The sequence below is a fragment of the Bos mutus genome, chromosome 22 (assembly GCF_027580195.1).
Source record: "Bos mutus isolate GX-2022 chromosome 22, NWIPB_WYAK_1.1, whole genome shotgun sequence".
NCBI classification, from domain to species: Eukaryota; Metazoa; Chordata; class Mammalia; order Artiodactyla; family Bovidae; genus Bos; species Bos mutus.
This window is the reverse complement of record NC_091638.1, coordinates 58,417,808-58,556,821: the sequence shown is the minus strand read 5'-3', so window position 1 is coordinate 58,556,821 and position 139,014 is coordinate 58,417,808. Positions and strand designations below refer to the sequence as shown.

The 139,014-nt window shown below is 58.3% G+C and overlaps 1 protein-coding gene and 1 non-coding gene across 4 annotated transcripts; both read left to right on the top strand.

Moving 5' to 3' along the window:
- Nucleotides 1-20,886: 20,886 nt before the first annotated feature.
- On the top strand, nt 20,887-89,450 carry FBLN2 (fibulin 2). Of its 3 annotated transcripts, XM_070360587.1 has the most exons (18): nt 20,887-21,042; nt 40,964-42,252; nt 66,134-66,245; nt 67,661-67,790; nt 69,052-69,232; nt 69,974-70,183; nt 70,762-70,875; nt 71,560-71,661; nt 73,682-73,822; nt 77,988-78,122; nt 80,298-80,435; nt 80,893-81,036; nt 81,151-81,279; nt 81,616-81,741; nt 83,486-83,602; nt 84,263-84,391; nt 86,273-86,396; nt 88,596-89,450. In XM_070360587.1, exons 2-18 carry the CDS (start codon nt 41,019-41,021, stop codon nt 88,951-88,953), a joined length of 3,624 nt encoding a protein of 1,207 aa, XP_070216688.1. In that variant the 5' UTR covers nt 20,887-21,042; nt 40,964-41,018; the 3' UTR covers nt 88,954-89,450. The 3 variants fall into 3 exon arrangements, with proteins under 3 accessions (XP_070216688.1, XP_070216687.1, XP_070216689.1); XM_070360586.1 differs by lacking the exon at nt 20,887-21,042 and having other exon boundaries at nt 70,765-70,875; XM_070360588.1 differs by lacking the exons at nt 20,887-21,042; nt 73,682-73,822.
- On the top strand, nt 87,262-87,334 carry TRNAC-GCA (transfer RNA cysteine (anticodon GCA)). Its single transcript has one exon. It is a non-coding gene; the product is annotated as a tRNA-Cys (tRNA).
- Nucleotides 89,451-139,014: the final 49,564 nt, after the last annotated feature.

Here is a 139,014-nt window from a genome sequence, read left to right as displayed (position 1 = left end):
GGGCCCTTCTCCCCTCTGATTCCCCACTCCTCGTCCACAAAGCCGAGGAGGAATGCCCCCAACATGTGCAACTTGGCCCTGGCATACTCCAGTGGCCGGCAGGCAGGCAGGCAGGCAGGGCTCTGAGCCTCTGGCCACCTTGGGCCTCCTGCTCTGTCCGGGGGCTGGAGGATGCAGTCGTGGGCACTGATTGTGCTGGCTCCAGCTCCCAAGACCCTGGAAGCTGCCAGGTCAGTCCTGGGACGGGTGCTCTGCCCATGGGAACTTGGGTCTGTCCCAGGAACAGGAGGGCAGAGCTCTGCCAAGCTCTCTCTGACCCAGGACGGACAGTGGGCACTGCCTGCCCGTCCAGTGCCAGCGGCTGCCGGCCAGGGTCTACAGCAGACAGTGGTCCTCCCCCTCTGGGGGCTGGAAAGGGGAGCCAGGGCAGCCTGCAGGCTGTGAGCAAATGTCTCCCCAAAAGACGCCTGGAACTGAGCTGAATCGGGAGCTCCCTGTGGCGGCTGGACGTGTGGACCGGGAGGGAGGGAGGCACCAGCTGGGAGTGAGGAGAGGGCGTCCAGCTGGGCTTGGCAGTCAGGTGCAGAGCCAGGGGGCCAGGGTGAGGTGTCCGGGGCTGGGGCCATGGCTCTAAGGGCCAGCCTGCAGCCCCTCAGAGCCCTCCGAGACGCCCGCTGGGAAAGGGGGGACCCTGCGCAGACACAGCAGGCAGGCTCAGGATTGGTGGGGGGCATGCCCCCCGTGCCCATGTAGACGCAGCAGCCCTGGCCGTCCTCAGAGCTGATGCCTCCTCGGGGTCCAGACGGGCAGCCCCCTTGGGGGGAGGCTGGCTCCCAGCATGGCCCTCGAACTTGACCTTGAGCCCCTCCGCCCTCACCGATGACTCCAACCTTTCTCCAACACCCAGAGTGCTGGCTCTGCAGCCCCAGGGCTGGATGGTTTAGGATCTTGTGTGTAGATGAAGGCGCCACCCGAGGGGAGTGTCCCCTGGAGTGAGATAGGGCAGGGTCCCCATGGACGACCAAAGGGACCTCTGGCTGCCCCCACAGACACCCGTGGGCTCAGGCCAGGGCGGCCTGCCTCCTGCAGCCTCCTTCCACTCCCCGGGGTGCTGGGGAAGCCTGGCCCCCTGATGCCCCAGCTCCCCTTCTCCACCCGGCAGCGCCAGGCTGAGACGGGGTGCCCCTTCCTCCATGGCACCCCGGGGTCTCTGAAGAGCCCCCCACTTTGCAGCCCGAGCATCACAGATGTGGGGAGAGCCCTCCACTCTTCTGCGCCTGTTTCCCCAACTCGCGCTCCGGCCAGGCCATTCCCAGCTGGATGGAGGGGGGTCCAAGGTAGGGGGCGGGGAAAGCTGAGGCCGGAGGAAACGTGGTCAGCTGCCCAGGTAGGGACAGGGCTGTGCCCACCTCAGGGAGGCACTCCCCGCCAGCTGAGGACAGCTTCCTGCCCAGCAGGCTCCATAGGGAGGGCATCATCCCGGAGATAACACCATGGAACCCAGGTCAGCCAGGGATACCTGGGCAGCCGTCCAACAGGGCGATCCCCCTGCGGTCCTGGTGCCAGCGCCTCTTCCTGATGTGGGGTCCTGGGCTCGGGGGTCTCAGGCGAGGACAGACTCTTCCTGGGGTCGGGAACACAGGGAACCTCGTGGTGGGCACGTGTGCGCAGTCACCGTGCTCTGCTTTCCAGCTATACTAAACCTGGCGACCCTCGTCAAGGGTCCTGAAAGCAAAGTGAGGCCCGCCGGGTGATGTGCCTGTCAGCGTCCCTCCAGGTAAGGATGCAGAGAGCCGGGGAGAGCACTGCTAGCTCGCGTGCCCAGGGACACGGTGACACGGGGCTCAGACAGAGAATCCGCGAGCACCAGGGCCCAGGGTCCAGACAGGCTGGGGATGGGAGACATAGCAGAGGCACGTGGGGATAAGGGGCCCCTCCGCGCCAGACCTGTCCTGGGGACAGAACATCTCTTTGTCCATAAGACAGACAGAGAGAGTTAGAGAGAGTTAACGTTCAGAGAGTGTTAGTCGCTCAGTTGTGTCTGACTCTACGACCCCATGGACTGTATGCCCCCAGGCTCCTCTCTCCGTGCGATTTCCCAGGCAAGAACACTGGAATGGGTTGCCATTTCCTCCTCCAGGGGATCTTCCCGACCCAGGGATGGAACCCGGGTCTCCCGCATCGCAAGTACATTCTTTACCATCTGAGCCACGGCGGGGGGTGGGGGGGTGCGGCTCAGAGTGGTCAGGAGCAAACCCAGGCTTGTGCAGCTGGTGTGTGGTCGTGAGGAGCAGCCCCCCATGGGTGTGACACCAAAGCCCACGTTCGTGACCTCTCCAGCATTTTCCGCAGCTTAGCACAAGGGCCGGACGGCACAGGGCCTGGCAGGGGTCGACAGACGCTGGGCAGGCAGCCTGCTTCCTCCCTGGCCATGGGGAAGGCCGAGACAGGGGGCCGTGGTGAAGGCAGCTAAACAAAGGCCTTTTATGTGCGGGAGGGTTTCTGGCCGGCCTGTCTGCATGCAGGATTGGAGTCATTGGTCTGGCAGAGCAGGCCCGGGTTGGTCCAGGCTGCCTGCTGGGCACAGCATCCCGGCTGGCGCGGGGGCTTGTCTGCCGGGTCACGTCTCTTCAGCGGTGTGCTCGAGGCCATCGGGGCTGGGGAAGTCAGAGAGAGACAGAGAGAGCCTGACAAGCATCTTTCTGGGGTGCAAGGCAGAGCCAGAAAAGGCTCCCCCTCCAAGGGTCCACCTCGATCCAGCCGTACAATGCCACCACTCGGAGTGGGGGCCCGGCAGTTGCCCCAGGTGGGACAGAAGCTGAAGACCCTGCTGACTGGTGGCCCACCAGGGGGGCCCAGCAAACCCAGAGAAAGCCTATAGCCGCAGGGCCTGAGCGGTGGTCCTGGGGCGAGGCCTGGCGAGCAGGACTCTTTCCAGAGCTAGTGACTTGACAGGGCCATGCAGAACCCGGCAGGCTGGTAGGAACAGCAGCCCCCACCCCCGCCCTGGCACAGCCAACATGGGGGCCTTGCCTGTGCATGAGTTGAATCAGTCATAAGGGCAGTCTGCTTTTTATGATCACCATGCTCCAGAAATTCTAAAATGAGTTCTGGATAAAGTGCTTGCCTGTGTTAAGCCATCGCCGTGGACACGGTCGCTTTCGTGACACAGACGGGTGCTTCAGATGTGCGTGTTTTAGAGACTCACCTTTTCATAAGCACCACGTCATCCATGGAATTGAATTCAACTCCCTGCGATCCGGCTGCCCTGGCACCTGAGGACTCAGCTCCAAGCACATGTTTGGAGGGTTAAGTTGGTGACGGCTCAGCGGCCTCAGGCCACATAAGGTGCATTTGGGGTCTCTGCTGTCCGCCGTGCCACCTACTCCTGTGCTTGATCGGTAGATTGGAAATAATCAGTTCCTGCACTGTGATTATAGAGCTGGGAGAGATAGAAGCTGACTCACTTCTATTCTACGTGACCGCGTGCAGCTTTTATCTGGATTTAAGATCTCAAATCTTTTGATGAAAGATGCAAATTCTGAGAGAAATGCATGCACTTGGTGGGTGCACATTTTTGTTCAGACATAAAATATTTTCATTTCGTGATTAAAAGTGAGGTGTGCAACAGATATCTGCACACCCGTGTCCACAGCGATATTCTTCAGAGCGTGTTTTCAGGCCCTCAGGCGTGTCCGGCTCTTTGTGAACCCAGAGAATGCAGCACACCAGGCCTCCCCGTCCATCACGGAATTTGCTCCAACTCACGTCCATTGAGTTGGTGATGCCATCCAACCGTCTCATCCTCTGTTGTCCCCCACTCTTATGATTCCACATATATGAGGTCCCTGGAACAGTTGAATCCTTAGACACAGGAAGTAGGATTATGCGGGGGAGGGTGTTGCCAAGGGCTGGGGAAAGGGGCCGGGGAGTTAGAGTTTAAAGGGCGCAGGGCTTCACTTCGCTCCGGAGATGATGGTGGGGGCGTTTGCACAACAACATGAGCGGACTTGACGCCGCCGAGCTGTGCGCCTGGCAACAGTCCAGACGGTAACGCTGGGCCCTGTGTCAGCTCAGGGCAGTGCAGTCGCTCAGTCGGGTCCAACTCTCTGCGACCCCATGAACCGCAGCACGCCAGGCCTCCCTGTCCATCACCAGCTCCCGGAGTTCACCCAAACCCATGTCCACCGAGTCGGTGATGCCATCCAACCATCTCATCCTCTGTCGTCCCCTTCTCCTCCTGCCCTCAATCTTTCCCAGCATCAGGATCTTTTCAAAAGAGTCAGCTCTTCGCATCCAGTGGCCAAAGTATTGGAATTTCAGCTTCAACATCAGTCCTGTCAATGACTATTCAGGACTGATCTCCTTTAGGATGGACTGGCTGGATCTCCTTGCAGTCCAAGGGACTCTCAAGAGTATTCTCCAACACCACAGTTCAAAAGCATCAATTCTTCAGCGCTCAGCTTTCTTTATAGTCCAACAATCACATCCACACATGACTCCTGGAAAAACCATAGCTTTGACTACACGGACTTTTGTTATGTGTATTTTACTACAATTATGTGTTACGTGTAAAATGACTACAATTTATGGGCAGTGGCCATGAAGTTCCCGTGGGGAGGGGAGAGGCGGGCTGGGGAGGCCGGCGTGGAGGCGCCGGAGCCGGTGCTGCCTGCTCCCAAAGCCCCGGGGCACACCCAGCGCTGCAGCGGGACACGCTGCACACCTGGCCCGCCGGCCGGGGACCCAGCGCTGCTCTGGGAGGTCAGTATGGTGATGGACCCGGCCGGGAGGTGCCCAGTGAGCTGCTGTCTGGGAGGGTGATCGGGGTTGGGGTGACACTGGATGCTGGCGTGGGCTTGTCCACCAGCCCTGCCTTTAACCTGCCGCAGTGGAATCGATACATCCCCGCCCTTTGTAGGGTTACTGTCCAGGCCAGTCTGCGCAAAGCCATTGACTGCATCGAGCACTGTTCTCTGTGCCCACTGAGGCGACGGCGTGGCCTCCCGCATCTCTTTTGCCGCAGTGACCGGTCCTCCTGCCCTCCAGGCTCGCCGTCCTGGGTGGGCCACGCTCACACACGACGCTTCTCTCTGCGGAGGCAGCCGGATTTGCTTTGTTCGCCTTCGTTGGGGTCCTTTGCGCCCATGTCTCTGGATGAGACTGGCCTGTGCCTGTCCTTCCTCCTAGCTGGGGGGCCTTCCATTTCTCAGCCCTCTCCCCTGCCCCGGCCCCGGCCATGCTCTCACAGCTCAGCCGTCTAAGCTCATGGGGGCTCCAGGACCGAGGGGCAGGCCATCGCTGGGGTGCTGCTCCCGGGGTCTGGGGAGCCTGAGCCCCTCTATGTAGCCTGGGGGTCCTGGGGCGGCGGTCCTGTTTTCTGAGGATGGTGCCCGCTGGCAGTGTCACCAAGCGGGCAGAGGCCTCCTCAGTCTGCCTGGCATATGGGGGTTTAATGGGGGGGCTCCTGCAGCTGGGCCGCAGCCTGGCGCCCCACGAAGCCCCGGTCTCTTCCTTCACGAGGCCCAGCTTCCTGTTTCACCGCCACTGGCTCAATGAGCAGCCTGCACTCCTGGGCAGACAAGGCAGAAAGCTCTTTTCCTTCCATCCTAGCTCTGCGGGCCGGCTGTTCCCTGATCCCCACCTCCGGCAGAACCCAGAGGGGTCAGCCAGGGAAGGCGGGTTCAGGATACTGCGAACCTCCTCCGCTGTGCCCCTCCCAGGTGGGACGTGGCCTGTGGCCTGGGGCAGGGTGGGGCGGGTGCAGCGGGTGTGGCTGCGCACCCCACCCCCCGCCCCCACCCTCCTCTGCGTCCAGCCGCAGAGGCCGGAGGTTGCAGGGAGGAGGCGGCGCCCGCCTCTGCTGCCCCCCGCCTCCGCTGCCCCCCGCCTCCGCTGCCCCCCGCCTCGGCTGCCCCCCGCCTCCGCTGCCCCCCGCCTCCGCTGCCCCCCGCCTCGGCTGCCCCCCGCCTCCGCTGCCCCCCGCCTCCGCTGACCCCCGCCTCCGCTGCCCCCCGCCTCCGCTGACCCCCACCTCCGCTGCCCTCTCACTGCCGTCTCCCAGCCCCCTGGGCTGCCCTTTGTGGCTATCAGGGTCCCTGGGGTGGCCTCCATCCCCACCATCGCATTCGTGGGCATGTGAGAATCTTCCAGAAGCACTGTTAGGGAGCGCGCTGACCCCGGAGCACCTTCCCTATCCGCTCTAATGCTGCCCCAGCAGGGTGCTCCAGGCCAGGCGTCCCTCTAGCGTGAAGAGCTGACCTGACAGCCCGAGCCTGGCCCCCTCCAGCGCTGACCATCGGTGGGCACCAGCGACTGCCCTCTGCCCTCCTCTCCCCTGCACACCTGGGCCCTGGACTCAGGGCCGCCGGGATCCAACCGGGAGCGACAGGCCTGCCTCCTTGCAGATCCACACGGTCTGGAGATCCGGCTTTGGGGGGTGCGGGTTTGGGGGTTACCTTGGCTTCTGGGGGAGGGGAAATGCGGCTCATGTCCTAACAGTGTAGAGCCCTCCCTGGTTGTTGAGCCCCCAGCCACCACATCCTCCCGCTCCACTGCGGATTCAGGTGTGTGGTGGGTGCTCCTGTGGGGGTGATGGAGCTGCGGCTCTCTGGCTGTCTTTAGAAGGTGGGGTTTGGGACTTCCCTGGGGGTCTGGTGGCTAGGATTCTGCGCTCGCTCAGCCGAGGGCTTGAGTTCAATCCCCGGTCGGGGAACAAAGACCCCACACGCCAAGTAGCGCAGCCAGTATAAAAAGAAAGAAAAATATGCAAGAAATTCACAATCTGAGTCTATCACAGAACGTGGGCTTCGGTGGGCTTCTTTGTCCTTTGCTCTGGGTCCTGGTTACTAGTTTTTGCAAAAGCAAAAGCCGCCGTCAAGATGCTGAGTGGCTCAGATAAGTCGGTGACTCAGCGCCGGGCACCCGCAGTCTCCTGATTAGATCTGAGGCGGCCGCCTGCCTCCAGATTCCCAGATAGGGGTAATCCCTCCGGCTGCCCTTTTGTTCCACATCTAAGGACACAAAAGGTGACTTGGAGCAAGGATTCAGGCACAAGGGGTAACCCGGAAAGCTCAGTGAGGGAGGGAGGGAGGCGAGGGGGAAAGTCACCAGCAGGGGTTGCGTCAGCCCTGGGGTAACTGGGGCGCAGCCAGCCAGGGTCCCCGCAGGGACTGTGCAGGGCACGCTTGAGAACTGCTCCCATGGGGGCCGAGGAAGCTGGGTGTTTGCCCAGCAACCCTGCCCCTTGCTGGCTGAGGTTAACTCCACAGCACTGGGGTGGCTCTGCACACACACACGGGCCAGCTGTGCCCCTGAAGCCAGAAGCCACACGTGTGTGCAAGGCTGACCACGGGGGCTGCAGTGACCTCCTGCATGGGCTGAGGGCGGCAGGCAGGGTGTTGCCTGCCTTTGGGCCACTCTGCTACCCTCCTGAGACCTCATCAAAACTCACATAAACAGAGCTGGGGGGATATCCCAGTTCCCACGTGATCCTGTCTTGGGGTAACTTCTCACGCCCCCAGCATCGGGTGTGCATACTGGATCTTCATGAATCACACAGACTCATGAAACTGGCCCCCAGGTTAAGATTCAGAACCCAGGGACTTCACTGGCGGTCCAGGGGCTGTGACTCTGCACCTCCAACAGGGACACGGGTTCGATTCCTGGTCGGGGAGCTAAGATCCCACATGCCATGCACGCGACCAAAAAAAAATAACCGCAACCCAAGAACCCTTCAAAAGTCCCCTCCGTGCCACCTCCCAGTTCTAACTACCCTGAGGGTCCCTGCTCCCAACTTCTGGCCGCACAGATCAGTTTTGCGTGTTCCCGAACTTCCTCTGCTTGCTGTTTGCGCCTGACTTCTTGGGCTGCGCTGCTGAGCGATGTGCAGGATGTCCCATGTGGCTGGGAACCGTTTGTTTTCACCGTGATGCCAGTTGCAGCTGTGTGGACGCACCCTGACCCCCGTATCCATCCCTCTGCGTTGGGCATGCGAGTGACTTCCAGTCTGGGGGACTAAGGGCAGAGCTGGTGAGGACCGACTTGCCCGGCCGCTGGCGGACACACGCTCGCCTCCTCTGCAGGGGAGTTTCGGGTCATCCAAGTTCAAGTGCTCAGCTGTAGCCAATTCTACCAAATGGTTTCTGAGATGAGCGTAAGGCGTGAAGCTCCCACCCGCGGCAGACAGGGATTCCAGCTGCGGCTCCTCCCACCCACACTGCAGACTTGCGTCCTCTTCCTTCTACAAACCTAGCGGCCATGGGGCTTGTCCACAGGCACCACGCCCTTCTGACCCCTGCCAGCCTCCTCCACGCTTCAGAGACGAGACAGAACAGAGGCCCAGAGAGGGAGTCCCTGGCCCCACGTCACACAGCGTGCGGGCGGCTGGCCGGGGCTTGAGCCAGGCTCTCTGCGGGAGGCCTTCTGCCAGCTGGCAGGAGGCAAGTGGAGGGGACGTGGGTGGAGGGGACGTGGGTGGATACTCGGCAGATTTCCGGATGCGAGGTGGCGATCGGGACTGAGGCCCGCTCCTCCCCTGGAAGCCATGCAGCTGGCCGGGTGATGACAGCTACCCCTGCCCGTCCTCTGATCAGCCAACAGGAGGGTACCATGCCCCATCTTCCCAGGGCAGGACCAGGGGAGGTTGAGTGGACGACACGCCCGCCCTGGCTGCTGAGACCCCAGCAAGGAGCCTCCGGGCAGTGCAGCGGAGTGCAGTCCAGTCTCTGCCCCTCCTAGCAGCATCCCAGGACCTCTGACCACGACCTCCAAGCCTCTCTAGTTCCCCATCTGCCCAACAGGCCATGGGCATGAGCCCTGCAAGAGCCAGGGTGGAGAGCACACTTCCTCCAGCGCCCTTGGGTCCATGGGAGACTCAGCAGCGGGGCCTGGAGGCCGAGACGGGGCTGGGGTGCTGCCCGCCCCCAGCCCCTCCCGCCACGTGTTGGCACGTGGCTTTGTTCAGCTGCAGCCAAGCTGCTGCAAGAGCCCAGAACACGGCCTCTTTGTTCGATCCCAGGTCTGTCTGCTCCCCGAGACTGAAGTTGTGGGCCCGACCTCGGGCTGGCCACCCACAGCATGACCTGTGATGAGAGGAGAGCCAGGACACCCCTCTGCGAGACGGGGAGACTCAGAAGACACGAGAGGTGCCTGGAGAACTCGGTCTGGCAGGACTGGAACCCGCCTCCGGGGCTCCCAGTCCAGTGCCTGCCCCTCCTCCACCCTGTGGCCCCTGGGGCTCTCCCAGAGTCTCCATCAGTGCAGCCGCTTTTCTCAAACACCCCCTAGCTGCCTCTGTCCATCTGTGTCTTCCACGGAGTTTTGCCGATCTGCTTCTGTGCAGCTATGTTCCCACTTACGAGGCATATACTTGAGAGCAAAATGGTCATGCTCTGGACCCTCAGGGAGTCTGCTGTTCAGTGGCAAAGGCTCATGAGCCGGTTGACAGTTATGGCACACAGAACAGAGCCTGGAGACAGGCCCTGTGGCCCCACCGTCTGGATAGGGGTGGACAGAAGCCAGGAGGGCTCCCTGGAGGAAGTGATGTTTCAGCTGAGACGCAAAGGCTGAGAACGGAGCGAGCAGGCAAGGACGTGGGGCTGGTGGGGAGAGGGAGGCTGTTTCTGGCAGGTGTCACAGCACAAGCAGGAGCTGGGAGGTTGCAGAGAGCAGGGTGTGGACAAGTAAGTGGATACAGCCCCACAGGCGCAGAGAGGAGGGGAGACTGTGAGAGGAGAGAGAGAAACGCTCGGCTCCTACTGAGGGTAGATGCCGATCAGAGCCCAACCACTCGAGGGCCTTGCCGGCCTGGCCTCAGGCGTGGGCTTTGCTCCAGGGCCCCCAGGGAGCCATGGAAGGGCTTAAAGGCAGGGAGTCACATGGGCAGACTGTGCTTTACAAATCAGTGATTGCCGAGAAGAAAACAATATTTTCAGGCGCGAAAGGCCTGAGCGGAAACTTCACTGAAGAGCAGCTGCAGACCCCTGGCAAACATGTCAGAATCCTCATCCCCATTAGTGACCAGGGACATGTAAATTAGAACCACGCCGAGACACCATTTCACACCTACTGCACAGGCCAACGTTAACAAGGGTTGGCGAGGAGGCGCGGTCCCACGCCGCCAGCAGCAGTTGGCAGGAGCCCGTGTGGGTGCAAACACTTGGAAAGAGCAGTTTGGCTTGAGCCGGTGGACTTGAAAACGTGCACAGCCGTGACCCGGCCGGACGCTGGCCCTGGAGGACTAGTACCCATGTCACTGGAGCAGCCAGAGCGGTGTCACGCGTAACAGGGAAACCAGACCACAGCCTGGAACATCCAGACAGCAGATTCACCCGCTGTGCTCACCACGGTGGAATATTACGCAGCACTGAAAGGAAACCCAGACCGACGTGCGCATGCTCACTGATGCAAAGAGGAACGTTTACAGGGGGTCTGCTAAGGTTCACTTCAAAACCAACCCAAACAACATAACGATTTACGGATGTACCCAGAGCTGGCCACTGCTTTTAAGGGGAGATGCTGCAACCGGGGAGGGGCCTAGGAGAGGCTTTCTGGATCTGGTAGACCCCGTCGTCCACAATCCCCTGCTTCTGGTATTTTCACAAAGTGGGAATCAGCCACTGGGCTCGTGTCACATTCCCTCCTGCTGGCTTCACATTTTTGCAATGGGTGTAGCCTGCTTGTTTTGTTATTAGTCACCAGCCGCAGGCGACGGCATTCCTATCAGGCCCACGTTGCTTCCCCGGTGCTGCCGGGGTTCCTGGTACCCAGTCCAGCCGCAGTCAGCGACCATGTGAGATGCAGGAATCTCTGGGCTCTCATTGGCTGGTGGCTCAGGGCTTCGTTGGCTGACAGCCAATCACTGATGAGCTTGATGAAGTCCCCAAAGTGTCTGTTGGGGATTTTACAGAGAACACACTTCAGAAATGTGTGTTTTGGGGGATTTTACAGAGAACATGCTTCAGAAATGTTTGCTATTATCTGACAGCATCTGAATCGAATGCAGAAGAAATCAAGTTCAAACCCAAGAACGCAAATGCAGTCACCCTGTGAGGGTCATTCACGGATTCCTCTCCAGGATCTGGCAACGGCCCCCAGTTTCCATTGAGAGGCTCACTCCCACACCCAGGCTTTTGGGAGAGCGTACGATCGGGGCTAAGCCAATCAACACAGCCTGTTCCTCTGGCTGCAGTGATTGGTCCAGGGCTGAGCATCTGACTTAAGCCCCTCCATCGGGAGAGAACCTTAAGGCCAGTGGAGTATTGCTTCATTTCGTCTAGACATGAAGGGTTGTGGGCTGGAACTTCTGGGAATTTTGGTCACCAGGAGAGATGCTATGGGTGGAAAGCGGAGAGAGGAGAGAAGAGCTGAAAGCTGAGGGGGAGAAACTTGTTCCTGGAGACATTTGGGCACCTGGATCCAGCTATGCCTGAAGTCCTCCTCTCTATATTGTTCCATTATGGAATTGACTACCTCCCCCACCCCTCTTTTTTTTTGGCTCTGGGCCCCTGTGAGTCAAGTGTTCTGTGACTTGCAGCAGAAAGTGCACTCCAGCACCCCTCCCAGCTCATCAGTGACACCTCTGGAGCCAGAAGCCTGGGAGTCGCCCCACCCCTCCCTCTCCCCAGCTCCCAGTGTCACACTAGCCCGGATGGTCTTGCTCCTCAGTGTCTCTCCAGTCCTGCCACATCCTCACGCCACGACCCTCATCTGAACTGTGTCATCTCCCACCTGAACTCTAGCACCCAGCTTCTCAGTGTGTGCGTGCCGCTCAGTCGCTCAGTCGTGTCTGACTCTGCGGACCCCATGGACTGCAGCCTCCCAGACTCCTCTGTCCATGGGATTCTCCAGGCAAGAATACTGGAGTGGGCTGCCATGCCCTCCTCCAGGGGATCTTCCCGACCCAGGGATCAAGCCCACGCCTCCTGCATCCCCTGAATTGCAAGAGGATTCTTGTAACTGCTGAGCCACCAGGGAAGCCCCAGCGTTCTCAGTCTCTCTCTTTAAAATCCTCTAACAGTTCCTCATAGCTCTCCGAATAAACACCAAACTCTTCTGACAGCCCACCGGGCCTGGCCAAGTCCTCTCCTCACCACCGTCCCTTCGAAGGACTCCTCAGCTTCGTGTGGGCAGCCGGGCAGCTAAGGGCACTGCGGTCAGTGTGCAGGTGCTTCAATATGGCCACCCTAAATAACCACCTCCAGCATGGGTCACATCACATGAGGTCTAAAGGTTGGAATGTGGAAGGTGAAAATTCTCTTTGGACGGTGTAGACAGCCTCGGGCCCAGCCCTGGGAGAGGGATGGCTTAGTTCGTCATAGGGTACTGGAGGAGTTGGGGGTCTGTCAGCTTGGAAAACAGGCACCCTGGAGCTCTGACTGAGGAGTAGCAGAGAGGTCTGCAGGTACCAGAGGGCAGGGCCAGAGCCCAAAAAGGAGTCGCCTTCCTGTGTGAGGAAGACTTTTCTCTTCATACCTAACAGCCCAGTTTCTGGCTCCTTCTTTCGGATTCAGCTGGGACAGGAGGATCTGGGCTCCTCTACTCAGGGAAGGGCATTCTGGGCCCTTTCCCCCGGCATCACTGTAACCAGCTGGGGTCCAGGGGTCTCAGAGCTGGAAGAGGAAACCTGGAGCCTGGTGGGTGTGTCTCTGGACTGGGACACCTGGACGTAAGGACGTGGGACTCCGGGGTGTGGGTAGGGTGGGCACAGGGCTCACGTGAGCTTCCTGGGGGGAAGGAGACAGGCTGGGTTTGCATCCAAGCTCAGGTCTGAGTCTCAGCTGTGTGGTGGAGAAGGACACGAGAGAGGTGGTTGTATCAGAGGTTCATAAGCTAAATGAAGCTGTGGACTATGTTTTTTGTTGTTTAGTCACTAAACAAAGAGTCAAACAACATGTTTGACTCTTTGCAACCCTGTAGACTGTAGCCCACCAGGCTCCTCTGTCTGTGAGATTTCCCAGGCAGGAATACTGGCGTGGGTTGCCATTTCCTTCTCCAGGGAATCGTCCTGACCCAGGGATCGAATCCACGTCTCCTGCTTTGTAGGTGGAATCTTTATTGCTGAGCCACCAGGGAAGCCCGTGACTATCTTAATTACTATCTTTACCATTATTCCCGAAAGCTTCAGCCAGGACGAGGGAGCCCTCAGCCACTTTCTTCTGGGGGAACCCTGGGTCCTGCTGGAGTGATCCTGCATCAGCAGCCACTGCGCTCAGTTGCTGGCTGGGGGGCAGCTCACACGGTGGGAGTGGGGGTCGACCAGGCTCCTTGGAGCGGGAGGTCTGAGTGAGGCATTCCCAGGGCCACTGAGAGCATCAGCACCCGAAACTCCTCGGTACCCACGGACTGGTCGGGTGGAGCCCTGTCAGGTACCTGGAGGTTATTTGGAGCCTCAGAGGCCAAACTTCATGATTTAAATAGAGATGTGTTTTCCGTCCCACGTTCCCAGAAGGGGAGGCTTCAAGGAATTACTGGAAATTCCTGTCCCTCAACAAGTCATGGTGCTGAGGGCCCAGCCACCGGGGTGTGGGCTAGGGTGGCCAGAGACCTAGGGCTTAAATATGAGAGTAACAGTGGATGAAGGCTGGATGAATGAAAAAGAGCTGGAAGAAAACACAGGTCGCTTACTAGTCCGTCTTAGAATGGAGAAATCCTACGCACAGAGGAAACTGCTAGACAGTTTTTCTACATCAAACTTTACAAGTTAAAAAAAAAACTTTACAAGCTCTACATGTTAAAAAAAAAAAAAGAAACAAACAAATAATCTTAAAACAAAGGTGTCTGCAGCAGGTACTTGGCAGACAAAGGGTCGGTGCTCCCACTATACAAAGAACTCTCAAAAATTTTTCAGATGAACTCCTCAATGGTGACAGCAAATGAAGAACAGGTGCATGGAGTTCTCAGAAGACACATAATCATTTACAAAGGCAATCAACTTCAGGCGGTGGGAGAACGCCTTCGCCTGGCAGATGGACTAAGACCTCAGAAGACGGGTAGTCCCCAGACATGGTGACTGGGTGAGGAGCAAGCGCCCTCACACGGCTGTGGGGAGGAAATCTGTGTGACTTTCCGGGGTCCTTTGGCAGGATATATCGCAAGCATTTACACACCTGCACACCCTTGCAACTTCTGGATGGTGGACAAGTGCCCAAAAATATAGGTTGGAGGTTAGTCTTCAAATTATTTTTCATGATAAAAACATTGGAAATGATGAAAGGAGGATCAGATCGAGCGCGGTTACAGCAGACAGCGGAACATGGGGCAGCTCTCGACTGTAGTTATGTAGACACGCGTGTTGATGTAGGAAATGGCCACAGTGTATCACATAAAAATGGAGCAGAAAGTGTGTTAGAATTTGATTGTGAGCATGCACACGGACGGGCTTCCCAGGGCGCTAGTGGTAAAGAACCTGCCTGCCAATGCAGGAGACACAGGAAACTTGAGTTCGATCCCTGGGTAGGGAAGATCCCCTGGAGGAGGAAATGGCACCCCACTCCGGTATTCTTGCCTGGAGAATCCCCGGGACAGAGGAGCCTGGGGGGCTACAGTCCACAGGGTCACAGAGTCGGACACGACTGAAGCGACTTAGCAGGCACGTATGTGTACGCACATACATTCATTCACGCAACTACTCGTTTTTATAAAACAAAAGGGGCTGGGAGAGTTTCTCTTGTGAAGGTAGATTTGCTAGTGTTGAGTGTTTTATTATGCATTTCCTAACTTATTTAGTAAAATCAGAACCAGCCTCTCCCGTTTCACAGATGGGAAAACTGAGGCTCAGAGCAGACAAGAGACTTGCTGGGATCAGGCCTCCTGTCTCTGGGCTGCCCCAGTAGGGAAGGGGTGCTGAGACCTAGTTTTCCAGCCCTCCAGGGAGGTCCTGGCCCCCTGAGCAGAGTGCCCCTAGCCCCCTCCCCACCTGTCCCCCTCCCAGGAAAGCTGGCCTGTTGGTGAGACTGGGCCAAGTCTTGTCTAGGGTGACCAGAACTTTTCAGAAGTGCCAGAAATTTCATCACACCAGGCAGAGGGATGGGCGGTGGTGAGTCACAAATGAGCTAGGCCACAGGAGGTAGGGTCTGGCCATTCCCAGCTGGGAGGCGTCAGGCTTTCCTGGAATCAGCAGATGGCTTGGGAAAGTGGAGAGAAATCCTAGAGTGAGAGACTGTGAAGGCTTCCTCCAGCTCCTCCAGCTCCTCTCTCCACATAGCCCGCTCCAACCACTCTGCCAAGGGGTCCCCCGCCCCTGCTCACGCCCCGTGGATGGGGAACCTCCTGCCTGGCTGCAGGGTGCTCCCCTCCTGCCTCTGGGAGGGCAGGGAGAGTGAGCGGACTCTGCGCTCAGACTGCTCTGGGCTGGGGCCTTAGCTTTGCCAACAAGCTGTGGTTTCTTTGTCTGTGAGATGGGGGTGATAATACCTAGTTTCTCAAAGACTACTTTTAAGATCAAATGAATTAATCAGTGTAGGGTTCCCCTTCAAGTACTGTCGCTGTTGTTCAGTCACTAAGTTGCGTCCGGCTCGTTGTGACCCCATGGACTGGAGCACACCAGGCTTCCCTGTCCTTCCCTGTCTCCCAGAGTTTGCTCAGACTCATGTCCATTGAGTCAGTGATGCCATCCAACCATCGCATCCTCTGCCGTCCCCTTCTCCTCCCGCCTTCAGTCTTTCCCAGCATCAGGGTCTTTTCCAATGAGTCAGCTCTTCACATCAGGTGGCCAAAGTATTGGAACTTCAGCATCAGTCCTTCCAGTGAATATTCAGGGTTGATTTCCTTTAGGATGGACTGGTTGGATCTCCTTGCAGTCCAAGAGACTCTCAAGAGTCTTCGCCAGCACCACAGTTTGAACTATTAAAGTATATGATTAACAGATATGAGTTTATTTTTCATTCCAATCAGTGTCACCTTTATTTAAGGCAGAGCATCCTTGGAGATCATGAAAAACAGATTCCTGATGGCTAACTAACCCGGTGTCCTAAGTGGGCCTGGGAACTGCCGGGAGGTAACGTCGCCACAGTGAAACTCAGGCTATCAGCTGAAGCTCTTGGGTGCAAGTGATAAAACCCCAGTTCAGATTGGCTGAAGCCCCAAAGGGAATTTAGTACGCCCTGGAACAGGGGGGTGGGCTGGCTTCAGGCCTACAGACCCAGGGCTCAGCACACCTGAGGGCTCATTTCTCTTGCAGGTGAATGGCCAGGCCAGGTTCAGTGACTCCACGAGCCTCAGGGATGGTTCCACCCCAGCCTGACTTCCCCCTGGTAGACAGGGGGCCGCTCCAGCTCCGTGCCCACCCCAGGCCCTCACTTTAGCCAGCAGGAAGGGGAAAGGGTTCTTGACCTCCTGCAGCCAGAGAGTGGGGCCACACAGAGACTGGGTACAATCAGCTTTCATCAGGTTGACAAGTAGGATGCTGGGGATGCAGAAAGGAGCACAGACGGGCAAAGGGGCTGCAGGGACGGGTGGAATCCAGAGCAGAGGGGCTTGCGCGGGGCTCCAGGCCTGACTCTGTGCCCGGATCTGAGCTCCCTCCATGCTACCTGCCAGCAGCTGCCCTCGGCCACCCCTTGGGACTGGCGTGTGTCCACTGCGGCCACTCCTGGGGCAGATCATGGGACTCGGGGGCCGTTTGAGCAGGGGATTCCAGGGTCTGGCGTGAGGCATGGTGGGCTCCAGGCAGCAGGGACACAGCTCTGCCAGAAGGCTACAGGGAGCCTGAGTTTTCCCCACTTGGCAGCACCTCCAGGCAACTGGGGCTTAAAAAACAAAAATCCCAACACCTGGCTGCACCCTCCAGAGACTCAGATTTAATCATTCTGGAGTAGGGTGATTCTAGACAGCAGCTTTGTCCTAGAGCTGAGTTCCCAGGGGCGGGGCAACCCCGGGTCTGTCGGACAGAAGCCTAGGCAGCGCCGCTCTGGGGAGGAGGGCCTGTCTGAAAGTCACTGTCCATCCTCTCTGAATGTCTTTCCCGTATGTGGGAGACATTCTGGCTGGGCCCAGACGCTTCACTTTCTGTGCCCCCCAGTTTCTGTGAATGTGAGGCCAGAGCGATGGGAAAGCCAGCCCAGCGCAGAGCTCAGTCTTGGGAAAAGGAGGGGGTTCTCCGTGACCCCTAGAGGCAGCAGCAGGCGGATCCTGGGGGAGTGAGCAGCCCCCACACTGCCGGCACACAGGGCTGCAGGGAGAAGGCGGCCGGCTCAAGCTGGTGCCGGCTGCGCGGAGCTAGCGACAGCGGACATTTAATTGAAGGCTCATCACGTGCCAGACTCGCCGTAAGCATCTTCAAAACAATCCCACGGGGCAGGAACTATTTTCCAGACAAGTCCACTGAGGGCAGAGGGCTAAAGCCCCCCCCACGAACGTCACGCAGGCAGATGTGGCTTTAAACCAACCCTTTGGCTGCAGAGCCCGTGCGTCCAAACCTACGTGATTGTTGTCTGGGGTTATCACTGTCTGGGGTCACTCTCGTCTCTCACGCACCAGGAGAGGCACGGGACCTCCTCCTGCCTACGCAGCAAGGATATAGTCCCAGCCAGCTCAGTAGGCCTTCTCTGCCCCACCGGTGCTGGCAGAGGGATTCAGGTGAGCCCCCACACCCGCCAGCCCTGGCGCCTCGATGCCTGGGAGATCATCACCGATGTAACCCCTCTCTCTGCCCACTCTGAGCGTTCTGTCTCAGCCTTATCGGCCCGGAACTTCCTCCAATCGTGTCTTGGCTGGGCCCCGGGCCCCAAATTCCTGGTGGGTGATGTGCACGCTGCTTGCGATAACGGCCCTGGCAGGACTCTGAGGGGCCGGCTGCCTTGGCTCATCTCCAGCTCAGATAACAGGGAGGTATCTCCGCTTTATCTTCTGGAAAGCTGGCCAGGCCTTGGGGGCGGGTTGGAAGGTGAGGCCCAACCTCACTGCCGCCCCTCCCGGCCTGGACACCTGGGGCGGAAAGGGAGTGCATCTGAGAGCGGAGAGCTGCCCAGAGCCTTCCACAGCTGCCCACAGCATCACCAGATATTTACTGAGCTCGCTCCCGGGGCCAAGCCCTGTTCAAAGTGCTCTGGGACTTCAACTCATTTAATCTTCCCCACAAATCCCACGGGATTGGCCCTGATGTTATTCGGCTCATTTGACAGTTGAGACAATCAAGGCCCAGGGAGGTCAAGCAACTCGCCCAAGGTCACACAGCTGGTGGGTGGTGGAGTCCTTACCAGGTTAGCTTACTTCAGTTCAGTTCAGTCGCTCAGTCGTGTCCGGCTCTTTGTGACCCCATGAATTGCAGCACGCCAGGCCTCTCTGTCCATCACCAACTCCCGGAGTTCACTCAGACTCACGTCCATCGAGTCAGTGATGCCATCCAGCCATCTCATGCTCTGTCGTCCCCTTCTCCTCCTGCCCCCAATCCCTCCCAGCATCAGAGTCTTTTCCAATGAGTCAACTCTTCGCATGAGGTGGCCAAAGTACTGGAGTTTCAGCTTTAGCATCATTCCTTCCAAAGAAATCCCAGGACTGATCTCCTTCAGAATGGACTGGTTGGATCTCCTTGCAGTCCAAGGCACTCTCAAGAGTCTTCTCTAACACCACAGTTCAAAAGCATCAATTCTTCAGCGCTCAGCCTTCTTCACAGTCCAACTCTCACATCCATACATGACCACTGGAAAAACCATAGCCTTGACTAGACAGACCTTTGTTGACAAAGTAATGTCTCTGCTTTTGAATATGCTGTCTAGGTTGGTCATAACTTTCCTTCCAAGGAGTAAGCGTCTTTTAATTTCATGGCTGCAGTCACCATCTGCAGTGATTTTGGAGCCCAAAAAAATAAAGTCTGACACTGTTTCCATTGTTTCCCCATCTATTTCCCATGAAGGGATGGGACCGGATGCCATGATCTTCGTTTTCTGAATGTTGAGCTTTAAGCCAACTTTTTCACTCTCCACTTTCACTTTCATCAAGAGGCTTTTTAGTTCCTCTTCACTTTCTGCCATAAGGGTGGTGTCATCTGCATATCTGATAAACTCTATATATCTGATAAACATAGCTGTCATCCGTAAACTCTAGCTTACTTAGAGTTACTTATAAATGGACTTTAAAAAGGCATCTAGGGACAAGAACTCTCAGGAACAAAGCGGGTAGAGAGGGATGGAGGGAGGGGCAGTTGCTATCTCTGCTGGGGTCTCAGGGAGGGCTCCCTGGGGGTGGGGTGGGGAGTGACATCCCACTGTATGGGGATCTGGGGGAAGGGCATTCCAGGCGGAGGGAACGGCTAGTGCAGAGGCCCCAGGCGAGAACAAGCTCCAGGGGAAAAGGGCCCGCAGAGAAAGGGCCTGGCGGGGTTATGGGGAAGCCGCTGGCCTGGCCCCAGGCTTTCAGCACAGAGCTGGCCCCTCCATCCGGTTCTGGCTCGTCTGCAGCCAGTCTGAGCCCCTCGGCACTCTCTGGCTTCACCTCCTCCCAGATGGGTGACCCTGGGCAGGCGGCTTCCCTTCTCTCTGCCTTTGCCCTTGGCTGCCTCATCCCAGTCTGGGCTCTGGAGGCCCCTAGGGTGGGGGCAGGGCCCATGACTGCTGCTCAGATGTGAGGCAGTGACCGCTACCACATGTCTCCTGGCAGGGATGGAAGGTGCTCCCAGAGGTCGCTGGGCTGAGACACACACAGAGACGGAGGACAGAGTCAGAGGGAGATGCGGGGACCGAGAAGAATAGAGGAAGACAGAGAGACACAGGCGGAGACGCAGAGACGGAGAGACAGGGTCGGTGGGGAGGGGGAGACGCCCCCAGAGAGCCTGGGAGACACGGGCCATCTGAAGGAGACACCCAGAGACACAGGGAGACGTTGACCCGCAGCAGCAGAGAGATGGGGACGGAGACGCTAGCAGAGAAAGCTGACTGTCCGGACGCCACTGAATGGTACTTGCCGTGATGAATTTCACGCTGTGTAAATTTTACAGCGAAAAGAGACAGCGATGGAAGGACAGACTTCTGGGATCCTGACTCTCTGGGGCCCTAAGCGGTGGTGGGGAAGGGACCGGGGCTGGGTCCCTGTGCAGAGTCCAGGCCTCCAGGGCCCAGGGGTCTGGGGGCCAGTCCCCCTTTCACCGGGCTGCCCCGGTCTGGCAGTGGCCGGTTTTGCTTATGTGGGCTTTGGGACGGGTTCTGAGCCCTTGGCCAGGAGACAGGGCCTGGGAGGTCTGGGGAAGGCAGCCTGTCCCTGTAGGTCCTGTCGCCAGCTCCAAGGCTGCCAAACCCAGTGAGTGGGGGCCGGACGAGGCCCCCCGCCCCGGCTGTGGGGGTCGGCATCAGGGCACTCAACCTTCTGAGCTGACAGCTTGGGGTGTTCACTGCCTGTCGCACCTAGCCAGGAGGGCATAATACGGGGTTCTCCATGGCTCCCCACCAACAGCCCAGGATATGGCTGCTCAAGAGATGAGGAGCCTGGGCTCAGAGAGGTCAAGGGCCTTGGCTGAGGTCACACAGTGGCCACAGGCAGCTGTGTGGGCTGGGGAAAAGGACAAGCCTAGGCTGGGGGCTGGGACCTGGTGCCAGCAGGCCAGGGGTGGTGTGGGAGACCCCCAGACGGGGAGCGAGCGGGTGAGAGGCGGCCAGGCCCCTCGGGCCCTCTCAACATGCTCGGGGAGGCCCGCCCATCTTCCCGGCGGGGACACTGAGGCCCAGCTGGCCGAGGCGGCCGGGCCAAAGCCCCTGTGGGCGGCAGGGCCAGGGCGAGGACTCTGCGCCAAAACGGGTCGGCGAAGGGGCGCGCCCAGGGCGCTCGGGGCTCGAGGCGCACGCGCGGCGCGGCCACGTCCGGCCCCGGGGGCGCGGCGGGGCGGGGAGCGGCGGCGCGCGCTCGGCCCCCTCCCCGGCCGCGGCCGAGACCCCGCCCCGGAGGCGGAGGGGGCAGGGCGGCCCGGGGGCCCGGCGCCCGCTCGGCCCGCCCCAGGCCCGCCCCCCGGCCCGCCCCGCGCCGCCGCCGGGCTCCCCGAGCTCTCGACGCGCCGACGGCTGGACGGACGGACGGGTGGACGCGCCGGCGGCCGGGCGAACGGAGCGCAGCGCGGTGAGTGCACGCGGACCCCGGCCCGCGCCCCAGGGCCCCCCGGCTCCCCCTCTGCGGCGCTCCCCCGCCTAGTCCGGCCCCCGGCCCCCGTCCCCGGAGGGAACCGGGCCCTGGTCGGTTGGTACCGCTCTCCTCCCCCGCGCGTCCCCCTACCGCGGGCGGCCCAAGTTCTCCTGCTCCCGCGCACGCCCACCCCGGACCCCCTGCGCACGCCCGGCCCCTCACACTCCGCTCTCTCACGTCTCTTGTGCGCGCACAGGTTTCACCCACACGTGCCTTGCACACGGGCGGCCCCAGACACGCACGCCTGCCTCCACCCCGCTGCCTGTGAAGCGCGTGTGCCTCGCCGCCGTGCACGCGGGTGTGCCACACACGTGTCTGTCCCACACGCCTCTCCCGTGTGTCACACGCATACCTGCGGTGGTGAGCAGACCCCCCTCCCACACACACACCATGAATGCCTGCAGAGGCCAATAGCTTCCTCGTTGGGGGACCCCGGCCCCCCCACCCCCGTGGGCACCCCGCTTCATGCCCTCCTGACCCCGGTGGGGGCCCAGGCAAGCCCCCAGAGGCTTTGTCCCTTGTTGGGGAGCCTGGGTGGCTCCTGGGAGCACAGGCCGGGGTGACTGGCCCTGCCAACCCCCCCCCTTCACTCCCACCCCCACACACCCCCTCCCTGTATCCTCTCCTGCCCACTCTCCAGGCAGGGGTGCCCTCTTGCCCTTTGCGGTCACAGGGTCTCATTCCCACCTCAGTGTGTGCCCACCACTTGGGCTGGTCCAAAGCTGGCCTGAGCCAGCAGGTGTCACCGTGACCGGCCAGAAATGGAAAAATGGAAAGAACGTTTGGGTGCTGGCCATCACCCCGAGCCCCTCGGATCACGGTGCGGCTGCAGGGCCCTTCTGGGGTCACCTGGTGCCTGGGCCTGGCCTGAGTCTGTGGCTGAGTGGTTGGGACTCTGAGTATCCCCATCCCCACGTGCAAACAGGGCTGAAGATCCCCCTCCCCGCCGCCCCCCCCAGGAGGAAGGGAGGACCTGGGAACTACTGCTGGATCGACTGCCCACCGCCCCGACCCCCGACCAGATCCAGAGCCTTGGGAAGGGCAGTGGGCAGGGCGTGGATGGAGTCAGAGGCTCTTACTTGGGAGGCGCGGACTTGCCAGCCCCCACCGAGCCTGGCCCTGCCTGTTTGGTTTGGCTCTCAGCACGTTAGTATTCTTTTTAAAAATTTAATTAGCTGTCAGCATTTACAGATCGGTGAGCTTCACAGAAAAGTCCAGATTTCTGTCTTGTGAGAAATCGCAGGGTTCCGGCGGCTTGGGACCCATGTCGCCGGGGGTTGGTGCCCTTGAGTAGTTTGGCTTGCCTGCCGCCCCTGGGGTCGGGGCCGGGGCCCACTTGGCTGTAGTCCCCAGCTGGCCGCTTTCACATTTGCGGCTCCCTCCAGACCTGCTGTATAAACTGGGATGTTCTTGCAGCAGCAGCGGCCACCCCAAGTGGGCCTGGGCTGGTGGACACTCTTCCTGCCATGGCCTTGCAGTCACTCTGACTCCAGGACCACCAGGCTGCAGACTCCGAGTTCCCCAAGGCTGCAGGGCCTCCGGAGGACCTTGGTTGTCCTGTTGGGCATCAGAATTCTGTGTCTGCCGTGGCGGGGAGCAGGGAGCACTTCCCTTCCCCACCCCTGGCCGGCCTTGGAGGAGGAGGTGCTCTCTGCAGGGCGGGGCTCAGGCCGGGGGACAGGCTCCCAGCTCCCACTTCTTGGCGGCCTCTAGCTGGGTGGCGTGGGGCGGGGCGGTGGCTGCCTTAAGGCCTGGTTGCTGTGACTCTCTGCTCTCTTTCTGCCGCATGGATGTGGCCGAACTCATGCCAGCTGACTGTGCCTGTGGTGGATGGCTCCCTGGAAGTTTGCTGACTGACTGACTGAGGACCGGCCCTGTGGGCGGCACGCGGGACTTGGGGGGTGGACTCAGCCCCTGGCCTCGTCCCTGTACCTCCTGAGGCTTTCGTTCCTGCTATGGAAGAGGGTGCCAAGGGCCTGTTCCGCCCTTCCGTGACCCTGTGTCTTCTCTTCTGTAAAGTGGGTTCTGTCTGATGGCTTTCCAGGGCTCACGGTCCTGAAATGGGGTGTTGAGGAGGGGAGCCTGGGGCCCGCTGCCCAGGAAGTGTCTGGCTATCTCTCCCCTCTGGCTTCTTGAACCCTGATGTCCCACCTCTCACCACCTGCCCCCCTAAACTGAAGGCCTGGTCCTGGGATGTAGTTCCAGCCTGCCAGGTAGGGTGACTGAAGCAACAGAGAATTGAATTAGGTTGACTTCAGGCAGGTGTAGTTGCTGTAAAGGCACTGAAGCCAACAGGGCAGCCCAACCCAGCTGGGAGGACAGGGTCCTCGGAGGAGGGGATCTCTGAGCTGCTATGGGAGCGTGCTGGCTGAGGGCGCAGCTGGTGCAAATGGCTTTTGGTGGGACCCTGGCGTGCTGTGTGTGAGCCTTGGCGTGTTCGAGGGACGAGGGACTGAAAGGGAGGAGGCTGGAGCTGGTAGGGGAGGGGAGGAGGGGCAGGGCAGGGAGTTGGAAAGCTGCGGAGAAGTATTTATCCAGGGAGCCACGAGCTCTAATTGCCATTTTAAGACAGCCTCCCTGGCGGTGCAACCTGAGGGCTGTGTGCCCCCACCAAGAGGGTGCTGGCAGGAGTAGGGAGGCCCTCTCTGGGCCTGGGCCCGAGGGCAGGTATCCCCCTTGAGAACCTACAGGGGAGGTGAGGAGACAGGGCCATCAACAGACCTTTGAGATCCAGGGTGATGCATGCTAGAGAAATAGGCGTTGGTGCAACCTCCAACGGAGTACTATGCAGCTGTAGAAAGGAGGCGCTGATCCTCGAGGTCCGTCGAGAGAAGAGAAGAAGGTGCTGAACGGTGTGTAAAATACAGTGTGTCTCGTGCCAAGTGAGAGCTGTGAACCTGCATTTGCTTATATGCTCGTAGGCAAGCGCTGGGAGGAAGCCCTGGGGTGAGTTGCAGTGGTTACCTGCGCTTTGCCTGGAGGGCGGGTGCAGGTGGGGGCCAGGGTGTGAGATCAGGTGGCACTGCCACTGCCAGCCTTATATTTTTGGATTTTGAGCCACACCACTGTGTTCGCTGTTTAAGCATTACATTAGAGTCAGACGCAGCTGAGCGGTTGGTGGGTGAGTATTCATTTGTGAGTTTTAAGTGCAGTGTTTAAGGACGGTTTCTAAGTTCCTTGCTCTACCGAACAGACTGACTTCTTCCTGGCACGGTATACAAAGGTTTCCACTGTGATGAAAATTAGATGCGAGCAAAGTCACGTTTTGCAAAGTTTGGCAACTGGACAAAAGAAAAAATGCCGCCCTTTTCTCTGCCCCTTTTCCTGTGGGAGTTTCCTTCTCCAGGTTTGACTGCTGGCTCTTCCTGGGGTGGGCACCATGGCACTGGCGCCCATCCTCAGCCTGCCTCCGCAGTCCGCCTGCCAGTGGGCTGGAGCTTAGCGACAGGTCCAGACCACGGGGGCCTGCTGGGCGCAAGGAAGTCCCCGCCTTGGCGACCCTCAAGGCTCAGATCCCACCTCTGCTGGTCACAGGCCATGCTTTCTTTGGGACAGGACCCCCTCTGTCAAATGGCGTCACAACCCATCTCTTAGGGTTGTTGGAAGGAGGAAGGGAGTGATGCCCAGTGGGTGCTGGTCGCTGTCCTTGGGGAAAGCAGTGCCAGGACCAGCTCCTCTGCCCCCCAGAGAGCTCGCTGTCTCAGGGAGACAGACGGATGCTCACTGTGAAGTCCCGAGGCGGCCGGGTGCACCTGGGCTGCAGAGCAGGTGAAGCTGGCCGGGAACCGGGGTGGGGGTGGGGCTGCTGTAGGGGGGACGTCAGCGGAGGCCAGTGGAGTTCGGGGAAGGGGGCACAGCAGGGACTATAACCCAGAACAGCTGGAGGAAGGACCCCCGTGAGCAAGGGGGTGGTCAGATCTGGGGATACAGGGGGACTTGCAGTTTTACCCTGGGTGTGATGAGAAATCAGATGAGCGCAGGCCGATCTGATTGGGATTTTCAGGGACCCCTGGCTTCTGGGAGTGGGGTTACAGCCTGCCTCCGGGAAGGTTGGGAATCCAGGGTGGGGATTGTGTGGGAGCAGCTGGGAGAGGCTGGCTGGCCTTGGGGTTCCTTCCGTGTGAGGGACCTTGAGTCCCCCCCTCACACCCAGCACTCAGGACAGCCTCTGGTGTGGGCCAACCCAGGGTCCCTCCAGTAGCCATCCTGAGGGCCCCAGGGACCCATTTAGGCAGTTCTGAAATGCTTCTGTCAGAGTGGTTCTACGGGAGAGCACGGAGCCTCTGGGAGTTTGGGCGTGGTCAGGGAGGGCTTCCTGGAGGGGGCGATACTTTCTCTGTAATGTGAACGTTGAGGGGTGAGCAGAACACTGGTTCCTCTCGGGTGAGTGGGAGGCGAGGCGGGCTGTGAGGCTGGCCTCACGTCCTGGACCAGACAGGGAGGACCTTAAGTCCTGCTCAGAGGGTAGCGGGTGGGCAGCCTCGGGCGTTTCTGAGCGGAGGGGCGAGGGTCCGCCGGCCAGCGGGAGGCCTGGGCAGGTGACAGGGCAGGGAACCAGGCTCAGCGTAGGTGGGAGGCTGGCTGCAGTCACACAGCATGTGAGGACCAGGGCTGCGCGGGGGCCAGGTCTGTCCACCTTGGGTCCTGCCCTGGGTTCGGGGTACCGTGGCACGCAGGAGCCACTAATCCCTTTCCTTCGGGCTGGTCCCTTCCCGGGGCCCCTGTGGGTCAAGTCGTTCGTCATTTCGCACCATTGTCCTCAGCATTGTTGGAATCTGGAAGCATTGCAAAAATGCCAGTCTTCTCATATATGGAGATTATAGCAAAGAAAGTGCTGGTTTGGAGAAAGGTCATTTCCTTCCTCCAGGGTGGGGAGCCTGGCTTTTCGGTGGGGGGTACGTGTGCTGTAATATGGGCGGCCAGGGCAGCCCTGCCTGGGTCAGCGGCGGTGAGGAAGTGCTGTGCCTGTCTGCCAGGGGGGCGTAGTTGGCGGGGAGCATCAAGAGCCTCTGTGTGGCCAAGAGGGTAGGGCCACCAGCCCCCGTGTGCCCAGGAGTGGGCGACCTCCTGCGGCCCTGGAGGCTTTTGCCTTCGAGCAGACTCTGCTGGCCTCAGGCCATCTCACCTCCTAGGGCCTCAGTTTCTTCCTCATCTGCAAACTGGGGCCAGCCCTCCTGGCTCTGCTGTCACTTGGAGCCCAGGAATGGTCTGAAGTGTGAGAAGAGGGGTCCAAGGTGCTGGGTGACGGTGGGATGAGGACTCCGCCAGGCCAGGGTGCCCGTGCACCTGCCTGGGCCTGGAAAATGGGGAGTTGGAGATTCAGAGTGAGGCTGTGGAGTCCTGACCTCCAGCCCGGCCTTCCTTACTCCAAATGGTTGGGACTCCACACACAGGGCACAGGGAGGGCAAAAAAGGCAGCTGTGAACGCCCAGGAAAGATTGACTGGCAGGGGGCATACTGAGCTGGGTCTTTAGGGATGAATAGGAGTTTGCTCAGGCCATGGGTGTGCCTGGCAGAGGGCCCAGGGCACTGGGCAGACCTGAGGGGCCATGAGATTGAGAGGAGCTGAGGCAGGTCCTTTATTGAATGCCTGGTTTGCCTGGTGCCGAGCTGCGGTCTTTACATCTCCTCTGGAGTCAGCCCGTGTCGCCCGGAGGCTGTTGTGATTGGGCTCACGAGCAGACAGGAGCGGGTCTGCTCTGGGGTCACATCCTCTGAGCCGCCCACAGCCTGGGGGGAGCTGGGCTCACATTTGAACCCTGACCTCCAGGGTCCAGGGCTTGATCCCACTTGTTGCCCATCTCTGCTCCAGCAGAGTTGACTGACGGCCTTGGGGGCCCTTTGGGGACAGCCGTAAGAAGTTTCTAAATTTCAGGGCCATGCAAATAAATGGGGGTGCTGGCCTGGCAGAGGCCCCAGATGGTCACAGAGCCTCCCTGGCTGCACCGCCTTCCGGACGCTGATGCTTCGGAGGGTGGTCCAGGAGCCCGGGTCTGCGGGACCGGCCCCCTGCCCATCCGCTTCATCACACCTCCTGCCCATCCTTATCTGTCTGTCTGTTTGTCTGTCTGCCTGCTGCTGCTTCCCTCTGTGTCTCCATGTCTCTGTCTGTCTCCCTGCCCCCATCCCCGATCCCAGAGTCCCTCCCTGGCCTCCGTGAGGCTCAAAGGAGGACCCAGGAGACGGGGCTTCTGTATGAAGGGTGGACACACGCCGGCGGTGGTTACGGTGGGACCACCACCTCCAGCTTGGCCAGTGACTTGCCGGGTGACGTCACGTGAGTTTTTCCCCGTTGCTGAAGGCCCTTCTGGGATGAGCGCAGCCGACAGTCACGTTGAGGATGCATCTCGTATCCTGTGCCGGTCTTGTGCTGGGGCCAGGCGAGTGAATCCAGCCACCCATCCCCACTCTCCCACCCACCAGAAGCATCAGGGCTGAGCAGGAGAGCTGGGTCCCCGCCTCCGGCCCATGTGCGCCAGATGTCAGCTCCCAGCACGGGGAGGCGACCTGCCGGCCTTGGCCCCGTGGGCATCTGGCCTGTCTGGCAGAGGGGAGGTGGCAGCAGAACCAGCCTGCCCAGGGCACCACGGGAGCCCGGAGCGCAGGGATGTGGGCAGAGCTGCCCGCGCTGAGCTCGGACAGGACGCGGGGTGTGATGGGCGCTGACACCTGGTCACATCAGCGCAGCTGGGAACCCAGTGGGGCAGGCGTGCACAGGCTCACACTCACGCACACGTACTCCTACATGCTTAAACGTGCCTCGGGGCACACACCTGCCCATACGCGTACTCACTTAGACTTCACGTGCACCCAGATGCACTTACCTCACCCCCCTCTGCCCCAGCACTCCTGCTCACACGGACCGGCAGGTAATGGACATGCGTCTCTTGTGGAGGGACCCTTGGTCTTTCAGCTTCCCTTGAAAACGCATGTTGCTTCCGATGGAGAAGGAAAACAGGAAGCCAGAGGCGGTCTGCGTGGTAGGTAGAGAGGTAGGGAAAGAACCAGGTCCCGGCCCCGCTCGGGGACTCCCCTCTCCTCCTCCAGCAGTTTCTCGGTGTGCATGGACCCCTGGAGTTCAGGGGCTGGAGAAGGGCAGGTGCCTGGTTTGGGAGGCTCTGAAGGAACGGTGGACCCCAGAGTTGATCTCCTACCTTTGTGTCCCTTTCAGGAGAGAGACGTTGGGCTTCCCAGGTGGCTCAGTGGCTAAAGAGTCCACCTGCAATGCAGGAGACACAGGAGACGTGGGTTCAGTCCCTGGGTTGGGAAGATCCCCTGGAGGAGGGCATGGTAACCCGCTCCAGTATTCTTGTCTGGAGAATCCCATGGATGGAGGAGCCTGGAGGGCTACAGTCCATGCGGTCACATAGAGTCACATATAACAGCATACACACATGCAGGAGAGGAATTAAATCCCTGTAAAGGCCAGTTTATTCTGCGTATGTGTGGTGGTGGGGGTGGGTGATGGGTGAACCCATTCTCTATGTCTGTCAGGGAGGGAGCCCCTCCAATAAGGACCGAGTGGATGGTCCACTGTACCAGGAGCAACTGACGTCTCAGGGCTTTTAATCACAAAATGTTGAAGCTTACTGAGTAGCATCTATTGAAAGGCTCACATCGAATTTGTCTTTTAGGGAATTGCCTTGATTTTTCAGTGTTGTACGGCGCTTGCATTCCTGAGGTAAGCCCTGTTTGGACACGATGTATTATTACCCCTGTAATGTGCTGCTCGATTCAACTTTCTGATATTTTACTTAGGGCTTGGCAGCTCGATTCATAAGTGAGGCTGGCTGGTACCTCACTCTTGTCGTGTCCACGTCTGCTTTTGGTATCAGGACTTTCCCTAGTCTCATAAAACGGGAGGAGGAGGCCCCGTTCTTATTCTAGGCGCTGGAACAATTTTTAATAGAGTGGGAACTATCGTCAGCTCGATTGGACCAGGTCTTGGGCTGGCCGCTGCAGCTACGTTTCGATTTCATCCCACGGCGCCCTGCAAGGGCAGCGTGTTCTCCTCACTGGATGGAGACGGGGAAAAGGAAGCTCAGAGGTGGAGCCTCTCAGACGGCAGGAGGGGGCTCCGCTGGGCTGTGAATGTGAGCCAGTCTGACACCCGCCCCGCGCTTTGCACGCTGTTCACCGCAATGCAGGACTCCCCTGAGACGCTGGCCTGTGGGGGAGCTGCGGGCCTTGTTCTGGGTTTTCCAGGGAGGCTGGGAGGAGCACTGGTGGAGCGAGAGCTCCCCTCACTTGCTCACGGTCTGCTGGCCCACCCGCCATCCGAGCATCCGCTTGTCTGCTGACCCACTTCCTGCCCAGCCAGCCCGTTGTCCTTCAGCCCTTCGGCCCCGTGCTGCTGCCCCCGCTGCTAACCCACCCTCCCGTCCACGCTGCCTGCATCTCCTCACCCATCTTTCCACCCACCCGCCTGCCCATCCACCAGACATTTATCCACGGGCTGGTTACTCCTCCATCCACCAATCCATCTTCACATCCATCTGTCTTCCATCTGCCATTCATTCACCCATCATCCCTGATCGGACCGCCATCCGTCAGACACCCGTCCATCTCTTCATCATTGTCCATCCACGTGCCAATTCATGTACCCATCTGCTAGTCCACCTTCTCATCCACCTTCCCTCTGGTGCCCACCCACTCACCCGTCCAGTGATTCATGCTTTCATCTGTGCCTTCATCCACCCATCCATTCATCCGTCCACCGGCCCTTGGGTCTTGGCCTTAGATTTGGGTGTGCAGAGAATCAGGAGGGAGGGCACTCTTGTTTGGGATAACGATATTAGCCAAAATGAGCGGCTGTAAACCAGAGCCTTAGAATTTAGCAGGAATTACGTATGTGGAGGGCAACTCAGAGAAATGGAGTAGGAAAGATAGGTGGGAGTTGGATGGTGAAGGACTTTGAAAGCTAACCCTAGGAGTTTTCACTTTATCCTTGGGCCAGGGGTATTCAACCCTGGTTCCATGAATCCCAGAGAGTCTCTGAGACCCCTAAAATGATAGGCATCAGTTTTTTTTTTATATAAGCCCATATATCTGTTAAGACTTTGGGTTGCAAGTGATGGAAAGCATAAGCAAGATGGGTTCATGACTGGCAGAGCTCAGCTTATCTGTTAGCTTCAGGTCTGGCTGGATCCAGGTACTCGACAGCTGTCGCTGTGACTCCATCGCTCTTTTCCTATATCTTGGCTTTGCCTTTGTTTTTTTGTTTGTTTTTGAGTTGACTCCAGCCTCAGACAGTCTCCACCTGACAACACGATGGCTTCAGGGACCCTCATTGTTAAATCAGCTCACATCTAATACAGTGGGAACAAGAGAGGCTGTTTGCCCAGGGCAAACAGGGCAACAGGCCCTGAATTGGGCCTCACGGGCTCAGGTCGGCCTGGTGTCCATCGCTGGGCTAGGCACTGTTGCGAGAGGAATGAGAAGCACGGATGGCATGGCGATTGAGTGGTGTGGACCCCAGAATGAAATGCAGGGGCCCTTCTTGGAAGGAGGGTGAGTGTGCGATGGGCGAATGAGAAGCCGTGCCATGTCCAGGGAATGCTCACATTTTCCTTTTGTGGTGGAGATGGGTGCATTAACCAAGAGATTGGGGGTGGTAGAGAACCATCAGAAGTTCTAGCAACTGGGAGGCAGTCGGGCGAGAGGTCCTCGGCGGGTAGGACCGCGGGCAAGCTGGATGCCTGTCTGTCTGCCTGGGACCGGGTGGAGGGTGTGGGGACGCAGGTGGGGAGGGTGATGAGCTCAGCCTTGGCCCGGGCAGGGCCATTGCTCACCGCTCCGCCCAGTGTGTTTCCTCTCTCCAGAGTCTTGACTCCTGGGGAAGGAAAATATCAGCTCCGTCCTGTGCCAGAAGCAGCATTTTCTTTTCTCGAGGGTTGACTGTGAGTCTTGGGTGTTCATCTTTGTAATTTTTCACCTGCTTATGTTGGTAATGAGATTAGTGATTATATATGAAGGCTCAACTCTCACTCTGGATTTAAGGAGATTTTAATCATTTTACTTACTTTTTTTTGTTTGTTTGTTTCTCTTTATGAGCAAAGAGAGGGAAGGGAGGGGAAGAAGTCTGGCTGTTAAACTGGAAGGATGGTCTTCCCGGTTTTCACAAGCTCGCCCGTGGAGGGTCTCCAGGGCCATGAGTGTGAGCACATGGGCCCCAACACCCTCTGTGCCTTCCACCTGGGCCCCACTGCGGTCAGTACTTTGCACCTCAGGTTGGCCCGAGACCCGGGGTCCCCTGCACTCTCCCTCCAGTCCCCGTCTGCCTTGGGGGTCCCAGGCTAGTCCCCTGTGCCCTCAGCCATGCCCGCTGTCCCCTGGCCAGCCCTGTCTTTTTGCAGATGACGGCATTGATTACTGAGATGTCTTTCCATGAGAAAGGGAAGGAATATCGGCCTTTAAAGGTGGAAGCCAGGCCTAATCACTTTTCTTTGGGTGATTTGTGACGATTTTTCATATCTGTCCACTCCTGTCCATTTTTTCTGCCAACAGCTCTCTTGTTTCCTTTTTCTGGACTATTATAATAGGCTCTTTTCTTTTAAAACTCTCTTCCCTTGTGAAAAAACACGCATACCAAAACATACCCGAAAGTCCATGAAAGTCAGCATACCAATGAAGAGGCGCTCCTGTGACCACCACGGCCTCTGACCCCGGAGGACGCACCTTCCTTCCATGGTCCTTCGCCCATCCCCGCCCCCACCGCACCCAGGTACCCACCAGCTCAGTGGCGTAGCTGTCTAGCCCTGCCCCCTGTGCCTGCTCTCCCTCTTTGACGATGACAGAGTTTGAGCCGGCTCCCTGCTTCCTGTGGCTGGAATCTTCCTCCGGCTTCCTGATGACTTCCTAACGTGCTGGGACCCGGTGATGCCTCCCGCCACCCTGTTGGAATAGTGTCCACCAAGACACTTTGCCACTTTCCCGGGGGCCCTGGGCATGGGTGACTGACTGGTCTCCTTCTGACCTTCTCTTCTTCCTTAATTTTCACACCCCCGCCTCTTTTCCATCTTGCTGTTCCCGTCAGCTCTTCTCCTGTTGTTCTTTGTCTCCCTGCGTGCCGGCCACAGGGAGTGTAGCCGGTTCATGCCACAGGGCCTTTGCACGTGCTGTTACCGCCTCCTGGCTGGCTTCTCCCACATCTTAGCGCGGCCACTGCACTTGTGCCAGGAGACTCTCAGCCCAAGTGTCACCTTCTTGGGGAGGCCTGTGCGGCCCCATCTTGCCAGGGTAATCCCTCAGAAGCTCCTTGTTCCCTTCTTATGTGGTATTTGTCTCTTCCATCCACCAGGATGTTGGCCACACGAGGTCTTGGCCACCAGGGGTCTTGTTCGTGGCCGCATCCCAATACCTGTCGTGGAGACTGGCAAGTAGCACGTGGGCAATGAATGTCTGCAACGTGGAGGACCCAGGCTGTGCTTCCTGGCCTGGCGGATCTGCCTTCCGATATCTGAACCACCTTTTACCGTTGGTGTCACTGTGGGCCCGTGTGGGCCTGCGTTTCCTTATCTGTCGAGCGTGGTTAAATAAAATCAACACGCTGGAAGTTCTCAGGCCGGTGCTGGGCGTTCTGTCGGTGCTGAGGAAGCAAAGGTTAATACGAACCTGATCAACAGCTAAAATCCCTCCTGACTCTTTGTGCCAAGAGCACGTTTATTTTTCCCAGAGAATTAGATGACTTCCTCTGATCAGACAAGGAGCACTGGGTCATCCTCCGATTTCCCTTTTAGCCTTGGCTGCCAGGAAGCTTCCTACAACGGGGAGGTCTCGGGGGCGGCCCTGGCTTCCTGTTAGGTCTTCAGCACAGCAGTTCTGCCCTCTGCTCCTTGACTGTTCACTTTAGGCTCACAGCACACATTTTATTACTTTTGGCTGTAGAAGATACATATAAAACTGACCCGCTGAGCCATTTTTGAATGGACACCTCAGTACCGCTAAGTCCATTCCCACTGTTGTGTAAAGGTCCCCACCATCCTCTCCAAAACCTTCATCTTCCCAAGCCGACCCTCTTCCCCATTAGACCCGCGCCCCTCCCACCCACCGCACGCACCATCGTGCTCTCCGTCTCTGTGGAGCTGACTTCTCCAAGGACCGCGCGTAAGTGGGTCGTTCAGTCCTAGCTCGTGTATCTGACCTCTTTCACCGGGCAGTGTTCTCCAGGTTCATCCATGTGGTCACGAGTGTCAGCACTTCCCTTTTACGGCTGGATAATATTCCGTTGTGTGTAGGGAACTGTATAATGTTGATCCATCTGTGTCGATGGACGCCTGGGTTACTTTTCCCTTTTGGCTAGTGTGAATAATGCTGTTGTGAACATCTGTGTGCAAAGACTATTTTCAGGACACGTGTTGTGGTGGTTCAGTCGCTCAGTCGTGCCCGACTCTTTCTGATGCCATGGATTGCAGCACACCAGGCTTCCCTGTCCTTCACCATCTTGCGGGGTTTGCTCAAACTCATGTCCGTTGAGTCGACATTTTAGGACATTACTTTCTTACCTCTCTGAGCCTGGGGTGATCCCAGCCCAAATTATATAGAAAGTAAAGCTGGGTTTGGGGGAGTTTCTTGGATTAGGCTCCCTGACCTGCTCCTGTGCACACGCACACGTGTGTGCGTCTGTGTGTGGCAGAGCCTGTGGTCCCCGCTGGTGCCCAGGCTGCTGCTCCTGGCTCACGCCGGCACCCTCTCCAGACACTCACCCTTGGCCAACCGGTGTTGCTCCCCACCCCGCCCCCGCCTCAGGCCCAGGAGGTGATCTCCCGCTGGCGTCCCTCCGCCATCGTCAGCAGGTGGCCCTCCGACGTGCCTGATGGGGGTGAGCCCTGGGCGCTCCCCGTGGGGTCAGGCAGGTGTCAGACTTCGGCCGAGACGGCACCGTTGCCGTCGTGTCCCCTTTTCTCTTCTCCCAAGGGTTCTTCCAGGGAGAACCACCCTTCTTCCCGTGCTCAGAACCCATCTCAGGCTCTGCTTCTGGGAGGCACCAGCGTGTCACTCCCGCTTTCCCTCCCGTGCTTGTGTGTCTCGTGTGGCTGCGCGGATGTCGGATTCTCACACCGTTGACCTTCCAGGCCGCCCGGGTAGGAGCGGGCTCCTTGGTTGTTGTTCAGTCTCTCAGTGGTGTCCGACTCTTTGCAACCGCATGGACTGCAGCACGCCAGGCTTCCCTGTCCTTCACTGTCTCCTGGAGCTTGCTCAAACTCATGTCCCTCGAGTCGGTGATGCCATCCAGCCATCTCATCCTCTGTTGCCCCTTCTCCTCATGCCCTCGATCTTTCCCAGCATCAGGGTCTCTTTCAGTGAGTCGCTCTTTGCATCAGGTGGCCAAAGTATTAGAGCTTCAGCTTCAGCATCAGTCCTGGAATTCCAATGTATATTCATGGTTAATTTCCTTTGGGAATGACTGGTTGGATCTCCTTGCAGTCCAAGGGACTCTCAAGAGTCTCCTCCAACACCACAGTTTGAAAGCATCATTTCTTCAGCACTCAGCCTTCTTTGTGGTCCACCTCTCACATCTGTACCTGACTGCTGGAAAAACCACAACTTTGACTATACAGACCTTTGTTGGCAAAGTGACATCTCTGGTTTTTAATATGTTCTCTAGGTTTCGAGGCTCCTTGGAGTGGACTTCTTGGAGTGGGCACGATTCCCCAGCTTCCACTTAGAGAAGAGACAGTTCCTAGCCCAGAACACTAGGCGGTTCAGAACTCTAGGCGGGAAGTAGCAGGGACCGCCCCCCCTCCCCGCCCCCCGCCCGCCCCCCGGGACTCTCTTGCCTGTGTATAGACAGGAGAGGCCTGGGAGGGTTCCAGGAGACAGAAACGGGGTGCCGGGGGGAGCCCCGTGATGCCGATGGACAGCGAGCGTGGCCCCGCCGTGGACCACTGAGGCCCTGCCGTCAGGCCCAGCTTCAGATTTTCCTAGAGAAATTGGAAATCCAGGTTGACTGTAAAATGTTCTGATTTTCTGTGTCATAAAATTAAATCGATTCTATAAATTAGTAACAGTGCAACGTTAATAACAGCAACTAATTTCAGAAGCACCGTGTGGGTTCCAAACACACCCGTGGACAGACGGTGGGGTGGCTGGTCGGCACTCACCCTCTGCTTGGACTTGGGGGCAGCGGGCAGCGGTCTGGACAGGCTTCTGGGAGATGCTGGGGCCAGCGCTGCTCTGTGAGGTGGCGGCCAGCAGGCCAGGTGGTCCCGATTGCTCGCGTGCTTGTAACTGGTGTGTCTACAAGGGTCCTGGTGTTTATTTCCCTTCTGTCATCCCCAGCTGCTTGAGAGCCTCAGCGTTTGGCTGTGTCTGCCTTGGGTTTAAAAGAAAGATGCCTCACAGATATTTTTAAAGTTTTGAAGCCACACCAGCGTCAACCTGAGACTTTGTTCTCGTCTGGGGTTGCCCAGTAAAGATGTAGGATGCCCAGTTATGTTGGAATTTCAGAGAAACGATGGAATAAGTATCTCCCAAATATCGCACAGGACTGACTTAGTACCAAACAATCATGCCTTGTTTATCTGAAATTCCTCTGTAACTGCCTGTCTTGTATTTTTATTGGCCAGCTCTGGCAAGCCTGTTCTTGTCAGAATCAGAAGGCTCAGCGAGCTGGAGAAAGGAAGAATTCCCTTATCTTGTGAGTTTCTGTCTGTCACATGAGGCCAGACCCCACGCTCAGGAGTGGAGGCTTGGTAGTGGCGATGAGTCAGTGCCCCGCGTGGGGGGCACCAGGGTGGCCTTGCCAGCTCAGAGAGTATGAACCCGGGGCTTCTGTGGACGGGTGTGCTGTAGTCCGTTTATGGGGGTGGGGGTCATCTGAATGGAGGAACGTGTGTCTGTGTTTGGGGGGGAGCTCGCAGCCGGGCAGGGAGGGCAGTGGAGGTGTGGTCAGCGTCATCAGCGCCCCGTTCCCTGGGCGCCCTGTGGATGTGGGGCTGTGGGACAGTAGGCATGTCTCCCTGGGCACCCTCGGAAGACAGCCTTGCTGAGCGAGCCCCGGCCCTGCCCTGCCCACACCCCACTTGTGAGACCCTGGCCCCGGGGCTGCATCAGAACCCCTCCCTGGCAGAGCTGTGGTCAGCCCAGGCCAACCCACCTCTCCACCGCTGCCCCGAGCCTGCCCTGGGTCCACAGGGCGGGACGCCCCCAGCCGAAGGCATCTCCCATCTTCCTTCCTGTCTAAAGGCCTCTTGTTTTTGCCTCTTGGTGATGGAGCATGAGGCCCCGAGAGGATGCCCATCACTGGCCATCGCCGCGGGCTGCAGATCCCTTGGGAGGACCCCGTGGATCAGGAGAGCCTGGCGCCCGCCCTGCACGCACGAATGCCCCTTTCTCAGTGTCCGCTCCAGGGCTCACGTAGGCCGCTGGCACTGTGACAGTCGTAGTCTTATTATCATCAGCGTGCATGCCTTCCTTACCCAGCTTGGCTCATCTGTGGGTGTCGGGAGAGCCTGGGGGAGCCTCTGCGTCTCCGTGGTCCCCAATGAGCCCCTACCTCGGGCCCGGCACCCCCCAACCTCGGCCCAGCCACAGGCCCTGGGCAGTCCGCCACAGGGTCTCCGTGTGTCCCCCCACTCTCTGGCTGCAGGAGGTCAAGAACCCTTTCTCAGCCCCTCCCCTCGTGATTCCTCTTTTTAGATCGGAAGGGGGGGCCCTCTGTAGAAGCCTATAGAAGAAACATTTGGGGGGCTCTGTCCGGCAGGGGCCCTGGGAGAACAGCAGTGGGCACCCCCTGGAACAGGGTGTTTGGATCCGAGAACCAGCCGTGTAGAGATCATGCCCTCCCAGTCCTGTCTCGCGTGCGGGTTCCCAGTCGGCTTGCTTGTCTCCGGGGGCGGGGAGCTCCCTCTGCTCCCTGCAGCCTGGTCTGTCTCTGACCCAGAGGGGCTGCCTTTGTTTCCCCATCTCTGTGGTTTGTCATGTGGATCTTGGGCCTCCTTGCTGGGGGGTCTTCTACCCGCCTGAGGTGGGCCGTGGGGGTCAGCCCTCGCCCAGGGACGCCCTGGCTTCTGGCCCCACTGCGCACTTGCTCCTGTCCTCACCTGCATCCTTACCGTCCTCACCTGGACCGTCCCCGGGCTTCTCAAACTCAGCCTGGCCCAGTCTCCCCAGCACGTCGTGACCCTCCTCCATGGAAGCCCCAGCTCCATCCATCCTTCCGACTTTCGGGCCCAGACCTCCGCTTCTCCTGGACTCCTTACCCCCCACCCAGGCTGTCAGCCGGCCCTGCCACGTCCTCTCCCACCACCCATCATTTGCCCAGCTTCCTGCTCTCAACACGGCAGCAGAGAAGCCCTTTAAGTCGAGGATCCTGTCGGATCGTTCCAGGCTCTGGGGCTCATTGGCCATTAGCACCCTGGCCCTTGCTCGCTGGGCTCCACCATGGTGGGTAGACCCTGCGGGTGGTGGGGAGCCCCTCTCCCCTTCCCCGGTCCTGCCTCCGGCCCCTTGCACTCGCCGTCTCTGCGTCTGCTGTGCTTTGCCTCCTGAGAGGGCCGGGGCTCAGGCCTCCGCTCACATGTCGCTTCCTCAGAGAAGCCTTGCCCGACTCCCCTGGCTGACACAGCCTCTCCCCTGCCCCGGCCTCTTCCTGTCCCATTTCCTGGCTTTCATTCATTTACGTCTCCATTGTCCTCACGGCCGCCTGGCGTTCAGTAATCTCCGGAGTCCCTGTGGGCTGGCACCCGCCTCCCCACGCTGGGGCCACAGCGCTGGTGGAACAAGCCGCGTTCTGCAGGGCGCCGGCTTGGGGGGCTGTGCCCTCAGCCCCGGCTGACGGGCTGCGGGTGCGGGCTGCTCCTGCTGCTCTGTGGCCGCCGCGCCGTCACCGCCCTGCCGGCCAGGCCCTTGTGCCACCGTCGTGTCCTCCCGCGTTGTCCCACGCTTCTCCCGTGTTCTCTCATTGTGTTCTCTCATCGTGTCTCCCGTGTTCTCTCATGGTGTTCTCCTGTGTTCTCTTATGTTCTCATGATGTTCTCCCGTGTTCTCTCATCGTGTTCTCTCACGTTTCTCCTGTGTTCTCTCCTGGTGTTCTCCTGTGTTTTTTCGTGTTCTCTCACAGTGTTCTCCCGTGTTCGCTCATTGTTTCTCCCATGTTCACTCATCGTGTTCTCTCATGGTGTCCTCCCGTGTTCTCTCAGCGTTTTTCCCGTGTTCACTCATCGTTTCTCCCGTGTTCTCTCGTGATGTTCTCTCATGTTCTCTCACGGTGTTCTCCCATGTTCTCTCATCATGTCTCCCGTGTTCTCACATCGTTTCTCCCATGTTCTCTCGTGCTCTCTTATGGTGTTCTCCTGTGTTCTCTTATGTTCCCATGATGTTCTCCTGTGTTCTCTCACGGTGTTCTCCCGTGTTCTCTCATCGTTTCTCCAGTGTTTGCTCATCGTGTCTCTCGTGTTCTCTCATGGTGTTCTCCTGTGTTCTCTCCTGTTCTCTCATGGCGTTCTCCTGTGTCCTTTCGTGTTCTCTCACGGTGTTCTTCATCGTGTTCTCTCGTGTTCTCTCATCGTTTCTCTCATAGTGTTCTCTCATCGTGTCTCCCGTGTTCTCTCATGGTGTTCTCCTGTGTCCTTTCGTGTTCTCTCATGGTGTTCTCCCGTGTTCTCTTATGTTCTCATGATGTTCTCTCCTGTTCTCTCATGGTGTTCTCCTGTGTTCTCCCGTGTTCTCTCATGGCGTTCTCCTGTGTCCTTTCGTGTTCTCTCATGGTGTTCTCCCGTGTTCTCTTATGTTCTCATGATGTTCTCTCCTGTTCTCTCATGGTGTTCTCCTGTGTTCTCCCGTGTTCTCTCATGGCGTTCTCCTGTGTCCTTTCGTGTTCTCTCATGGTGTTCTCCCGTGTTCTCCCATCGTTTCTCCCTTCTTCTCCCATCGTTTCTCCCATGTTCGCTCATCGTGTTCTCTCATGTTGTTCTCCCGTGTTCTCCTGTGTCCTTTCGTGTTCTCTCATGGTGTTCTCCCGTGTTCTCCCATCGTTTCTCCCTTCTTCTCCCATCGTTTCTCCCATGTTCGCTCATCGTGTTCTCTCATGTTGTTCTCCCGTGTTCTCCTGTGTCCTTTCGTGTTCTCTCATGGTGTTCTCCCATGTTCTCTCATCGTTTCTCCTGTGTTCTTTCATGGTGTTCTCCCATGTTCTCTCGTTTCTCCCGTGTTCTCTCATCGTTTCTCCCGTGTTCTCATCGTGTTCTCCTGTGTTCTTTCATGTTCTCCCACATTCTTTCATTGTGTTCTCCCCAGCTCAGCCAGGAGGTGGGCAGCTTAAAGGCTGTTACCTCTTTATCTCTGTTATAAACGTAGTAAAGTGAAGTCCCTATCCTTATATTTCTTGGGTGTGAAATTTACAAACTTAAAGTACTAGCGATGTGGCTTCAATGTGTTCGTTTCTAGGTCAGAGAACTTTAGCAGTGACTGACAGCACAGCTCTGGGGCGGGGAGCGGGTGGAGGGGGACCCCTTGTCTCTGACCAGGAGCATGCGGCCCCGGGCGGGGCAGGCCTGTCCCCGAGTCACGGCAGGTCCCAGGGCCGTGGGACCAGTGACCTTTGTGAGGATGGAGGTGAGGGGACGAGTGAGGCCCTGTGAGAAGGTGACATTCGAGGAGCATGTAGAGGAGGCTGAGGAGGGGCTGCGGGGGTCACGTGAGGGCCCTGGAGGGCAGGTCGGGGCAGCTCCCACAGGGAATCCAGGCTGCTCCTTGCTGGCCGGGAAGCTGTGGGGTCAGCTGCTCTCAGAGCACACTGGCTTTGCAGAGAAAGGGATCGGGGGAGGGAGGCGGCAGGCGGCTTCCAGGGTACTGGTAGGGGGAGGGGAGTGTGCGGCTAGATGGAGGGGTTGGGCAGGGGTGGGTGGAGGGGGGCGGGCAGGGTGGATGGAGGCGGGTGGGCAGAGGCGAGTGGATGGAGGGGGGCTGGCAGGGTGGATGGAGGGGGCTGGCAGGGTGGATGCAGGGGGTGGGCAGAGGTGGGTGGAGGGGGCGGGCAGAGGCGGGGAGCTCTTCACAGGGCCCCATGAATGCATGGCGTTGGCGTGTGTACATGTGTGCGCACGTGTGTGTGCGTGTGTGCAGGACAGTGAACGTGCAAGGCTGATTCTGCGAACGACAGTAACGTTTGCTGAGGAGATTGGCAGAAGGCTGCCCTGCAGCTAAGCTTGCAGTCGTGGGGGGTCTGTTGGGGGTTGTTCCTGAGCCCTGGGACCTGAGGGCCGCAGTGGTGGGGGGCTTGTTTGCTGCGTGAGACCTGGGAGGGCCTGGTTCCTGCCCCGCGTCCACCTGGCTGTGTCCTTCGGCTGGCCACGCCGGGCCTGTGGGCGCATGACTGGGGCTCAACCTGGATTTCGAGGGGGGAGATAAACTGGGTGCTGCCGTGTGCACGTGCCTGGGACCGTGTGTGCAAGACCACCCGTCGTGTCCCGGCACACGGGTGAGGCTTGGTGACACGGTGCTTATAACTGCCTGGAGGACTGTGGTGGGGCCTCTGCCTGGCCGTCACCCGTGTGCCTGTGGCCGTGTGCCCAGTGAACGCGTGTGACGTGTGTGTGTGTGTGTGCCTGCGGGACTGGGGGCAGAGGGTCCCACTCGGGGACGTGTCAGGAGGCGGGTGAGGGCGGGGGCCGTGGCCCTGAGCTGGGTGCTGGCGACCCTGTACATCACCCAGGTGAGAGTCGAGGTGACCTGTCTGTGCAGCGTCCGAGCAGGTGGGAGTGTGTGTGCGGGGATGTGGGGCGAGTTCCGTGTGTGAACGGAGACGGTGAGGCTGTCCAGCCGTGCCCCCATGTGCTGGCATGTGTGCCGGGCGTGCACGCGAGTCCCCCCACCCCCACCATGCAGTGCTGACCCCTGTCCTTTCCGATTCCCCCAGGGCTTTGCGGGCGAGGACGGTCCGTCTGGAGGCTGCACGTGACCGGCTGCGGGGCATGGCACGGCTCGGGGAGCCCATGGGAGCCTGGCTGGCCCTGGCCCTGGCCCTGGCCCTGAGTCCCGGCGGTGCGGCAGCCCCGGGGCAGGACTGCACGGGCGTTGAGTGCCCGCCGCTGGAGAACTGCATCGAGGACGCGCTGGAGCCGGGGGCCTGCTGCGCCACGTGTGTGCAGCGGGGCTGTGCCTGCGAGGGCTACCAGTACTACGACTGCCTGCAGGGCGGCTTCGTGCGCGGCCGCGTGCCCGCCGGCCAGTCCTACTTCGTGGACTTCGGCAGCACCGAGTGCTCCTGCCCACCGGGCGGCGGCAAGATCAGCTGCCAGTTCATGCCCTGCCCAGAGCTGCCACCCAACTGCATCGAGGCTGTGGTGGCGGCCGACAGCTGCCCGCAGTGCGGCCAGGTGGGCTGCGTCCACTCCGGCCGCAAGTACGCCGCCGGCCACACCGTCCGCCTGGCGCCCTGCCGGGCCTGCCATTGCCCGGACGCAGGCGGTGAGCTCATCTGCTACCCGCTGCCCGACTGCCACGGAGACGCCGCCCCCGGGAACACCTCGGACACCGAGGATGGGGACCCCGAGCGGCACTATGAGGACCCCTACAGCTACGACCAGGAGGTGGCCGAAGCGGAGGCCCTGGCGGGCGAGCTCCAGGCGGGCGCTGGGGGCCCGGCCGCTCTGGGAGGCGGGCGTCAGCCACCTTCGGCCCTCCAGGCCACTCTCTGGCCGGCAGCCCTCCCCAGGCCCACGGCAGCCGCCGCCCTGGGTCCCCCGGCCCCTGTGCAGGCCAAAGCCAGGAGAGTGACGGACGATGGTCAGGAAGACAGGGAGGCGCCAGCCGTCCAGGAGCAGCTGGCCGCAGGCGGCCCCCGGGGGCTGGACAGACGGCCCACGGCAGGCCCGATGCCGGCCCACCCTGTCCGGGAGGAGGGGGCCGAGGCCAGGGCTGGGGTGGAAGAGAACCTCATCCCCGACGTGCAGGCCACGCACCGCAGCGCCGGGCCCCCTCCCACGTTCAGCATGCCCAACATCCTCCTGACTGAGACCACGCACGGCCCCCCCGAGGCCCCCACCGAGCCCAATGCCCATGCCGCCCTGACCACACTTCAGCAGGAGACGGCCCGTGCTCCGCCTACCCAGGAGGTGCCCCAGCAGCCGGCTGGGCCCCGGTCCCGGCTGGAGGAGGAGGAGGACCCCAACTCCGTGCACTCTGTCCCGAGAGCTGGCCTCGAAGGTAAGACTCTTCTCTGGTTCCTCCCGGGATGCTCGACCAGTGGAGGGCGTCCTTGGGTCTTGGTGCTGGCCCAGGTCTGTGCTCAGCTGGAGGGGGGTTGGGGGGTCTGTGGCCGAGCTCCACCCCTCTGAGGGAGCCCTGGGAACCTGTTGTCTGGAGACCTCTCTCCACGGCAGGGAGTCCACGTCCTGTCCAGTCCTGGGTCGTTCGCTCTGAAAACCTTCAATGGGCATCAGCTGTGGGCAGGCCCTGCAGGACCCTAGGGAGGCAGCGTGGGCCCGGCTGGCCCTGGTCCATGGGCTATGAGCGGGCCACCCCTGGGCGGGGTCCAGGAGGGTTTCCTGGGGACGGGGGGCCCGTCTGTCCAGAGCTGTGGCCCTTGGCGGGTGTCCACAGTGTGCTGAGACTGAGACTGCAGGCCCCTGGCCCGGCGGCTCCTTCCCTGCATCCTGCTCCCAGTGGGCGGCACAGAACTCGCCCTCACCGAGTGCCCGCCCCACCTGTGGCTCGACCCCCACAAGCTGGGCTCCTGATTTTCAGCTCACCAGGTCGAGAGTGGAAAGGCGTGGTTCGTGGAAGCGGGTCGCATGGCGGGAGGTGGCGGGCTGCCACCAGGGCAGCGGGCTTCCGGGGGCTCCTCCTCACCCAGGCCCCCGGGCCTGCAGGAGGCAGGGAGCGTAATGAAGGCCACGTGTGCCCGAGCGGGCGGGCTCGCAGGCCTGCCTCCCGAGTCTGTGCCTGCAGCCTCCGGGGTTTCCAAAACAGACACGGCCCCCCGCCCCCTCTGCTTGCTGCCAGAGGCCTCTGTGGCTGTGGGCCTTGGAATCCTGGAGGCTTGCTTTGTTCTCGGGCGCCCCAGGTTTTTTCCTCTGCCTGGGCTTTCTCAGATGGTCTTTGGGGTGTGGCTGCCGCTGCAGTTGGCCGGGGAGTAGGGGCCCCTGACTCAGTGCCCCTCATCCCATCCGAGGGTTGTCCTGGCAGGGGCCCAGCAGAGGGCGCAGACAGGATGGGCTGGGTTTCTCGGTGCTCCTCTGGGGAGGGAGGTGTGGATGGTGGGGGGCGGGTGGGGTGAGGGTCAGTGGGACCCAGGAGTTTGGCCCTGGCCGCCTGAACAAGGACTGATGGCCGCCCATCACCCCATCATCTCGCCGCCGCCTCCTCCTCACCCTGACCCCTCTCCCTGACCCCTGACCCCTACCAGCTCTCCACCTGTAACTCAGGCGGGCACCACTTTGTGCCTCACTCTCTCCATCTATAAGCGCAGGGAAGGCCCTGCGTCGGGGGCGGGGAGGGTTCTGAGCATTAAATGAACTAACTCATTCAAGCTCGGGGAGGGGCTCAGCACTGCTGAGTAACTAAAAACGCTCGCTTTGATTATTCACCCTCTGTTACTTGGTCTGCCCACTCAGTTTCTACAACAGACAAGTACGGAACAGCCTCTCTGCACCGGGGGTCGTGCTGGTGAAACTGAGTGGGCACAGCCTCTGCCCTTCGTGGTCTGGTGGGGGCAGAGGGCATGCGTGGATGGGCACACGGAATTATTTGTGGTCGCCACCATGCACACAGCGTGGGGGGCGGTGGGGGAGGCCTGGTGGGTGGGGGTCAGGGGTCTGATGGCGCATCGCTGGGGCAGCCAGGGCCTCGGTGCCCTCTGGCTGCTTTTGCAGGGGGTGGCTGGGGGATCCCGAGGGAAGGAGGGCCCTTGGGTGAAACTGGGGAGCTGGTAGCTTGGTCCTGCTTGCCCATGGGACCTGCTGAGAGGTGGGTCACAGGGCAGAAATGCCCCTTGGCCACGCTGCTGTGGCAGCCCGGGCCTGGAGAAGGTGGTTGCCAGCCATTGCCCCAGGCCCCACTCGGGCAGGGTTCCGAGCCTTGCCAGGGTTCCCGGCTGCCTCTGGGCGTGTCCAGATGGAACCTGACGGAAGCCACATGCCTGACTCCCCCGCGGGGAGAGGGGCTCTGACGTCTCCTGTCACTCGGGGGCTTCTACCACTGGGCTGGCAGGATGGAGGGACCCGGGGACCACCCCACCCCGCCCCCCTGAGCACAAGGGCGGGAACCTGGGGTCAGGGTGGCCCAGCTAGAGGCAGCCCCCTCCCCAGAAAAGGACCCCAGTGAAACCTGCAGGCCCCGGGACCCTGTGGGAGGAGGAGCACCCCCGCCCCCGTCGGGACTTTACATCCCTGGATTCTGCTGGGCAGGGGTGTTTGAGTGGCTCGACGTCCAGTTAATAGAGAAGCTTTGACGTTGAGATAGCTGGATGCAAACTGCAGACCCCGTATCACGCTCGAGGCCTATTTTTGCACCGTCGTAAGCTCTCTGAGATCAGAGGCCCTTTCAATCGTCACAGCCGCCCCCTCGGTACACGGTGGAGGAATTGGGGCTGCTTCCCCACCGACACACGTGCAGGAAGTGGTGAGCCCACCTCACCCTCCATTTCTCCACGTCTTCACCCCAACAATCACTTCCGGTGCCCAGCCTGCCTGAGGGCTGTGATGCATGCCAGATGTTCCCCACACCCAGTGTGGCCTTGTCGCCGGGACCGTATAGTTCAGCAGAAGAGAAAACCCCTGCGTCGTGGGAGTGCAGCGGATGTGCTCTGCGGGCCTGTCCAGGGGAGCTGACGTCCCTGGAGATCAGGGAGGGCTCCCTGGAGGGAGGGCTCCCTGGAGGAAGGGCTGTTTGAGCAGGAGGAGCTTTTGACCGGGTGGCAGTGGGGATCAGAGAGTGCGTCTGGCAGAGGCCACAGCAGGTACAGAGGCCCTGCAGGTGGAGAGGAGGTTGGGTTGGAATGAGGCTGTGTGGCTGGGGTGAGAAGAGGCCTGGGAGGTGCCGGGGACCAGCCCCGGCTGATCCAGGGTATTCGAAGGAGAGATGGCGTAGGCGAAGATCAGGAAACAATTGCTTAATGAAATGTTAATTAAGGATATAAAGAGTAATAGAATGAGGATAGCTCAGTAAAATTCAGTGAAGAAAAGAGGCTGAAATAAGGATAGCTCAGTGAGGAAATTCAGTGGAGAAAAGAGGCTGAGTAGCTTGGTTTACGCGGGAGACCAATAAAACTTCAAGACAAGAAGTTTGCACCACTTACGTAGGCCGCAGGCGTCCTTCCGTTCTCCCGAAGGAGAGGAGACACTGAGGCCTCCCCGGTCGGATCTTAGAAGCCCAGGCATAATTAGTAAGCATGGCGGGTTCCGCGCTCCAGATGGAGACTCAGCCAGAGTTTGAGAGAGACAGCGACATGGGGAGACCAGTATTTCGAGAAACTGATCCCCATTCTTTATTTTCCAGAGTCTGTTTTTATACACTGAGATGTTATACAAAAGTCACGTGGGGACAGCAGTCCTGACTTTTATCAAAGTCAGGTGCTTCATACAAATGTATACAGAGGTCTTAGGGGTGTTACATCATCTTCTGGCCAGGGGGGCCTGCTGACAATTTATGACCCTCTCCTTGTGACAGCAGTCAGTCAACCAGGACACTTATTTCTCCAGGGGTGATTATTCTTAAAACAGACGCCACCCAAATAAAGTTACATTCCTATAGGGTGAGGGTGTAGTGGGTTTTAGTTAAGGAAAGAATTTACTTAGCCTAAGGTCTAACGTGATTAATATCAAAGGTTAATACTTATTTCTTCTATATATTCATTAATGTGTGTAAGGGCAGGGGATGTGGAGACTTAGCAACAAACATTGGCTCAACAAGTGAAAAACCCTTCACCAATACAATTTCTGATCAGCCCATTATACTTATACTAATAGTTTTCTAACTTCTCTAAAGAACCTGTTTTTAGAGGGTTTAAAGCATCTCGTGCCTCTCATGGTTGGGAGGCTGTGAGCAATCACATGTGGCCGGACAAGCCTGTCAGGCAGGCTAGAGAACCTTCAGAGGAGTTTGTAGGTTAAAACACTCTTGTCACGCCCAGGAGTTTTTATTGACTGGAGCTCTAGGTTAACTCCTTCTCCGAAAGAGGTGGTGGGGGACAGCCCCCCGTAAAGTCAGAAGTGTAGGTGAGAGCACAAAGTAGTAAAGTAGGCAGGCTCTGGTTATGGGGGTAGATGCTCGAGGATTTCCAGGGGGACTCCTGAGGCTCGATCCCGCCTTTGCGTATGTCGAGCCTCCTTCCTCATGACCTTTGCAGAGTACCTCACTCTGGCCCCCAACAGGGAGGGGCAGGAACTGGGCCCAGGGCAGCAGTGTTACCCTCAGCACGAAGACTGGGGCCTTTCCCCAGGGGCAGGGGGCGCCCCTGCCAGTGTGAGGCAGGAGCTGGTACAGTCTTACTTGGGTCATGGAATGCTTCCTCCGGGTGCAGGGGGCAGAACGTGGGGCCTTCAGCGTCTGGGTTCTCCAGGGTCCCCCAGAGTCCCCGGGTTGTGGGTCCAGGCAGCAGAGAGACCCGCCCAACCTCTGCCTGGTCCCTGGACGATTGCCGCAGACCGTCCTCTCTGCTGTCCTCTCCAGTCCGGGCATGTGGGAGATTTAAACTCGCGCCGGGTCTGAGAGGTCCCCGAGCACGGCCAGGGGACCCGAGGGAGCCGGGCTGGAAACCCGGACAGCTGAGCCCACGTCCTGTGCGAGAGCGCCTGGCTCCTGGAGTGGCCTGGAGAGGGGGTGTCCCCCCGCCCCCCACGCCGAGCTCACAGGCAGGCCAGGTAGCCCTGCCCCAGCCCACGGCCGCTGGGAGCAGACCAGGGACCCAGGCCTCCCCCGGCCCCTGCCCGTCCATGCTGAGTCCCCAGGCAAAGCTCGGCCTCGCTCCTTGTGTGACCTGAGGCCTGGGATGCCACCTTTCTGAGCCCCAGGCTCCTCACTGACCCCGCACAGCTGGGCCGGCCCTGCTCTGTCTTGTTTTGTTCAGTCACTCGGTCGTGTCCGACCCTTTGTGATCCCTTGGACTGCAGCACGCCAGGCTTCCCTGTCCTTCACCACCTCCCGGAGTTTGCTCAAACTCCTGTCTGTCGAGTCGACGACACCGCCAGCTGTCTCACGCTCTGTCTGCTGTTGGGCTGAGGGTGCACGCCCGTGTCACGGGTTAGTGTCTTTCTGGAAAGCACCTTCGTAAACCCTCGAGTTTTGCTGCAACGTTTAGAAGACGTAACGTGAACACGAGCTTCCTGGCTTTTGTGAAATCGGCAGCTGTGGGCCTGCCAGGCGCATGTGTCCTGGGGCAGCTGCCGGGGGACCTGAGAAGGGGCTGCCTGCCCGTCGGGGTGCAGGGGGGCAGCTGGACTGTCCTGGGCTGGTTCCCCTTGCTTTCGTCACTGGCTCGGCCCCAGTTGGCAGCTGGGTGGTGGATGGGTCCTCTGCAGGGGGTGCCTGTCAGGGCACTGAGATGTCCTGTGTGGTGACCTTGGGAGGGTCTGTGTGGTCCTTCTATTCCATGGAAGAGGAACTGGGATTCTGAGAGTGGAGGGGATGGCAGTGCTTTTCTAGAGGTCGTAGTAGAGCTGAGCAGGGGGCCCTCGTCTTCCAGGCGCGGGGTGGGCTCACAGCTCCCATGGGGCACCAGGGCAAGAAGGGGTCCCCGGCTTTGGCTGCCCGCAGAGCCTATGGCACTTGGAGGAAAAGGGCGCATTTCACAGCCGCTCCCCATAGTGAAGGTCTGGCCTGAGGGGGGTTTCTTGGCTTTAGAAAAACAGTTTCCTTCCTTCCTGCCTCCCTCCCTCCCTTCCTTCCTAGACAGCTTTATGAGACATTGTTCGTGCACCAGTAAATCCTCCCATTTAAAGCGTACAATTCAGTAGGTTTTGTCAGGGTCATGAAAACATCATCAGAATCGAATTCTAGAACACTCTGATCACCCCAGAAAGAAACCCCATGCCAGTAGCAGCCACCTCCGGCTTCCTCTTCCCAGCCCCCAGCAGGCTCGGGTTTAGTCGCCATCCGCATGGATTGCATGTGCTGTACGTTCCTGGACATGGAATCACAGAGTACGTGGCCTTTGGGGACTATCCCCGGTTAGTTACTCAGCGTGACTCTGTGGAGTTTCCTTGTGTTGCAGCATGAATCAGGGCTGCATTCCTTCTCGTGGCGGGCATTCCAGCGCGTGGATGGGCCACGTCCCTGGTTAGTTACTCAGCGTGACTCTGTGGAGTTTCCTTGTGTTGCAGCATGAATCGGGGCTGCATTCCTTCTCGTGGCGGGCATTCCCGCGTGTGGATGGGCCACGTCTTTGTTTGTTCATGTGCCAGGTGATGAAGTTGGCACCTTTCAGCTACTGTGAGTGCCACTGCTCTTGCGTTCACTACCTATCTTTGAGTGGACGTGTATTCCTGTCTTTGGGGAACGTACCCAGGAACATAGTATTGCTGGGTCGTCTGGTAACTCTGTGTAACTGTCAGATGAAACACTGAACTGTTAACCCACAGCGGCTGCCCCACTATCTTCACCAGCACTTGTTATTGTCTGTATTTTTTAAAAAATATGTATTTAGTTTTTCAGTTTTTGGCTCTGCTGGGTTTTAGTTGTAGCCTGTGGGACCTGGTTCCCCAACCGGGAATTGAACCCCAGCCCCCTGCGTTGGGAGCCCAGAGTCTTAACCACTGGACCACCAGGCAGGCAGTCCCTGTCTGCCTTTTTGAATGTGATGTGTTGAAGTGTTAGGTGATACCTCACTGCGGGTTTCACTGGCGGTTCCCTCAAGGCTAGTGACGCTGAGCTCCTTTTCTCGAGTTTAGACAGCCCTGAATACGCACGTCCGCGTTCCGTTAGCCATCAGAGCGGTGCCATCATCACCGACACGTGGTTTCTGGAAGGTTCCACTGCCTACTTGCAGGAGAAGGGGCAGGCACGAAGGGGGCCGCCAGTGTTGTTTGGAAAGTACCTTGACCCCGTGGGTCCCTGGCTCAGTCTCAGGGACTGCAGGACGTGGGAGCACGCCCGGGAACCACAGGTTCCCACGTGTGTTGGGGGTGTGCACTCGCTTTCACAGGTCCAGCGTCGTGCGTGCACCTTTCTGTCCTCTGCATTCCTCTGTGCACAGCCCACCCTGGGGCTCTCCCTGTCGGCACGTGGGGAGGAGCTCTGCTCCCTGCACGCCCCCGCAGTCGCTCACTGTCCCTGCTGGCGGACGCTCGGTTGTCTCCATTGCCTCAGTGAGCGTCTTCCCGTCATGGCAGGAAGTTGCCGGGTCCGTGTCCACCTGGGTTTCTCTCTTTTCTCTTGGTGAGACTTTTAGCCGATATGATCAGGAGGCCCTCTCAGAAGCGTGCGCGTGTGCATGCTCCCAGTCACCAGCTGTGCCCCACTCTCCCACCGCTGCTCCAGGGCATCCTCCTGACCCAGGGATTGAAACTCTGTCCCCTGTGTCCCTGTGTCCCTGTGTCCCCTGCCTTGGCAGGCGTGTTCTTCCCACCGCGCCCCCTGGGCAGCCTCAGAAGCTTGCAGCTCAGTGAGACGTCTCAGAGGTGAACGCCCGCGTGCCCAGCACCCAGATCATGAGGCAGCATCCCGAGATGAGCAGGCTCCCCTCATCTGTGCCCGTCCCCAGATGCTGCCCTGACCACAAACAGCTCTGGGAGTTTTGTGAACGGGGCCGTGTAGTCCTTAGGAACAGCAGCAGCAGCAGCAGCCTGCTCTCTGGGGTGGCGACTTGCGCTCAGCACAGCACTTCATGTCCACATGTTGTGGGTGCCGCGGTGGGTCCTTTTTGTGGTTGAGAGCTGCTCCATGGTGAGGACAGACCCTGGTTGGTGGTTCCTTCTGAAGGGCTGTGGGCTTTTTTCCAGTCTGGACCCTTTGGAGGAGGGCTGCTGTGCTCACGCCACTCCATGTTTTGATGACTGCCTACACGCTTTTCTCCAGGGAGGCGCCAGCCGGCTGCCATGGGCTCTGCTGGCGACCACGGGGTGTGTCCTTCTAACTGGTGCCTGCCAGCTCCCCTCCACTGATGGTACCAGACAGTACTCACACCTGCTGTGTACAGGAATGCCTGTTTCCCTAGGTTACTGAGTCAGCAAATATTTATGAGACCCTCCTGCACGATTCTAGGTGCCAGAGAGACAGCTGAGATCAAAACTGAATGAAGTTGGCACCCCTCACGGGCCTTCCACCCTGTGGGAGGGGGTGCCCACAGCCAGCCGTGAGAACACGTCAGATCTGTGTCAGATGCTGAAGAGACCAAGGAGAGCGCTGAGCATGGCTGCGAGATGCTCGCACCTCGGCCGGAGGGACGTGTCCCCCAGGACTGTTGGTGTTGGCATGCACTCCTCTCTCCCCTGCTTTGGCCGAGGGCCCCCCGGGAGGTCTGCCAGCCCTGTGTGGGGTGCGGGGTGATCTCTCTGCCGTCTCGCCAAACCAGTGACAGTCCTTCCTGCGGGGCACACGCCCCAGTCACGGCATGAATGAACGTGAGGTCTGCTGCGGCCGCGGAACCTCTGTGGTGCACTGTATGCATTTCTTCCCGATTCCAAGACCACGGGGCGGCCAGGCTCACTGCCCCAGGCTGGGAGTGGCCACTGGGAGGGGCTGCTTTGGGAGTGGTTGTTTCAGGATGGCCCCCACCAGGGCAGCTGCCTCCGCCCCACACGCTCGTTTCCATCGTGGAAACAGGGCTCCCAGGGAAAGGTGAGATGCACATGGGGACTCTCGGACCGGGCTCGGAACCGCCTCAGCCACTGCTTTCTCCACGTCTGCTGCCCGCCGGGCAGGACGCCGGCCTGGGGTCGAGGGTCCCTCTTGATGGACGCTACAGAGGGTTTGGGAAAGAAAGGAAGCACACTGGGTGGTCATTGCAGTGAATCTACCCCAGGCCGGTGCTCTGGGAACCTCATCTCAGCCCCCAAACAGCCTTCCAGCGAGTCCCCTCCCACCAGGGGACACAGCCCGTGGCCCAGCAGCGAGCAGTGGTAGGCCAGCTGCGGATCCAGGTCCTTCTGACCCTTGGGGGTCCCTGGCCTGGTCCCCAAGGCTGAAGCTGCCCTTCCCCACGCTGGCTGTGTGACCTCAGGCACATCGCTTCACTGCCCCGGGCCTCGGTTTTCTCGTCTGTACAGTGGGCTTCCTGAGGGCTCCCTGCTAGGGTGCGTTCTCAGCTGGCAGGAAGCTGGCGCCACGTGCTGGGGTCTGCCGCGTAGCAAGGTTGCCCTCACGCTGGTGTCCCGGGCGCTCCACTGGAGGGCAGCCCCTCTGAGCTCCAGGCTGCTTCCCATTCATCCCCCAACTGGCTCTCCTGAGGCCCAGCCAAGCCCCCTGGACCTCCTGCGCTGTGAACCTTCCAGAGCCTGGGTGCCTCGTGACCTGCGGCTCAGAGGTGGGGGCAGTGGGCTCCCCCGGGGGAGTGTCAGCCCCATCGTCGTCCAGCGCCTCCTGCAGGCGGGGCCGGGGTTGTACAGCCTCGGGCCCCTGGTCGTCCAGCGTCTGGGGCCTCCAGGAGGAGCTTCTGTCCGGCCGAGGTCAGCTGTGCATGGACCGGGTGTCTACTGGGCCCTCCCTGCCTGCTCCGGGATCTCCATGCAGGGAAGTTGGGCGTGGGACTGAGTTGTACTGGTCATGAGCCAGCTTGGTCCTCCGAGGGTGAGTCCCTGGGCGAGAGCCCTGCCTCTGAGTCTCTGGCTGTGTGACGTCAGGCGATGAACGCACCCTCTCTGAGCCTCAGTGTCAGCATTGGTGAGATGGAAGGGTAAGCTCTCCCCGCCAAGGATTACTGACCAGCGGAGAGGGGACGACCGCCTGCTCAGAGCAGCTGCTGTGGCCTGAGCTCCATTCTATCCCTGCCCCGGGGCCCAGGACTCTGGGTGGTGGGCTGCGGGTTTGTTTCTGCTTAAGTAAACAGATGTGGCCTTTTCTGGGGCCAAGAGTTGTCCCTCTGGTGAAGAGGCAAAGGGGCCGGGCCTCGTAGGGTTGGCTGGGGGCGTTCAGCGGCTTACTGCCTGCCCCCACCCCTGCCTGCTCCTCCAGCACCCCCAGATGTGTAGAGATTTCCCCCCACTCCCCGCCAGGCTGGCCCCTGCCCTGCACCTTCATTCTGGCACCTGCCCACGGACTCAGCCCCCATCCTGGGGGGTCCCGCGTTGGGCGGCACAGCCTGGCCATGGGCTGACATCCCAGAAACGGGGAGTGTCTCCTCCTTCAGCCTCGGTCGGGCTGCGTACGCATCCCGTGGCAGGCGCTGTGGTCCTCCCTGGACACGTATCGGTTGGGGTGTTACCGCCCGGGACACCCATAGCGTGGGGGGCCGTCATCCCCACCTCACGGCCGAGGTGCCTGAGGGACAGAGAGGTGATGTCCACGTGCAGGGTCACTGAGGGCGGTGAAGTGGATGTTTGCCGACCGACCGCCAGTGGCACCTCCTGGGGTTCGTCCAGCTGCCTGGCCCGGGGAGGGGCTGGTTTTCCCTGTGGTCAGAAAATCGAGGCTCCAGGTGCCCAGCTCCAGCATCACTGCAGAATGAGAGGGGACGAGGCGGCATGACCTGTCACTTTAGATTTTCCAAAAGATGCCTCGGATCTGGAATTTTGAATCAAGTCTGCAGATCTGTAAATGTATATCAAGGCCCCAGCAAAGTGTGCAGTGGGCACCAGCTTGCTGCCATGGTTTAGACTCACAGAGCGCCAACTGCCCCTAATTATACGTCTGGGACACAGAGGCCGACGGGGGGGCTGGCAGACTTCACAGCGAGCTCAGAGGGTGGGGTCTCCAAAGCTCCAACTCCTGGCCCAGCGGAATCCAAGTCCAGAAAATAGGCTCTAGGCTCCTGGAGAGGGTGACCGAGGGGGCTGCAGAATGAGCGCACTGCAATGGGGGTGGTCACCCCCGGCCTGGAGGGGGGCTGTGACCTTAGGCCTAGGCGGCTGTGCCCAAGCGGGGACCCAGCTCCGTCCACGGTGAGCAGGCCAGGCGGTGGATCAGGGTCAGCTGGACGCCACCTTGCAGCCGGGGAGCGGCGTGTGCTTCCTGAGACAGGCGGCCCCAGCTCAGTGCGCCAGGGTGGCTCACGGGCCCACGCTGGAGGGAGGCATGAGGGGCAGACGCCGACTGCCGGGTGGAGGAGCTGTGGGAGTCAGAGTGGAGGCTGGGCCATGGAGACCTGCTCAGAGAGGGGAGAGGCCGGCCTGTTTCTTTCCTGCCAAGTTGGCCCCACCTGGTCAGGTGGGTGGCCTCGGGGGTGGGGGCTGGTCGCTCAGGGAAGGTCTCGTGATTCCTCGCCCATCACCACCTGGCCCCCAAATCCTGGATCCCGGAACAGAGAGGCTGAGGGTGTTGTCTGTGGTGGCCCAGCCCGGGGGAGGCAGAACAGGGCTCCGGCTTCCCAGCTCTGCTCCCAGTGACATCCAGTTTAGGGTCCTCAGTGGGGGTGAGGGTGTTACCCATCTCTTCACGGTCCCTTCACTTTGAATATTCGCCAGACACTGCAGACTGCGGGGGATGGGGACAAAGGATGGAGATATTTGCGGGTGGGGTGGGGAAGAGATCTGGCCAAGATCTAGGTTGGGTAGGCCACGTGTGTGGGTTATGAGAAACGGAAAGTCGCTGGGCGGGGTCGCTGGGAATTTGGTTCCAGAAGGACCCCAGCCTGGCCCAGTGGCCTCCCACTTGGGAACACTGGAAACCTTGCAACCCCTGACCCTTGCCCAGTATGCACCCCCCCACCACCCCACCCCACTGCCTCATCTGATGACGGACTCCAGGGTGCCCGCTGCCCCTTCCCCAGCCAGGATTTTTCATGTCCCCTCTGCTGATGCTCTGCTTCCTGTTTGCGTCTCATCTCAGAACAGAAAAAAAACTTGTCCAGGTTTTTTATGTGATTTTTTTTTCTTTTTTTTTTTCTAATTTTATTTTATTTTTAAACTTTACATAATTGTATTAGTTTTGCCAAATATCAAAATGAATCCGCCACAGGTATACATGTGTTCCCCATCCCGAACCCTCCTCCCTCCTCCCCCCATACCATCCCTCTGGGCCGTCCCAGTGCACCAGCCCCAAGCATCCAGCATCGTGCATCGAACAATGTTTTTGATGAGTCAGTTTTTTTAAGATGGAAATTGAAGTTATATTTACATTTCTCTTAGAGTAAATACTGGCTCTGGAAAACCCAAATTGCCTTACAGATAAACATCTCTTATTAAACTGTGTGCATGTACAATGAACTGGTAATTAAACTATCTGGAGAGAACAGGAAAATAGAATGATGTCGTTTACAAGATTCGTCTATAAAACGAAAAATTATCCCAAGAACTGGAATGCCGTCAGACTCTAGTTTGAGCCAAAGCATCGTCTGGGGTAGCGGCCGTTTCTGAAGCTCATAATGAACAAGAGCGAGTTCATAGTTCTTTCTAAGGAGAACAGAATCCATGTCAGATGTCTTGGTTTTTCTGCAGTGTGAGTAACACTGCAAGCCTGTGCTGGGGTACGGGGGTCTGCAGAAGCCTCTAGAAGCACAGCAAGGGAGTGCCCCCACATCTGGGGCCACCAGGAGCCTCGGCAGGGGCTGGGCTGGCCGGTGGCCGAGGTGAGCCTGGGTGGAGGGAGGGACAGGTCTCCTTCCAGACGAAGGCCACTCTCATGGGCGTCCAGCCTCGGTCACGTGCCCTGCGTCAGAAAGATGCTTGCAGTGGTCTGCTTCTAGACTCCTCTCCCAGTGACTCGTTCATTCTTAGGGCGTGAGCTGTCCACTGCAACGTCCAAGTGCTTGGGTCTCGTTGTTCCTTCCTTGTTTCTGGGAAAGTTATCTTCTCAGAGAACAAGGCTGGTCCCGTTCAGTTTGTCAGCGTTTGCCTGCAGGTTCCATGTGCCCAGTGGCTCTTTCTGGGGTGGCATCCGCTAACCACGGTGCCCGGGCCCCACACACCTCTTGAACAGAGCAGAGCCTGTCAGGAGTCTCTGCATGGCCCTGATCAGGGCAGCCTGCTTTCCTACAAGCGGCTTTTCTCTTTTCCCGTGGTGTTGGCTTCTCATTGATAGTGAGGGTACCAACAGCCCTAGCTCTTTCAAATGCCCACGACAGACCCACACCCCTACTCCCTGGGAGGCCGGGAGGGTAGGACTTGTGCTGGTCATGCGACCACCCCCTACCGCCTTCCAGAGCTTCCCAGGACTGGCTGGAAGCCTGGCACAGCCCGTCCACATCAACAAAGCCCACCGTAGAGCCTGCAAGTAACTGCGGCTCTGCCAGCCACGGCAACCAGCATCTCAAGTACCACCTGCTACGCCAGCCCCCACCAGGTTGGGACAGACCCTCTAAGCGGCTTGGGCTCGGGAAAGAAATCTCAGACCCGTAACTGTCCATGGCTTGTTCTTTCTCTCTGGTTTCAGTTACCGCGTGCACATGCGTGTGTGATGGACCCGGTTGAGTCTGGCACAGTATTTGCAACAGAAATAAAGACATCTCTGGGTACATTGCTACATGCTGTGGTCCTCTACCTAACAGTCGCAGCGCCCTCCTGCTGCGTGCATACTTCTCCGCCAGTCCCCAGAGAGCTGCCTCCAGTCCCTTTTGTAAAGGAGTATCTAATCAGGGACGATGAGATCTTTTCCGGTTCGTGTTGTTTTATTTCTTGAATTTCCTTCTTTCTGAAAGCTTTTATTAAAGAATACCATGGAGGCTCTGGAGCATCTTTTCATCTAGATTAATTTAATAGTACTCCCTTAAAACTTTCTTATGTCTTACTATATAGTTCTATAAAGTATCATGTCTGTAAAGCACAGGGATCTTCATAAAAAAAGCTTAGTAGGTTCCAGGCATCTCCACCCGGATCAAGACACAGAACATCTCGAGTGGGCCAGACTCTTCCTGGTGTCCCTTCTCGGCCGGTTCTGCTCTCCCTCCCCCCGCCCCACCCCCACCATGGAGCCACAAGGCTGACTTATCGCTATCAATGACTCCTGCCTATTCTTGAATTTATTCTGTGTAATGGGAACCATATGATACAGTTTCGCTTGCGTTTAACTTCTTGAGTTCAGGACCATGTGTTTGAGAGTCATCCAGACTGCTGCGTGTAGCAGTAATTCATTTTAAAATGCTGCTCTTTATTGCTCTGTCGTAGGGATAAATCATAGTTCATTGATCTGTCGTGGTGTGGATGGAGGTTCGGGCTGTTTCTGGTGAGTGAATGCCGTGGCTGTGGACATTCTGTGTGTTTCGAAGGGCGTCCACCCAGCAGAGGAATTGCTGCATTGGAGCTGTGGCCAGCCCTGCCAGTCTTCCAGAGTGTCACCAGTTTCTGTCCCCACCAGCCGTGAGCAAGACTCCAGCTGTCCCCGTCTTTGCCAACACTGGATGTGGTCTGTCTGTTTCATCATCGCCAACCTGGTGGCCGTGTAGCCGGATCTCACGGTGGCTTTAATTTGCATTCCCTCGCATCTGATGACGTTGAGCACATTTTCATATTACTGTTGAACAGTTTGTTGTTCTTTGCCCATTTCTAAATTAGGTTTCTTTGTCTTGCCAGGCCTAGGAATTCTTGAGATGTTCTGGGGATACATCTTTAGCTGGCTCACAAATGCCTCATCTCATTCTCTGACTTTTCTTTCCACTCTCATGATGACTTTTTCTGATCGGCACATTGCAGACGCTGTCTTCTGAGGAATGAAGACTTCTCAGTTTCGTGAAATGCACTTTATTGACCTTTATTTTTATGGTAATGTATTTTTTGCCCTTTTCAAGAAATCTTTGTCTACCCTGGAGTCATGAAAATATTTTCCTTTGTGACATTCTAGATCTTTTAACTTATTTCACCTTCCACATCAGATCTCGTTTGTTTCTCTGGGTGAAGTGAGTAGGAGTCAAAATTCCTTCCTTTTTCTGTACAAAAGCTTTTAGGTTTAATCAGGTCCCACTTGTTTATTTTTGTTTTTATTTCCATTACTCTAGGAGGTGGGTCACACAGGATCCTGCTGTGATTTACGTCAGAGTGTTCTGCCTATGTTTTCCGCTAAGAGTTTTATAGTTTCTGGTCTTACATTTAGGTCTTTAATCCATTTTGAGTTTATCTTTGTGTGTGGTGTTGGAGCGTTCTCATTTCATTCTCTTACACGTAGCTGCCCAGTTTCCCGGCACCAACTGACTGAAGAGGCTATTCCCCCGTTGTCTCTTCTTGGTTCCTTTGTCAAAGATAAGGTGCCCGCAGGTGTGTGGGCTTATCTCTGGGCTTTCTATCTTGTGTGTATCTCTGGTTTTGTGCCAGTACCATACTGTCTTGATTCAAATGGATATTCAGTTGCCTCCAGTCTGGGTGTTGAGAAGCCCGTCTCCCCGCCAGCCCCCAACCCTACCCACTGCAGTCTCCTTAGTCAGGATCTGGTGCGTGTGAGTAGGTTTTTTCTGATCTCTCTTTTCTGTTCCATGGTCAAGCTGTCTTTGCACACTGCCCTGAGTTACTGGAGTCCCTTGGGAACTTTTGCCGTCTGGCTGCCTGACTACCCCTGGCTGGGCGTGTGGTCGGGGCTGCTGTCTGCTCACCTCTAAAACGGGGCTGGGGATGGGACCTTGTCCTGTACCTGGAGGGACGGTGCTGTGGCTGCAAGCTGGCGCCCACCAGGCCAGAGATCTACCAGTGAGCCAGGGTGGCCGGGCACCTCCCAGGTCAGGCTGGGGTAGTCAGCGATCTAGCCAGTGAGCCAGGGTGGCCGGGCACCTCCCAGGTCAGGCTGGGGTAGGCGGTGATCTGGCCAGTGAGCCAAGGTGGCCAGGCACCTCCCAGGTCATGCTGGGGTAGTCGGCAGGTGGGTGGGGTGCTGACTCAGGTCGGGGGAAGGAGTCAGTGGGCACCCCCCACAGGGAAGCTAGGCGGTGAGAGGGGCTGTGAGGGGCGGTGGTGCTGGGGGCCTCCTGCCCTGGGGGAGGGATGGAGGCCTCTCTGAGGGGCTGGATGGCCTGGGCCTGGCAGCTGGGCTCAGCCCAGCCACTCCTGCTGGTTCTCAGCCATCATGTCCGGGATCCTGGGGCGGGAAGACAGCGCTCAGAGTCTCGCTTGTCTGTCCATCTTCCAGTCATTGTGAAAGGCGTCCAGGCACAGCCAGGGCCTGCAGGTGACCCCTCCCCCCAAGAGCACGGAGCACCGGCGCCTCAGCGTTCCCCGGGCTGTTTGCTCAGGCCCCGCAAACATCCTGTCCAAACAGGGCGCTGGTGGCGGTGGCCGCCCATCACCCTGCAGGTGGACATTTTTCTGCAGCATTTCCAAAGCCGCCATTCTCTAGGGCTCTGATGTCTGGGAGAGGGCACCCTCTGGAGGGGTCACGGCCTCCGGGCTGGATTGTTCTGGGCCCCCCCGTTTCCTGTGATCAAAGGAGGTTAGAGTCCCCAGAAGCTCAGGGTCTTTTTTGTAACAGTACTTTTCTTCAATAGGCAATACCTGCCTGCGATAAGGAAAAGACATAAAAAGTACAAAGGAGGCCAACAGTGAATGACGGGGTGCTGCCTCCCCGCCAGGGCCGGGCCCTCGCTGGGCACGCACTGCTACCCCCTCCTGAAACCCTCCGTGTATGTGCCTGTGTCCCTTTGGAAAGGTCCTGCTGAGTCGTGCCTGACTCTCGGCGACCCCACGGACTGTAGCCCACCAGGCTCCTCTGTCCATGGGATTTTGACAGGCAGGAATGTTGGAGTAGGGTGCTATTTCCTCCTCCAGGTTTGAAGAGGTCGGCAGTGGCTTACTAGACGCTGCTCAGCGTGAAGCCTGTCTTCTTTGCTCTTTGTCGTCTGTTGGGAAATTGTTGCACGGAGTTGCATGAAGATCTCACACTGAGCGCGTCCTTTTTGACACTCGTGTGCGATGCGGCGGTCATGACACCAGCTGTTTCATCGCTGCCCTGTCGGCGGGGCTGGCTGGGCCTGCATCTTCGCTGTCTCACGTTCCGGGGCAGCTGGTATCCAGGACTTGCCTGTGAGTGCCCGCTGTGACCTGTGAGCTGTTAGATTTCTCAGAGGGGAGGCGCTACATCACCCCTCTGTTTCTGCGCTGTGTGCGTTATTTTCTCCCTGTTGTGGTTAACAGCACGTAGCGTAGCACTCGGAGTTGTAACTGGTTTTAAATGTACACATCCGTGGCACTAGGTACGCCCACCCTGTTATGTAACCATCACCACCCTCCCCACCGTCCAGCTCCCGAGCGTATTCTCTTCTTCCCAAACGGAACCTCTGTCCCCGTTAAACACTAACCCCCCCGTCCCTGCCCGCTGCCCTCAGTAACCTCTCCTCTGCTTTCTCTCTCTGTCACTAGAATCCTATGTAAGTAGAATCCTCTGTGTAAGTAGAATCCTCTGTAAGTAGAATCCTATCACACTTGGCCTTTGGTGTCTTGCTTGTGGCACTTTTAGGGACAAAGTTGTTCAGGACTCTTTGCATCTTCAGTCTGAGAATTTTCTAGCCAGATGATCTTTTCCAGTAATGCCTTTGTTATGGGGTATTTGTGAGTAGAGGAGCATGGGGCACTTGCTGGACGGTGGCGGAAGGGCTTGAGGTGGGTACCACCTACCACAGCACCAGCCGTGGGGGCAGAGGCTGCGGCCGCCTGCCCGGTCACCACCATCCTCACTTCTGCAGGCATGAGCGCCTCGTGTTCGTGACAGCATCATCGCCTCAGAAGGCGCTCTGCCCTTCTGTGGGTTGGAGCTTCCCCTGAGAGGAAGCTCAGTGTCTGGCCATGACGGCTGCTCCCTCTAGGCCGTGTCTCTGCGGTTTGCCGTGTCTTCGTGGGGCATGGTGTGCCGTGTGCCCCTTTGCACCACATGGACCTGCCCGCGTGTCCACCTTCTCTTGGCCACAAATTCAGAGACAGGAAGCAGAACAGAGGTCACTGAGGGTAGGGGGCAGGGGCTGGGGAGTCCAGGAGGGTCCTGAGGTTAGCGCAGGGACGACCCGGGGAGACGTGGTCTGGGGAAAGTCAGTTACTGGACAGACCTTGGCCTTGGGAGCGCCAGAGGGTGCCCCGGGCTGGTCACTCAAACACATGTGCAGGAGCAAGCCCAGATGAGCTCAGCCAACCAGGGTGTGGACGCACGGAAGAGCCCTGGGCCAGAACTCTGTGGGCTTGGTGCCCAGGAGCTTAAAAAGAGCCCGAGAGGCGAAGCTTGCGACCTCAGAGGGGGTGATGGGTGGGGCAGGGGTCCTGGGGGTGCTGGGTCTGGACGAGGAGCCGGGGTCCACACCTGCTGGTCTTGGCTGGCCCTGCCTCCCGCTCCCGCGCTGCGGACGGTACCGGGCAGTGCTAGGCTTGGTCCCGAGCTGATCCCCCACCCGCTCCAAGTGGGTGGCCCTCCCAGCCTCAGGGGTCATGCCCCTGAGTTCCTTTGTCTGAGAAAGAGGGGAAGCCAGCGTGGGGAAGACTAGGACAGAATGGTGGGAAGGCTGCCAAGTGCAGGCTGGGACCTGGCGTCTGCTGGGGGGGCGGGGGCAGGAAGGGAGCCTGCTCCGTCCACAGGGCAGAGAGCCTCCTCCCGGGCTGGCGCTGAGATTCTCAGACAGGGCCTCCAGGATCGGCTGCATCAAGCCGCCCCGGCGCCCAAGTGGAGAAGCTGAGGCTGGAGATGGGAAGTTGAGGTGTGGGACGTCCAGCTCCCCGCCTGATCTCGAGTGGGCCTGACAGCGGTTCCCACCCCTCATAAATGCCTGTGGAGATCAAAGCACCTGGCTCCCACCTGGCTCCTGGCCGGCACTCAGCGCATTCCAGCCGATGGTGTTACCCTGATACGGCACCCATCTCCTGCCATCTGGCTGAGCCCCAGGGGTCTGTTGCAATCTGCTAATCTTTAAGGCCGTCTTGGAGAAGGCTTAGGAAGAAAGAATTCAGTCCAGTGAAAGAAAGGACGTTGTGTGCTGAGCTGAGCGGAAAGGGACAAGCTGCCTGGATAGAGTGAGCTCCCCACCACCAGAGGTGTTCAAGCAAGGCGAGACTCCCACGTGCCTGGAGTGGGATGGGAGAGGATTAAGTGTGGGTGGTGGCGTCACTCTCAGGGGCCACAGAGACTCAGGCCCCTACCCTGAGGGGACGAAACAGACAAGTGAAAAAGTAAGCTCATAAATAACAGGAGGGTCTCACATAGTGATACGCGCTGTGCGGAGACTGGAAAGTGAGTGACGTGATAAGATTGGGGCCGTGTTTTACCATCGGGTGTTTTCAGCTTTTATCCAGTTGCTTGGATTAAGGTTTTCCTTTTTGCTTGTGAATTGTATTTTCTTTTTTCCCCTAGCTCTATTGAGATGTTTAACTGTTGTTCAGTCTGTGAGTCGTGTCTAACTCTTTGTGACCACACGAACCGCAGCATGCCAGGCTTCCCTGTCCTTCACTATCTCCCTGAGTTCACCCAAACCCATGTCCATTGAGTCGGTGATGCCATCCAGCCATCTCATCCTCTGTCATCCCCTTCTCCCCCTGCCTTCAATCTTTCCCAGCATCAGGGTCTTTTCAAGTGAGTCGGCCCTTTGCATCAGATGGCCAAAGTATTGGAGCTTCCAGTGAATATTCAGGATTGACTTCCTTTAGGATTGACGGGTTTGATTATTGAGATATAACTGCTGTATAATATTGTGTAGATTTAAGGTGTACGATATGATGCTTTGATATACACATAAACAGTGAAGTGATGATTACAGCTAGGTTGGTTCACACACCCGTCGGCTCGTACAGGTCTCGTTTTTGTTCTTGTTTGTGCTGAGAACGTTTCAGATCTCTCATGGGGTGTTCAAGGGTGTAACACAGCGCAGGTAACTGTAGGCACCGTGCTGCGCATTAGGTCCTGGGACCTACTCGTCGTGTAACCGGAAGCTTGCGTCCTTTGACCAACATCTCTCCGTTCCTCTAACTGCTCACCTCGCCTCGCCACCCACCCCAGTTCTTGGCGACCATTCTACTCTTTCTGTGAGCTTGGCTCTTTTAGATTCCATATGTAAGTAATATTACAGTATTTCTCTTTCTCCATCGGACGTATTTCACTTAGCGTAATGCTCTGAAGGTGCACCCTGTTGTTACAGATGGTAGGATTCCCTTCTTGTTTATGGCTGAGTAATACTCGTGTGTGTGTGTGTGTGTGTGTGTGTGGCGTGTGTGTGGTGCTTTATTCACTGTCGATGGACACTCAGGTTGCTGCTGCATCTTGGCTTCTATAAACAGTGCTGCTGTGCACATAGGGACGCACGCATGTTTTTGAGTTTGTGCTTTTGTTTCCTTCAGATAAATGCCCAAAAGTGGGGTAGATGCGAGTTCTGCCCTTAATGTTCTGAGGAGCCCCCACACTGCCCACAGTGGCTGCCCCAGCTTGCATCCGCACCAGCAGCGTAGGAGGGTTCTCCCTTTTCTCCGCAGCTTCAGCAACACCTGCTGTCTCTTGTTGTCTGGGTGACGTGACAGCCGTCCTGCCCGGCGTGAGGCGGTAGCGCGTCGTGGTTTGACTCCGTTTCTCTGATGACAAGTGATGTTAGCGCCTTGTCACACCTCTGGCCACTCACATGTCTCTAGAAAAACGTCTCTTTTAGTCCTTTGCCTACCGTGAAAATAATTTTCGGTTTGCTGTTGACTTGTATGGGTTCCTTATATATTCTTGTTAACCCTCTTATCACATACCTGGTTTTCAGCTGTGTTCTCCCACTTCATAGATTGTCTTCATTTTCTTGACTGCTTCTTTGGCTGCAGAGTCTTTTCAGTTTGACATAGTACCATCTGTTGACGTTTGCTGCTGTTGCCTGCACTTCTGGCATCATTACCAAAAATTTGTTGCGAAGACCACTGTTAAGGATCTTTTCCCTCTGTGGTTTCTTCTAGGAGTTGTATGGTTTGAGTAAATCGTTTTGAGTTGATTTTGGTATATGGTGTGAGGTAAGAGTCCAGTTTAATTCAGTGGATTTTATTTCTGAAGAAGCCTCTCTTTATCCAAAAGTTATTTCCTTAGGTTTTCTTCTAATACTGCCCTTATAGATGTGGAATTTATTTTTGTGTGTGATGTGGGGTAGATACCAACACCAGATATTCAGTCCTTTCCCCACTGGGTATGAATGCCACCTTTATCGTATACTAAATACCCACGTACACATAGTTCTGTTTCTGAATTTTATTTTGTTGCATTCATCTCTTTGTCTTTTTAATTATTAAAACTTTAAGGTGTGCTCCTCTTTATTTCTTTTCATGGATTTTCTTGGGTATTCTTAAGACATATCCTCTTTGCGGTGAATTTTAGAATCAACTTGATAAATTTCATGACGAGCTGTTTTGGATCTCGGGGATTCCACTGAAGCTGTAGATTAAGTAAAGGAAAATGGACATCTTTAAGGTATTTAATCTTCTCATCTAAATACATATTATACATTTCTAACAAAGTATATGGTTATATCTATGGTGGTTGTTCAGTCACTAAGTCGTGTCCGACTCTTTGCGACCCCCTGGACTACAGCACGCCAGGCTCCTCTGTCCCCCACTGTCTCCTGGAATTTTCTGAAATTCATGTCCGTTGAGTTGGTGATGCTATCCAGCCGTCTCATCCTCTGCTGCCCCCCTTCTCCTTTGGCCTTCAATCAAGGTCTTTTCCAATGAGCTGGCTCTTACCTATTAGGCGATTTTTTTCTTCACATAGATTTAGTGTATTTACCATAGATTTATTTCCAGGTTTCTTTTTAGTATGGAACTTCTTTTCTCTTACCTTTTCTATTTAATTGTTGCTGGTGTATGGTAAAGCCACTAATTTGTATGTGTTGATTTTTTCTACCAAATAATAATAATTAGTATTCATTTTAGTACTGTGTCAACATTGATTCCTTTGAACTTTGTAGAGAAATGAAACCATAACATCTGCAGGGAACGACAGTCATGTCTTCTTTTCTAATGTTTCTGCCGCCTCTTTTCTTTTTCTTGCTTTATTGTGTCTGCTGGCATCTCTCAGACAGCGTTAAACAGGAGGATTAGTGGATACTTTTCTGCCTGCAGTGGGGCACTGTCTGCTGTTTCACCACTGGGCGTGATGTTTGTTACTCGTTTTGGTAGACACTGATTTTCAGGAATGTTTTGCACGCCTCCTGGTGCCTCAGAACAGCCTTCAGGTTGATATCAAAGCCTACTGCCCCTGCTTTCAGAAGGGAAATTGAAACTCAGGAAAGCTTGGTGACTTGAAATGCACACTACGCCAATGACGCAGATGGTTCTTAGTGAGCTCTCCGTTGCCAGAACCTTGCAGGCTGCTGGTGTGTCCTGATGCCTTTCTTCCTCAGCGCTGCTGGGTTCTGTGAACTGCTCAAGGACATTTAGAGGTCCTCATAGGCTTTGGCAGCTGTGCAGCTGTGGGTCTGCATAACAGAGCAGGGCTCTGAGTCTTCAGGGAAGAGAGATGACTGTGCACGGCAGCCCCGAGTTGTGGACCCAGGTACGACGTAAATCTGTGAAGCTGTGCTGCCCCTCAGCACGTACATAGGCGTCCAAGTTAGGCTTCGTCTTTGAATGTCATTTGTTTTCAGACTGCGGAGGCAAATGGTTGCATCAATTACCTCCCTCATTTCCTGGTTCCTTATCATCTTAGCAGGACTCTCTCGTTTTATTTATTTATTCCTGTTTATTACCGACTCGATGAAGATGAGTTTGAGCAAGCTCTGGGAGTTGGGGATGGACAGGGAGGCCTGGCGTGCTGCAGTCCACGGGGTCGCAAAGCGCTGGACACGACTGAGCGCCTGAACTGAACTGATCCTCTTTCCCCAGGGCCACCTCTCCCTCAGTCTCAGCCTAGGCAGTGATTTTCCTCAGTCTGTCTGGATTGCTTTTTTGCTTTTCTGTGTTCCTGCACAGCGTACACTTGTGATTTGCACGCAGCCTTCTCAGTGCCGTTCCCGCCCAGTGCTCTGATCCCTGCTGCTGCTGGTTGCCGTGCGTGTTTGTGTCCAGGTTCAGTGTTGTGCAGACATCTCGCCTGCTGCTTCTGACTGCCGTGGGGCCCTCCGTGGAGGACGTCCCCACGTTCCGTCCACGACTCCCGCAGTGATGAGCACTCCGGCTGCCTCCTCACCACTGGCATAAGCCTCACTGAAGTGAGCATCCTCGAGCTGCTGGAATGTGGGTCCGTGCGATGATGACTGTCCTGCCGTAGACACCGGGAGCAGGACCGCTGGGCCCGGGACGCCGATGCGCCTAACTGTGTCCGAGGGGCCAGGTCTCCACCCGGACTGGCTGCTGCGGTCACCTCTCCCGCGCCCAGGGCACCAGGGCTCCCGCCTGTGCCTGGCATTCATCACTGTTTCCCATTTTTCTGGTTTCACAGATACTCTATTTTGGGGGTTGATTTTTTTCATGTTTATTTCTAGGAGGTTACTGTATTTCTCAGTAACAACTCTTTGTCAGTATAGACGTTCCAAAAACACCTCCTAACCTGTCAACAGTCTGCTGTATTTGTCCACGGAGTTCTTGGTTATTCAGAGAATGTTAATTCTGAGGTAGGAAAAGGCATCCATGTTTTAACCTGTGGTCCGTGCCTTTAAGACCTTCTCCCAAGCCCCAGCTCCTCCCGCCCTCCACAGTCATCACACCCGTTCTCCCCAAGAACTTTCCCCGATGATGATGCCACTGCTCATGTGTTGGTGTCTTATCTGGTCCCTCAGAGGCAGAGTCTGGGTCGGAGGTTCTTGGGCACTTTGTGGTTCGTTCGGTGAAACTGCCCAGGGAGGGGACCGGGGAAGGAGCTGATGATACTCCGGTCCCACTGGGCTGTCCCCTTGGAGATGGAGTGGGTCCGTGAACCCCGCCTGGCCGGCTCCCCCCGGCTGGACTTGCCCGCCCAGGCAGCTCTGCAGAGACGGTCGTGCCTGCGAGCTGCGGGCTAGCAGCCCACGTGGTCGGCAGCAGGTGGGCGAGGCCGCTGCCCAGCGATGGACGGGGATCTGGCCAGGCGCCGGCAGCCTCCGTACCTGCCGGGCCTGCACGCCTGGGCACCGCGGACCCCCTCCAGGCACTGACTCTGCCCGCGTTGCTGCCCACAGTGTCCACGAAGGACCTGATCGAGACGTGCTGCGCGGCCGGGCAGCAGTGGGCCATCGACAGCGACGAGTGTCTGGACATCCCCGAGAGCGGCGCCGAGGGCGACGCGTGCAGGTAGGCGGAGCCGGCTCCGCGTCCCGTGTCCCCAGCCCCGGACCCCACGCTGCCCCGGGAGCCCGCTGCACACGTCAGGTGCCCGCCCCGTGTCCCCAGCCCCGGACCCTGCGCTGCCCCGGGAGCCCGCTGCACCCGTCAGGTGCCCGCGGGCGCTCTCCAGGTGTGGGAGCTCCCGACTGGCCCTGACAGCCAGCCCACCGTGCAGACTAAGCGGCTGACCGGTCAGAAGTGGGCAGCTGGGAGCGGGTGACGGACACGCCGTCAGCCGGGAACAGCTGGCTGCTTCTCTGACCAGGTGCTGCTCTGGGCCCTGCTCGGCTCTGAGCCTTGATCGCTCCTTCTGACGCTGTTCTCAGCAAAGGAAGCTTTTTACCCACGCCCTCCCTGTGCCAGGCCCAGGGGACGTCCTCTCAGACACACACCCCCTCTATTCCTGGGACGCACCATCTCATCCACCCTGCTCCTCTTTCTACATAAGGTTCAGAGAGGGCGTATGGCTCACCCCAAGCCACACAGCTCGTTGGACATTGGGCTGTGTTAGATCCCGTGCTTCCTACTGTCCCAGTGGCTCAGATGGTAAAGAATCTGCCTGCTCTTCTAACACACGCACTTCCCTGCTGTCCACCCACCATGCCTCTGCTGCGTGCTGAGCCACTCAGTTGTGTCCCACTGTGTGTGACCCCACGGACTGTAGTAGCCCATCTCGCTTCTCTGTCCATGGGATTCTCCAGGCAAGAATACTGGAGTGGGTTGCCATGCCCTCCTCCAGGGGATCTCCCCGACCCAGGGGTCGAACCCGGGTCTCTTACCTCTCTTGCATTGGCAGGCGGGTACTTTAACCACTGAGCCACCTGGAAAGCCCTCTGTTAGAAATATGCAAATTCTAGCCTCATCCCTTGGCTTTCGGGCTGCCTAGGAGTTAGGGCGTGCAGTATTCATGAGTCGTGAACCTAGCAGTCTAGTGCTTGCTTGTATCCCTCCTGTGATGGGAACCTCACTACTTCATAGGTAGCCATTTCTGTCACCGGGTGGCCCTTGCTGGGACGTGGCCTTCCTCTAGTGAGGCTGAAGCCTGATTTTTCATCCCCCCGTCTTGGGTTCTGGTCTGTCGGCTCTCTCAGGCCTATGGTTACTGGAGGCAGGACCAGGGACCCTGACCCCCACTGGTCAGGGACGCCGAGCCCGGAGCCCTGTGGGGCCCAGGCCTGAGTCATCCTGGTTAGGCTGAGAACAGAGCTCATCTCGCTCGGTGGGGACGTGCCGTCTGGCTGCTGCCCCGGTGCCAGCAGGGACCCCGCCCACGGTGGACCTCGGCGGGGCTTTCCTTCCCTGAGCCGAGCGTCCTCCGCTGGGAAAGCGGGGTCCCTGGAGGACGGGGTGCTCGGTGGGGCTGAGGCGCGGCTCTGTTGCAGGACGGCCCAGAAGCACTGCTGCGTGTCCTACTTGAAGGAGAAGAGCTGCATGGCCGGCGTGTTGGGCGCCAAGGAGGGCGAGGCCTGCGGGGACGAGGACAGCGACACCTGCGGCGTCTCCCTGTACAAGGCAAGCTGCCCCGGGGCGCGCGGCCCGAGCCTGCAAGTCCTTGAGGGCAGAGGGAGTGGGCAGGCTGTGGGGCTCACTCCTGGGGGCGGCCCTGCACCTACATAGGAGACACCGCCAGTTACCCTTGGACCCATTCATTCGGGAATATGGACGGAACACCAGTGTGTGTCGGGCCCTGTGTTGTGTGTTAACAACACGGAAATGGCTCACACGAGACCCCCTGCCCTCACAGGGCTTTCTTTTTCTTTTCTGGTCCGTGTGTGGCTGCTCTAAGCCAGTGGCTTTGCTGGCTAGATCTAGGATGGCCGTCACTTGGGACAATGTTTCTCTGCTCCGTGTGGTCCCACTGTCCAGCGGGCTAGCTTGGGCTTGTTCAGGTAGTGGCTGGGCAGGTCTCCAACACAGGAAGTAGAGGTGTGCGAGGCCTTTTGTGGCCAGAAGAGCACCCCATCAATTCTGTCTCCTCCTGTTGGCTGAAGTGAGTCATGAGGCACAATCAAGAGACTGGGAAACGAACCCTCTCTTTCAATGGAGAATCAGCACTATCACACTGCGAAGACAGGAGACAGTGAAGAGTGAACAACCGGGGCTTTTATTGCAATCCGTCTGCCACAGTAGTTTAAACAAATTAAAGGCTTTGATTTTGGAGGCAGGCAGGCTGGCACAGTGAATCTAAAAATATCTTTGAGCACCTAAGCTTCTGTATTTCTGCTTGATCTTTTTTAGCTTGTAGTTTCCAACTTTAAGGTCACCTCATGACACAGGATAGCTGCTAGAGCTCCAGCCATCACATCTGTTCCAGAAAGGAGGAAGTAGGAATGTAAAGAGATGTGTTTTCAAGTTGAGTTAACCCCAGTTAGGAGCTCTCCTGAAAGCTTTACCCAGCGACTCCTATCTCTAATTTCAAGGGGCCATGGGAAGTGCTGTCTTTTAGGCAGCCAGAATAGAATTGGAGTCTGCTGGCAAATATGGGGGCAGTTAATGGGCGTGGACAGGGGTTAACTTGTAGTTCTTTTCATAAGAAGTCATTTATGAATTATTCAAAAACACTTGCACTAGCTGAGCCAGACACAGGATGTGGGGACAGGTGGCACGTCTGTCTCTGGATAGCACGTCCTGGGCAGAAGAAACAAGAGGAGGGTGAAATCAGCCCCTCCTCTGAGCCTGGGGGCCTGGAGTGAGCCCCGTGGGCCCTCAGGCCGTGTGGAAGGCAGGTGGGGAAGGCCTGTGGGCTGGGCAGCGACCATCCATTTCTCTCCAGCAATGCTGTGACTGCTGTGGCCTGGGGCTCCGCGTGCGGGCTGAGGGCCAGTCGTGCGAGTCCAACCCCAACCTTGGCTACCCCTGCAACCACGTCATGCTCTCCTGCTGTGAGGGCGAAGACCCCCTCATTGTGCCTGAGGTCCGCCGGCCTCCAGAGCCTGAGGCCGTACCACGGAGAGGTGGGTGCTGCTCCCCGAGCCAGGCGTGGGGGCTAGTGGGTGACAGGGGACAGCTGCTGGGGCTTCTAGACAGGGCTGGTGCCCTCTGGCCTTCTGTGGGGACCTTGGTCACCTTCCCAAGGTCCGGTCTGGACAGAGTTCTGCGGCTTCCGATGATAGACTCCTATTATTTTCAAGATGGTGGTCTCATTTGCTTTTCTATGTAACCATCCATTCTGCACAACTGCGAACCACTCATCTCCCTCTGCTCTCTGCCCACCCACCCTCCAATTTGCTTTTTTACCTATATATCCATACTTCTTCCTCCCCATCCACTCATCCGTTTCAACCAGCCCCCGCCAATCCTGGTCCATCTTTCTACCACTCATTCCCTCATCCTCTCATCCACCCACCCCTCCATCCATCCACTGAGCCAAACACTGACCTCTCTATCAGCCTGTTCATCTACCTGCTCATCCACCTACCCATCCATCTGCCCACCCACCCACCCCTCCATCCATCACATCCACCCACCCACCCCTCCATCCATTCATCCATCCATCCATCCATCCGTCCACCCACCCCTCCATCCATCCACCCCTCCGTCCACCCGCCCCTCCATCCTACATCATGCTGTCTCAGCTGAGCACATGGAATGTTCTGGGGAGGACCTGATCAGATTTCCTGAGGGCCTGTGGTGTGGTCTCAGCCACTCGTTGGGGCCAGCCTGGCTCTCATCACGAGCATGGACCCCCGCCCCAGTTTCAGAGGCAGAGTTAGCGAGCCGGGAGGCCCTGTCGCTGGGCACGGAGACTGAGCTGCCCAACAGCCTGCCGGGCGACGACCAGGACGAGTGCCTGCTCCTGCCGGGGGAGCTGTGCCAGCACCTGTGCATCAACACCGTGGGCTCCTACCGCTGCGCCTGCTTCCCTGGCTTCTCGCTGCAGGATGACGGCCGCACCTGCCGCCCAGGTGAGGCCGGTGGTGGGGGCGGGGCTGGCCCTGCCAGCAGGGCGTGGTGGTCCTGGGATGGGGGTTAGTCCTGCCCCTTCCGCCATGCACAGGTAGGAACCCACAGTTGCCAGGGGTCCCGAGCGATCGGTTTGTGAGCCCAGGCAGATGGCTCCCTCCTGGAGCTCCATCTACAGGGGAGCCCCAGCACCCCGAGCTGGATTCAAGCTCAGGGCCAGGACCTGGTCCATAGAGGAGGCCCCCATGTCCCCAAACTATGTCCCCAGCACTGGGCCCGTGGAGGTCAGGCCCCAGCACCCTGTCCAGGAGGACTTTCTCCCTGCCAGCTTCCAGGGTAGAGTCATCTGAGTCTAGAGACCCTTTCCCCTCCCTGCCCCCAACTCTGATCAGCTGCGAGATGGATCTTGCCTGAAATGTGTTCCTCCCTGAGCCTCCGTTTCCTCTGCCTTGGGGTTGGGGGTGCGGGGTGTGTGTGTGAAATGACCCTTCCCCACTTGAGTGCCCCGAGTGACACCTGTAAGGGCCTGAGGTTGACTGCAGACTGAGACCCCCTCGCTTGTCTGCCCTGTCTGTGACAGAAGGCGGCCCCCCCAAGCCAGAGGCCGCCGAAGAGTCTGCACAGAGGCCCGAGTCTGCCCAGGTGGCCCCCAACACCATCGCGCTGCCCGTGCCGCAGCCCAACACCTGCCAAGGTAAACCCGGGCGCGGGCAGGCGGGGAGCCCTCCGGGGCTGGGCATGAGCAAGGTGGCCCTGCCAAGGGGTGCTTCTGCTCGGGGAGGTTGGCTGAACTCTCTGTCTGCGCTGTGAGAGGTGAGCTGGGGGACACGGCCTGGGACGAGCGTGTGTGGCCCCTGGACGGCCCGTCAGCTGCCTTTAGGCTCAGTTTCTGTAAAACCGAGGGCGTAGAATCCCCACCTGCCCAGGCACCGTACAGCCTGGATTCAGCGACACAGGGGAAGTTCTCTGCATCCTCCCCTCCTCCCTCCCCATCTCCTCCCCCGCATCCCTGGTACTTGAGGGAGGGGTGGGTGATGGTGGCAGAGCCCAGACCCCAGCAGGGATTGAGCAGGGAGGGAGACCTTGTGGAAAGGGTCGGGACTGGGGTTCCCCGGCTCCCGGCCCCTCCGCATGTAGGCTGGAGCCGGGGGTGCTGGGCCGGCTGGTCTCCTGGCAGACAGTAAGGAGTCTCTGCAGCACAGGAGAGCCGGGCTCAATCCCTGGGTCGGGAAGATCCCCTGGAGGAGGGCACGGCAACGCACTCCGGTAGCCTTGCCTGGAGAATCCCAGGGACAGAGGAGCCTGGTGGGGCCGCAGTCCGTGGGGTCGCGAAGAGTCAGACCCGACTGAGCGGCTAACGCGCCCACTCTCCTGGCAGACAACGGGCCCTGCAAGCAAGTCTGTAGGGTCGTCGGGGACACGGCCATGTGCTCCTGCTTCCCCGGCTACGCCATCATGGCGGACGGCGTCTCATGTGAAGGTGAGTCCCCGCCACCTACCTGAGCCGGCCGGCACGGGGGAGGCGGTCCAGGGCTGGACCCCGCTGTGCAGAGAGCGGGGAGCAGGCGCGGCTGCCGCGACCGCTGGTGGCACGGGGAGCGGCTGAGACCGCTGCCTCACCACATGCCAGGGGTGCGTGCAGCCCCGGCACCCCCTGGAGCGGGCCTTCCCAAACCTGAGTGTGCAGCTGGTGCCCTGGGGGCCTGGGACCACGCCGATCCTATGATTGCCACCTGGCCCCAGAGATCCGACCCAGTAGGTGTGGGGAGGGGCCCGAGGCCCCCCTGGGCCCCGCTCTGACCGGCTCTGTCCCTGAGGGTCACCCCGCGTGAGTGGCCTGTCTTGGCTTGTGACCGCCTTGCCCTGTAATGGTGAGCACTCCAGACTCTGAATCCAGCAATCCGAGTTCGTATCTCGGTGGGACCTTTCTGTTAGCCCTGCTGGTGGCTCAGACGGTAAAGAAACTGCCTGCAACGCAAGAGACTTGGGTTTGATCGCTGGGTCGGAAAGATCCCCTGTAGGAAAGCACGGCAACCCACTCCAGTATTCTTGCCTGGAGAATCCCCATGGGCAGAGGCGCCTGGCCGGCTACAGTCCCTGGGGTCGCAAAGAGTTGGACACGAATGAGCGCCTAACACACCTCCTCTCGCTCACAGCCCCTGTTCCAGCCATGGGTGAAGCCAGGACAGCAGGCAGTGCCCTCCGCTGGCTGCCGTGGGGAGCCAGGCCGGGGCGGGGGTGGCCCAGGTTGGGGGCCTGCTCTCAGAAACCACGGAGGGGTGTGGGTGTCGGTGACGCTGCCTTCACAAAGGGTCTGGAAAGGGTCTGGAAGCGCGTCCCTTTCTCACCTGTGAGCCCGCTCAGTCTGGGTCTCGTCCCAGGGGAGGGGTCTGCCCTGCGGGCCGGGCCCGCCCTCTGTGAGGCGGGGTCATCAGGGCATGGTGCCCACAGCGAGCATCACCTGGAGCCCCTCCGTGTCTGGAGGCGGTGTGGGCGCAGAGCGAGCCAATGGTGTCGGAGATGCTTTAGTTCACGTTCAGGAGCCATGACGCTGGTGGGGGTCCTGGGGGGTTACGTCTGTCTGGGAAAGACCCCCATCCCTGTCAGCAGCCAAAACCTGCCTCCGGCCGCTTGCCCGAGACCGTTCTGGTGTAGGCGGAAACCATCCTTATGCTCAGCAAGGGCAGGAGACTTGCCCAGGGTGCACAGCACGGCGGTGTCTGGAAAGCCTTTCTCTCAGATGGTGGGGACCAAGCTGGCTCTGCTCCCCGTCTTCCGGGACCTGTGTCTTTCCTGGGCCCATGTCCCTGCTCCTCCAGGCCCCCGCTTCTCTCTGCAGGGCCCCCAGCGGTGAAGGCTGTGGTGTCCAGGTCAGGGGGTGCATGCGAGGGTGTTCCGTGGGTGCAGTCTGCCCTGCAGGGGAGTCCTGCTGGGCTCCATCCTGTTTAAAATCATCCACCAGGTGACCAACAGTGACGGTTCAAGAATCATTTTCAAGTGTCCAGATTTCAGGTTTTTCTCGGATCGTTATAATATCCGAGCCTGCAGCCCCGCTTCCCCTTTGGACAGAGCACAGGCTCAGCAGTGCCCACGGAGCCCCCTTGGCCCCTGCTCCTGTGGGTGTCCCCAGCCTGGCCCCCTACGCGCTCAGATTTGCAGCCCCCAGCATCTGTGCCTCCCCTGGCCGCCCGTGGAGCTGGAGTGTCTCCGGAGCATGGGTGGGGGACAGCCTCTCGTCCCGCCCGCTGTGTTACCCCAGGCAGGCTGTCTGCCCTCTCTGAGCTTCACCTGGCCACCTGTCCTTACCAGAGCTCCTGCTCCCTCATCTTTTGACCGCACAAACTCAGACTTGGGCCCAAAGCCCAGAGGGACCGCTGATGGATGGGCCGAGAGGCCCCGGGCAGCCCCTTGCCCCTCTGGGCCTCAGTTTCCCCATCTGTCACTGGAGGCCACGCCTCTCTAACGGCCCTTCTGTTTCTCCTCCTGCGACTTATCACTAGACCAAGACGAGTGCCTGCTTGGCACTCACGATTGTAACCGGCGACAGTTCTGTGTGAACACCTTGGGATCCTTCTACTGTGTCAACCACACAGTGCTCTGTGCTGAGGGCTTTATCCTCAACATGCACAGGAAATGCGTGGGTAAGCCTGAGCCCCGCCCACCGCCACGCCCCCCGCTCTGCTCCACGCTGCCGCAGCCACGTACCAAAGGGCCCGACCTTTGCATGTGAGCCCTCAGCACGGCCACCACGCTCCATGTCCTGCCCTGCTTCTCCACTGACCCCCGGGGAAGCCGCTCTCCCCAGGGATGGGCCTGAGTCAGAGCTGGAACCGAGGCGTGACCTGGCTGCTCACTGAAGAGGGGGCGTTGAGACGCGTGGGCAGCAGGACAGGATGTGTGGGGCTTGGGGGCAGGGAGGCCGGGCTTCAGAGCAGGACCGCCAGGTCTTGAGCTTCCTCTTGGGCCTCTGTTTCATCTGTGAGAAGGGGGTGCTCAGAGCACTGCTCCCCCTTTGGTGATTATGTGACATGTGCGTGGCATACCCAGAACGCCAGGCACAGTGAGCATGTGACCTCAGCTGCTGAGGTTGTACTTCAGTGGGGCCAAAGTCCCTTCCAAGGCAAATGGATGGAGCTGGGGTCCGGATGGTCCAGGGTTGTATACCCCAGCTGGGTGTTCATTTGCTGTGTGACCCTGAGCCATGGCTGCCTGGGCAGCTGGTCTTCCATGGCTGGAGGGGGGCATCTGAGGTTTTCTCGGAGGAAACATCATGGACCTGACCAGAGAGGGACCCAGGGTAGCGGGGCATGGGGCAGACTGGGAAATGCTATGGCAGGGGCACAGGCCGAGGGGGAGGCCGTTCCAGCCGGCGGCGTCTGGACACCCTCCCTGGAGAAGGCGGCATTGGCACGGGTCTCCAGGGACGGCAGGGACGCTGGAGATGAGGAGGGCACGCGGGGAGGAAGAGCCGCGGCAGGAAGCACATGGAGGTGGGAACGGCTTGCGCCCAGACGCCCCCGCCTGTTGTCTCTGTGCTTGAGGACCATGCCCACCTTGGGCATGTCCTTTGCCTCACCCACCACCGCTGGGCAGCTGTGTGGCCACTGCAGACATGTTTGCCCCCCGGTCCCCGGCCGTGGGCACAACATGAGCCCTGCGGAGCCTGCTTGTCAGCAGCTCCTCCCGTCTGGGTCGTGTCTGTGTGTGTGTCTGGGAGGATGGTCCGCGGGGCCTGCCAGCGCCCTCCCAGGATGTGGTATGCACGTTTTCCTGGTGGTCTGGACAGATGACTTTGTTTTCAAAGGGGTTGCCGGGGGGCTGGAAAACGGGTTTTGGGATTAAAGAACAGAGGTGCCTCCATTCAGCAAGGTTTATGGTCGTTCGTTCAGTCTTTCCCTCCATGTCATCCTGCCTGGACCCCGGTCTCCTCTTCATCCTTGTTCCACGCACGTGTTCATCTCGTCCGTGAGCACTCACTCATTCTTTGCATCACTTGTCTGTCCACAAACGTGTCTTCTGTGGTGCGTTTGTAAGCTCCAGGCGTGTTCTGTTAACCTCGGCTGGTGAGACGGGAGATGGGTGCCCGGGTGAAGAGTGTGGTCTCTGCGGCCAGACGGCCAGGGTTCAAGCCCTGGCTCTGCCACTTTCTACTTGTAGGATCCAGGACCAGTCGTTTAATCTTTCTAAGACTCAAGTTTCTTCACCTGTGAAAAGAGAAACAGCATCCATCTCCAAGGGTCACTGTGCTGCTTAGATGAGTCTGTGTAAACAACTTGCTAGAGTTTATGTCATACTAATGATTCAACAAATGTGTTATACTGAGGCAGCCTGTATAGGTAGTGAGCTCCCCATCACTGGAGGTATGTAAGCCAGAGTGGGACAGGACTGAGTGGTGCCGAGTCCAGAGGACTTTTGACAGGCTGGTGACCTCTGTGGGGGCACCCCTGTGCTTTTCTGTTGGCCTGTTGTGCCCTGTCCTTTGAGGACTGGCGTGGGCCCTGGGGAAGAGTGTTCCAGGTGGGCCGGGCTTTGGGAAGATGGGAGTCTTGGCTCTGCGGCCCACTCTGCGGGGGTGAGGAGAGGGCTGGGCACTCCAGGCTCTGTTCTTGTTGCCACGTGCAGGCCGTGGGACTTTGGTCCGGTCACATCCCCTCAGTGAGACCTACTTCCTTAGCTGGGAAGGAGTGTTCAGGGTCATGGAAGGGCATTTCCTCTAAGCCAGCGGTCTGCACCCTTTTCGGCACCAGGGACTGGCTTTGTGGAGACAGGGTTTCCACGGGGAGGAGGGGGATGGCTTGGGCGGTAACGCGAGTGATGGGGAACGGCAGCGGAGTGGTGCCCGCTTGCCTATGGCGCACCTTCTGCTGCGTGGCCTGGCTTCTAACAGCCCGCAGACCAGTGTGGTTGGGGGCCCCTTCTCTAAATCACCGGATCCCTAGTGAGCCGTGCAGTCAGTGGCATCTGCTGTCGTCCCTCAGCATGCTTCCTCCCAGGCTCCGGAGCAGGGTGGGGACTGGGGGCGGGGGAGCTCCTGACCCACGACATTTCTGGGGTCCTGAGAAAGTGTCATTCCAGCCTGTAAATCAGAAGTCTGTATCTCGCAGAGCCAAGCCTTTCTTGGAAACTGTGGGTCCAGAATCCCCTTTTCTTCTCCCTCATCCCCACCAACCAGGCTTGGCTCGGCTTATACACCAGTCGGCTCACCTGGGAGTTTGGGAGCATTTTTTTTCTGGTGGCTCAGAAAATAAATAATCCACCGGCGATGCAGGAGACGTGGGTTCGATCCCTGAGTCAGGAAGATCCCCTGGAGACGGGAAAGGCTACCCACTGCAGTATTCTGGCCTGGACAATCCCATGGACCGAGGAGCCTGGTGGGCTACAGTCCATGGGGTCGCAGAGTCAGACACGGCCGAGTGACTAACACACACATGCCCCACAGCCCGTACCCCTCCTCTCCACCTTGTCCCCGTCCTGTTTGTAGGATCAGCTCTGATCTCAGTGTCCCCAGAGCAACCCTGACATTCCAGCCCCGAGCAGGTGGTGCTTCTGAGACCGTGCCACCTTCCTCCCCAGTGTCTCCACCCGCCTGTCCCTCTCCCCTGCCAGCTCGGGTGGCCCCCACGCTGCCAGGCCACCTGGGCTCAGCACAGAATAGGTGCTGGTTGAGGTGTGTCCAGGGAATGAAGGAATCAGCAAGGACTGCTGCGCCTCCGCGGCCGGGTGGGGTCGGCAGGCGCTGTCCTCCGCTCGTGTCCTCCGCCGCGTGTTAGCTCCCGCCTGTGGGACGCCTGCGCTGATCACCGCTCTGAGTCCCTCGGCCCCCGCCGGGCTGCTTCTCCCTCCTTTGAGGGCGTGCTCCCCACCGCCTGCTCCCACCAGGCGTCCGTCCCTGATGTCCTGTCCCCGAGCTGACCTTAGCATCCACCACTCCCAGCTTCACTAAGACCCGCTCTGTGAACTCCAAGGCAGGACCCGGCTGGCCCTTGACCCTCAAACTCAGTGTCACCTCCAGGGCTCCCAGCCTTCCTCTGTGAGCCTGCTCCCCTCAGCTGGCCCCATCCTCAGGTGCCCAGCTGCTTGGCCAAGAAGCTTTGGCAAGACCCCTTGGCTTCTTTTTCTTCTCTCCTTCATCTCATTCATCATAGATCTGTTGCTTTGACTTTCACATTGTTTTCAGAACGTGACTCCTCCTCACCTCCGTGGATGGCAGCCTCAGCCCCTTCATCTCCTATTCTATGAACCCCTCATCCCTGGAGTGTTCACTCTCCACCAGGGGCCCCTGTTACAAACAAGTCAGTCCACTCTCCTCCTCTGCTGGAACCCTCGATGGCTCCCGCCTCCCCCCGTGTCTCCTGATCACCTCTTCCCACACCGCACCATCTGGACCCTACCCTGAACCTGCCCCCTCTGCCTGGGATGTGTGTTTGGCTCGTCCTGGGTCTCTTCAGATGATTGCTCAAGTGCCCTCTGCCCTGATGACCCTTCGTGCCCCATACTCCTGGTCTCCTCCACCCCACTGTTTCTTCCATAAGACTCCAGACCACCCTCCCTCTTAGGTCTGTCTGTGGGGCATCCTCTTCTGAGTGTGCCCCATGGCAGGGCTCCTGTCTGTCTAGTTCACCGGTGCCCTGGGGCCAAGCACAGTGCTGCTGGCACCAGGCACGTGCTCCATAAATCTTTGTTGAATGGGTGGTGGCACAGAGCCTGCTGCTGTCTGGCAGGCGAGCACCTTGAGGGCGGGACTGGTTGGCTGCTGCCGTCCCCAGGACCACCCCGCAGCCCCTGACGGCCTGGCCCTCCCCGCAGACATCAACGAGTGCGTGACAGACCTGCACACGTGCAGCCGCCGCGAGCACTGCGTGAACACGGTGGGCTCCTTCCACTGCTACAAGGCTCTGACCTGCGAGCCGGGCTACAGGCTCGAGGATGGCGAGTGTACAGGTGAGGAGGGCTGGCTGCAGGCCCTGCCCCGCCCCTCACCCTGCCCCGCCGCCCCGCCCCCTTACCCTGCCCCGCCCCTCCCCTCACCTCCCCTCACCCGTCCAGCCCCTCCCCTTACCCTGCCCCCCTCACCCTGCCCCCCCTGCCCCCCCTGCCCTCACCCCAGCCCCCCTCACCCCGCCCTCACACGTCCAGCCCCGCCCACTTACCCTGCCCCAACCCCTTAGCTTGCTCTGCCCCGCCCCTTACCGTGCTCTGCCCCGCCCCTCACCATGCTCCGCCCCACCCTTCACCCTGTCCCGCCCCTTCGCCTCGCGCCCCCCCCCTCACCCTGCCCTCACCCCCTTACCCTGCTCTGCCCCACCCTCACCCTGCCCCCGCCCCCTCACCCTGCTCCGCCCAGCCCCTCGCCAAGCTCCGCTCCACCCCTCACCCTTCTCGCCCCCACCCCACCCCACCCCCCGCCTCCCCCACGGGCCGCTCAGAGCTTGCTCCCTCAAGAAAGTTCCAAGCTCCAGGGTTTCTGGCCCGTTAAGAGACCCCACAGACGACGGTGTTTGGGGGCAGAGGTGGCCTCCAAACTGGTGGCGGGGGGGAGGGGCGAGGTAAACGTGTCTGGGTCATGTTAGTCTCTTCATGCCTCCGTTCCCACAGAAGGGTCGTTTCTGTCCTTTTTAACCAGAAGATTCTAACCTCAGAAGAGAGAAGTTCTGCTGAGCCATTTCAACAGCTGCTTCCCCGGCTTCGTTTATGGGCCCGGCAGGGTTCTGGGTGGTGGGGGTGCTGCGGGGGCGTGTTTCTCTGTCTGGTCTGTTGACCAGGGAGGCAGGGGCTCACAGGCACACCAGGATGGCAGGGCTAAGGCTGGGTTTTGCTTTAGTTGGGGGTTCAAAGAGGCCAGCCCCCTGTGGGGGTGATGTCGAGGCAGGGACCTACAGAATGTAGAGCCCCTGGGAAGGGTGCCAGCCCTTAGGGGAGAGGGGAGGAGGGGGCCTTGGTGCAAGGAGCAGAGGGCAGTCTTGGCTGGCAGCACACTGCCAGTGCAAGGAGGCTGCTGGGTTGGCAGGCCCAGGCAGGCAAGGGCTTGGGAGTCTGTTTCACACATGGTGGGTGACAGTTATTTAAATGTCCAGAAGAGTGTCACCCAGGAGGCGAGACCCAGAGCAGTGCTCCACTGTTGCAAGCCCAGAAAATTTCGATGGGAACCAACTCTGAGGTTGGGCATCAGCTCAGGGAAGTGGCTGAACACACTCTGTGCCAGGCCCTGAGCTGGGCTCAGAGCAGGGGTGAAATGAGCTGAGAGGAGAGGAGCCCAGACCCCTTATTGCACACCTGTGTACACCCACGCACGCCCAGGGCACACGCACACCAATGGCGAGCCCCCTTTAGAGAACCCTGACCCCTGGGGAGCGGTCCTGGCTCCCTGGACGCCCAGCACCCCTGGCCGTCTGCTCCCAGGGCATCCTCCTTAGACCAGAGTGGCCAGGCAGAGGCTGTGTCCTCAGGCTTCTGGGGGTCGTTGGAGGGGGTCCTCGAACCCAGCATGGGCCCCCTAGAGACAGGACTGCTGTGGAAACCAGAGGGGGTGGACGGATGGACAACAGACAGACACACGAGGTGGGCCTGGCCGTCAGGAGGCTGATGGAGTCTCGGCCGTCCCACGAGCCCCGCGTGTCGCCTTTTGACTCCGTCCTCGGCTTCCTCATCTGGGGAAAGAGCCCGACGTGCCTGTTGCGGGGTAGGGGGGACACAGGCCGGCACTTTGTAAACTGTGGGTCTGGCAGCGGGGGCGGGGCGGGGCGGGGCGGGGGTGGGCCGTGACCCGCTGGGGCCGCATGGCAGGTGGGGACAGTGAAGACACGCAGGTCTGGGGGCTCCATCCTGGGAAGCTCCCAGCCCGGCGGCCCAAGAGCAGCGCTGAACTGTGCCCGTGCCTCAGCTTCCCCCATGCGGGAGGGGGCTCGTCTTGGCCCCGGCCCTGGGTTCCCACGCGCACTGAGTAAAGACGTACATCTCAGAGTGCGCGGCAGTGAGAGGGGTGACATCACCATCACTGCTGCACGGGCCACGGCGGTGCCCCACAATGCGGGAGACCTTTGTAACATCAAGGTTGTGGCAGGGGTGTGCGGGTGCGTGCCCGCCAGCCCCTGACCCCCGGCCCTGTCTCTGTGGCAGATGTGGACGAGTGTGAGCTGGGCACGCACAACTGCCAGGCGGGCGCCGTGTGCCACAACACCAAGGGCTCCTTTTACTGCCAGGCTCGGCAGCGCTGCCTGGAAGGCTTCCTGCAGGACCCCGAGGGCAACTGCGTGGGTGAGCGGGGTCTGCCCGGCTGTGTCTGCCGGCCCCGGGGTGGGGGGGGTGTGGTCTTCAGGGAGGGTGCTTGGGGGAATGGGCTCTGAGGGCTTTAGAGATCGGGGCGGCCTGGGTGGCTGCCCTTCCCTCCCCCAGCCTCCGTGTTCCCTGTCAATGTCAGTGCCTGGGCCCCAGAGGCCTTTGCAGACAGAAGCTCCCATTACCCTGAGCTGTCTGATCATGGCTGAGTTGCTTCTTCTCCAGTCTGTTTCCCCCATCTGTGGGACTGGGCTGGATGAAGGTGCATCACATCTGTTTTGACCTGGTAAACAGTGCCCAGCTTCTGGGAGGGAACACCCTTGGGTCCTGGGACACAGGCACTGGGGGGGTCTGACCTTCCGGCCCTGACCTGGGCTGGCCTGGGGCCCCAGGAGGGGCTGCACCCGGCTCCCTGTCACCTGCACCCCCTCCACAGACATCAATGAGTGCACATCTCTCTCCGAGCCGTGTCGGCCCGGCTTCAGCTGCATCAACACGGTGGGCTCCTACACGTGCCAGCGGAATCCGGTGATCTGTGGGCGCGGCTACCACGCCAGCCAGGACGGGACCAAGTGTGTGGGTGAGGCCTGCCGCTCCCCCCACAGCCTCCGCCCTCCTGGGGGCCCTGGGCGTGGCGGCTCCTGCAGGGGGTAGAGCTCGGGCCTCAGCGTGCCCTGCTGGCCTCCCCCTGCAGACGTGAATGAGTGTGAGACGGGTGTGCACCGCTGCGGCGAGGGCCAGGTGTGCCACAACCTCCCCGGCTCCTACCGCTGCGACTGCAAGCCTGGCTTCCAGCGGGACGCCTTCGGCCGCACCTGCATTGGTAGGTGGGGCTGGTGGCTGGGACGTGCCCCCAGCAGTGCCCGCCTGCCCCAGGCCCCAGCCAGCCTTGCTCTGACCACCTGCCTGGCCCTCTCTGGGCGTGTCTGCCCAGCTGAGGCTCCCCTCACGGTTCCTGTTGCCCTCGTTTCTTGCTTTTCGGCTGTGTCTGTCCGTGCGTCCCTCCGTCTCCCTACAGTGCCCCGGCTGCTTCCTGCTCTGATCCTTCCTCCCCCCTCGCTCCTTTGGGTCCCTGGGTCCCTCCTCTGCCCGGGGTTGGGGTGGGGGCTGGCATCCAGGCCCCTCTGCCCTCCTGAGCCCCCGCACCTGCCGCCCGCAGATGTGAACGAGTGCTGGACGTCACCCACGCGTCTCTGCCAGCACACGTGTGAGAACACGCTGGGCTCCTACCGCTGTTCCTGCGCCTCCGGCTTCCTGCTGGCGGCCGACGGCAAGCACTGCGAAGGTACAGCGGCCCCCACCCACCCGCGCACCCCGAGTCCCCGGCCTCGGCTACCCGCCGCTTCCTGCAGGAACCCCCGTCTCAGAGCGGGGGCCGGCTGTGCTGTCTGCGTGCCCAGAGGTGGGAGTTTCCCCGTGTGCAGGGCTGGCAGCCCAGCTTCTGCCCCTTGGTAGGCTCTGGTCCCGGTCACCACTGCGGTGCCCTGGGGTCTGGGGAGGGAGCCAAGTGAGCGAGACAGGAGACAGGCCCGCGGCCCCGCAGCACCCCACTGATGCCACCCGGCCATGTGCTGTGCAAGCGGACCAGTCACGGTTTTCCAGATCCCAGCATCCCAGATATTTATCACGCATAAATCCTGCTGGGTTTTACATGTTCCTGGTAGGTTTAAACTTAAAAGAACACGCTACGGGGTGCCCTGGGGCTGACAGAGAGGACCTGTGAGGGGCTGTCCCAGGTCTGCTGGGACTGGGGTAGGGGAGGCGGAGGTCCCAGGCTGCTCAGTGCAGGGGGAGGGGTCGAGGGGGTGAAGGGGTTGTGGGGTCTCCAGCCTCCCCTAGCTGGCGCCGTCTCTCCCAGCACCTTCCCCAGAGGTGTCCTCCTTCCTTCCCTACTAGGGAGGTGAGTTTGCTGAGACCCGCAGGCAGGCCAGGCCCCTCCGTCTGATTGCCTGGCCTGGCTAAAGAGCCGGCCTCCCTGGGACAAGTCCAGCCCAGGGGCAGCGGAGCGTTGCCAGGCTTGGCTCCATTGCACGGCACTCGGATGGGCTCCCCAGACAGACCCTGTGGCTGCCGTTCAGTCACTGGTGCTCCCGTGACCTTTGAGGCCCTCCGCCGGGCCAGGTGGGCACAGAGCTGTGGGGGGCGGGCCATTCTGCCTTCACCCACCCCTCGTCCCTACCTCGCCCACTTCTCGGGCTGCACGGTAGACGCGAGGAAGGAACCAGCGTGGCCTCGGAGCCTGGTAGAGGAGACCAGGCACTTATGCATTCGTTAGTGCCTTCAGTCATTCCGTGTGAAAGCAGTGTGTGCGGAGAGGCCGTGAGCGTCACGGGTCAGGCGGCGGCCCCAAGGGCGTGTGCGATGTCAGCCCCACCCCACCGCGGCTCACCCTGCTCCTACCCCAGCACCCCATGCTCATGCACAGGGCCACCCCCAGCTGCTCTGTACCTCATCAGCTCCAGAGGGTGGGGGTGTTTGTCTGTCTTGTTTGGGGCCGTGTCTACAAGCTGGGCACAGACCCGGCGCTTGTCAGAGCTCGGCTGGTCTTGGCTGGATGAACGAGAGACAAGTCCTTTCCTGCACGGAGCTCGGGGTCCAGCCAGTGCTCCCCTCACTGTCCTCCACTCGCTCCCTCCCCGTCCGCCGCAGACCGGCTCTTGCTTCTCCCCCAGCCCCGTGAAGGGGGTTGAGGGCAGGTCCCTGTCAGCACCTCAGGTGACATTCTCAGAGCCACCTGCCCAAGCTGCCATGGACCTGCATGGACCAGCATCTAGTTCCCCACGGGGGATCTACGCACCACTGTGGTGCCTCCTCCAGGCAGCAGGCCAGCACTCCACCACTCCCGCCTCTGCCTCGCCACATGTCCCCGGCTGACCCCTTGCCTTTTTCTGGACCTCGGGTTCCCCATCAGCCCCAGGCGGAGGCTGGACCCGATGGTCTCTCGAGAGAAGGCTCCACATGAGCGAGACCTCGGTCCCGGCTCTGGTCTGGGCGGGCTCCTCCGTGACCTTCGGCCGGTCTGTGCGCAGATGTGAACGAGTGTGAGGCCCAGCGCTGCAGCCAGGAGTGCGCCAACATCTACGGCTCCTACCAGTGCTACTGCCGGCAGGGCTACCAGCTGGCCGAGGACGGGCACACCTGCACAGGTACCTACCTCCCCTGGCCCGCCCGGGGCCCCCGCCCGGAGGCACTGCCCCGTGTGCCAGGCTCGAGAGCCCCCGCCGCGGTGAGGGGATGCTCCGGACACACAGAGGCCTCAGCGTCGGAGCGGCGGTCGCATCCCTGCCGCGCGGCTTCCTGGCACCTGGACGGGGGCTCCCCAAGTCTGACTTCAGGCGCCTTCCCTGCAAAGCAGAGATGATGGTCATGACCTCAGCGGGGTGAAGGTTTAAGTTACATAGTTGACCTTGAACCCTGCAGGGCTCAGGGCCTCCCTGCCCCTGGAGTCACGTGTAACTTTACAGCTCGCCCTCTGTATCCGTGGTTCCACATGCGTTACTGGCCCGAGGGTGGATCCCACAGTAATTATTGAAAAAGGTCCCTATGCATGTGGATGCATGCAGTCCAAACCCGCGTCGTCAGGGGTCAGCTGTGCCTCGTCCAGGCCACGTCTGGTACCTGATGGGCCCTCAGCCGGCCGCAGCAAGCCCGGAGCGGCCCGGGCATGTGGGCCCGGTGTGGCCACAGGCGGCTCTGTCCTCTCTCAGCCCCGTTGTCCTCATCTGTGAGAAGGGCCCCCAGGCTCCCTGGCCGGGGCAGGGACGGAGTGACCGGGGGTTCCTGAGGGCTGACCCTCTCTCTGGCAGACATTGACGAGTGCGCCCAGGGTGCCAGCATCCTCTGCACCTTCCGCTGCATCAATGTGCCGGGGAGCTACCAGTGCACGTGCCCGGAGCGCGGCTACACCATGACGGCCAACGGCAGGTCCTGCAAGGGTGAGTGCGGACTCCGCGCCGGCGGAGCCTTGGGCAGTCCCCGAGCAGGCGCAGGAAGCCTTTCACAGCCTGCTGTGTGCCCGGAGCCATGACACCGAGCACGTGAGCCCAGAACGGCCAATGCCTCTGGTGGCCAGGTTCACCGGGGCCCACGCCTGGGATGAGGAACGTGGCGGTTTTTCTGCTGCTTGACCCAGCTTAGAGTCTTGGGGGCTTGGACTCCACTCTGGGCCCTGTCCTGTGAGTGCGACAGGGATCCTGGGGAGCGGTCCCGAAGGTGGGAGACCTCCCCAGGGAGGATCCCACAGAAGAGGAACCCCAGGGCTGGCCAGGGCTTCCTGGCTGCAGAGTTCTTACTGTTATTACTGTTTTAATATTCAGTTCAGTTCAGTCGCTCAGTCGTGTCTGACTCTTTGTGACCCCATGAACCGCAGCATGCCAGGCCTCCCTGACCATCACCAACTCCTAAAGTCCACCCAAACCCATGTCCATCGAGTTGGTGATGCCATCCAACCATCTCATCCTCTGTCATCCCCTTCTCTTCCTGCCCGCAATCTTGCCCAGCATCAGGGTCTTTTCCAATGAGTCAGCTCTTTGCATCAGGTGGCCAAAGTATTGGAGTTTCAGTTTCAACATCAGTCCTTCCAATGAACACCCAGGACTGATTTCCTTTAGGATGGACTGGTTGGACCTCCTTGCAGTCCAAGGGACTCTCAAGAGTCTTCTCCAACACCACAGTTCAAAAGCATCAATTCTTTAGCGCTCAGCTTTCTTTAGAGTCCAAATCTCACATTCATATGTGACCACTGGAAAAACCATAGCCTTGACTAGACGGACCTTTGCTGACAAACTAATGTCTCTTTTCAATATGCTGTCTAGGTTGGTCATAACTTTCCTTCCAAAGAGTAAGCGTCTTTTAATTTCATGGCTGCAATCACCATCTGCAGTGATTTTTGGAGCCCCCCCTGCAAAAAAAGTCAGCCACTGTTTCCACTGTTTTCCCATCTATTTGCCATGAAGTGATGGGACCAGATGCCATGATGTTAGTTTTCTGCATGTTGATCTTTAAGCCAGCTTTTTCACTCTCCTTTTTCACTTTCATCAAGAGTCTCCTTAGTTCTTCTTCACTTTCTGCCATAAGGGTGGGGTCGTCTCTGTATCTGAGGTTATTGATATTTCTCCCAGCAACCTTGATTCCAGCTTGTGCTTCATCCAGCCCAGCGTTTCTCATGATGTACTCTGCATAGAAGTTAAATAAGCAGGGTGACCATATACAGCCTTGACATACTCCTTTTCCTATTTGGAACCAGTCTGTTCCATGTCCAGTTCTAACTGTTGCTTCCTGACCTGCATACAGGTTTCTCAAGAGGCAGATCAGGTGGTCTGGTATTCCCATCTCTTTCAGAATTTCCCACAGTTTATTACTAATTTTAATTAAAAAAAAAATAACCAGTCTAGATTCTGTAAAAGGCGAGGATCCCACCCGCTCTAAACAGCCAGGTGGGAATGATGACTTCATGTGCCTAGAGCGTGGTTTCACTTTGGAGGCTGAGGCCGTGTCTGCCTGATGGCGGAACCCAGAGGGGCGTCTCAAAGCTCAGACGCTGCAGTGACTTTGGCTCTTGAAGGTGCTTCAGGCTGGACACCTGTGTCCGTTCAGATTTTCTCCCCCTGAGCCTTCCTCCCCGGTGCCAGCCCCACAGCAGAGGCTCCAGGCCCTGACTGCTGTCCAGAGTGGATGAGGTGGGGACGTGTGAGCTGTGCACCCACAGGACCAGCTGCTCCGAGACCCAGGCCCCCAGGGCGGGCTGGGGGTGCTGGGACGAGGGTCTCCAGACCGGGGCCCCCGTAAACCCGCCCATCACCCTCTGTTCCCCACAGACCTGGACGAGTGCGCGCTGGGCACCCACAACTGCTCCGAGGCTGAGACCTGCCATAACATCCAGGGCGGCTTCCGCTGCCTGCGCTTCGACTGCCCTCCGAACTACGTCCGAGTCTCTGAAACGTGAGTCGTCCCCCTGCCCCAGCCTTGGGCCCGGGCACCCGGCACCAGTCCCGCGCTGCCCGGGGCAGAGGCCAGGTGGCCAGTGCGCCTGCCTTCGCCACCTCCTGGTCTTCCCGGGCCCCCTGTCCGGGGTGTGGTCTGACTGACCATAAATGGTGCAAAAAAAAGCACCTTGCAGGAAGTTTGGAGCAGAGAGAATGAAAGAAAGAAGACTCTCACACACACATAAAAAAAACCTCCATCTCTCTCTCAAACATGCACACTCTCATTTTCTGTTGTGTAACAAGTTTTTCCCAACACGTAGCATCTTAACAAGTATGACAAGTAGTTACCGTCCTCCCCGGTGTTTGGAGGGTCATGACCAAGGAGCAGCTGAGCTGGGTGGTTCTGCTCCGGGCCCCGTGGGGCCACGTCCACTGGAGGCTTGCCTGGGCTTCAGGATCCCGCTGCCCACTCATGGCTCTGGGAGGGAGGCCCCAGTGCCTCACCACCTCGGCCTCTCGGTGGGGCCGGAGCTCCCCAGCCCGGGTCACTGAGAAGGCAGTGACCTTCTCAGTGATGGGTCACAGTGATGGAGACCCTCGTCCGAGCCCCCCCAGCCCGCCCTGGGGGCCTGGGTCTCGGAGCAGACAGTCCTTCGTGACCCAGGCTACTCTTAAAACCGCCGTATCGTCACTTCTACCACTGGCCGCACAGTCCAGCGCTGTGGGTGAGGGTGGGCAGGGGTCACCTGGGAGGTGACCCACACGCTGTGACCGCGGGAGGGGCCGTGGGAGCTGTCTCACAGGCTGGTGACCACATTCTCTCGTGATGCTTCTTGGCATTTTGCCGTTTTTCCTGTCTTCTTACTAAAGAAGACAGGGCTTCCCTGGTGGCTCAGATGGTAAAGCGTCTGCCTGCAATGCAGGAGACCCAGGTTCGATCCCTGGGTCAGGAAGATCCCCTGGAGAAGGAAATGGCCACCCACTCCAGCATTCTTGCCTGGAGAATCCCATGGTCAGAGGAGCCTGATAGGTTACAACCCATGGGGTCACAAAGAGTTGGACATGACTAAGCGACTTCACTTTCACTTTTCTTACTAAACACACGTTTCCATAAGTGCTTGCCAGAGTGTCCGGCATCCGTCCTCTGCACGGTGCTGCCATGCGGACGTGCTCAGGTGTTCCGAGCTTGCTTTCTCTGCTTTGCAGCCTCTTTTGCCTCTGCGCGCACGGCCCGCCTCAGGCGGCCCTTCCTGGCACGTACGCGCCCGTGGTGCGCGGTTTACTCCTGGCTGCCCTACTGACCCTGTGCCGTGCTCTCTAATACACAGTGCTGGGCGGCTCAGTGTGCAGGTGTGGTGGGGTGTTTACATGAGTGTGTCAAGTGGCCAGTGGCCTCCCTTCCCTGGGTCTCAGCTGCTCTGCCTGCCACACGGGTGATGGTAGCGCCAACCCCAAGGAGGGTGAGAACACGTGATGAGCGAGAACAGGTCATGAGTTTACACAGGGCGTGACGTGGCCTGGTCCTGCCTGCTGTGGTCCCCCCGTTCGGGAACTCTGCTCAGAGCATCCTCTAGAACTGCGGAGCCCTGGTGCCCCTGGTGGAAGCACTGAGCTTCAAGACGGGGGTTTAGTGATGGAGGAGACAGAGTCTCATTGCGCCAAGAAGAGACCAGATTATTGCTGAGCTTGGAAATCGAGTCAGGGGTCCCATGGGGTTTGGTGGTCACCCTGTAGTGTGGCTGGGCTCCCCGGCCTCCTCTGGGGCAGGCGTGACTCAGAGCTCTCTGATACTCGGAGAGGGACAAGGGCAGGCCATCATTGGGGGAAACGGCTCAGAAGGAGAGTCAATTACGGGAGAAAAGGGAATCTGAGAAACGATTAGAGTAATAGAAACACCATGGCCAGGGAATCCATGCAAATAGTGTGGGAAGGAAAAAAACTAGGGGTAGGGAGGTAAGAATGAAGGCAGACAGGAAGGAGCGCGGGGACCAGACGCTGTGGGCACTGTGCCGCGCGCTGCCTGGGTTATAACTTCACCAATGACACCGCGTGGCTGTTAACCCATCCTGCAGACGGGAAAGCTGAGGTCCGACGGGGGTCAGGTGACCCAGCTCAGGCTGCTGGGGGCTGCCGAGGGCGGAGCTGCGGGTGGAGGCTGGGTGGGAGCTGCGAGCAGGAGCCTCCCTCGGTTGACGCCCCCGCGTGCGCCCCGCAGGAAATGCGAGCGCGCCCTGTGCCACGACTTCCTGGAGTGCCAGAACGCGCCCGCGCGCATCACGCACTACCGGCTCAACTTCCAGACCGGGCTGCTGGTGCCCGCGCACATCTTCCGCATCAGCCCGGTGCCCGCCTTCGCCGGCGACACCATCGCGCTGACCATCACCAAGGGCAACGAGGAGGGCTACTTCGGCACGCGCCGCCTGAACGCCTACACGGGCGTGGTCTTCCTGCAGCGCACCGTGCGCGAGCCGCGCGACTTCGCGCTGGACGTGGAGATGAAGCTCTGGCGGCAGGGCTCCGTCACCACCTTCCTGGCCAAGATGCACATTTTCTTCACCGCCTTTGCCCTGTGAGGCGGCGCCCACCGTGGACAGCGCGTGGAGCCCGGGTTCCCCCGCTGGTCCGGCGCCCTGGCCACGCGCCCGCCTCCACGCTCCCGCCGGCCGCGTGGGGGACTGGCGCTGTGGCCGGTTTCCTCCGACCCTGTAAATTAACTTAATTTTGCTGACTTCCTTCCTCGCGTTCTGGCCTCTCCTGGGCCCGGGACGGAGCTGTGAGGGCAGTTCCAGGCCATCGCTGGTGCCCCGTGGAAGGGGTCGGAGGATCGGAGGCTGGACATGGCGACCAAGACCGGAAAGAGCGACCACGTCGGAGCTTTGGACTCAACTGCGTGACCCGTCCCCAACGATGATATTCTGTTTCATGTTACACTGTGATTAGCTCTTTACTTTTTTTTTAAGATCATTTTTGTGTTTTTGTTTAATTATAAAAGTAGCACATGTATATTGCAAATATATATATATTCAAATAGTTCCAAAGGGTTATAAAGTAAAAAAGTGAAAAAAGAAAATCTGCTTCCTTTTGTGAAGTGCTTGGGATGATGTTCCCCAGTGTCTGCGGTCCCCAGCCTTCCCTCGCCTCTCGTTGGAAGGATGGCAGCGGGAACACGCCCACTTCTGCCTCTGCTTCTCTTCCTGCCCTGTTGCCTGGTCCCCCCTTTCCTTCTCCCAGTGTGGCCCTCACCTGGCTTGTCACCTTGGACGTCACCCAGGAACCGGACATTTGTGTATAGTATTGGGACTTCCCCGGTGGTGATGGTGGTAAAGAGCCTGCCTGCCTGTGCAGGAGATGTAAGAGATGTGGGTTTGACCCCTGGTTCAGGAAGATCCCCTGGAGGAGGGCATGGCAGCCCACTCCAGTATTTTTGCCTGGAGAATGCCATGGACAGAGGAGCCTGGCGGGCTGCAGTCCATGGGGTCGCCCAGAGTTGGGCATGACTTCGCATCCATGCACGCATGGACGTGTTACCTGTTTGACCTCTCAACCTGCCACTGTTCGCACCTTACAATGAGTGTGTGTGGGACTGTTGAGCAGAGAAATTAGCTAACGATTAGGCAAGTCCAGTTTCTCTCTCGGGCCAGCCACTTTCCATTGGCGTCTTCCATCCTTCAGAAGCTGTAGCTCAGTGTCCGCACGTATCTGGCTGTTATCACTGGCTTTATAGCCTCACGGGCGGTGCCAGGGCTACGTGGACACATGGCAGGAGTCGCCTGCAGAATGAGACTGAGGCTGGGGTCCCAGCTGTCATTAGCGATTCGTCCACTGCATCGTCTCTCGTGTGACCACGTGTCCGCCGGGGTCCCCAGCCTCCATTCCACCTTGTCAGACTCCAGAGGCAGGCGTGAGCTCTCAGACGTCTGGCGTGATGGAGCTGAGAGATGACGTCGTCTCTTTCTCCAAGTCCCGAGATGGTCATGTGGTGCTGGGCAAACGTAATACCGCCTTTCCCTCTTGTATAACGATTCTTCCTTTCCCCTTGGCTGCGACTCCCTTTCTGTTTGTACCCTGATTCTTCACCTCTACAGTGGACATCGTATTTGGCCATGGTGCTGGTCTAGACCGAAGGCAGCAGTGCCCGTCCAGCAAGCGCTTCCCCCAGTCCACTCTGCCCCCCGGGTAGGGTTGCAGACACAGAGCCAGGGGTCATCCCTACCAGCGGGCGACACAGCTGCAGCCACCGTCCGCCTTGGTCTTGCCAGAGGGGTTGAAGGCAAGGCCCTTTGGAATTCTGCCACCGGGGTTTTAAGGTCTTAGTTTCTTGTTTAGGAATCAGGCCACTGTTGCAGCCTTGTTCCTGGCGTTAGATACAGAAAAATAAGGTTGAGATAACAGCATGGCAGTGTCCTCCCACCGTGGGAAGAATTGCGTATTCGTAATAGCATTCCCTGCCTCTCCCTCTGTCACTGCAGACCACCTAGAAACACCGAGGAATCCGTCTAGCAGGGACCTCCCTCGTCCCCCTGGTGTTGAACGAATACCCAGGAAACCTTGAAAGCCGGCACGTCATGGCTTTATCTCCCCATGCCATGTTAGACAGCCAGCATTTCGGATGCCAGTCTAACTCTGTCTAAGCAGCATTCCAAGGAGAAGGTCTCTGCCTGTCATTGGCACTATGGCTGTGATGTGTGATCCTTGGTCTGAAGAAACGTGATTGGATCACGTTTCTCCATCCACGTGGCTGGATCAAGTTGGCACACTGTCTCCTGTGCCCAGGCTCTTACAGGTTCTTGAACATTTGTGTCCACCACTGGGCTGAATCGACTCAATGGCCACGAGTTTGAGCAAACTGGCAAATGGTGAAGGCCAGGGAAGCATGGCGTGCTGTAGTCCATGGGGTCACAGAGAGTCGGACAGGACTTAGTGACTGAACAGCAACAAGTGTTAGGCACCCCTCGTTGGGCTTCCCAGGTCCAGTGGTAAAGAAGCTGCCTGCGGTGCAGGACACACGGGTTTGATCCCTGGGTCGGGAAGATCCCCTGGAGAAGGAAATGGCAACCCACTCCAGTACTCTCGTCTGGGAAATCCCGGGGACAGGGGAGCCTGGCAGGCTGCAGTCCAGGGGGTCACAAAGAGTCACGACAGAGCGACTGCGCACGCAGTCTCCAGTCCTCATAGTGACTTTCATAGGTGCCCATATGGCCATCTCGAGAGTAGGAGGTGTTACTTTGCCGGCAAAGGGCCGCTTAGTCAAAGCTCTGGTTTTTCCAGGGGTCATGTATGGATGTGAGAGTTGGACCATAAAGAAAGCTGAGCACCAAAGAATTGATGCTTTTGAACTGTGGTGCTGGAGAAGACTCTTGAGAGTCCCTTGGACTGCAAGGAGATCAATCCAGTCAGTCCTAAAGGAAATCAATCCTGAATATTCATCAGAAGGACTGATGCTGAAGCTGAAATTCCAATACTCTGGCCACCTGATGCGAAGAGCTGACTCATTTGAAAAGACCCTGATGCTGGGAAAGATTGAAGGCAGGAGGAGAAGGGGACGGCAGAGGATGAGACGGTTGGATGGCATCACCGACTCAATGGACATGAGTGTGAGTAAACTTCGAGAGATGGTGATGGACAGGGATCCTGGCGTGCTGCAGTCCATGGGGTCGCAGAGTTGGACAGGGCTGAGCGACTGGACAGCATTGTAGACCGGGTGTCCGTTGCCCTCTGCCTGACTTACGGCAGGCCACTGGCCACCACCCGTGAGTCAGCGTTTGGCCCAACATGGGGCCAACTGAGTGTCTCAAAGTATCCAGCCGGTAATCGTCTCTCAAGTGGAGAGCCTCTGGTCCCAAATCCACGTCTGGCACATGGCACAGTGAGGAAGTAATCCCCTGGCAACTGCCCTTGTGTGCCGGTCAGAGTTGTCTAGAGAAATAGAACTTATGTATATGTGTGTGTGTGTGCACATGTGTGTGTATATATAAAATAAGGAATTGCTTGCACAGTTAGGGAAGCCAACAAGTCCTATGACCTGCCGCCTGCACGCTAGCGGCCCAGGAAAGCTGGTGGGTGGTGCGGTGTGAGTTGAAGGCCTGAGGGCCCAGCACGTGAGGGGCAGAAGGTCGGCGTCTCAGCTCAGACAGTCCGGCAGGGGGCGCTGGCTTCTCCCTTCCTCTGCCGTATTGTTCTGCTCCGACCCTCAACGGACTGCACGAAGCCCATCCACAGTGAGGAGGGCAGGCGACTTTCCTGCACCTTCCTGTTCAAATGCTCATTTCCTCCAGAAACTCCCTCCCATTTACACTTGGGAAAAAAAATGTTTAGCCAAATATCCAGTCAGGTTGGTACATAAAGTAGCCATCACATCCTCAGACGCCAGCTACGATATCCAAGGACCACACTCACTTCAGAGCAGCTGCCAGCTCAATCTGTGTTCCCTTCCGGCTCCGTAATTCACTGTAATGACCCACGGAACTCAGAAACGCGCTGGGCTTTACAGCTTTGTTCACAGCAAAGGGATGTGTCCGATGGCTCAGTGGTAAAGCATCCGCCTGCAGTGCAGGAGACGCATAGGTGTGAGTTCGATCCCTGAGTCCGGAAGATCCCCTGGAGAAGGCAGTGGCACCCCACTCCAGTACTCTTGCCTGGAAAATCCCATGGGCGGAGGAGCCTGGTGGGCTGCAGTCCATGGGGTCGCAAAGAGTTGGACACAACTGGCCAAGCGCACGCACATGCGTGCTGGCAGAATCCACAGAACAGATGATAGCGAGAGGACACAAGCGAAAGTCAGCCGAGGAAGGAGACACACAGGGCAGGGTGCGGGGGCGTCTGCACACAGGTTCTGGTCACGCCTTCCCCGTGGAGTCCCAGGTGTGTGATAACCTCCTCCCAGCCTCGATGCAGGAGTGTCGCCCAGCGGGGAAGCTTGAGTGTCCAGGGTCCAGGGCCGTTGGGCTGTGCAGGCGGTGTGTCTGAGCGCCCCGCGTGGGTGGCCCAGGCTTGCTTCCTCACTCAGCTCCCCCCACCCTGGGGCCCCTCCCAGCGAGCCAAGGGCCCACGTGCTCCGTGGCATGACTGACACCATCTTTAGAAAAGCTTTGCAGCAACATGTAAATGTTGAGAGTTTTTACCCGAACTTGTAGGTTTTCAGCTTTTTTGGAAACCCCAGGCTTCCTCCTCCTCGTAATTTCCCAAGGTAAAGCTGTTCTAAAATGCTGATTTGGTAACCCCTGTGGCAAGGCAATGGCACCCCACTCCAGTACTCTTGCCTGGAAAATCCTGTGGACGGAGAAGCCTGGTGGGCTGCAGTCCATGAGGTTGCTAAGAGTCGGACACAACTGAGCGACTTCACTTTCACTTTTCACTTTCATGCATTGGAGAAGGAAATGGCAACCCACTCCAGTGTTCTTGCCTGGAGAATCCCAGGGACGGGGGAGCCTGGTGGGCTGCCATCTCTGGGGTCGCACAGAGTCGGACACGACTGAAGCGATTTAGCAGTGGCCCCTTATGACCTCATTCAATTCATTTCAGTCTCTCAGCCCTGTCCGACTTTGTGACCCATGGACTGCAGCACGCCAGGCCTCCCTGTCCATCACCAACTCCTGGAGCTTACTCAAACTCATGTCCATTGAGTCGGTGATGCCATCCAGCCATCTCATCCTCTGTCATCCCCTTCTCCTCCTGCCTTCAATCTTTGCCAGCGTTAGGCTCTTTTCCAGTGAGTCACTTCTTCGCATCCGGTGGCCAAAGTATTGGAGTTTCAGCTTCAGCATCAGTCCTTCCAATGAACATTCAGGACTGATCTCCTTTAGGATGGACTGGTTGGATTTCCTTGCAGTCCAAGGGACTCTCAAGAACCTTCTCCAACACAGCAGTTCAAAAGCATCAACTCTTCGGCGCTCAGCTTTCTTTATGGTCCAACTCACATCCATACATGACCACTGGAAAAACCATAGCTTTGACTAGATGGACCTTTGTCGGCAAAGTAATGTCTCTGCTTTTTAATATGCTGTCTAGGCTGGTCATAGCTTTTCCTCCAAGGAGCAAGCGTCTGTTAATTTCATGGCTGCAGTCACCACTGGCAGTGCTTTTGGAGCCCAAGAGAACAAAGTCTCTCACTGTTTGCATTGGTTCCCCATCTACTTGCCATGAAGTGATGGCTCCTCATCTAACCTCATAGCTCCTGCAGAGCAGGCCACAGCAAGGCCGTGACAGCCTGGCTGGAGGTGGTAAGCTCCCCGTCACAGGAGATGTGCAGGTTGGGCCCAGAAGGTCCGCTGGGCATGGGATGGGGCCCTGGACGTTCCAGGATTTTGTGAGGCAAGTGTTCTCCGTCCTGCTGCTCTGCAAGCCAGTGGGATGGAGGCGGCTCCTTCCAGCAGGCCCGACATCCCAGGCACGTGAGCTGGGCAATGGTGCCCCCTCGTGGTTGCAGCCCAGCCCGGCAGCTCTGCCCACAACCTGTGGAGAGAGATGGATTTGGACAGGTGGGGTGGGGGAAGGTGTTTCTGGTGGCAGGGGGGTCCATGCTGGCTCATGGGGACACACGAGAGACCCTGACCACGGGCCCGTGTGGCTGGAGGGGAGTGTGTAGTGGCATTGGAGGCTGGAGGTCTGGGGGAGGTCAGGTGGGGGGGCACCGGATGCAGAGTGAGGGGTGGTCCTCGAGGGACGTGGGCCTGGGTGATGCCCAGCAGAGTGATGACCCGTTGCTTCAACAGCAGTATGTCCCTGGGCCCAACGCTGAGATCTCCTGGGGTCTGCTCCTCTATTGTATCTGTGGGACCGAGAATTCCCCCCCACAGGAATCTTCCTGGCAGACGGATTTGCTGCCCTGCCCTGCCCTGGCACGGATGGGACCGCTTTTGACAGCCGGGTGCGTTCATGGTGGAACTGGGGGCAAAGGGCGCCCCCCCCCCCGAGAACTGACATGCCTGGGCTCCACCAGCATCTACCTGGAGGCACTGCAGGGGTTCAGCTCTGTGCTTGGGGCTTTGCGTTGCTAAGATTGCTTTTCATCCCTCTGTGACCTGTGAGTGAGGGCTGCTGTTCCATTCCACAGAAGCGAAGACTGAGGCTCAGAGAGAGCGTGGGACTGGCCGAAGGTCATAGATTCCGGCCCAGGTGTGCCTGACTGCAAAAGCTCATGGCTCAATAGAATGAGAAGACAAGGGACCAAACACTGGCAAAAGACATACGCAAAAGAAGGACAGTTCTCTAAAAATACAGAGAACTCAGAAATCAACAGTAAGAAAATGAATAACCTAACTTAAAAATGGGCGAAAGGTTTGAACACATACTTCACCAGAGAAGACCTGCAGATGGCAAGGAAGCAGGTGCAAAAATTCCCCGCATTGTATGTCGTCAGGGGATTACAGATTAAAACGAGGAAGTATCATCACACACCTGTTAGAATGGCTAAGATATTGAATGCGGGTGACGCCCCATTCTGGTGAGCTTGTGGATGAGCAGGCTTTCTCATTCACTGCTTGTGAGAACACAAAATTGTACAGCTACTCCTCAAGATACCAGGCAGTTTCTTATAAAATTAAAAATACTCTTTAGTCAGCTGTCACCATCCTTGATTTACGCAGCTGAGCTGAAAGCTTGTGTGCACATAAAAAATGCAAAGATGGATATTTATAGCAGCTTTATTCACACTGCAAAACTAGGAAGCAACCGAGATGTCCTCCCGCAGGTGAGTGCATAAATAAGCTGGTGCGTCCAGGCAATGGGAGATTGTTCAGCAGTGTAAAGAAATGAGCTATCAAGTCATGAAAAGACAGGCAGGGAGGAACCTTCAGTGCTTATGACTCAGTGAAAAAGCCAATCTGAAAAGGCTGCAGAGTGTGATTCCCACTCTGTGACATTCTGGAAAAAGCAGAACTGTGAAGACGGTGAAAAGACGAGGAGTTGCTAAGAGTTAGCAGGGAGGGAGGGGCGAACCGGTGCATTCTGGAGGATGTTTAAGGGAGTGAAGCTATTCTTTATGGTATTATAACGGTGGACACGTGTCATTGTACATTTTTCTAATCCCAGAGGACGTGCACCACTAACAGTATAAACTGGACTGTAGTTACTAACAGTGCAGTGAAATGGGCTCATCGACGGTTACAACACACCACGGTGGTGGGGCATGCTGATGGCTGGGGAGACTGCACCTGTGTGGAGGGAGGGCGGATGTGGGCACGCTGCATTTCCCAGACAATATTGCCGTGAACCTAAAACTTATGAAAAAGTAGTCTATTAAAAAAAAAAAAAGTCACCGCATTACCCTAACCAGCTCCTGGAAGCTCCCAGTCTGGTGGGAATTGGACACAGAAATAGGTACGACCATTCCTACAGTCACTGCAGTGATGAGGAAGCCGAAGGGGGCGAGGGGGCTGTGAATACTCAGCGGAGCTGTTACACCAGCATCATGGAAGGCTTCCTGGAGGAAGTGTCCAGTGAGCTTTGACAGCCCAGCTGGAATAGCAGGGCCGGCCTTAGGGACGGAGGAAGCAGCACGCAGGAAGGCACGAGGGTGCGAGGTGTTGTGGGCACAGCGGAAGTCTAGGGGTGCATAGCGTGTGCGGAGTTGAGTCTCAGGAGGCGCCCCCAGCCTGGAGGTGAGGTCTCTGGGTTCGCTCGGGCTTCTCTGAGGCAAGACATGTGCGCGGCGACACCTGGCGGCGGCTCAGGAAATTGCGGGAGGCCGCGCAGGCGCAGACCGCGGACAGCCTGTGCCTACCTGGGCGGGCAGGCCTGGGCAGAGCACCCGGCGCGGTCGTGGAGCAGGAATCAGGGGCATCTGCGAATACAGACGTGCAAAGATGACATGGTTTGTTTGTCACTAACCTCGAGTGGAAGTGGAGCGTTTGCTGTCGGTACGAGCGCAGGCAGGAACGCTCAGTTGCGTTAGCTGTGTTCCCCTCTCTCTCGGGTGTCTCAGAAGAGCACCGGGGCTCATCAGTGCTTCGCAAATCACCACCTGCCGCCGATCGTGTTATTCACGGCGCTAGGAAGCAGGCCCACGTTGTGCCGTATTACAGACTTCTTTTTAGTGTTTTGAGAACTATAATTTCAATCTAAATTAGCGTTTTAAAAACCGACAGCCTCCTCCAGGCTGCCAGAGGTGTCTCTGGGACACACGTGCACACACAAATATGCACACACAAACACATGTGCACACGCAGACACGCACACACAGCGTTTGAGACCCGCTTCCCAGGAGGAAGAACGACACCAGCAAGGACTCCGTGCGAGGCACTGGCTGTGTAATGATCGTCTGGATCTGCACTCTCCAGGGAAAACGGAGCAGTGGGTGGGTGCACGGCCTCCCCCTCGCATGGAGGGCTTAAGGGGCATCAGTGGTTGCGTCTCTAGGTGAGTGAGCCTGAGGGTGGAAGCAGCAGCGAGCATCTGAGGGTGGGTGCAGTGTGTGTGTGTGTGTGTGTGTGTGTATGTGTGTGTGTCTCTGTGTGTCTTTGTGTGTGTCTGTGTGTGTATCTGTGTCTGTGTATGTCTGTGTGTGTGTGTGTGTATGTGTCTGTCTCTGTGTGTGTGTGTGCATGTGCTTTATCTGTGTGTCTGTGTGTCTGTGTGTCTCTGTGTGTCTGTGTGTGTGTCTGTGTGTGTACATGTGTGTCTATGCGTGTCTCTGTGTGTGTCTGTGCATGTCTCTGTGTCTCTGTGTGTGTGTCTGTGTGTGTACATGTGTGTCTGTGTGTGTACATATGTGTCTGTGTGTGTGTCGGTGTCTCTCTGTGTATGTGGGTGTCTGTGTGTGTGTCTCTGTGTGTGTGTGTCTCTGTGTGTGTCTGTGTGTGTTTGTGTGTGTGTCTGTGTCTCTGTGTGTATGTGGGTGTCTGTGTGTGTGTGTTTCTGTGTCTGTCTGTCTTTGTGTGTGTGTGTGTGTCTGTGTGTGTTGTGTGTGTCTGTGCATGTGTGTGTCTGTGTGTGTGTGTGTAGGGGGTCTGTTCTGATGCCTGGGCTCCGGCAGCCGCCTCACCTGCAGCCGTTCTCATTGCCCTGCCCGGCCGTCTCCATGTGGAATTGGGAGGGGCTCTGCCCCGCCTCCTCTGAGAGACACCGATGGACTGGGTGTGTCAGCTTCTTGCATCACCAAGCTCATCCTTCCTCCCGTGACAGTGAAAGTCGCTTAGTTGTGTCTAACTCTTGCGACCCCATGGACTGTAGCCCGCCAGGCTCCTCTGTCCATGGGATTTTCCAGGCAAGAGTACTACAGTGGGTAGCCTATCCCTTCTCCAGCGGATCTTCACAACCCAGGAATCGAACCCAGGTCTCCTGCATTGCAGGCAGATTCTTTACGAACTGAGCTATGAGGGAAGCCCCTCCATGATCATCCCCATTTTACAGATGCGGAAACTGAGATCCAGGGAGGTTGAGTATTTTTGCACAGGCCACACAGAAAGTGCAGCCACGGACGAGGGGCGGGTCTTTCTGACCCTCCGAATCCCTGCCTGTCACTTCAGGAGAGGGGGGTGTGAGGCTGGGCTGGAAGGGGGCGCTCTGCACCGACCCCTGTCCCGTGCGCACCCCCACCCAACTCCTCGTCCTTGCCTCCCTGGCTTCACGTCCAAGCTCCACGCCCGCCGTCGCTCTCAGCCCACCCTGGTGCTCCCGCCACCCCAGCCCCAGCCCTCCCTGGCTCCCTCAAGCGCCCCCACACCCCCAGGCGTGTGCCCCTCTGTCCCCTGTTCCGGGAGTGCCCGGTGGACCCGCTCCACCGCACACAGAGGGGTGCGTCCTGCTCTGCACCCCATGGCCTCCGCACAGCCCCTCTCAGGAGAAACCCACACAGACACCATCTCCGTTTCCCTAGCTCTCAGCAGCAGGCAGGCACAAAGCAGGCTCTAAAAAATGTTTGCTGAGTGAAGAAACAAACATCTTTGCGCACCCCCACCCACCCACCCAGGAAAGAAAGGCGGGGTCCTTTCCATCTGTTCGGGTGGTGATCGGAGTTTGCCCAACTGTCCAGGCTGAGTCAGAGCTGCAGGAGGAGCAGGGACCGTTGGGGCGGGGTCCCAGGCTGGGGTCCATCTGCGAGCTTCACGGCCCCCCTAGAACCTGAAACATCGGCTCCAGGTTCCCATCAGCCTGATCTTGAGAGGGGATTCCCCCTGAGGGTCCCCCAAGGGCTTGGACCTCAGCGGCTTTCTCCGTCTCAGCCCTAAAAGGTCAGCGCCACGCCCCACCTCATCCGCTCCTCGGTCCATTTATCAGATCGGAAGCTCAAGGCTGGTCCGGTCCAGCTGCGCCCAAGGTTATGTGCTTGTCCTCCGCACCCAGCCGCCCCTGACCCTGGGGAACTTGGCAGGAAGGGCGGGGGCAGGAAGGGGACAGCGGGTCTCTGCACCGGCCCCAGGACACTGTCAGCCGCATGAGGATTTATGCCTGAGAGCTGGGCAGCGGGTTGACTCCACTGGGCCAACCCTGGGCCATCCCTGCAGAGAGCCTGGTCAGGCCTGGGCGCCGGGACTTGGCCCGGAGGACGCAGCAGCAGCAGAGGGGTTCTGAGACCCCAGGCGCCCGGCATGCTGGGCCCAGAGTAGATGCAGTGTCCCCGTCCCGGCAGTGGCCGGCCCAGCCTGGGCCAGCTGAGACCTTGGCCGGGGCATCCTGCCTCCCTGGGCCTGTTTCCTCAACCGTGACTGGGTGTGAGTCTCCGTAGGCACTCCTCAGCCCCCTCGGACAGTACGTGTCCACTGGCCATTGCGGGGGCGCCAGCTGTCTGTGTCTGCCTGGGGAGCCCCTTCCCCCCCACCCCGTATTCCTCCAGGGGTCTTCACTGACCACCTTCGTGTCCATCCCTCCAGACGAGGGGAGCTGATGCGGAAACCTTGTCAGCAGGGGTCCTCAGACACTGACGGTGGATCAGGTGTTCAAGAAGGGGAGGGGGTTTGGTGGGGGGCTGCTGGCTGCAGAAGTCACAGCGGACAGAGGGAAGGGCCCAGTGAGCCGGAGGTGGATCACGGGGTACACGGGCAGTGGTGTCCCCAGTCCCCGGGTGTCTAGTTAGGAATCCGGGGTAGCCGGACTTCTCTGTGAGCCCCGGCATCCGCGCTGTCGGAGTCCTGCCTGCGAACCCTCAGAACATTCCAGAACCCCACCTCCTCCTCTTCTGCAGCCCCTCTCGCCTGCCTCCTCCTCCTGATCCCTGCCCCACCCGTCTGCCCAGCACCTTCTCCTCACTCTAAATAACATGCCTGTTCTGTGTTCCTTCCGTCCCTACCTCCCCCCCGTGGGTTTGCCATCACTCCCAGGACAAACGGCAGGTCCTTAACTGTGGCCTCTAAGACCCTCGGAGTCCTGGCCCCGGCCCCCGACCCCCCAGCTGGCATTACTCCTCCTCCCAGCCTTTTATATTTTCATTACTTCTCCTCCCAGCCTTTTATATTTTCATCAAATCACTTCCAATCATGCTATCCTACAGATTTAGTTGTGTGGTCACCGTCCGAGGTCCACGCCTGCAGACCCTATGGAGTGATGAGTGCTGCGTGGGGGGCCACGCATGGGTGAGTCGGGGGGACACGGAGCAGGGTGCAGGCCCTCTCCAGGCCTCAGTTTCCCCTCTGCGCCTGACGGCCTGGGCCCTCCCTCTGGTGGCGCCGGCTGCCAGGGGGTGGCTGTGGGTAATTCTGAGTCTCCGCTTTGTCCTGGAAGAAGGGTTGCCATGGAAACAGAGGCTGAGGCTCCAGCGGGAGGGAGCCTCCACCGCCCTTTGTTAGACGCGGAGCGGGCTGACTTCTGGGGGCGGCCCACTGCCTGGTTTCGGGGAAGAATGCCGCCTGAGGTCTGTGCTTGTTGAGGGCCAGGCCGGCCACCCTCCTGACCGACCCTCCTGCCAGTCGCTCGCTCCACCAGGTGGTGACACCTGATGAAAAGGCAGCCGTCCCCGGGTGGGTGGAGGGTGGGGGGCGCGGGGGCCCAAGGCATTTGGACCCACCCGTGTGTTTAGGCAAGTCCCCTGCCTTTCTCTGCACCCCCAGCTCGGGCATTTCCATCAGCTGGCTGCACTTAGGTGAAGATGCACCCTGAGCCCTCAGGAAACCCGGTCCTGCCTCCTGGCCGAGCACGCATGGCCAGAAGGTCCCTGACCCTCCGGGGCTAGTGTGGGGTGTGACTGAAGGTCTTCCGGTCCTGCCGCTGCCCGGTCTGGGGGGACGGGAAGCCTGGGCCCCCCGGAAGGGGTCCCCCTGCAGCTGGCGGAGCCGGCACTCGGAGTCATCCCCTCCCACTGTTGCCTGGAGCCCCATCCCTGCTCTGCCCTCGGGGCTCCCTGCTGCCTGGCACCCCGGTTCCCCCTGGCCTCTCCCCTCCCCCCCGACCCTGTACTGAAGGAAGGTCGGAGCCGATAGGCCAGACGCCGCCAGGGGGCGCTCTCACCCCAGGGTCTGGCCGCTCGTCGCTGCCCGCGGGGAGGGACCGGCCGGCGGCTCAGAAGCCAGCACGACCTCGGCTCCCGCCCTAGAGAAGGGGCGCCTTCAGAGGAAGTAGCCCCGGGGCTGGGAGGGACCTCACGGCGTCGTGGGCTTCTCTGAAGGGCACGTGTGCCCTTAACTGAGGTCTCTGGGCGCCGACGTTGTCCCGGAGAGCTGAAGGCTGAGGTGTGAAGAACACCCCACAAAGGAAATCTCTTAAGGGCTTCCCTGCTGGCTAAGCTGGTAAAGAACCTGCCTGCAATGCAGGCGACCCTGGCTCGATTCCTGGGTCGGGAAAATCCCCTGGAGGAGGGTAAAGAGAACCCGCTTGCCAATGCAGGAGACGTAAGGGACACAGGTACGATCCCTGGGTTGGGAAGAGCCCCTGGAGAATGGAAAGGCTACTCACTCCAGGATTCTGGCCTGGAGAATTCCATGGACAGAGGAGTCCATGGGGTCGCCTTAAAGAGCCGGACGAGACTGAGTGGCTAACAGATACCCAGTGATGATGGGCAAGCCCTTAACTTCTTGGTGCCTCAGTTTCCCCACCTCTGTCGAGCAGGGTTACTGTCACTCATCACAGCGTGCTTGACTCATGGGCTCAGAAACCCAGAGACACAACTGGAGGTGCAGAGACTCGGGGAGTTGAGACAGAGATGTGTGAACGCTGACAGTGGGGGCTGCCCACGAGACGTTTGGCCCAGACTTTTCCCTTTCTGGGAAGAAAAGGGCAGTGAGAGGCCCCAGCAGGTGGAGACAGAGAGGGTGAAGTCTGTGTGGGACCCAGACCATGGCATGCAAGACGCCGGCCAGCTGGGTGCTGTGGGCACCTTTGAGGAACCCCGAGCCCATCTCCGCGCGGGTAAATGGGGTGCAGACAGCTCTTGTGTGGGGCGGAGGAGGTGCGTCCAGGGTGCGGTGTGGCTGGCAGGAGGGCATCAGTAAATGTGGGTGGCTGCCTGCCCTAACTTTGCCACACCCTTGGGCTGGGGCCCTTGGGAAGATAGGGCCCAAAGCGGTGAGGGAGTGCCCCGATGTTAGTCACCGCTGCCCCGTAATCGGGGTGAGCATGTTGGTTCAAAAGCCATTATTGAGCACCTACTCTGTGCCAGGCTCTGGCGCTGACGTGAATTTGCTGGAGGAACGCACAGTTGGCAGATAACCAGGATGTGATGTGGGTGGTGACAAGGATGAAGGTGAGCCGTAGAGTGGAGTTGGGGCAGAGAGAACGCGGGGCCTGGGTTACCCGGCGCAGGGTTCACAGGGCCAGACGGCTAGAGGGTGAGAAGGTGCTGCCCTGTGAAAGGCCGGAAGGGTCTCAGGCAGAGGCCCCCACGAGGGCGAAAGCCGGGGAGTACGAACGTGCTGGTGTGGCTGGGCTGGGGTGGGTGAGGCTCCAGAGAAGGGCTGTGCCCGACGCCCCTGGGTCCGCTTGTCGTCTGCCCAGCCCCACCCCTTCCACGCCCCGGCGGGCTCTGGGACCCCGAAACTGCCTCCAGGAGGCTGCGTTGACTCCTTCGGCCACACGAGGGCAGCAGAGAACACCACTGGGAAAGACCCGGGCGGCTGGGCTGCCGCTGAGCGCCCTGCGGGCTCTCGGAACCCGCTTTGGGAACCAGGGCCGGATCCTGGACAGCCGCCCACCCCAACCCACTTCTGTGCTCCCATCCTGCTAATCTCTTCCCACGCTCCCCACTTCTGACCTGCAGGACACGTGCTACAGCCGGGCTTCAGCACTTCCGGTGCGGGGCAGGGGGTCCCCCTGGAGCCTGGAACCCGCATCTCTGAGACGGGAACAGAGTCCCACCTACAGCGGCGCGGCGGTCGCAGTGACGATGTGTTTGGCGTCACATGTGCCGCGGCCGATGAGCTGGGTGGCCTTGGGCAACCCGCTTACCCTCTTTGAGCCTGTTTCCCCGTCTGTGAAATGGGGATGATGGCCTCTGGTGTAGGAATCTTGTGCAGGGAAACTGACAAAATGCGTCACGCACGCCGGGGACTCTACTCAGCCCGGCTCTCAGTAAATATGCTCCATGGTGATAGTCCGTCATGACCAGGGCATTCATGACTGGGGGCGGGGTGGGGGTGGGGTGGAGAAGACCCCAGAGACCGTCTGTTTAGATCAGAAGCTGGAGCTTGTCAAGAAGGGTTTACCTCACTTAACGCACCAGGAGCGAGGCCGAGAACCCCTAGGACTGCCCATCAGCCTGTCCAGACCATCCTGGGCCGACCTAGGACTGGAACCCCGGCCGCCTGCTTTGTGGCCTCAGTTTGTCCCGCTCTGTCCGGGAGCCTCCGCACACAAGGTCCCTGTCCCCAGCCTCTGGCTCAGCCCTGGACACTGCTTCCCACGGTGCCCGTCCGACCCTGCTTGCGCACCCAGGGAGCTCACCACCTGCCCTGGCAGCCGGTGCGGGGGCCACTGTAGAACTCCAGGGAGGAGCTGGTGGGGGAGGGGGCACCTTTCAGGCTGTGACCCCTGGATTCCTGGTCTCCCCAGCTTCCCCTGTGCCAGACTGTGGGGGCCTAGAGACCGGGAAATCTTGGAATGCCACATTCTTGGAAACCCGGTCCCTTCCAGCCTGGGAATTCTTCGAGCTTCCTCTTAGGGGTGGGGCCCTTCATTTCCCATGGAGCTTGTGGGGGGCCGCTCCTTGATTTTGATGTCATTTGGGGTGAACGAGGTGTTTCCGGAGGCTGGGCCATCAGAGAGGGGGCAGCTGGAGGTAGGGGTGGGAGTTGGGCAAGCACAGGAGGGAATGTGGGAGCACCCTGTGGACCCCCGTGGGGTAAACCCTCCTCCCGGGGGGCACACCTTTCCCCGTGGTGCAGAGGTGGGGAGAGGTCTTCCAAGCCCCCTTCTCTCCACCTCCTCGTGAACCACCGCAGCCCTCGCAGAGTAATTCCTCTGAAACCTCGAATACCTGCAGCGTCTCCCAGGGTATTTTTCTTGTGGTTAAGGTGGTATTTACAGTGAAAACAGCTATTGAAGCGAATCGGGAAAATAATGTCAGTGTTTCCACTTTTGACAAAAATGGGAAGGCGGGTGGTTTCTTGTCTGTGATAAGCGCATCTGCTCCTGCAGTAATTACTGTTTGAGATAATTATGAAAAAGAATTTAAACACTTAAGGCATGCACAGGGCCAGGACAACTTTCTTCCCCTTATTCATAATTTCTCCTGCAAGTCAGAGTCTTGTCCCGACGCGGGCTGAGGGAGGGGCCCTGGGAGGCTGTGGGCCAGCACTCAGGCCCTCTCCCTCTGCCCCCCACTGGGGCCTGCTCCAGCGCAAGGGGCAGGACCCCTGGGTTGCAGCTGGATTTGTCGGGGGAGTGACTGTGGACAGGTTCCTCCGAGTCTCAGCTTCCCTATCTGCGTTAAGTCGCTTCAGTCATGTCCAACTCTTTGTGACCCCATGGACTATAGCCTGCAGGCTCCTCTGTCCATGGGATTCTCCAGGCAAGAATACTGGAGTGGGTTTCCATGCCCTCCTCCAGGGTATCTTCCTGACCCAGGGATCAAACCCTCATCTCTTACGTCTCCTGCATTGGCAGGCGGGTTCTTTACCTCTAGTGCCACCTGGGAAGCCCTTCCTTACCTGTGAAACGGGGTTAGTACTCGGGTGCCTTCGAGGACAGTGACGAAGCAGCCCTCTCACGTGGGCCGGGTCCCTCCTTGTGTTGCGGGAGGCCTGGGGCCGCTCCTGCAGCTCCCTTGCCCACGGAGGTAGCACCCTGTCCTTGAGAAGCCCCGTTGAGCTGGCTTTGCCTTCCTCCACTGTCCTTCGGGAAGCAGACGCTCAGGAGCTCGGAAAGGAGCAGCCTCAGAGAGTCCTGGTCCCTGTGCCCAGGTGAGCCCAGAAGGTCACCCGCGTGGCCCAGTTGGAGCTCAGCAGGGCTGGCCTGAGCTGGGCTATCAGGGAGGAATGTTCTCTCTATCACCTGGGGTGTCCCAGCAGGACCCGAGTGACCATCTGCCGGGGCGGCCAGGGAGCGACAGGGCTTGGGCTGGAGGTCCCCTGATCTTCAGCAGATCCTCTGGTCTTCAGATTTCAAGGCAAACCAGAGCCCAGGAACCCTGGGTCCTCGGGGAGACTAGAGAAAGGAAGTGTGGAGGGTAGCGGCCAGGACTGACCAAGCACACGGGCGGCCTTGCCCAGGTTCACATAGGTGCCCTGGCAGAGCCCCGGGTGCCCTGTGCCTCCACCCAGGGCTGCCTCTAGGGACCTTGGGCTCACCGTGGGTGAGAGTGAGGCGGGAGGCTGGCCTGGGCAACCTTGAGGGAAAAGCTCTTGGGACCCATTAGAGCAGAAACCAGAAGAGCTGGCTTGGGGCTCATAGGAAGACAAGGCCAGGGCTTCAGTTCAGGCCCTGCCCTGACTCATCACCTGGCCTTGCACAGGTCCATGCCTGACTCTAGTCCACTCGCCCCATCTAGGCAATGAGAGGGTTGGACTGTAAATGAAAATCCCAAAGAGCAATGGCTTAAATAAGAGAAGTTTCTCTCTTTCATATTTAAGCCTAGGAGTATGTGATACAGGAGCCAGCCTACTTCTAGCTCCGGGATGCACCAAACCAAGGCAGAAATCTGGTCCTTAGGGTCCAAGAGGGCTGCCAGAATTCCAGCCATCACACCTGACTTCTAAGTAGGAAGAAGGAGGAAAGAGGAAAAGGAGGCCCAGTGTGGGTGTCAGTTATCTTTTAAGAAAGGCTCCTGGGAGTTGATGCTAGACACTCTTATATTCCACAGGTCGGAGCCTAGATGTGCAGAGGCTGGGAATGGAATCTTTGTTTTGGGAACCCCGCTGAAAATCAGAGAGAGAAGGGGAGGCTGGTGCTGGGGGCCACCAGCTGATTCTGCCATAAGGTGATGTGGTGTAGCCTTCCTGCTTTGACTCTGGAGGGGTCTGTGGGTCTGGAAATGTGCAATCTGCCATGTCTCTGACTTCCAAGAAAAGGACATGGACTTATAATAAGTTTTCAGAATTTTGAGACTCTGGCATTTCCAAATGGAGCGCCTGTGTGTGTGTATGTGTGTGTGTGTCCGGGCGTGCCGCCCAGGTGCCCAGGAGCAGGGCTCAGGTAACAGATTTGGACGCTTGGGGCCGGGGCTGGAGGTGCCCCACGGTGGGCAGCCTCTCTGCGCCCAGCAGGCTGCTCCCTCGGCTCCTGGAATCCACTCGTGCCGGCCTGTCTGCACACGCGCCTCGTGCGCGCCGGAGGCCCGGGGCAGGGGCGGCGGGAGGGGGGCGCCCAGGAATGCTTGCTCTTTTGAAGGCCGAGCTGTCCCTGCAGACTTCGTCGATCTGGCGCCGTGGCGGGCTCCGGCGCTGGGGGGCGCCCGAGAGCAAGCTCCAGGCGCCGGTGGAGCGGGGGTGGGGTCAGAGCGGGGCTGACTCGGGTGTTCTTTGCAGCTGCTCCAAGTAAGATTCTGTCTTAAGCACCGGCACTCGGCAGAGAAGCTGCCTGCCCCAGGGAGGAGCTGCAGTCACTTGACAAAACATACAATGAATAAATGGGAGCCAAACCAACCGAGGAACAGGGAGGGGGAGGGTTGGTGACCGTAGGGACTGCAGGTTTGGGTCTAGGCGGTCAGGGAAGGTGGGAGGGCGGCACTTTTGCAAAGACCTGAAATGGAGGAGGGAGTTAGCCCAGCAAGCACCCAGAAGCGTGCGGGTCAGAAGGCACAGCCTGACCAAAGGCCCTGAGGCAGGAGCCAGGTCAGGGGGCCCTGGGAGCCAAGATAAGGACTTTGGCTCTTGCTGGACATGAGGCAGGAGCCATAGGAGGTCTGAGCAGGGGAGGGTCACTATGTGATCTAGGTCTTCATGGGGCGCCCCCTGCTGCCGTGGGGAGCATGTCACTGAGGTGCTGGCGGCAGGTTTTCTGCAGGCTGTGCCCACTCCCCCCACAGCACTGAGCTCCGTTTTCCCATCCTGTCGTCTCCTGAGTCTTCCTCCTCCTGGGCCCTCTGCCTTCTCCGCAGCCACTGTTCCAGCTCAGGCCTCAGCTTCTCTCACTGTGATTCTCTTGCTCCTGCTGCCTTCGTGTGGCACCCCCCTCACGATGGCAAAGTGGCTGCAGAGGCTCCAGGCCTCACAGGTGGGATCTCTAGCAGAGTCGTCAGAGGTTCTGGCCTCAGCAGGGATTGGGCCACTTCTGTGCTGATTCCCTGGGCAGGAGGATGCCTTGCTCTAGTTGTCCTCTGGGACCTGGGTCAGTTGTTGAGGCAAGTCCCATCCACACTGGTCCTCCTCCTCCTTCTACCTTTTTAAAGGACCCCTGTGATTATGCTGTGCCCACTTGGATAACCTGGATCACCTCCCCCTCTCACCATCCGTAACGTAACCGTGTTTGCAGTCTCTTTTGCTGCATGCGGTAACACGTATGGGGGCTCCAGGGTTGGGATGTGGACATCTCGGGATAGGAAGCATGATTTGCCTGCTGATGACCGTGTCCTCTCAAGGCCAACATGTGGCCCCTGCCCACCGCCAGCTGTGGTTCTCAGGGGAGTCTGGGCTGGTGTGAGTGAGGTACATGGCAAGGGGTGTACCCCGAACAAAAGGCACAGGACCCAGGATGGGAAGGTTGCCTTAGCTGCTTCCCCCGTTCACAGCAGAGCATCCAGGCTCCAGTCTGACTTGCCGTGTGACCTTCGGCGTTCCCTTGACCTTGCTGGGCCTTGGGGGGGTTTCCCCACCCATGAACAAGAGAGGGCAGGTGACATGTTCGTTCAGAGGGTCTCCAGCCTGGGCCCTGAAATGCAGTCTTGAGCTCTGCATATATCCCTCCCTGAACGTCCATGGTCCCGTCTGTAGAGTGAAGTCCTTGGTCCCCACACCACTCCTTCACATTGTTGCTGCTCAGCGGCCGTGTGTGCTGCCCAGTGGGCAGGAGATGGGGGCGGGGTCTGGATTTGCACAGAGACCGCCTCCTCCCACCAGCAGAGAGCGCAGTCCCGGGGGGCGCTGGGCAGGAGAACCAGTCTGAGCCCCTTGAGGGTCTCGGGTCACCTGCAGCCCGGCTCCGACCCTGACTCCCTGCCTGGGAGCGTGAGGCGGGTGGTGGGTCCGTGTGCTCCTGGGGAGGGCCGTCCGGGAGGGGCCGACAGGAAGACACGGGGCCTCGGGCCCTGCCAAGAGGCGTTGATTCCAGGCACCAGCACTGCGCTGGGGCTGAGCCAAGCGATGAGGTCATGCAGGACAGCACGGTGACTCCGGGCCGGCGTCCCCGCCGATGACGTGATTGCCGGACGTGAGGGAGCTCTCTCTGCCTGGAAGACGCAGGCCCGCTCCTTCCTTCTCCTTGACAAGCCCCGGACTCCAGCCTGCGGCGCCGCCGGAGAGGGCCGGCCCGGGGACCCTGCCTTGCTGCCGTGCTGTGTGACCCTGGACTAGTCACCCGCCCTCTCTGGGCTTCCTGCTGGGACCCAGGGCTCTGCAAGCACCTCCCGTGGACAGTTTGACCAGTTCCCACTCGAGATCCCCAGGCTCTGCAGGGTCAGGCAGGGAGGCCAGGGTGCCCAGAAGCGGGTGATCGGCGGCTCCCAGCACCCACCCACGGCTGCCTCCACTTGTACACAAGTCCTCGGGGCACGAGGTGGCTGTCGTCCTAGCGCCCTCTGGCCTGTTCCCGTGCTGGAAGCTGGAGTGTGCCTGGGGGTTGGAGCCCCCGGCCCTGCCTCCTCCGGGCTGTGTGGTCTCTGAGGAGTTGCTTAACGTCTCTGTGCCTCGAGCCCCATCAGGAGGCCGTGGAAGAGCTGAGGGGCGTTGAATGGACACCTCGCTGTAAACTGACCCTCTCGGCCTGTCACACGTTCTCGCAGCTTGAATTTGCATCCTGGCTTTGGTGCTGCTCAGCTGTGAGACCCAGGCTGGGTTGGTGCCTTTCTCAGAACTCCAGTTTCCTCATCTGTAAGGCCAGGACCACAGTATCCCCCAGATTGGGTTGCTGGGGACACAGGGGAAGGCTGTGTGGGGTGAGCTCTGACCTAGGGCACCGCCCCGTGGGTGCTGACCACTGATGTCCTGGCTTCCCGGCAGGCCCCGCCCTGCCTGCACCCCTCCCCTCCCCTCGGGTCTGCTGGGGGCTCCCCAAGAGGGTCCTGTTTGGGAACTCACCTGGGGGTCACCGGCCAGGGCTGTGGATGGTGGACTGGGCTGTGGAGGTGACCACCATGTCGGTTGCGTCTTCCAGCTCCCACCGGGTGTAGAACCACAAAGCTCTGCTACTCTTTGCAGCTCCCATTCTTACTCAGGGGAATTGAAGGAACCCCCAGGGGGAAAACCCCAGATAAACAAAAGGAAGGCAGGAAAACTTGCCTGCAGTTTCCTCCCCCAGAGATGGCCGATGGCGTTTCCAGTCTCTTCTGCTGTGCCTGTGTGTATCTGTATTTAGAAAAAAGGGACTCCCCACCCTCCGTTTTTCCTTTTAATGAAATAGAGTGCCTGTCTTTCTGTGTTGGGAACCATTTCTCCGAAGCATCATTTCACAAAGCCTTGATCCCGTGGCGTGATCCACACAGCCAACCCATCCACGGACATAGAGTGTTTACCAGACCCCTTCCCCTCTGCCCCGGCTGTAGTTAAATGTGTCTGATCACTCTTGAAGCTAAAATTGCCTGGTCAGAAGATGTGCATTATTAATGTTTGAATCTTGATACAAGTTCATATTCCCAGAAGCTGCGTGTTCTCTCTTACCCCACAATGTCCTGGGATCAAAAGCAATTGCGTTCCTTTCGTCTCCTCCTTCAAACACGATCTCCCCTGCTCTGGGAGGATTGACGCTGCCCGGGAGGCAGACTTCATTCCTGGGGATCCTCCGGGCCTCACACTCTCTGCCCCTTCTGGCCCCTTCTAGCTGGACTGGCTGCCTTGATGTTCCTCCAAGCACGCCTCAGGGCCTTTGCACCTGCTTTTTTTTTTCTTTCTGGATTCCTTTCCTCAGACAGCCATGATCCATCTCCTCCTCAACAACTCGGATTGTATTTTCTGCGAGGTCTTCCTTGGCTGTCCTAACTAATAAATACGTGCCCGCCCTCACCTCTTTATTATCCTGTTTTTCCTCATCATAGCGTGTTCGCTTCTGGACTTTGTTAGGTAGTCTTTTTCCTTGCACAGGGGGCAGTAAAGGAAGGTAGCAGTGGCTGGAGGTCAGCCCAGGTCTCCCCAAGACAGACAGAGCAGGGCCTCCCTCGTGCCCTTCCCTGGGGTCTCCCAAGAGCCCAGTGCCTGGAAGTGAGAATGAGGATGACCACGAGACGGGAGGCAGGTGGGCAGTGCCCAGAGAGTGGACACTCTGGCCTGTTGTTCGACAGGACACCCCGGGCAGTTTGAGGGATGCGGAGGGCTGCAAGCCTGGCTCTTTTCCCGAGTCTGTTTCCCCTGCTGTAAGATGGGGAGAGTCCTTCTAACTACTGGCTTCATGAGGAAGAGGGGAGGCAACGTATGTCACATGCCTGGTGCCGGGTCTGGCCCTCAGGGGTGGAAACATGCAGGGCTCTTGGCCGTTTCCACGTCTGGGGTGCTGTTCTCTGCACCTGCTATGGGATACCTCATTTCATCCTCAGAACACCTGTGTAGTACGCGGTTAGTCCTGTAACAAATATCCCCATTTTACAGCCAGGTAGACTGAGCCCAGAGAGGTCACTGGCCAAGGTCACAGAGGCTGGAGCTGGTATCCCACTGTGGGAAGCAGCCCCTTTGTCTGCCCACTACACAGCCCTGCCTGTTCTGTTTTTTACTTTCATTTTATTCATTGTTTTACTTTTATTTATATTTTATTTAAAATTTTTGTTGACATATAGTTCATTTGCAATGTGTGAATTTCTGCTGTACGGCAAAGAAATTCAGTTATACATATGTTAATACATTCATTCTTTTTAAATATTCTTTTCCATTGTGGTTTATCAAAAGATACTGAACATGTTCCCGTGCTATACAGTAGGGCCTTGTTGTTTATTCATTCTGTGTGTAAAAGCTTACATCTGCGGACCCCAGCCTCCCGTTCCATCCCCCCAGCCTGTTTCCCCTTGGTGACCACAACTCTGGTCTCTGTGTCCATGGCTCTGTTTCCGTTTCATAGATAGGTTCTTTCGTGTCTTGCTTTAGATTCTATGATAAGTGATGTGGTATTTGTCTTTCTCTTTCTGACCTGCTCCGCTCAGTATGATAATGTCTCGTTGCATCTGCGTTGCTGCCAGTGGCGTCATTCCGTTCTTCTTCACACCTGAGCCGTACTCCGTTGTATTTAAGAGCCACTCATCTGTTGACAGGCCTTTAGGTTGCTTTCTCGTCTTGGCGATCGTGAACAGTGTCGCTATGCACAGAGGGGTGCGTGGATCTTCTTGAGTTATTGTTTTGTCTGGATATACGCCCAGGAGTGGGATTGCCTTGAATAAACCTTATGGTAATTCTACTCTTAGTGCTTTGCGGAAACCCCCGTGTGCTGTCCGTGGTGGCTGGACCAGTTTACATCCCCGGCAGCAGCGAAGGAGGCTCCCTTTCCTCCATGCCCTCTCCAGCTTTTGTTATTTACAGACTTTTTAATCATGGCCATTCTGACCGGTGTGAGATGTGCCGGGGACCAGCCCCGGCTGATCCAGGGTATTCGAAGGAGAGACGGCGTAGGCGAAGATCAGGAAACAACTGCTTAATTAAATGTTAATGAAGGATATAAAGAGTAATAGAATGAGGATAGCTCAGTGAGGAAATTCAGTGGAGAAAAGAGGCTGAAGAATTCAGCCAGAAGGTAAGAGAAAGAACGACATGGTGAGACCAAGTTTCGGTGAACAAGGCCCGCACTCTATTTTTCAAAGTAGTTTTTATACCTTAAGTTATGCATAGAGGATAATGGGGGAAGGGGTAGAGTCTTGCAGCAAACCAGGCTTTCTTCCTGCAAACTTATCATATGCAAACGCTTCGGTGATTTGCATCATCTTCTGGCCCGGAGGCCTGTTAACATTTTAAGACCTTTTCTTCAGAAAACTTATTTTTCTCTAAAGGTGGTTGGTCAGGAGCCACCCTCCAAAAGCATTAGATAAAGTTGCATTCCTACAGAGCAAAGGTGTGGTGGGCTATAACAAGAAAAAGAATTAACTCAAGCGTCCAAGGTTACAAACATTGAGGCTACTACTTACATTTCCATACACCCATTATATCAATCAATACACTGCCAAGGACACAGTAGGTAAGGGATATGGAGACTTAGCAGCAAACATTGGCCCAACAAGTGAAAAACCCTTCACCAATACAATTTCTAATCAATCTTTTAACTACTCAAAAGAATCTGTGTTTAGACAGTTTAGAACATCTCCTGCCTCTCACAGTTGGGAGGCTCTGAACAATCACATGTGGCCAGAAAAAACCTATTCAGGCAGGCTAGAGGACTTCCAAAGGAGTTTGTAGGTTGAAACACTGTCACACCCAGGAATTATTAACTGGAGCTGTAAGCTAACTCTTTTTTCAGAGAGAGGTAGTGGGGGACAGCCCCCCGTGAAGTCAGAGGTGTAGGTGAAAGCACAAAGCAGAAAGTAGGCAGACTCTGGTTTTGGGGGTAGATTGCTTGAGAATTTCAAGGGAGACTCCTGAGGCTTGATCCCGCCTTTGCGTACGCCGAGCCTCCTTCCTCATGACCTTTGCTAGGGACGGAGCTCGCTCCCCGCAGAGATGGTACCTTATTGTAGTTCTGGTTTGCATTTCTCTAAAAATTAGCGGTGTTGAGCATCTTTTCACGTGCCTTTTGGCCATTTGGATGTCTTCTTGGGAGACATGCCTGTTTAGATCTTCCGCCATTTTTTTTTTTTTTTTGATTGGATTCTTTGTTTTTTTGTTGTTGTATGAGCTGTGTGTATGTTTTGGAAATCAGGCCCTTGTCAGTCATATCATTTACAGGTATTTTCTCCCGTTCTGTAGAATTTTTTCCATCTTTTGTGGTTTCCTTTCCCATGCAAAAAGCTTGTACGTCTGGTTAGGTCCCATTTATTTTTGTTTTCACGTCTGCAGCCCTGCATGTCTGGCGGTGGGGCCACCCGCAGAGGTGGCATCTGGTCTGGCCCTTGACGCTCTGGGAGACCTTGGGCGAGGAGCGTGTTCTCCAGAGGCCTCAGTGTCCCCGTCCGCCCACATGTGTCAGTGGTTCTTGGGTGAGGAGTAGGGCTGAGACTTCGGGAAGCTTCTGGGAGATGGGGGCAGGAAGCTGCAGCCCTGAGTGTGAGACAAGGGGAAACAGAGGAGGGAAAAGGAAATGCTTGAGGGGGTGTTGAGGGTGCGGTTCAGCTCAGCCCCTCGCCACAAGGACCCTGCCCTGCCCCCTGCCCCATGCTCCCCAGCACCCTGTGGGCTGTGCCGCTTCTCCAAGGAAAATGCCACCATGCCCTGGCTGTAGCTGAGCCACAGATGGCCCAGAGCCATGGACAGACTCAGGGGTCGGAATGGTCTTGTCCTGCTGGGAGGAATGGATGGGGCAGAGTGAATTAAATTAGAAATGAATGTCAGTTCCAGCACTTGCATCCCCAAAGCAAATGGCATGTGGCTAGGATCGGAGGAGCTGGCTTGGCGCTGTCCATGGTGGTCAGGGGCTCAGTCCCTGTGCAGTGCAGACGAGCCCTGGCTCGTAGGACCTAAGGCAGAGAGCCTGGAAGGCGGAAGGTGGTCACTGCCTTCAGCCTGTGCTTCACAGAATTCCTTAAGTGCTGCAGCTGAGATCCTTGAGAAGAGGACAGGTGTAGGCTGGGAGTGTCCGGGGGGGCAGCCATCCATCTGTCCATCCACCACCCATTCTTTCATCCATCTGTCCACCCATCCATCTATCTGTCCATCCACCACCCATCCATTCATCCATCTATCCTTCTGTCTGTCTGACCATTCATCTGTCCACCTACTCACCAATCCATCCATCCGATATTTATCCACCCTCCTTGCAGTAGGCTGGGGTCACAGCAGTGGAAATAGGCTCCCTTTCTGCCCTTGCAAAGCTCACAGTCTGGAGTAAAAACTGAATAGGTAGCAATATTGAGAGGGGTGAGTGTCGGGAGAGTGGGCGCTCTGACCATGGAGGTGTGAAGGAGGGTGGAGAGACCGTTTGCTGGGGAGTGGGGATTAGCTGTCACACGGGAGGTGGGGCAGGATGACCTCGGGGTCTGTGTGCGGGAAAGGACTTGGTGGAACAGACCGCATGGCTGAGCCCCTGAGGCCATGGAAGCATTGCTTCTAGGAATCTGCATGGGTCCCTGGACATCCCCGCTGTGATGCTCGCAGCGGGGTAAGGTGATGCGTGGATGGGGCTTGGACCTCCCGATTACCTCCACCAAAGTGACCCGCACGTTGAGTGTTGAGCACCTGCCTGAGCTATAGTTTGAAGTCAGAGTTTTGTGCTTCCCTGAGCTGTACCCCACGTCTCTCTAGGGTCCTCTGTGGGTGTGGTCTTTCCCAGCACCCACATTGCCTTCTGGGGAAGATTTATTGTCTTTGGGGGATAATGCGAATTGATGGGGGAGTGGATTGTCACTCCAGGCTTCAGACTTGAGCCTGAGACTTAGGCCTGGCCAATCAGAGAAGAGCTGGTCTTGACCACACCGACTGGGCCTCAGGGGTGGGCCGTGACGTTAGACGCGTGAGGTCACACGGCAGCTCCGTCAGTGCTAGCCCAGAGGTTCTCCTGGGTGAGGCGGTGTCTTCCCGGGACTTGGGGCTGGTGGCCAGCATCTTGCCACCGCAGGGGACACCTGCCTGAGGACAAGCCACACATTAAAATGGTGCTGCTGGGGGCCAAGAGACAGCCCGGAGGACACTTTGGGGAAGTGTCCAGCCCTGCCTGAGTCCGAATCCAGCACTGAGCTTTTCGTTTGCGTGCGGCAGTATTCGCCACGTCTCCGTTTCTCAGTGTTCATATATTTTCCCAGATACAACTGATGACTTGCTGAGCGTGTACATGATGACTTGCTGAGCGTGTGCATGATGACTTGCTGAACGTGTATGTGATGACTTGCTGAGCGTGTACATGATTTGCTGAACGTGTACACAATGACTTGCTGAGCGTGTACATGGCTCCTCCCATCTGGTTGATTCACGCACGGCCACCTCACGCGTGCATCTTTTCCTTGTGTGTGCTGAGAACGTTGAAGTTCTTCTGTCTTAGCAGGTTTCACTTAGAAAACACAGTGCTGTCCGTGCAGGCACTGCATGCCTCACGGATAGACCCTTATTCATCTTATGGCTGGAAGTCTGTGCCCTGGGACCACCCTCTCCCTAATTCCCATGCCCATCCCCAGGCCACTTGTCTGCTTTCTGTTTCTATGAGTTTGGCTTCTTTTTTTTTTTTTAAGATTCCCCATATAAAAGAGATCGTGCAGTATTCGGCTTTCTCTGTCTGGTTTATTTCACTTAGTATAATACCTTCAAGGTCCGTCCATGTTGTTGCAGAAAGTAGGATTTCCTTCTCTATCGTGGCTAATATTCCACCATATGTATATATGTGTATGTGTCTATTAGTTCAGCTCAGTCACTCAGTTGTGACCCCATGGGCTGCCGCACACCAGACCTCCCTGTCCATCACCAACTACCGGAGCTTGCTCAGACTCATGTCCATCGAGTTGGTGATGCCATCCAACCATCTTATCTTCTGTCGTCCCCTTCTCCTCCTGCCTTCAACCTTTCCCGGCATCAGGGTCTTTTCCAGTGAGTCGGCTCTTCATTCATACACCACACCTTCTTTATCTGTTTATCCATCAATGGACACTGACATTGTTTGCATCTCTTGGCTGCCCTAAATAATGCTGCAATGAACATGAACTGCTAGTATCTCTTTGAGATCCTGTTTCCATGTCTTTTGGATAAATACCTATGTCCACAGGCATTTTACAGGTGGAAACGCAGGCTCCAGGCAGAGTCAGGACCCTGCCAGGGACCTTTGGGGGCGGGGCAGCCCCAGTGGAAACCTGCCTCCTCCCACAGCCCTGTGATCCAGGCTTGCTGTGTGATGCCTGCCAGGCTCCGCGCCCTCCCTGTGGCTCTGTGGGGTCGTGTGGTCTCTAGGAGCTCTCTAGCCTTGTGCTTTGCTTCCCTGGCTGCCTCCCGGGTTCTCCCATCCTCACGGCCACCTTCTGCGAGGCAGGAAGTGATTTTGTCTTTACCGAAAGGACAGATGAATCAGAGGGTTGATCAGCAAGGAGAGAAAGGCAGCACCCCAGCTGGCTTTGCCACTCCTGTGTGCCTTGAATGAAATTCCTCTTCTGTACGTGCCTTTCAGAAAAAAAAAGAAAAAGAGCATAGGGTAAAGAATTCTGAGAGATGAATTGACCCTGATAATATCAATTTCTGAGTTAATTTCTGAGCTCCTTCCTGTGCTGTCAGGGGTCTGGAAGGCTTTCTGCAAGCCATAAATAACACATTTTAATAACGGGGACTTTGATTCCTCTCTGGGGGCCGAAACCATATTGTGATTCGGGTGGCGGCTTGTCAGGGTGCCCGCGTAGGTTTCTCCAGGGCTTATTAAGAGATTACATATTTTGGGCATGTTCGGGTCTTCACGGTCTACTGGAAACCCATCCTGCTGAAAAGCTTTTGACCCGAGGAAAGGGACTTGTGGTGGAAAACTTTTTTTTTTCTTTTTTTTCCCTCAGCTCTTAAGTTCATTGTTTGCCAGTTGCACCTGATTTTGGTTGAAAGTTATGGTCAGTTATTTTCCCCACTCCCCTGACCTTATAGCAGCTGCAGGGCCCAGAGGTGACTCCACACCACCACCTCACTGGGACCCATGCATAAGGCTTCTGTGGATAATGGAATATCAGTGTCTCAGGGAACGAGAGAACCTGCCTTGGACAAACTTCATGGCTGAGATCTGTCCAGACCAGGTTCACTCTGAAATGTAATCTTGAAAAGATACAGGCTCTAGCCTTTGCCCTGGATTTGCTGTTTGATCTTGAGCAAGTCACTTAACATCTCTGGGCCATGTCTCTTCCTCCGTGGACTAATGACTTTAAGCCCAATGACTGTGTGGTTTGATTTGATGTTTCTGAGTTCTGGAGAAGAGCTGCTTCCTCTCCTGTAAAGTGAGAATAATGCCACCTGGGTGCAAGAGGCATTGGTTTGTCCTCAGGGGACTGAAGACAGAGCTACAGACACAGAGCTTATCGCTACCCTGAAAACTGCAGGCTTTTATGCTCCATTCCAACCTCTGTATGCTTTTTAATCTATAAAGGATAAAAGAGAGAAATATGGATAACCATGACAGATAACTGCCGTGTCCCTAACCAATATCCATATACCCCTTTTCTCAATAAAAGGACTGTGATTTTGTTCAGAGATGGACTGTGTGTGTGTGCGGTCACTCAGTCGTGTCTGACTCTTTGTGACCCCATGGACTGCAGCCCGACAGGCTCCTCTGTCCATGGAATTCTCCAGGTAAGAATACTGGATTGGGTTGCCATTTCCTCCTCCAGGGGATCTTCCCGACCCGGGGATGGAACTTGCGTCTCTTCATGTCTCCTGCATCGGCAGGCAGGTTCTTTACCACTAGCGCCACCTGATTTTGTTCAGAGCTGCACTAGGCCAATGCAAAGCTCTTCCTTTCTGGGCTTCCCGTGCAGCTAGGAGTGGTCCTAGGAAACAGTCCTAGCCAGTGGGTTCTAAGCAGGCGGTGTTGGGAGGGGCTTCTGGGAAACTCATTTGGCCACTCATCCTCTGGCAACTCTTTTCCTATCTGCTTTGGATTTGGATGTGATGGCTGGACCTCTACAGCTACCTTGTGAGCATGAGGACAAAGGGCATACCTGAAGGAAGGTAGAGGATAGTGTGGGCCTGGTCTGTATACCTCCTGAGTTTTAGTAATAAGAGAGAAAAACAAATCAGCATCATGTTTTAAGCCACAGTTATATTTAGATTTTCTATCAAACACAGCCCCACAAAGTAAAGCAGCTATGACCAAGAACTTTCAGGCAAGGCAAAATGGAAACCTTTATGAGATCAAGTCTGGGAAGAAAGTAAGAATGTGGCTGCACGGAACACAGAGCTCTATGCAGTTTTAGAGGCTGACCTTAGAATCTGGCTGTGAGCTTCCTAACAGCCAAGTAAAGGAGGGAGCACTGAGGCTGATGTGATCCCCATGGTCCCCTGGCAGCATCTGTGAGTCACCCCTCTCTTGTGTCTTGAACCCCTGGTCTCTCCTCACTCACCTCCTTCCCTGGCAGCTTGTCTCTTCTCTCCCTTTCCCAGTACTTCCTGCAGGAGTCCTCTATGCCCCCATCTCCACCCTGACTTTTCTAGGTTACTGGCCAAACTCAGGACCTTAGCAGTCTTCTCACACTTGACCCTCACTTATTCATTCAACAGATTTTCACTGGCCACTCACTGCAGCGCAGGAGCAACTGCAGTGCAGGGAACAGACTCTACTTCCCACCCTGCACTGAGCCGGTGGGCGCACCAGCCCCTCAAGTCCACGCCTGTGTCTGCTGTCCTGCTCACAGCCCCGCAGAGACGGCTGACAGCCAGGCTGAGTGTGTGCAGTGCTGCGGGAGGGGCCGGATTATATAATATAAGGTAGCCAGGGAAGACCTCACCCAAGAAGGGCAGGGAAATCTCCAGGAAACCTGTTGCCTTAGTGAGCACCACAAGTGCAAAGGCCTGGAGGTAGAAATATATTTGGCTTGTTCGAGAAGCAGCACAGAGTTAGCGTGGCTGAAGCTCAGGAGAGAGTAGTTGAAGACGAAGCTGGAGAGGGAACGGGCTGGGGTCTTTGGAGCCTCAAAGGTGCTGTGAGCCTTGGCGGTGTGGCACAGGGGTGGGTGTGACCTCACTCAGCCTCCGTCAGGTGCCCACCCTCCTCCTGCAACCCTCTTTGCATTTACCTCCTGCGTTTCCTCTGACCTCTTGCTCTTCCCTCTGGGTTGGTTTCCTTCCCGTCTCACGTGGTAGAGTCCAGGGGGCTCTGTCCTTCGTTCTGCTCTGCCCCGGCTCCTTCCCCTCATGTCTCCTCAGTCCTTACTGTCTTCTCCTTCCTGCCTCCCTCCTCACCCTCTCACCTCCTGCCACCCTGGCCCTCCCTAGGGCTCACACTCTCAGCTGCCGTCCAGCCTCCTCCCTGGCCTCCCTGCCTCCAGCCTCTCCCCACCAGCCCGTCCCTACCCACAGTTCACCCTGTAACTCAAAACCAACTGTTCCTTAAAAAAATGCTCCCATGTTCTGCCTCCCGCTTCCTCCCTCGAGCTTCCCAAAGGTGGGACAAAACTCCAGCACGTGGCCCTGGGTGCCAACCTGAGCCTTGCCAGCTCTAGTATCAGCTCTGGGCACCCCTGCCCCAGGGGACTCTCCCAGTTCCCAGGAGGCAGCTTCCTTTCCCACACCTCCGCGCCCACACACATCCTGTCCTTTCTGCTCGGAATGTACTTGTGCATCCAGGTGACCCAGAAAGCTCTGACTCACTTGTGAATGAGAGTCACTCAGGGTGATTCTGACTGCAGGAAAGCTGCCCTTCGAGGACACTGATTTTTACCTTACGAGAGTCTGGAGGGGAGGGAGGCAGTGTGTGTTCAAGGGCTCGACACAGACATCAGAGTTCTAGTTTTCTCCACCCCCCTACGTGGACGCCTCTGCATGTTCACTTTCCCTGCAGGGTTGTGACTCCCAGCCCCAAAATGGCTGCCACAGCACCAGCCACACACAATAGATCCAAAGCAGGCAGCGATCAGGGTACCAAGATATTTTCTCTCCATGTGCTAGTCTCTTATCATGAAGGGAATGTTCCCCAGAAGCCCCCAGCAGACCTCTCCTGATGTCTCGTGTCCTCTCCTTGAGCAGTCACAGGCAAATAATGATGAGAATGTCATGATTAGCGTGGAGCAATCATCCTTTGTTCTCTGGGTCAATGCATTTTAGCCAAAATGAGAGTCTTGTTAGTAAACAGAGAGAAGGAATGACGGCAGGGTGGGACAGCCAATCAAATCTGCCACGTGAAGTCGAGTGTAGATGCCCCCTCCCCGTCACCTGTCTTTCCCCCCATCCCCACCCCACACACTGGGAGTTGGTGAGAGCCTGAACTCCAGATCATGTTCCAGTGACTCCTGCCCCTGGAGTCGGTATTTCCTGGACTCTATCTCGTGTATCTATCTCTCTAAGCCCTATTACCCCCAGTTTACAGAAGAGGAAGTTGGGAAGGACAGGTAGGCGTTGAGGGTCAGAGGGGAGGAGGGGCTGGCCTGAGGTCTCGCATCGAGTTCCCGCTGGAAATTGGCTGGCTGAGGGGCTGTCTGCAGGAATGGAGCCGTTACACGTCTGTATGGGCCATTGTGGTAGCCACAAGCCACGCGGCTCCCGAGAGCTTGAATGGCCACGTGGTGCTGCAGCCAGGCCTGGACCTTCAGCACTGCTTCAGACGGCCGCAGACAGACAGACGGCCTCACCACGTGTGAGCTGGAGTTAGCCACATCCTGGCCCCCACTAGGGGCTAGGTGCTGTCCCTAGAGATGCAATTAATTTTGAAAAGGGGTGGCAGGGTGAGGAAATCATTCACCCGCCCTAATGAGCTCTGGAAATCATTTACAAGGAGAAGCAAGGCCTAAATTTGTTCTGCTCAGAGCATTTGCCTCTGGAGTCTTGTCCACCCCACAAGTGGCAGGCGATGGGCTCCAGGCTCCCACCTAAGACACTGCATGGTTCATCAGGACCTGAGCTCTGAGCACTGGGTGGGGGTCTAGAGATGCCATCCAGGCAGCCCCTCATACTCTTGCAAGGGAAACCGAGGCCCAGAGACAGGTATGTCAGTGATAAAGGAGGTGGTCACTTACCCAAGGTCTGCCATGGGGCTGGGCACTTGCCAGGCCCCTTACTGCAGCCTCCTCAGCACCCATCCCTTCTTTTTCCCACAAAACTGTGGTCATGAGGAGTGAGGAGTCACTGTCTCCACCTTAGCTCTGCCATGGACACTCCAAGCCAGTAGGCACAATCCCACTGCTTTTCTCATAGCAATGAACCAATAATGAGTGCCTAGACCAACCAGTGCCTGGGGACAAGTCACCTTGAGGACAAAGTCAACATCCGGAGGACTGTCCAGAAGAAAGAGTCACAGAGAAACAAAGGCGGAGCCTTGATCAAACCATGCCTGAATCCATCGCTTTGCGGAATTCCCATTATGTGACCTAGTAAATCCCCTTGCAGGTCGTCACTGTCCAGTCACTAAGCTACGTCTGACTCTTTGCAGCCCCGTGCACTGCAGCACACCAGGCTTCCTTGTCCTTCACTATCTCCCAGAGTTTGCTCACACTCATGTCCACTGAGTCAATGGTACCATCCAACCATCATCCTCTGTTGCCTCCTTCTCCTCCTGCCCTCAATCTTTCCCAGCATCAGGATCTTTTTCAGTCAATTGGCTCATCGCATCAGGTGGCCTAAGTATTGAAGCTTCAGCATCAGTCCTTCCAAAGACTATTCAGGGCTGATCTCCTTTAGGATGGACGGGTTGGATCTCCTTTAGGATGGACTGGTTGGATCTCCCTGTAGTCCAAGGGACTCTCAAGAGTCTCCTCCAGCACCACAGTTGAAAAGCATCAATTCTTTGGCTCTCAGCTTTATGGTCCAACTCTCACATCTGTACATGACTAGTCAAAATTGGGTTTTCAGTTACTTGCCACCGAAAGCATTCTTCCTGATGCCCCTTCTGACATCCCTTGTCATGCACCCCACCAATTCTCCTGAGGTAGTAGTGATTAACCCCAAACTACATGTGGAAAGATCTGGAAAGTGACAGGCGCTGGTCCCAGGCTACTCAATGTATCAGGTCAGTGGACCTGGAAGACAGAAGCTGTGCCGTGTCCTGTTCTTACACTTCCTTCTCGTAACACGTCTGTGCATTAGGGGTTGGTGCCCTTCCTGGGTGGCGCTAGAGGTAAGAACCGCCTGCCAGTGCAGGAGACATAGGAGACTGAGGGTTTGATCGCTGGGACGGGAAGATCCCCTGGAGGAGGGCACAGCAACCCACTCCAGTATTCTTGCCTGGAGAATCCCAGGGAGAGAGGAGCCTGGTGGGTTGTAAAGACTCGGACACGGCTGAGTGTCTTAGCACAGCACTCCCCTGTTTTACAGACAGGGACACTGAAATCCAGAGATGGAAAGGGACTTGCCCAACTTCTCGCGGTGATCCTGAAGCGGGGCTGGGGCCACGTAGCAGTTCTGCTGAGCCCCAGTTTAGAGCTGTCACGTGAAGAGCCCTGATGGCACTCTTTGCTTGTGTGAGGATGCTCTGGTTGTCTTTGAGGCTGCTGTGGAAGTGTGGGCTTCTTCTCTGCGTCTTGGAGAACTTGCACCTAAGGGGCCGGATGGATGCTTTTTAGTTGGGAGCCGCACTGAGGTGAGCCTCTGGGTCAGTGATCGCCATGTAAGAAACCACCCCAGAAGTTGGCAACTTGAATCCACAGCCATTTATTCTTGCTGTCCTGTGTGAGCTGGTTGCTTCCCCTCTAGACCAAGCCCCACGCTGGGTGGCTTGAGAGAAGGGAGTTTAAATGGAAGGGCTAGCGGGGCTCACAGAACCACTGGAGTCAGGATGACCTGGTTTGGAATGTGGGCCAGAACGTGTAGGAATGTTGATGTTGCACAGACTCGGCTCCCCAAGCGACACCCCCTCCGAGGGAACTTCTGGCTTGCGTTTCTTGGCATTGTGAGACATTGGCTCTGCTCTGCCACCCATGGTGAAATTGTATCAGTCAGCTGTTGCTGTGTGACAAAACAACTGCAAACCCAGCTGCTGCAAACATAAGCTTGAGCTGTTGTTCTCCAGTCTCTGGCTCACCTGGGCAATTCTGATGTTTTCCAACTTTGGAATAATCATATAGCTGTTAAAATGAATGAACTTGAAGGACAAATGTCATCGTGGATAAATACAATGTTGCACCTGAGAAACCTATACAGAAAGGATACTTATAATGATACATTTGTGTAAAACGCGAGGACAATGTTTATAAAAGGGGGAGGATCCAGAGGACTCTCTGGAGAGCTGGCAGAGAGTGACCCTGTGGTCACTTCCTGACCACGTGCCTGCCAGCTCGGCTTTGCTCAGACTTTGTCAGCCGGTGGGGCTTCCCTGGACAAGAGAGGGGGAAGCTGATGGTGAGAGGTGGGCGTTCCCTTCTGCCAGGAGGACCCCCAGAATGGGAAAGGGGAGGCTCCAGAGGACGTCTGGGGGCATTAGGGGAGAGTGGACACTGCCCGCCCCAAACGAGAGCCCTGCCCTCCCCCATACCCAGGTCCCTCCCCCTCTTGTCTCCATCTTCCCAGAAGCTTTTAACCCTTCTGACTCAGCGCCTGTCTCTTCTGGGCTTTTCTAGAGTTCTTTGTCCTCGTTTCCTCCCTCAGGGTCCCCAGACTTTTCTGCTGCTCTGTGTGCATCAGATCTGGTGTTGTCAGGATGTGGCAGGTGGAGGGGCTGAGAGAGATGGTCTGGAAAGGGGGGCAGATGGAAGAGGGACGGCAGGAGAGGCTGAAAGGCTGACTCCTTGGTCACGTGTCCTCCGCAGCGCCCCAGTCCAGAGACGGCTGCCTCGTCCTGGGGACCGGCTGGCTGTGGGATTTCTTCGGGGAGTTGGTGGCTGTCCCCTGAGTTTCCTCCCTGTTGTCACTGAATGCCCTTTGACTTGGTGTCCGCTGGCGCTCCTGGAGAGTCAATGACCCCGGTCCATCATCGCTCCTGGGGGGTGTGTGGGATGAGCAAACACGTTCCTGGCACTTACTTTCTAGCCTTGGGGTGCTATCTCAGTAGAGGCATGGCTGTGAGCTGGGGGGCTCACACAGTGGTCAGCGGATGGGTGCCCCCCGTCCAGGGGGACCCGGGCTTGGCACCAGCAGCACCCACAACCTTCTGCCGCAGACTGGGCATCGCATCACCTAGGGGAGCATGTATCACGGGGGCAGGGTGGGGGCAGGAGACCAAGAAGGGGGCAGCGGTGTGGTCCAGGCGCAAAGCGATGGTGGTTTGAAGGGCAGTGGTTGCCGTGGCAACTGAGAGCTGGGGCTGGATCGCAGACAGACCATCCCAGAGGGCTCGGCGGTGGTCGGCTGTGGGGCCAGGGGAGGTGGGCAGGACAGGTGCTGGCCAGGGTCCCGGGTTGAGTCACAGACGAACAGGTGAGGGTCCTAGAGGGAGCCTCGCCTGCACTGCCTCCTTGGCTGGCCGGCCACGTCCATCTCCGCAGGGAGAGCGTCTGCTGAGCCAGACTGAAGTGGCCAGGCAGCGAGGCCTCACTGTGCCTGGGGCGGAGGGTGAGCAGCCCACCTCCAGGGCACATAGGCGCTGAGGCCCACCTGGGGCTGTGCGGTCAGGCTCAGGGTCTGAGTCATGACCGCCACCCCTGTGCTCGCTCCTGTGAGCCTGAGAGCCCCGGGACCCCAGAGCTCAGGAGCCAGGCCCTTCCCTCTGCCCTCAAGGCCCTGGAGGCCTCTGGGCTGAGCCAAGCACACTGACCAGCCCACCAGCTCCCGCAGCCCCGACTCCACCTCCTGAGGGGGCTTCTGGGCTCTGCGTCCAGGAGATGAGCTCAGGGCTATTCCTGCCTGGTGACGTCGCCCGGCCCGGGGCTGTCCCAGGGGCTGAGGACTGCAGCCCTCGGACGCCCCTGTGTGCATGCTCAGCCGCTCAGTCGTGTCTGACTCTGCAACCCTGTGGACTGTGGCCTGCCAGGCCCCTCTGTCCATGGGGTTCTCCAGGCAAGGACACGAGTGGGTTGCTGTGCCCTCCTCCAGGGGATCTTCCCAACCCAGGGATCGAACCTGCATCTCCTTCACCTCCTGCACTGGCAGGTGGATTCCTTATCAGCAGAGCCCCCTGGGAAGTGCCCAGATGCCCCCTGCCCCTCCCTGTCACACCGCACACTCACACACTCATTACTCTCACATGCTATCACACTCACCTTGTCACACATACCGTAGGAGCACACAGCCTCCCACACCTGTGCTTCCCCCTTGACACACCCTATGCTCAGGGTCCTGCCCTGCCAGCCGCAGGGCACACACACACACACACACACACACACACACCTGCCTAGCTGCATACTCTCCCTCAGACCCACATGCTCACGTGCCCAGGGCCACTCAGGGTCACACACACCACGCTTTCCTCTGCGTGCCGCCCACCCACGCATCCACCCACAAGTCCGCAGCCCCGAGTCCAAATCTCCACGAGTACCCTTGTGCCCGAGTTCATGCCTGCAAACCTGTAGGTCTCCCTTGACTCCCCCATCCCCTGCCGCCAATGGCTCTGAGCCCTTGAGAGCCTCCCTCGGGGACTCTGTGGATCTGTCTCTGCAGGGAGCAGGCGGCCTGTGACCCCGAGCGGGGGCCGGCCCACAGCAGCAGAGACGGGTGAGCCCGCCCCAAGCCTGTGGCAGGGACCGTCTGGGTCGAGCTGGCTGTGTGCGAGTGGGCTCCCCATCACAGGAGGTTTGCAAGCAGGGTGGATGCCCCCTCAGTGGAGAAGGGGAGGAAGGGCCTCAGCCCAGAGACGCTTGGAGGCAGAGGGGCCGGGCGGCAGGCTCCAGGGCGATGGAGGGGCCGGCTGGGGCATGAAGGGGGCAGGCAGGACCGGAGGGGCACGCAAGGGTGGGGCCGGCCGGCCCAGAGGGTGAGGGCTGTCTTGCTGTGGCCGCCATAACTCAGCTGGGGTGGACAGTTTCCTTTCTCCTGCCTGATTTACTGCCTGCTTCGGAGGGGCGAGGCCCATTCTTTGAACTTCAAAGGGAGCAGGGAGGGAAGCCAGGGCGGCGGTGACAGTCCACTGAGCCCAGGGGCCTGTCCCCAGCTGGCCAGGAGGGCCCCAGGCCTGGGTCTGCCGGCCGCTCACCCAGTCCGTGAACACGGGCCCAGAGAGGAGGGAGAAGGGGTCAGTCCTTCTCGTGTTTTCAGTGCAGAGGGCGTGACACCTGGGGGTCTGTCCTGGGGTCCCAGGCCCGTCAGGGCTGTCCAAGACCGAGGTGGGACCTGCCCTCCTGAGGTTTTTAGCCCTTTGCTCCTTGACCACCTTCTCAAAGACAGAGGTGAGAAGCAGCATTCTTATTTTTTTCTTGCCCCATTTTGCAGGTGGGTAAATCAAGGCCCAGAGACATTAGGGGTGCTTGCCAGCTGCACAGCGAGGCCTCTGGGCCCAGTCCCTGGTGTCTCCCACAAGCCGCCCCAGGGCTCACGCCTGGATGTGGAGTCGGGCAGCCTTTGTTGGTTGGGTTTTCCGTCTCTCTCACCGAAGGCCTGCCTGCCTGGTCTTGGCCGCAGCGACTGTGTAACCGCGGGCAGCCGTTTCCACTCCTGGGCCCCCGTTTCCTGCTGGGAATCCCAGGCTTCGTAGCAGTGGCCTCAGTGCCGGGGTCAGACGAGCAGGTGCGTTAGCTCCGCTCTGCCCTGTGTTGCATCAAACGTTCAGAGCAGGTGTGCGCCAACCTTCAGAAATCGGTGTCTCATAAGGCGTCTGGGTTTCCACCTTCTTTTGAAGAGTCAGAAAGTTGGATCATGCTGGCATTGCTCCTGCCTCCTTGTGACCCCCGGCCAGCTGGAGCTGACAGGGACTCCCTTCCAGGCAGGGCCCCTGTGGACATGCTCTGCTGGTCCCTGGGACCGAGGAGGGTCTGGACAGGAGGAGCTGAAGATGGGGGGAACGGGAAAGAGGGAGGGGTGCCTGAGAAGCCTGCAGCTCGTCTAGGGGGGTGGCTGTTGGGGGGGCCGGGGGCTGGCAGGGGGCCGGGGACGTAGCCTCAGGTACCCAGACCCCTCTGGGGAAGCCATGAGGTTCTTGGGCAAAGGGGGCACCTGCCTTCCTGACGTCAGCTGTGATGTGAGCAGATGAACTTGTCCTCATGCCCCTCCCATGGGGGTGGACACAGACTCTGTCCTCAGGGGTCCCGCTCGGGGCCGTGGAGAGGGCAGGGTCGCTGCAGCCTGGGCCTGGGACCTTGAGCTCAAATCCCCGCCCACCTGCCGCTCGGCCCCACCTGGGGCATCGCGTGCTCCCTGAAGACCCGCTGGGGTGAAATGAGCCAGGCCTTTGGGTTCACGTGGTGAGCAAGGGCTACACCCCAGCTCCACCCCGTGTGGCCCTGGCGGGATTCCTTGACACCTCGAGCCTGGGTTTCCTCCTGCATGTAGCTATGGAATGAAGCTTCTGGAAATTCACGGTGCCCTTTCAGTGTTGAGGGGGAGTGTTTTCTTGGAGGAGGGGAAGGACAGATGCCTCCAACCCTGCGGGCACGTGAGGGGCTCGAGCTGGGGTCCCGCTTGTGGGGCCGGTTGAGGTGGGAGAAGGGGACCCTCGCTCGCAGTCCTTCGGCGTGGCCACCGGTCAGACACAGAACAAGACGGATGTTCGTTGAGCGCTGACTATGCGCTGGGACCTCCCTGGGTCCTGGTTGAGCAGACGCTTCAGGCGGAAAGGCGGGACCTACACCCAGGACGCAGCTGCGTGGGAGAGAGGCAGGTCGTCCCAAGGAAAGCCCTCAGTTGGGAATGTGCGCTGTCTCTCAGGAATGATTTGGGGGCCATAAATTTTCTGTAGCAGGGCAATCTGCGGAGTTTTCATAACGCTGAAGAGTTTAGACTTGTCTCGGGGGGTAACAATTTCACCCAAGTAATACACCAGCTCCAGCTATTTGTTATTGCAAAGGTGGATTTTTTTTTCCCCTTAAGGTAGAATCCTCCTCAGATTTCATGCTCTGCTTTAACTTGTTTTATTTCACCCAGAATATGAATAAAAATAGCCCACGAGATGCAGAGCTGAGGAGGAAGGAAGGACAGAAGGTGTGCTGAGCATCGGCTCTGGGTCGGGCCTGCCTTCGGCCTCTGCAGCGCCCCCTGAGCCGGGCGGGGCGGGATGGACCCCCTCCGGCTCCTTGGTCCTCAGGACAGGCCCCCCAGACACAGCCCGATCACGGACCAGGGCAGGGAGCCTCCGGCCGAGCCCCACAGGTGGGCCTCAGGAGCGAGATTCACACTCAGGGCCGTGCAACTTGGAAGTGCATTTTGGGAGCAGAGGTCTCTGTGGCGGCCAATCTCTTGAAGCCCCGCTTGTCTCCAGGGGCCCGGAGAGCTCTCTGTCTGTGGCTGGAGTGCCAACGTCAAGTGTGGACGAGATCGCAGGGAGGGGATGTTTCACACACTTGGTTCCCAGCTCCCCGAGCACCCTGGAAGCCCCGTTGCCATGCCGACCGTTGCCATGCCTCTGGCACTGGCGTTTTCATCCACTCACCAGGGCAAACCCTGAAAGAACACCAGCGGGGACACTTGGTGCTTGGAAGCGGGTCATTTGCACGTCATTTGCATATCATTTGCATGTGCTGTGATTTCAGAGGTTCTCCCCGGACCGGACCGGGGCCAGCTGACCCAGGGAGCGTGTTGTCTCCAGAGCCTGACTTGACAGCACAAAGGGGGTCAGAGTTCTGCTCTGTATTGACAGAGGGGCCGAGGCTGAGCCAGAGGAGGGTGGGCACAGGGCCCTGTCGTGGAGCCCAGGGCTCTGCAGGCTCTCCTGCAGGGCAGGTTTGGGGGGTCCCCAGAGTCCTGCCCAGTCAGCTGGAAGCTTCTCTGAGCAGGGCTGTCTAGATGGAGTCCTTTGCTTCTGCATTTATTCGAACCCTGGGTGCTTTACATGCGTTAGCACCGTTCTCCAGGGAGCAGGGAGGGTTTATATTCCTCCAGGTGCAGAGAGGGGCTGCCACGTGCTCCACACCCGGCAAGAGAACCCAGGAGAGACGGGGTGTGTGAACAAGGTGGACAAGCAGCATCTGGCGAGCTCAGGTGGCACACAGAGGGGCCCCAGGATGGGGACAAAGCTGCAGAGGAGGGTGCATTAGTCAGCTCTGGCTGCATGACAAGTACTGCATGCTGGGCAGCCTCTCACATCTGCAGGCTGTTGTCTGGAATGAGGACTCCATGGGGCTGGCTCTCCTGAGGCCTCCCTGCTCCCTCCTCAGGGGCGCGTGGACGGCTGCCTTCCCGCTGTGCCCTCACGTGCCGGCCCCTCTGTGTGGCCAGCGTCTTCGTCTCCTTTAGCACAGACACCAGTCAGGCTGGAGTTGGGCCCTCTGCACGACCCCACGTTGACTTCATGACCTCTCCAGGAGCCCCGTCTCCAGATCCAGTAGCGTGCCAAGGTCCTGGGCTGTTGAGGACTTCAGCATGTGAATTTGGGGGAACACATCTGACCCCCAAACAGTGATGGTGGTTATGGGGGTGTCTGTGGAGACACAGGGAGGAAATGAAGGAGAAAGAAGGGAGGATGAGGGGCGAGAAAAGAGTTTGGGGAGCTTGGGGTGCCAGTCTGAGGGGGTGTGTGACGGACGCCTGGCCACACGCCCCAAAGCAGGGGGCTTCAGGCTTCCAAGGACCTTTGGAGCCAGCCGGCGGAGGGCCTGAGGGAGTGACGTCCCTTCCGGCACACGGCTCCTGAGTAGGTCCTCCTGAGCAGGCAGCTTCCTGGGGCTGATGGACCTTCCGGCATAAGGAGAGTGACTTGGTCTCTTAGCCTGGGTTCCTACCCAAAAGCAGAGCCTGAGGCAAGGGTTTAGGGCCCGGTGGTTTATTTTGCGGTGGGATTCCCGGGACCAGGACTGGGAGACTAGGGTGAGGCAGGGGACAGGACAGGCTGTCCAAGGGGGCACGCTGAGCCGGCCACTGCTCTGGGCACCAGGGGCCCATCCTGCTGGGGTTGTGCCCCGAGGGGCAAAGAGAGGCTCCATGGGTGGTCTTTGTCCGAGGGCCAGCCTGGTCCTGGGTTGGCTGTGCCCTGCATGGTAGCTTCAGGAAGCCAGGACAGCTCGTGAGGGGCTCCTGTCACACCTGTGTGGAGCTGGGGGTCAGGCCATGGCCCGAGTGGACGTGTGGCCAGAGCGTGCGAGGTGGGGGCCAGCAGGCGGACGACACCTAGGCTGGCAAGAAGCTCAACAGATAGATCCACGTGCTTCAGGGAGCCAGTCCCCGCTGACGTCTGTTTTTGACCGAGGCTGACAAGCGCGTCTCCCAGGCAGGGCCGCGTGCTGGCCTCCTGCGGCTGATGGGGGCTTGCGAAACCCCCCAGGGGGCTCAGCGAGGAGCGGGGAGAAGTGATGCCCGCCACGTCCAGGTCTGACCCAGAAGAGGCTGCAGCATCCACGTGGTTCGTGTCCGCTCACCGGCTGGATGAGGCCAGGCCGTCTCCGGGCCACCCAGGTGCTTGTGCCCACGATGGGTCCCCAGGTGACTGCGTGAGGCCGAGCTCCTCGGCCGACCACAAGGGTGAGAAGAGGTCTTTGTCATGATGAGACTTCGGGGCTGTTGGTTACAGCCATCGGCCTTTCCTGACCAAAGTAGAGACCGCTCGTCGGAAGCACAGGGTCAAGAAAAGGCCCCGAGGGTGGGGTGTCGGCTTGGCTATGGAGTGACAGAGCGTGGATACTGACCAGTCTGTGAAATCCGGCGTCTGCGTGATGAAGCGGTGAGCCCTTTGGAAGCAGCAGCGCTGCAGGGCAACTTGGAAGGCCAAGCACGTGGGCGCTGAGCCTGGAGCTCTGGGGGAAGTGGTTGAAAAGAATTAAGGGATTAGCGTGTCTTGGCCACTACTGGCTGCATTTGGCAAGCTGCTGCCGGAGAAGAGGGGAGCTCAGGAGAGGAACAGCTGGCGTGAAGCAGAAACAAAAGGGAACACAGGGGAGGTTTTCAGCGCTGAGAGCCAGCGGCTCGAGGACCTGAAGCGGTAGGAAACCAGGCTGAGAAAGAAACCTCGAGCCGCCTGAGGACTAGCTGAAGCACGTGGCGTTGCCACGCGAATGCAGGCCGCAGGCTTTGTCAGGACGAAGGGGAGACGGAGGGTCAGGGCAGCACAGAAGCAGGAAATGACCGGGCTCAACAGTCACGTCCAGGAGAGAGCTCGGGCCTGGTTGCGGGCACCCAGAAGTGGCTGGAAGCAGACCGATCGGGAGCCTAGGTTCGGAGAGCAGTGTACTGCTAAAGGGACATTGATCCTAGGCTAAACAGAGGCTCCGACTGAAGCTTGAAATCGCCCGTGTGGGCCCAGCCCTCCGGGAGCTCGAGGAGGAAGGTGGACCCGGAAAGCAAAGCTGGGTCTGGGTGGTGGGGGCCGTCCTGCATGACCCCTGCCCCACAAGCCCCCTGTAAACCCTCCTGCACCCCTCACTCTGCCCAAGCAGAGCTTTTCCTGCTGTCTTAGCCTCACGCATGGTGTATGTGTGGGCGGGGGACAGACATGTTTCCTCTCTAGTTCGGAGGCCACCAGCCTGTGCGGTGACTGCATGGGACCTGGGGTGTCTCCTTGGGGAGAAGGTGAGATTTTTTTCTCTGTAGAAAGGACACCGATGGACATGTGTTGGCCGGGGGCTGGGGGACTGTGGCAGACACCAAGTGTACGGAGACATCCGTATCACTTCCTGTCCCCTGGGGGCTCCGCAAGGTCACCCTCCCTTTTGTGAGCCGGCGTCATATGACAGAGTTATGGCTGAAGGAGTGTGAGCAGAGGGGTGTGCGCGTCCTCCAGGCCTGGCCCCCACACCTGTGTTACCCTCTGTGTCCTGGCCCGGCCGGATGAGGCCAGGGTGACCTTGGCGGTGATGTGTTGAAAGCCAGGGGTGCACAGAAGGAAAGGAGCCAGGGTTCCCAGGTGACCACACAGAGCCGAGCCCTGGGCACTGCCCGAGCTGACGCAATGGAGAAGGATGTTATTTGGGGGCTGTTTGTTACGAGGCTAACACATCCTGGCTGATACACACACCCGTGTTGCCCGTCTCCAAACCCGGCTGGTCTACAGAAGCCACACTCTTCTCCTGCGGAAACCCTGGGGATGGTTCTGTTGCTCCTAGGGCTATCATGACCCCTCATCGCAGCCTCTGGGCCCACAGGCAGCCTTCTTTCTTTCTGACCCCATGTGCCCCCTTGCTGCCCCTTGCTTTCTGTTTGGGTTAATCTTTTTTTTAAATTTTGTTTTTTTTTTTTGATGTGGACAAGTTTTGACTTTTTGGCTACAAAGCGTGTGGGATCTTGGCTTCCCGAGCAGGGATCAAACCCGCAGTCCCTGCACGGGAAGGTGAAGTCTTAACCACTGGACCGCCGGGGAAGTCCCAGGTTCCACCCTTGCTTTCCCGCAAGCACGCTGTGCTGCCTTCCCCCCCAGGCCTTCCTCCGGTGCCTCCTGCCCGGAAAGCCCCAGCCCTGCTTCGGGGGGTTCACACCCCTGCCCGTCAGGTGGCGGCCCGATGTCACACTGTTGGGAAGGGTCCTGGCGCTCCCACACTGGATTAGGTACCCGCCCCCCCATGTCAGTGGTGGATCTGAGTTAAGATCGCCCCACAGCCGCCCTGGCTTGGGCAAAAGTGGGATGTTCTGGAAGCTGTCCTAATTACATGCAGCCAAGTGCCTCGCGGGCCCTCCCCGCCTCACTTCCCAGACCCTCTGGCCGTGGGTCCCAGTTCTGCCCGATGTGCTGTAAGTGGGAGTCTGCGTGGTAGGTTCCTAAAAGGCTGTTGTTTTCCTGAAATTCCCAGCCAGGCCTCCTCCAGTCTCCCATCTTCTTCCTGCCTCCTCGGGGATGGTGGGCATCGGCGGGCGGGAGTCTGTGCCCTGGGTGACTTCTTCCAGCAGCTACCCCAGCCCCGCCTACCTCCCTTCAGAGGAACGCAAACCTGTCTGGGTGGTATGTTAGTCACTCAATTGTGTCTGATTCTGCGACCCCATGGACTGTAGCCCACCAGGGTCCTCTGTCCGTGGGATTCTCCAGGCAAGAATACTGTGGTGGGTTGTCACTTCTTTCTCAAGGGGATCTTCCCAACTCAGGGACGGAACCTGGGTCTCCTGCACTGCAGGCAGATTCTTTACCATCTGAGCCACCAGGGAAGCCCTAACCCCGTGTGGTCCTGCGTGCTAATGAGACTTGGTTACGTTCTGCAGGACACACCCTACCTGTTGCAGAAGGCTTTTAGGGGCTCACCAGAATGGACCGGGAGGCCAGAGAGCCATGCCTGGGACACTCGGTACCCAAAGCTGTAGCGGTGAGAGCACACGGCCTCCATCAGGGCCTCAGGGACCATGTGGAGACGCTGCTCCTGGGTCCCAGGATGAATCAAGCTCTGTGCCTCTCAGGACACATTTTCTGGGGGGGCAGTCCAGTCCTGCTCCTGTCAGGGCAGGGGGAGGGGACGCCAGGGCCTGACCACCCCCTGGTTCGTTCTCGTCTACCTTGCCGTGTGTCCATCGTGGTGATTGTAAGCCAAATCGTGAGGCTGCGGGGTGGGCACACACCTCATGAAGGGATAGAGAAGAAAGCTGAGCAGGGGAAAGCGCCCCAGAGAAGTGAGGCCCGAGTGCACACACTGTCTCACGTGCAATTGACATACAACACCGTGTTTGTTTCATTAGCACAGTGTGTATGTGTGTGTATGTGTGTGTACGTGTGTATGTGTGTGTACGTGTGTATATGTGTGTATGTGTGTGCATGTGTGTGTATGTCTGTATGTGTGTGCGTGTGTGTTTGTGTGTATGTGTGTGTATGTGTGTGCACGTGTGTGTATGTGTGTATGTGTGTGCACGTGTGTGTATGTGTGTATGTGTTTGTGTGTATGTGTGTGCATGTGTGTGTGTGTTTGTGTGTGTGTGTGTGTACACGTGTGTGCACGTGCGCGCGCGTGTGTGTGAGTATGTGTGTGTATGTGTGTGTGCACGTGTATGAGTGTATGTGTATGTGTGTACACGTGTGTGTGTGTGTGTGTGCACGCATGTGTGTATATGTGTGTGTGCACGTGCGTGTATGAGTGTATGTGTATGTGTGTGCACGTGTGTGTGTGTGTGCGTGCACGCATGTGTGTATATGTGTGTGTGCACGCGCGTGTATGAGTGTATGTGTATGTGTGTGCACGTGTGTGTATATGTGTGTGCGCGCGCACGTGTGTGTGTGCGCACGCGCGTGCACACGCACGTGCTCAGTCGTGTCTGACTCTGCGACTCCATGGACTGTAGCCCTCCGGGCTCCTCTTTCCTGAGACTCTCCAGGCAAGAATACTGGAGTGGGTTGCCATGTCTTCCTCCAGGGGATCTTCCCAACCCAGGGATTGAAGCTGCATCTCCTGAGTCTCCTACATTGGCAGGCGGGTTCTTTACCACTGCATCCCCAGGAAGCTGTCATACAACGTGACGATTCAGTGTTTGTATTGCAAAATGATCCCTACACTAAGTGTAGGTAGCATGCATCACCACAGTTACAAATTCTTTTTCTTTTGATGAGAACTTTTGAGACTTACACTCTTATCCTCTGTCAAACCTACAATGGACTGTCGTCAGCATGGCGTGCATCACGTCTCCGGGACTTCATCTTCTTTATCTTGTAACTGGCAGTTCGTACCTTTTGATTCCTTCACCCATTTCCCCCACCCACTCCCTCCTCCTCCTGGCAGTCACCAATCTGTTCTCTATTTCTATGAGTTCAGCTGTTTTTTTATTCCATATACAAGCAAGATCGTGTGGCAATTGTCTTTCTCCGTCTGACTTATTTCCCTTAGCCGAATGCCCTCAGGATCTATCCATGTTGTCATAAATGGCAAGATGTCATTCTTTTTCATGGCTAAGTAATACTCCTCTGTGTGTGTGTGTGAGAGAGAGAGAGAGAGACAATTTCTTTATCCGCTCATTTGTTGACAGACCTGAGGTTGTTTCCATGTCTTGGCTGTTGTAAATGCTGCGGCGATGAACATGGAGGTGCAGGAAGCTTTGTGAGTTCGTGCATTTGTTTCCTTAAGGTAAATGCCCAGAAGTGGAATCGGTGGATCGCATGGTAGTTCTAGTTTTCGGTTTTCAAGGGACCTGCGTGCTGTTTTCCACACTGATCGCGCCAGGATCCCTTCCCACCAACAGTGCACGAAGGCTCCCTTTTCTCCACACTCTCTCCAGCGTGCGCTGTTCATTTTCTGATGGCAGTGGTTCTAACAGGTGTGAGGCGGTATCTCACTGTGGCTTTCCTTGCATTTCGCTGACGGTCAGAGATGCTGAGCATCTTTTCGTGTGCCTGTTAGTCTTGTTGGGAGAACACAGACCCTCTGGCGCTTTTTAATCAGTTGTTCGGTGTTTGCTGCTGAGTTGTTGAGTACTTACATAGATCGGATGTTAGCCCCTTTTCACATATGTGATTCACGAACGTCTCCTCTCATGAGGTGGCTTGCCTTTTTATGTCATGGCCGGTTCCTTTGCTGTACAGGAGCTTTTGAGTTTGATCTGGGAGCTCACTTTGGATGCCCACTTGCAGCTTGTGCCACAGCCGTGTTCCTGAGACCACCCCAGGGGACGCTGCTCTCCCTGGAGCTGGCTCTCCTCACTTGCCTGCTGGCCTCCAGACCCCATCAGCCCCAGAGGCTTGTCCAACCTCCATGCCGAGGTTGAGGCCGTGGGGGGCTCTGGATTTGGAGATGGGTTTGCCTGACCCTCCAGTTCTCAGAAGATGAAGTGGGGAGCCAGAATCCACGGGCTAGGAGCCGGCGGCAGGGAGTGTGGTCCTCCTGGCCGTGGGTCCCGGCCTGGCAGTGGGCCCCGTGGAAGCAGCGATGCACACGCTTGGGGAGCCGGAGCTGCCAGCAGCCGCTCTAACCCTCAGTGGGATTTCCCACTCAGGGAGACCGGGCCCCCAGCTCTAGCGGGGCTGATGGGCCCTCTAGCAGACGGCGCCTGGCCTGCCGCCCCACAGGAGAGGTGGCTGGCAGGGTCTCTGGTGCAGGCAGAGGGCTGGCCTGGCAGGGGGCAGGCACACAGCCGTGCAGGAGAGCTGCTGGCCGGCGGGGCCTGGAGGTGGGCCAGGCGTCCTCTCAGGACAGCGCCCGATTGAAGCGTGCCCATCTCTGGGCTCCGGGGGCTAGGGGGGACGTCCCCACGCTGACTGTGGCTCAGCTTCTGTCAGAGGAGACCTCAGAAATGAATCGGAGATATGGGAAAGTCTTTTCAAAAGCGCTTTGAACCTTGAGGTTGTGGAATAAACGGTATCCAGGCTCCGCATTCAGTTACGTCAGAGAGTGTTGTCTCATCGCTGTTTCTTTCAGGTGCAGAGGCAAAATGGGGTTGTGTGTGTGTGTGTGTGCACCCCCGCGTGTGCGCCTGCCCGGTGAGTGGTGAGTGTGTGGCCTGCACCCAGCCTGGCTGTGCCCAGCCCCCGCCGCCCTCCCCCCCAGCCCCCAGGACCTGCTTTCTTTCCCACCCTTTCATATTCAAATGCCCGCCTGGCTCCCAGCATCCCGGGATTTATGGGCTGATTGTGTATTGTGAGCAGGGTGACTGGGTGAGCTCATCACTGGCTTGTGATGGTAATTCCTGCCTGAGCCGGAGACTGGGGCCCCCAGCTGCCTCGGAGGGGCCTGCCCACCCCCATTCCCCCCACCACGCCATGCCCCTCATTGCCTGGGTGCCGAGCCGCTTATTCAGCCCAGAAACAGGGAACAAAGCCGAGAGACAACAGCAACAGCAGCGACGGTTATTCCTGGGGCTGACTGAGTGGGTCACGGTTCTCAGCCCTGTTAAGGTTCACCTCGCTGCAGCTCCATCTGAATGGAGGAGAGGAAGATGCCTTCAGGAGGCCTGGCCGGTGTGGAAAGGGCAGGGCCTCAGGAAAGCTGGGGACCCTCCTCCCCGCTCCCCTGAGACCCATTTTCCACCCGGACCCCCTCCCCTTGTCTGCAGCATTCTTCTGCCTCATGCGGCTTGCTCTAGCCCGGTCACCCCTCCAGTGTGTGGGACCCTGGCCCAGCCTCCGTCTGGCCCCTCTGCTCCTGGAGGTGCCCCCATCCTCAGCTCAGCTGCTGGGATGTCCTTCCTAAAAACCCACTCCGCGGCCGGGCTCCTGCTTTGCATGCCTCGCCTCTGTGCTGGAGCTAAGCTCAGATTTCTCCTGGCACTCAGAGCCCGCAGGGATCCGGTCCTGCCAGCCAGCTTCCACAGGGCTGTTCTGGAGCGGGTGGAGCAGGCCGAGGGCAGGGCTGGGGCCGATACTGAGCTCCCCAGTGGGAGAGGCGTGTAAGTGGGGCGGCGGCTGGACTTGGCCCTGACCCAGGTGTCCACCTGGGGGGTTGGCCACTCAGGCAGGAGCAAGCAGCTGCCCCCAGCCTTGGCTGTAGGGGGGCCGGGCTGGACCCTGCATACCCTGGACCTCTCTGAGCGCAGATACCCTCGTCCCAGCCCTGCCTGCAGAGGGAGGAGATGAGGTCTCCCCAGGACTAGGCTGTGGGCCACAGAGGAAGCTAGAGATTCCTGGACACATGGGGATAGGTGGCCTCTCGCCATGAGGTGGGTGGAAAGGTGGGGTGGGATGGAGCTTTGGAGTCAGAGTCTCCCAGGTTCCTCTCTTTTCTGCCAGCTGACAAGTCAGGAAACCTCTTGGCTCCTCAGTTTCCCTATCTGAGAAATGGGACAGCCCATTGAAACATGGAGTCACTGCTAACACGGAGGTTTTCACTGGAGAAGGGCATTCCTACAGCAGGCAGCTTGATCTGTCCATTTGGGGGGCCCCATTTTTCTTAGTGGGATCCTGGGAAGCTGTCACTTATTGCCAGTGTATCTCAGACTCAGTTGTCCCATCCAGAAAAAGGCATAATGATGCCCCGGCCTCTGTAAAGGGCTCTGAGCATTACCCAGCAGCCTGCCCGCCTCTCCCTCCCCAACCTGGGGAAAACACTGAGGATCCTGTTACTGTCGGGCGGGTCTAGCTCCCAGACAATGGGAATCGAGTTAACCTTGGCCGGGGAGATGGCCATCTGTCCAAACAGTGGGGACCAGGCAGCCTGCTGCCTGGGCATCTGAAGCGCCGGGCAGCATCACCCACCCCTCACAGACTCAGACCCCGCACACTCGCCTGGGGCCCGCCCTCCTGGGGTCCATCCTCCCTGGGGCCTGCCCTCCTGGGGTCCATCCTTCCTGGGGTCCACCCTCCCTGGGCCCCTCCCTCCTGGGGCCCGCCCTCCTGGAGTCCATCCTCCCGGGGTCCATCCTCCATGGGGCCTGCCCTCCTGGGGTCCATCCTCCCTGGGGTCCATCCTCCTGGGGCCTGACCTCCTGGGCTCCACCCTCCTGGGGCCCACCCTCGTCCACCCTCCCTGCGGCCCACCCTCCTGGGGGTCCATCCTCCCTGGGGCCCACCCTGCCGGGGCCCACCTTCCCGGGGTCCACCCTCCCTGGGGCCCGCCCTCCTGGGGGTCCATCCTCCCTGGGGCCCACCCTGCGGGCCCACCTTCCCGGGTCCACCTCCTGGGGCCC

What these genes read in the sequence shown, in the direction of transcription:
- FBLN2 (XM_070360587.1), top strand. Translation starts at nt 41,019, where the DNA reads ATGGCACGGCTCGGGGAGCCCATGGGAGCCTGGCTGGCCCTGGCCCTG. An exon ending in GGACGGGACCAAGTGTGTGG is followed by an intron (nt 81,037 to 81,150) that starts GTGAGGCCTGCC and finishes CTCCCCCTGCAG; the next exon opens with ACGTGAATGAGTGTGAGACG. An exon ending in CGACGGCAAGCACTGCGAAG is followed by an intron (nt 81,742 to 83,485) that starts GTACAGCGGCCC and finishes GTCTGTGCGCAG; the next exon opens with ATGTGAACGAGTGTGAGGCC.